Source organism: Ixodes scapularis, unplaced genomic scaffold (assembly GCF_016920785.2).
Source record: "Ixodes scapularis isolate PalLabHiFi unplaced genomic scaffold, ASM1692078v2 PGA_scaffold4__175_contigs__length_147842914, whole genome shotgun sequence".
Lineage (NCBI taxonomy): Eukaryota > Metazoa > Arthropoda > Arachnida > Ixodida > Ixodidae > Ixodes > Ixodes scapularis.
This window is the reverse complement of record NW_024609879.1, coordinates 130,048,510-130,192,688: the sequence shown is the minus strand read 5'-3', so window position 1 is coordinate 130,192,688 and position 144,179 is coordinate 130,048,510. Positions and strand designations below refer to the sequence as shown.

Below are 144,179 nucleotides of genomic sequence, written 5' to 3'. Positions count from 1 at the left end.
TATGCTTAGAAACCGTTGCAGCAATAAAAAGAAGGAACTAAAGGACTTCGGAAAGCAAACAAAGAAAGCAAGAAAAAGCGTGTCAAGAAAGCCTCAGATGCTTCTTAGGCGGTCGGCATAGCCGCGCAAATCCCCGGAGCCTCCAATGATCTTTCCGTTGTACCCATGGGGGGCAGCCGGAAGCAGTAAAACCGGAAATGCGGACCTTGAGGGTCTCGGGCCGTCGTAACTGAGGGAAGAGCAGCTAGCGCCATCTGGCGGGGACTAAAGGCGACTGCGGATCGTAAACAATGAAGAGATTGGGAACTGGCTCGGGGGAAAAAAGAGCACATATATATATGACCGCCGGCGATCGAGTCTGGAATTGGTAAGCGCCGATCGTCCGTTCCCTTTGACCCTGAATGCTAACGGTGCCGGCAAGAAAAAAAAAAAAAAATAAGGGTCAGACGCACGACTTGTTGTTGCTCTCGTTGATCTTGACCGTCTTGTCCTGGTTCTTGCGATCAATACTTTCGACATTCTCTTATAATGGCACCAGTTACAATGAAATCGGTTGACAATATAGTGGCTTAGGCACGTCTCAATTTACCGTCGTCGTTTATATATATATATATATATATATATATATACACAAAAGAAGCGCTTAGCGAAAACAATTTGTTATAGAAGTGTGTATGGCGGAATGTAGTGTTGCAGCTATAGTGAACTACGATACATTTAATGCTTCAATTTCGCAAATAATGAGTGGCGTAATTTCTTGTGGGTTGCAGGGCAGTTACTGCGTCGTAATCATGGTTATACTCGCACAAAAGTTCATACCAAGTTTGTTTTTGTAATTTACTTGTACCGGCAGCTTCAGAAACGTTGGGTGCGGCAAGATGGCGACATCAGCTGACAAGAACGTTGAAGGACGAGTCACAATACAAGAAGTGTTAACAAATTATGTCGAGTTTCTTAAGCCTCGCGTTTCATAAGCTATCAGTAATTATAGCAAATGGAAACATTTTGGCAAACGCGCGGTGATAAAATTGAGCTATGTAGATTATGAACTGTGCATAACGTTCCTGTGCAGTTGAATATTCCTGTCTAACCTCGGCTTTCTTGAGGGCGTAGTCCTTGAATACGCACGAACAAAAGACACGCGCTGACACTCTTGAGGCAGTTCTTTTCTGTGTAAGTTATTTTTTATAACATTTAAACGTAATTCCAACTTAGCGCCATTACCACACTCGGCAGCATATCCCAATTCAAACGCGAAATAGAATTTCTTGTAATGAAATTGATCCAGTCAAGATGTAAATCAAATTATTTCTTTTATTCTGTATTCTGTAAATAAAGAAACAAAAAAAATACATGCGGATTCATTTCATTTAATTTTGCTATATAAAGACAAGTTACTTGGTACAGTCAGAAGACGAATTATTTGGTATAGTAAAACGTCATTGGCTGCGTATCGAAAATACAATGTTTAGGACTGGCGCAACGCCCCGCGTATACCTTTCAACTTTTTCCTCCTTAACTTTCCTCTTCAGCTTTAAAGCGAACGCGGGAAAAAAAGAATCACATGGTCGTCACAAAGTATTTCTCCGGAATCGGAAGTTCTCCCAGCTGTCCGAGTGTCTGCGTACCCTGCGTCGGACGCAATCGTCGATGAATGTTCAGCCGCAGCGACAGCCCCCAAGCCTGCTTGCCGACACGGTCGGCCTTTCTCGATTGTCCAGTCTAAAGGCTGTGGCTCAGGCACCTGCGCCCGACTCCGACGCGACCTGTTTTTAAAGTCTCTTGGGGACTGCTTATGCCAGGCAGCGGAGCAGCAGCAGTAATGATGACAATCGTAAGCGGCTTAAAAAAAGCCCTTTGCGTTAAACCTGATTAAACCGGATTAATTTTCCTTTCGTGGACGTAAATAAGAGTAATGTCGGATAGGTGACGGACGTTGTTGGTTTCGGAATGCGACGACGGCGAGCTGCCACCGTGCTCTTTGAGCGAACCCTGGAACTTGTCATTTGCAAGTGATGCTGAGTGCTGTCATGGCATTCATTGGCCAGGAACGCGAATTTAGATATTTCTTCGACGATTTGATTGTTGGCGAGCGCGTAAGTGCAAGTGCCGCTTTGCTCGTGTCCATTACGTCAGATGAGTTCGGCTGGTGTGCTATCGGGTAGAGCGGATGTATCCCAGTGAAAAGGCGGATAGCTTTTGAAGGAAAAGAGGTAAAAACTAATGAGAATGTAGTGAGTGCGCAGGCGAGCTGGTGGATGTTAACCCCTTTGTTCTTAGCCCAAGACTGAGGCAGGAAAAGAGGAAAGTTTCAAAGCCTCAGTTTCGGGCTAAGAACAAAATGGTTAACATCCACCAGCTCGCCTGCGTAGAGACGTGTCCTCGAGTGTTCTTTTTTCTTCAACTTTGAAACTTTCCTCTTTTCCTTCCTCAGTCTCGGGCTAAGAACAAAATGGGTAAAAAATAGTTCGGTAACTTTGAAAAAAATTGCACCAAAGAGTAGACTTTCCACACTCTACCCTCGTGTACTACTTTCCTAATTAACCCACTAATTGCGGATGTGCAATTAGTAAAATTCCAATGTTAAATGATGAATTCCAGCCTTAAATCGCTTTCAGGTTCCTTTAAGGTGCCAGTATTAGTATACCTTGCTAGCATTGCCACTTAACGTCGGAAATGCCGGCCATTGTCGCTCGTGGAGAAAGGAAAGTGCTCCATTTGCTGTTGAAGTTTCATCACCAAAGCTGTGCTTTCTGTACCAACTGCCCCACGGTGATTTTTTTTTTTTTTTTTTTTAATTTACGTACTTTGCTTTTTCCCTTTTTTTACCTGGTTAATTTGAAGGTTTCTGGGTTACTTTCCAAAGTGGCCTTAGAAATAAAACAATTGCTAAGCAATGATATTCCGGGGCAATTCCAGAAAACAAAAAAAAAAGAAAACAAAAATAGAAATTTTGACACTTATAGAAGTAGGTTTTCTGAGATGTAAGGGTGCAACACAGAGCCCCAGTTCGGTTTATCATCCACTGAAAGATCGCTATTTGTTGTTTTATTACTTATTATTTATATTAATTTCTTAGCCGCGCCGTCAAGATCATTGTGCAGCTCTTTAATTGCTGCGTTATTGCTTTCCAAGATATTCGGAAAGGAAGCCTTGTCGCTATATTAGCCTCCTGAAAAGAGGCTGAGTTAGCCTCGCTATGGCAATTCCCGCAAATACGTGATTCGCTTTTTGGGTAAGTGGTTTCTATAATAGAACGTGGAGAGCTCCGCTGCTGTGTTTTTTTTTACTTTTATGTGTTTTTCTTTTCTTGCAGTGTGGAAGGAAATAATTCACACTGCGCGAAACCTGCAGTTCTCTCGACGCTTCAAACGTGAGGTTTACTAAAGGGCCACCGAAAAGAAAAAAAAAATTGTTTTTTTAACTCTAATTGGGACACGCGTTTAAAAAAAAATGTATAAAAAAAATTAGAGCAATACTGACAACGCGAGATTTATTTTACTTGAGTCTGATTTATCCGCGCAAAGTGCATGACGTCACGAAATGGTCACACACTCTCTCCACCTCAACGTGATGGTCACAGCTTTTCATTGCCACAGCTTCTATCCAAAGCACTCCCGAAGTGCCGAGAGAGAAGGCAAGTGGAAGGAAGGTGACTACCAACTAAATTGCGTCTGACGCCGTCAATATTGCACTGAAAAAAGAAGTTTATGCAAAATTTGTTGTTTGACAAGCGTGTGTCTCAAACTACTGTTAAAAAAAAACTTTTTTTTTCTTTTTAGTGGTTTTCCAATACGCGATGGAAAGGTCTCTAGAAATCGTATGCTTCCTTGTTTACAGCGAGTCAAACTGTTCACCTACCTGCTGTAGTCGCTGAGAGCTTCAAGAATGCACGGCGCAATGACTTCAGAGCTTTTGATTAGTCTCGCTCGCTCCGCAGATAATAAGATTTCGTTTGCAATAAAAACGCCGAATACAAAATCACGTAGCAAGAAACGTTAAGACGAAAATTTTGGCCATGCCTTTCTCAGTTTCGTTAGAAACTGTAGCTTAATCGTTATTACATTGGTGTAAGAAAAAAAAATGTGATGGGGGGTTCCGCCTCGAAAACTGGAATTTAAATATATGAATATATTAATTTAAAAAAAAGTTCCAAAACGATTCTCCTTTTAAAATCACTTTCCGTACTCTGCAGCAAACCGATACTCCTCGGTTTTCTTTTGTATGTTTCTGATCTTTAGCTTTTGTTTTCCTGTTTTTCGTCTCCTCGAAGACTTCCAGTTTTTTCTCTTTTGCAACTTTCTGAGCAACATCTGTCGCCTCTCTTCAATGTCTTCCTGCGTTTTTCTCAAGACTATACCACAAGGAGCGGGGTTTTTTTCATGCTATTTGTTTTGCCAATCTTCTTCAAGTGTCTCCAAAATCGAACCCTGACGCCGGACACTATTATAGCTGAGTGGCTGATCACGCCCGCACTATGCGCTAGAAAGCTCAGCAGTATACGTGCCCTTCAACAGCAGGCGCTCTGCTCGTAACTGCAAGAAGCGCACGAAGTGAAATAATCGACGACCACTAGAATTCTTACTTGTTTTTTTTTTTCGTCACGTTCATCGACCTTTTAGGACCGGCATCGGTCTCGGCAGCAGCTTTTGAGCTCTCTCGTTAGTAATCGACGTTGCCGTCATTAGAGTATTCTTAGCCCAGCCACGCATTTATGCTAATGAAGAAGTCCGCTGTTTCTCCTGGATCTCGAAGAGCTGCACCCTTCGGTAATCGATTTCTTCTTAATAAAAAAGCCGTTTTTTTTTTCTTGTTGTATTACTTCTTTTTTTTTTTTTTTTGTGGGGCCGGGGGTGGGGGGGGGGGGGGGGGGGGGTAGGGTCTGATTTCTGCACTGGGATGGCTCGTTGCGGCGCGTTCGATACTTTCGATGGTGAACAAAAAAATGTGTCTACGTAATGTTCCGAGGGAACGCCCGCCCCCGAGAGATCGCCCATCCCGTTTTTCCGGCTAAATATCTGTAACATAAAAATTCCGAAAGAATCGCATCCGCCACGCCATTTGCTGTACCAGTATAGTTTGAAAAGCGAGATGGAGCGCCGAAAGTTTGAGTGCATGAAGATACCAAGATCAAAAGATAATTTTAAAGAATCTCTATCAGCCGTCGATCACCTAAGCCTAATATCGTCAAAATGAGGAATGTCATTGTGGCCCCTGTAGCATCTATTTCAACGCATAACACTTATCAGCAAAAAAAAATAGTATTGCATATTTTGATGATAAGCGTTTTGCACCCCCTATAAATCCCGTATCCGTCCACGCTGTCCGTTCTTGTTTTGATGATATTAGGCTTAAAGGAAAGCGTCGGCTCATCGAGAAATTCTGTCTTTCTCAATTCTCTGTTAATCCAGGTAGCGTCATGTTTTTAAACTTTCGGTGCTCATTCCCAACAGCTAGCGTCACGTTCTCACGGGGCTTGATCTTTCTGCGTTCCATAGTTCATCTGCGCGGGCCGAGAAAACAGGTTCTCTTTTCTTAGAAACGCCTTGTAGTTCGGCAGTCAATTAAATTACGGCGGAAGCCAGCTAAGAACGCCAAAGAAGGAATCATAAAGCAAGAAGCTTGGAAATATTAAACCATGCCTTGTGTTTTTCACGTTGACAGTGCCTATACTCTAGAAGAAACAAAACAATTGTGTGGCAAATTGCTGGCCTATTTTGTCACAGACGTGAAACGTTTTAGCAGCACGTGACACATCAGATCACTTGACGTCAGTTTCCTACCTAAATTTAGCAGGCAAATTGAACTGAACGTTCATTTTCCCGCTAACTCATGACTGGGCAGAGATAATCCAAAAAGAATTCCGTAATAGATATACTGAGATACATGTATTTTAAGCCACAAATACACATTCCGATATGGATTTTTTTTTTATGCATCGTAATATCCCTGAGGTACTTCTGCAAAAACTGCAAAAAGTATTCCGGACTACAGATACAGATACTTATAGCAATACATTTGTTCCCCCAATTGTGCCAGGTAGAGAGGGTGTCGTTCGTGGCGAATGCGAATGGTAATTAATGCTTGTGCGTCTCTTTTTTGTGCGATTTTATGCGCTGCCCCTTACCTCGAACTTTATATTTACAATTCATGCACTAAAAAGCATGTCACCCCCGTTGAACAACATAGTTACAGAGTGGTAAAGACTGCGTACCCTGCTTGACAAAATGAAGTCTGCACGAAATGAACCCTGTTTTGCCGTGAGGGTGAATCTCAAACTGTCGTCTTATGTGCTTCTGGGCAGACTTGGAAGTAATCCGTTACAAGTAACGGGATTACTTGTAATTAATTACTTTTTGAGTAATTTTGTAATTAATCCGTTTCTTTTCTAGAAATGTAATTTCTAACGTAATTCCATTACTTTTTTTAGTAACGGATTACCACAAGTTACTCGTTACATTCTTTTGTTATTTCGATTTTTTTTATATATTTGAAGCACAATTGTAACAATATGATTTTTGAGTAGCGCCACCGAGTTGGGGCGGAGAGAGGAAAGGGGGGGGGGGGGGGGGGAGCGGGGAGGGCACATAGACTGAAGCCAAAAGCTTGTGACGGGATCTCGGTAAAGAAAGAAAGAAGGTGGAAAGAGGGAAACAGAGGGGGAGTTGACTTTGCTATCCCCTTAGCACGATAACAAGAGGAGGGCCCCGACAAAAGTAGACAAAGAAAGAAAACGGGAGTTTTCACATAGCTAGAGAGGTTTCTTAAGACAACCGAAGGGTCGCTTACACGATGCAAAAACGCCGCGTTTCTGTCGCTTTTTCTCAAAAAGAGAAGCCCCTTCTCAGCCTTGGGCACTTGATTCGGAGTGGGGCGAAAGAAGAATAGAAGAGTAATGGCCCATAAAAATGTCACATGACACTGATCTCCCGATCTGGAACTGTGGCGTAGGTCTGCTGCGTCTGCTGTTTTTTATTTTGCTAAGATAATTATCGGGAAGTTTGTGCGATCCAGTCCCTGCCCGCGCTCCGATTTCAGAAGCGGAAGGACGTGAATAAAGACATAAGCAACAGCCTGTGAATAAGCTCGAAGTTGAAGTAATTGTAAAAGAAAGAAGAACAGTAGCCACTACAACTTCGTGTGCAAGGAGGACGGTGGGGAGTCAGTCTCCCCTCCTATTTTTGTTTGTTTGGTTTTGTGCGGGGGAGGAGTTGAAGTCGCCGTGAGTTCCAAGTACGGGGCTTTACGGGACAAAAGGCCAGATGCCGTCCAGTTCCAAGAACGATTTTAGAACTCCAGTGACTTGTGACGTTTTTACGTGACATTTTTCTTATATTTTCTCGTTACACGGCAAAAAAAAGCATGTCGTTTCCACCCCGTGATGGAGACTCGAGTTTTCCAGCTTTCTGGTCAAGTATAAAGACAAACACCACAGCCCTAGCTCAGCCTACAAGCGAACCTAGTGTTGTCTTGGAGAACGATACTCACAATCGTCACCACATCCGCTGATGAGTTTTCTGCGAATTTTTTTCTGTTTCTCTTGCTTAGCTTTGTTCTTTTTTTTTTCTTTTTTTCAAGAATCTCGCGTTTGCATCGTTTTAGTAGGGTGTAGCCCTTGTCAAATCCTGTCTTTCTCTAAACTCTCGTTTTCTCTTCCTACTTATGTAGGAATGTTTTATATATATGAACTGTTTTTTTTCTGCTGTTAAATATTTTCTAATGAGGTCCCGCCTCTAGCTCGCTGATCCACGGCTACAAAATACGCGAGAGGACCCCGCAGTGAGACTTCAGCATGTTTCTTCCACTGTCGCCCCGGCCCTCCTTGGATCCAATGTTTAAACTGAAAGGCACCAAGGGAACTGCGAATTTAGAGTTTCAGTGCCTACTCTGCCTCCCCGAAAGAAAGCTTCTTTCATCTGCGAAGTCCACGAATTCGAACCGACTGAAACACGCAAAGGTAATCGCTTTTTAATTCTTTCTTTTTGTTGTGGAAACCAGCGATTTAGAAGATAAGATTTTTGTGTAGTTCATAATGTTGCGTTTGCATCCCGAATTTACACTCGCAACATTGCCTTTGATTATTTTTTACAGCCCAAGTGTATCCGCTGACGTATGGTGCAAAGTACGTTTCGAACAGTTTATAAATATATTGATATTTATTTGAGCTCAGGGGAGCCTCGGCGAGTTGCTGATGGAGTTTACGCAAATTGTATTTTCGCATATCGGCAGCTCATAATGCTGCTTCCAAGCATACCATTGTGACATGAGCGATATAGGTGCACGTGCGATTCGGTAAAATATTTGATCTTCTAAAACGTACCATACTCGGTTTCCACTTTAAGTGTGAGCGTAGCAGGAGCTACAAAAGTGAGCTCCGAGCTTTCAGTGTCGCTGCGAAGCACGCGCGCTCGTGCAGTCCAATCAGGTTGTTCAGGGCCGTTCATTTTTCCTCTCTTTCTCCCGAAAGAGAGGAAAGATGAACGACCTCAACTTCCAACGCCAACTGCTCTTGATGTGCAATAAAAACTAAACGCAAAACTTAAACGACCTTGTACATTATTTTCTGCTAGTAATATTTTTCTACATATAGTTAATAAGTCACCTTACTGCCGCGTACGGGGCTACTAAGTGAAAAATCGCGTTTTTGCATGTATTTCTTAAAGTAATTGAAAAGTAATCGAGTAAAGTAACGAAGTAATTAATCGATTACATTTTAAAGCCAGTAATTTAAAACGGTAATTCGTTACTTTGATGGCCAAGTAATTGTAATTGTAATTAATTACTTTTTACACGTAACGGGCACAAGTCTGCTTCTGGGTCACCTATAATGTGAGGAGATTAGACAACAGGGCCGTACTTTTTCTCCACTCAACTCATTTACAGCGCTTACTCTGCTAAATTGGAAAGAGTGGAGGGCTTTGCAAGAGGAGCTGAGTTTGTTATTGTTTCAAGCAACCTTCGTTAAACCACAGTTTTTTTGTTTTTTTTTAATGTAGGCGGCTGAGATGGATCATGTTGTAGGGGGGGGGGGGGGGGGGGGGTTCTATTATAAATTCCGAAACAAGTTTCTCCATGCAAATGATTTTATCCATCAAATTTATCCTAAAAAGGGCATAAAATATAAGGAGACACCAAAGTCCGACAAAGCATCGCGATAGAGGCGATACATTGTAAATGTATTTCCCTACTGAGATACAAATACTTCTTGCAAACGCATTTCGATAGGGAGATACAGATACTCGAAAGTATCTCTAAGATACTATCGGAATGCATTTGTATCACGACACTGCTTAACCCTGCGCTACATTTAGCGGGAAAATTGACGTCACGTGACCTGATGTCACGTCACCTATACACAAATTCAACTTTCCCGCCAAATTTAGCGAAGAAACTGAAGGGGTGTATAGTAGCTCCGTGACATCTCATAAGGCAAAACGGCGCGTATTGCATTACGGGAGGGCACAGGCCTACGACTCCACGAAATGCGTCTTCGCAAAACCCAAAAACAAAAACCAGAAACAAAAAAATAACCGTTTTACGCTAAAAGTGAACAACACACACTGAGGTCACCACCACATGTCTCGGATTTTCGAGATGTTCAAAAGGTCACTAGCTCCCCTGCTTGTTCTCGATTATTTCTGTCACTATACAGTCCGTTTCACTCTTGAGTCCAAAGCGCAGCCAACTGTACGGACCGGACCAATAAATCCACGCCAAAAGGGCAGCGTCAAGACGCTCGCCGCCTTAGTCTGTGTTTGCTATGACCGTGACAAAACCGATCCTGCGCAGGAAAAAAAAAAAAGCTGGAATCCCGGCGCGTTTATTCCGCGTGAGTGCTTTGGTCGCTCATAGCGAACCTGCGCAAAGGGCATCGTCACGGCGAGCGTCGTGTCGATGCCCTTCATGGCGCTGATTGATAAGCTCCATCTGCTCCTATAGCGTCGGCTGTGGTTTGGACTTAAAAAGTTACCCCGAGGAGGCTTTTGATATCGCCAAAATATGGCGATTCCTCCCTCTGTGAGTTCTAAGCAATCCTAGAAATCCATACTTCATAACGATGCGCGACCGATTTCCCTATTAAAAAGAGCAATCAAAGATCGAACACACAAACGTCATCTCTGGCGATGGGAGACGCATACTTCTCCGGCAGCCAGGACCACATCTGATCAATGAGAAAACTACCTTTCGTTGAGATTGCAAACGCACGTCATTGCAAGATTTGTATGATTTTCTAGATGATAAAAGCAAATATAAGTCGTCTAAAGATGTTAATTTTTCGCGGAAAGGGAGCATAATACGGCAGTAACCGTCTAATAAAAAACGCACTTTTTTTGTTTCCTTCGGGAGTGATGCGTTCGGTCGTCAGCCCTCGAGCGCGTGCTCGCTGGGTTGAATCGTAGTCCGGGCTGTATGGACAACGAAGCGCGCGTTTTCGAGGTATCACTCCGCGGTTCCACCGGTCGGAGACGCGAGGATCCTTCGCTTGCTATTGGCTGACAGTGGTCCTGGTTTCGGAATATGCTCCTCCCTTTTTTAGAGCGCAGCTTGTAGGCGCCCGTTTCGGGATTGAACGGCGTCGCCGTCGGCGTCGGCATATGCGCCCGTTGCATTATAATACGTTTCTCATAATGACGTCACACTTGACGTCACGTGTGACGTCACGAGTGTCACGAGTGACCTAACGACGGTACCGAGTGACGTCACACGACGGCCAAATTTAGTGGTAAGATTCCCTGCTAAATTCAGCGGAAAAATTCCCTGCTAAATCTATAGGGTAAAAATTTTTGCGCTGATTTTAGCCAAAAAATATCCCGTTGAGTATAGCAGAAAAATTTTCCCGTCAAATTCAGCGGAAAAATGTCCCACTGAATTTAACGAAACAATTTCCCCGCAAAATATGGCGGAAGTAATTCTCCGCTATATTCAGCGGAAAATGTTTCCCACTAAATTTATCGGGGAATTTTTTCTACTAGTTTAGCGGGAAACCTTTTCCGCAATATTTAGCGGGAAATTTGGCGAAAATTTCCCGCTAAATAGAAAGGTAGGAGAAGAGGAGGAGGGGAGGGTCGGAGTGGGAGGAATAGCATCCCCTCCGTACCCTCCCCTCGTACCCCTCAAGAGCTGCGCTCTAATTCGGTGTTACAGAGAATTATAAACGTCTTTGTTCATCTTACGATTTCACAGGTGACAGGGCATATACGTCTCACAAAAACAGGCCTTCACTCAATTACAGACAAAAAAAAAAAAGAAAAAAAAAACAGTGCTGAACTAACAATTCTTTATATTTTGTCTTCGTTTTCTTCTACATTTTGTTAAAAAAATGGCAATCCAGCTTTGCCACCTTTAGAAATAAAACAACAAGAAAAAAAAAACATACCGGCGGAAAAAAAAAAAAAAAACACATGCATAGGGTTATGTATCGCCCCGGCACTCAGCGACGTTTATCTTTCATACCACGATAGATTGCTGTAAAGAAGCTTAAACACCTCCAACATAGTGAAACTATTTTGATACGTCGATGATTATTTAATATTCTTATCAGTGGAGACTAGCAAGTTTCCAACGTTGATCGCCAACACTATATACAATTTCAAATGGCTGCATAAATCCGTTGGAGCAGACCCATAAGCTTCCAGAGAAAAGAGAAACATCAGAATCCTGGATTTATGACTCATTTTATTGAGTGATCACGTGGGCTGGTCATATGAGCCGCGTGGAAAAATGCCGCTACTTCACATCAACGACGCTCACTCCAAGCTAATCAAGAGAGGCATCGCGAATCTATGCCTCAAAAACTCACTTAACCGATCATGCGAACATTTCATCAGAACAAGCTTCGATACACGAATCTCTCTCCTAACAGCAGCGGGTTACCCCAGTTTCTTGTTAACGTCGACTGCAGAGAACCTCCTCAAAGGTATGAGAAGACACGAGGTCACTCAACCTCCACCAAGGGGAAGGTCAACTAGGCCTATTGCTGTGCCTTATATTAATAACTTCCCCCCATGGACGGAAAAAAGTTGCGAAAAAAAGTCGATGTTGAGGTGGAATTCTTAGCTCCGAACAAGTTTATCCAGTTTGTGCAAGGAACTGAACACTTTTTCAAACCGATCCGAGAGCTGCACTAAGAAGCACAAAACCAGTTTTGTCCAGTGCACAGAAAAAGTCGTTTACTCCATTCCTCTCTCCCGTGGAAAACGCTATATCGGCAAGACTGGGCGGTCTCTGAACGACCGACTTCGCGAAAACCACAACATTACTAGAGCCAGCTCCGGACATCTAGGTCTGCGCTGCTACGATTCCGGGTGTGCGGCACAACTACGTAGTTTCACCGCGCTAGACCGAAAAAAAACAACCAACTAGGAAACTAATTGAAGCGAACCATATTGCCAGGCTTGACGATGGATGTGTGCATGAGCAGCCTTGCTCTCACCTTATGTGCAAAAGAATTCGCTTACCTCACCTTAAAAAAGATAATCACGGACTATTTTACAGAATTAGTTTTAAACGGCCACTGAAAAGAAAAAAAATTAAGGAGCCTGGTTAAAACACGCGTGTCAAAAAAAAAAAAAAAATTACGTGAAAAAAAATAAAAATTTAGAGCAATATTGACCGAGCGAGATTAATTTTAAATCCTGGGCGCGAAGTCCATGACGCTACGGAATGGCCATACGTTCTTTCCGAATCAACAAGATGGTCAAACACTCTCTCCACGCAAAGCCGATGTCTTAACATGCTCCTCCCATCGCCCCCTCTTCGTCGTCGTCCCAAGCCCTTGCGTGCCAAGTTTCCTTTCATTCCGCTCTCCAGGGGGGGCAGTCCCGTCCCGCGTGTCTACTTTCCACCGGGTGGCGGTCCCATCGGGCGTGTCTAGTTCCCTCCAGCTCCTCGAGGTGGCGATAGTTCGTACTGTTGTTAAAATTCTGTGTCACATCTGTGTCGTGCGCTAAACAGCTTCGCTGGTGATCCCACTTCACAAAACGGAATTGCTCATGTTTTTTTTTTTAGAGCGCAGCTCTTATGGGCCCGTCTCCGGCTTGAGCGGCGTCGCCGTCGCCGTCGGCGTCGGCGTAACCGCGAGGTCACGTGACCCCCTAAGTTCACGTGACCCCCTGACGTCACACGACCCCCCTGAGGTCACGTGACCTAAAGGAGTCACCTATCCATCAGTACGCTTCCATCCACCTCCTCAAGAGCTGCGCTCTAATCCGGCGTCACAGGGAATTGTAAAAGGCTTTAATTTTTTTTAATGGGGAAATGACCACTTTTTGTCATTATTTATGGATATTTAAGACGCTTAGAGCCAGCACAGCGAGTTATCGCAATATTGGGGCGATCTCAGGAATATCCTCCCTCAGCGCATCTTACAAAGTGAAACGTAGTATGGTTTAAACATAATATTCGAATGTATTCAATAAATATGAGAACGTATTAAATGGTACTAATTGCGCCTTACATATTTTATATTGGTTCTGATACGTTCATCGGACAAATCATATAAGAGCCACCGTATCGACTCGTACACTGCACTCGTAGGTTCACTTGCGCCATCTCTCGGCAGCACTTACAATCCGTCGAGCACCGTTATGGTGCCGTCTGCGAATGCCGCGGTGAATTGCCCAAACCAAATCGTTATTAATTTTTTAAATTTCTTTGAAACGACGTAAGTTTATCCGTTCTTAGTTTTACGTCAAGCTTCCACCGCCTAGCCGCACATCCGTAGTAACCCACAACGGTGAAAAAAAAAAAAAAAAATTCGCGAACCGTTTAAAATTTGTTTGAAGCGATTAGTGTACATGGTGTAGAGAGAAAGGTAAGTAAACTGAGAGAAAGAGACGATCACTGAAGGCACCTCCCGTCTTCTCCCTCGTTATTGATAGTCGCTGTTCGTCCGCGACGTGGAAATAGTCCGCGCTACCATGGACCAGCCATCAAAACGCAGCCGTTGCGTATAGCGCGTCGTGTTTGGTTGGCGGAGCGATACGATATGCAGTGGCTGGTACGTGGTGGTGTTTATCTGGTGCATTCTTAAATTGTGTTAATCTTATAACTATCTTAACCTCGGGGCGACTACAGAATCAGGATTCAGTGAAATCGAAGTATCGTACCCCAGTATTAAGACTTGAAAATTATTAAAAAAAAAACATTATCTTTTCATGTTTAGGTTTTGTGGCAATTCAAAAGTGGAATAATATTTTATTCCCATGTGATCATTGTGTGTGTGTGGGTGTGTTTTAAAGTTTATTTCTCTCTTGTAAGACTGTCCTTTTTCTTCGAAAAAAAATGCAGCAATTTAGGCAAACAAAATAAATAATCTAAAAGTCGTGTATGAAGAAAGAGTAAAACAACTAAAACGGGGACAACACAACCACATCTTTCATGAAAGATGTGGTTGTGTTGTCCCTGTTTTAATTGTTTTATTCTTTCTTCATCCATGACTTGATCCAACAAGCTCTTCTCCCAAGCATATCTAAAAGTCGCTTTTCAAAGTGTCCCGTTTATCCCGAAATTCCGTAAAAATTCAGTGTAAACAATATTTTCTAAAGTCCGGGTCCGTGTCAAGAAGCTCCCGTCAAAACTCGTCTAGCACGCCGCGATAATTCTTGCACGTCCAATCAAGATTTCACCGAGCAAGCCCTCTCTTGTGGATGTGGTGTGCTTGAGTGTTGGGCACGAGCGCGGAGTGTGTGAAGGCATCTCTAAACTCCCTTCCGCGAGCCCAGAAGTTCGTCGCGTCTACGCCGAAGCTTTCTCGGGCAAGATCATGCCTGTGTCACTGTCATGCTTTGGGTTAGTAAAGTTAGTGGCGCTTCGCACGAAGCCTGTCCCGGTGTTTTGTTCTCGATCTGTACGTAGCAGCGGCGTACGATTCTTTATCGCGGTAGCGACCGTCGATTTCTCTCTTGGACAACGGTGCTACTGTGCGATGTTAGAGTTTCGCGGCACTGTAGGGTGCGAACAGGTTCGGTCCGTTCTCACTGGCGTCTGCTCGTCGTCTCCCTCGTGTGGATGCGCTTGGGAGACGGACGAACCGCGGATATGTCGTCACGTGATCAATCCGTCCGCGGATCAGTCCGTCGTGTGAATCGGCTATAATGCGCAATAGGTATGCGGAGTACACCATTTCAGCTCGCATTCTCACACTTCTCCCCATTCGCACCCTCTTCGAAAGACCTGACGACCTTGACGTCATCTTCGACGTCGTCCTAGAGGTCGTCCTAGAGGTCGTCCTAGACGTCGTCTTTAACGTCGTCTTCTAAGACGTCGTCCCCGAGGTGGTCCTTCAGGTCGTTTTTGAGAGCATCCTAGAGGTAGTATATGACGTCGTCCTTAAGATAATCCTAGAGGTCGTCCTAGACGTCGTCTTTGACGTGGTCCTCTAGTACGTCATCCTGGACGCCTTTGAGGTCGTGCTAGAGGTCGTCCTAAGTCGTTAGGATCACCCTAGACGTCGTCCTATAGACGTCGTCCTTGAGGTCGTTGTAGAGGTCGTCCCAGAGACCACACTAGAAGTGGCCCTAGACGTCGTCTTTGATGTCGTCCTCTATGACGTCACCCTGGACGTCGTCCTTGAGGTTGTCCTAGACAAATTTACCCTAATTCACCAACAATAGTGAATTCTGCAGCAATATCTTATCTGCTGGCTCGCTCGTTTGCTTGCTTCGACTCGACGTGCTCCCGTCTAATTGAAAAGGCGATAGATGCCGCTCCGAAAGCCTTGATTCCACAATCTTCGCTCATCGCTCCGGACAGCGGCTGAGCGGCCGAGCCCGCGTCCTTTGCGGCACGGGCAGTTCACTCGACTCTCAAGCACGACTCGGCGAAGCGTTCACCCCCCCCCCCCCTCCCCCTCCTCTCATTTCTTGTGCCACCCACAGGCAGTTCGACGGAAATCCATGCAGCATAGTACACCCATGCACCGACCGTATTTTTTTTAAATTGATACTTAGGACTGAATGCTGTAGAAACCGGAGGGAAGGTTTCATATTCCATAGAAGTTTTATTTAGAGGCGCATATATTTGAGCAGATGGTCAGTGCGTTGTGAAATATATAAAGTGGTGGAGTGAAAAGTCGCTGGTGTAAGTACGACTTAGCATGATATATCTTGTAAAAAAAAAAAAAAGCAACATTCACCGTGTGCCTGATTGGTGCTCGTTGATTGGCTCTAGAGTTCGCTGGGGTCAGGCCACGGCGTGGGATTCACTTCACTGACTCATGGCCTTCTCTGCGTCGTCCGTGGCAAAGAGAAACGGAATATGCGTGTGGGAGTCGGGACGCCCACCGAAGGTCGAGCCCTGTTTTCGAAAGTCGCTATGGGATTAGCTAAGGATTTCAGAGTAAGGGAACAACTGAAACAAGAAGTCGCGTAATTTCCGGCATTGTGCGAGGGCGGCTTGCGAACGAGATTTCCGAATTGGGCTTTCTTTTTACTTCCCTTTCGTTTGGCTCTCTTTGTTTCGATTCTATCTCGGAAGTTTTTTTCTGTTCTTTATTTGGGGGACGAAAGGGGGATAGACGACAAAAATGGGCAGTTTATTCAGTTCTTTTCTTCAATCTTTAAGCTCTCACATTTTTATTTTGGAGAGTTAATGATTGCGTTTCAGGCAGAACTCGTAACGTGTTGATGCGGCTAAAGCTCGATGAAAAAATAAATGAAAGAGGAGTAATATTAACTTTACATTTTTAAATAAATGATGTACTAAGCCGCGTGCTGTGTCTATGCTCACTTTCTAAATTCGTTCCGCGCCTCGTTTTTCTTTTTTTTAGAACGTGTCAAGTTTGTGGAAACAAATGAGTAAACACTTCTATAATATGTTTTCCTGCAACGCTAACCCAAGATCCTATGACAACGTTAGTACGCTTTTTTTATTATAGCTGAACAACAACAGCAACAAACAAAAAAATTTCCGCCTTTCCATCGGGTGCTTTTACTTTTTGCTTTTGGCTGCACGCTTCCGTCAACTCGCCTCTGCGGCAGCAGCCAAACGACGCTTACGCTCTTCTGTCTCGACCCGACGTCGCCGACGCGTGGCCTCGGCTTTCTTCCGTCGTCGCTCTTGAATACGGTCAGCCATGTCACTCGTAGAAAGAACCACATCCATCGCCGGAGCGGCAACTGAGCCGGGCCGCCTTCCAAAGCGGCGCGGCGCCTGCTCACCTCCGGCTCCGTGCCAGCTGTGCGACGCTCGAATTGGTCCGAAGCGCCGACGTCAGCACGCGTCACACTCTTCCTCTCTCCCCGCCGCCGTGATAAGACATTGAATCTCTAATCGCGATACCTCTTCATCATCCCACTTTCCTCGCGACATCATGCATGGCGCTGACACGCGGACGGACGGACTGACACCGTCGCGTTTTCGTGTAAACTAGCGTTCTATAGTGCTAACGCATTAAATGAAATATTTTATAGTTAAGCGTGCCCTCTCTACTGTCGAGTCCGGTTTAACGAAGTCAACGGAAATCGTCATAGCTTCGCTGTAGCCGCTATTTCATTATAAACGAATTCGCTATAACCGGCTTCGACAGTATTCATGTACTGAGTTCTGTTGCCTTCATGGGTATCGAGAGAAGACCACACACTAAACCAATCATGATGATAAAAAGCGAAGGATAGGGTCACATTTTCTGTGAGTGTTTGGTTTCGTCGGCGCTAGCAAACGCATGAAGGCAACGAGCGCCGTGACGATGCACTTTTGGGGGTGTTTGATTGGCTCCGTCTGAGTGCAGTGTCGGCTTCGGTAGTGCTAAGAGTGAAAGGGTAGGCTCTTACGGTCGGCGCCGGTGGAAATTGACTTCTTCGGACAGCTTTCAATCTTGAAACACAAGTTCTATCTTCGTGGAATCTCATCCGACCGTGGTTCTTATGTTTCATATAAGTGCCCGTCAATTAAGCCTCAGTGGTCAGATTTGAAACGTTCGTGCTCAGAGGAAAGTGGGACGTTGGGCTCGCTGTCTTCGTCGCTGTGTAAAGATTTGCTAGGAGATGTTTTAGCTGCTAACATCGGAGGTCAACCATAGCAGTAGTCCAGATATGCAAACATATTGATTAAATTAATCAGCCTAAAACATTTCACACAGTTCTCAAATAATAATTAACAAACTGCATACAAATATTAATGTGCCCTCTTTTAGAATGTGTTCTTAGCTCCACGTTTTGAGCGAGATTGAGAAAAGTAAAAGTTCTAAAGAAAACAAATGAAAATTAATCGTAATTAATAATTTTCTCGTTTATCAGGTTTCAGTTCAAGTTTCAATGAACTTGCTAATAGCGTTGAATGAATTCATTACTTACGTCATCACATTTTAATATTAATGTTTTTGTCTATTTACTATATACTAATGGTGGGCGTCAATAGCATAGGAAGACGGGACTAATAGAATAATTATAATAGTAATAATAACAATAATATTAATAAATGTTTATTGCAGTATAAAATAACACAAAAAATAGAACTGGTCTACGTAAGTGACCGTCTGCTTCTAGGTGGGAACAGACAAGGTTTATCAACACTTGTCTATTAGTAAATGAACAAACAAGAAATACGTTTTAGCCATATAATATGACAACCGAACAACATAGTAAAATCACATTACGCGTGAAAACATAATGTTTGTATGATTGAGCACTAACAATCGGAAAACACAAATAAATACACTTCACACAGCAAGAAATGATGAAGTAGTCGTGTCGCGTTAACAATTCATCTTCGGGAGGTACGATTCGACAATTTGACACCAACGTTATTATTATTTTTTTAAATACCTTGGCGGGAGAAATATCATTCAAGAAATCAGGTAATTCGTTAAATAAAGCACGGATAAAATGCTATTTTCCTTTTCACATATTGCTTTTACTTTTTGGAATTAACCTTTCTGTGTGCTTCAAGTTATTCTTGTCATATTAACTGTGATTTTGTAACTCGTACTGCAATCATTATTTTGAATCTTGACATATTTGAAAAACAAAATCTTTAAAAAAAGTATACCCAACTCTTTTGGTTTCTCTTCAGTATGCAATATTCCATACGAAGTCCCGTATGCAATGTTGTTTATAATATTTTTTTATCCTATCAATTGTTTTCGTCTTGTATAGTGATCGGTGACCATAAAGTGTCATGCCGGAGCGCGGTGTAGATTCCGCTAGCACCTTGAACACTAGGATTCTTATCTTCAATTCAAAGACACATTTAATCTATATAGATAGGAAGATATGACGCGCAGTTATTTAGTTATGCATTCAACTCGTTCATTCCATAGCATCTTCTCATCAACATAGACACCTAAATATTTAACCAAACTATCATATGGTAATGGTGTGCCATAGCCAGTCCATTTTTGGAGGTGCTTGATTGACTTCATCGTGCCTGGAGTGAAATATAGCGTAGTAGTAGGTTCTTACGGTCAGTATCGGTGGAAAGGGTGCTTGAAACATCTTTCAATCTTGCAACACTAGTCCAATCTTCAGGGATTCTCATCCGACCATGGTCCTTATATCGAGCTCAGTGATTACCAATTCTCAAAAACAAAAGTGTTTTCTTGCTCACATTAAAGTAAATGAACACCAAGCCCCTTCGTATATTGATTTCACTTTCAGTGACGTTTTTACCAGGGGAACTAATATTTCAAATGGGGGACATAAAAACACAAAAACATTCGAATATTTGCAAGCGAGCCGCCGAATCATTTTCCTTATGCCCTGAAACGAGAGCGGATGGTAGGAATAAAAATATAGCTGACACACACAGTGAAGGTTTTCTGCTGAAAAAGAAATATACTTAAGATATACCATATCGACTTTCAGCTTGAATTTTTTTATTTCGTTGGTAAAGGGCAGTTCAGTTATAAAAAGAGTATGGAGGAGTTCAAATGATTATAGGTGTTCAAAATTTACGGAAATACTCTTAAGGCAAAAGAAACAAAGAAAAAAAAAATAACTGTACTTATGGCGCACCATTCACTGCGGGCTCAACAGTGCTCTCAAATTGTTCGCGTATTTCTTGACTTCTCAAGTACGTACAAAAAGAAGATCACACACCCATCCACCCACAAATACATTTGGGAAGAAATATTTGCCCAAGGTGGCACAGTAAAACTAGAAAAAACAAACGCTAGAAGTAAACAAACAAATATATCTGACGAACGTTCCTCGAAATTTGAAACCACCGGTATACCGAACCTGGAGCTCCGCTTTCTCGAGTAAATGGGAAACGGCGAGCTTGGCTCTTCTATCAAAGAAAGTCATTTAGAAACTCTTTTCTAGAGTCGTCTATCCTTTTCTGTTTGTTTAGATAGTTCGCACGACCGTGCCCGTGTGTTTTCGTGAAGGTCGTTAGTTGAAAGGAAAGTGAAACCTGGTGGAACGCCCGGGAAGTATTTGTTCGTTAACAAGGGCTGGTTATCACGGAACCCTTCCAGGAGTTACTGTTGGTTCCGTTCTTTATGATTAGCGACATACTAACCTCCATAATGTTTATTCTTTTTTCTCCGCTATACTCTACAGCATCTTTGCCTTCCGGCAACCCAAGGGTCTATTTTTTCCACTCAACATGAGAAAAAAAAAGAAGCAATACATGAAAAAATGTATAAACCGCCCACGAGACGCCTCAAGCCACAAACTGGATATCACCGTCTTTCTAATTGAGATCGAGGGCATGCCGTTTGTGTACTTGTACCGCGGAGAACATGCATCTTGCTTAGTGCGAGGCCTTTTTCTTTATGAATGAAGTGCTTTTCGTGACGTCAACGTGACGTAAGCGTGCACGTGATCTGCGCTTTGTTCCCTTCGTTTCAAAGAACGCAGTAGCACAAGAGCAAAGGCCACTTTACACTCTTGCGTTTGCTTATACGACCGAGTTCTTGTGATTTCTTACCAGGAGAGAACACACTGACAGGCTGGTGTCACCTATGAAGTAAACTTTGAACTGCAATTCACTAGAGAGCAGGTTTTGAGCTATGTGCGAGATGTACGTAGAACCTATAAGAAATGGTCGTTTATAACATTGTCAGAAGTTTTTGTCAAAAAAAAAAGAATAATACGTGAGAAAAAAAAAAGAAAAAAGGACCGCAAAAATTGTACGAAAATGCCAAGTGTTCCATGGTTAACCGATAGATGGCATTTCCGTGTCCCCTCGTCGTAAGAGATTTTTGGGGTCTTTTATGGTACACGGTCGTATAAACTTTCGTCAGTGTGCGATCCGACCTTTTTAACCGAATGGTTTGCCGTGACAGACCCTCCTCGTTTAGATGACAGTCACAATTAACCCTGTGAGTTAAAAAAAATGTTAGCCACTCAATTTAAGCAAATATTGGTAAGGTGGCGCAAGCCGCCGCCCAATTAAATCACTTCCAGCGTACCCATGTGGGCTGCGCATGCGCAATAATATTTTTAAGCGTGAAGCTTTTGCACGTGTTTGTTTCTTTGCCAGTGCCACCACCCAACATTTCTAGATTATCTCAGTTGTGGAACTTCCCCGGAGGGGAAGTTCCACAACTGAGCTCATGTGGTAACCTTGGCACCGCCCCAGCGTGACATTACAGACACGACTTGGTGTCTACGCGGGTGTGCTAGAGCGCGAACGCCGAAAGAACACCAAATCTGAGGTAAAAAAACTACTCATCCCTTTTAAAAAAGACAACACCCCTGTTAATGAAAGCAAAACAAACCCCGAAAACACGAAACCCTTTTTATGCATGAATGACCATTTCTCCTACTAACGTATCAAAGAGCGTTCGTGTATTACTATAGGTTAGTAGGTTAGTAGCCTACTAACGTATCAGAGTTTGGTCGTGTATCACTATAGGTTAGTAGCTCAGTTGCGGAACTTTTGCGGAGGGGAAGTTCCACAACTGAGCTCATCTAGTAACGTTGGCACCGCCCTCACTCCACTGGCGAAATTTCTCATCTACAGAGCTGACACCTGTGCCTCCAATGAGGCTGGCTATCTTCGCGCTGTCTAAAGCTACACGCACCACAACCACGTAGATACCGCGTAGAATGGATCTCGCAGACACTGCAAAACCTACAGCCTATTTCGAGACCAAAAGCACTCGAGGACTATTTGCACGCAATCGCTAGTGCGTTTCAACACTCACCGGGAAGAGCGAGTAGACTGTAGTATTTTGTCCACACAAAATGTGCTTCGTCATGCTCGCCGCGCGCATGTTGGCCAGGGGCCCTAATCTGGACACTTGGCGAGAAAGACGGCGAGAAATCTGACTCCGCTGATTGGCCGGCGCCAAGGTCAAGTGCGGCGTCAGCCAATCACAGCCGCCAAATTTCTCGCCGATTTTTTCGCCAAGTGTCCAGATTAGGGCCCCAGATGTGAGTGAAGGTGCGTATTATCAGTGAAATTCCTCGGTATGAATTGTAACGAAGAGCGTAGTGTTGATTCAGAATTTTTATTTTCCGCAGAGCACGTTTATTGATTAAATCACTATACGCACCCTGACGTTATTTTTTAACCTCTTTTGCGAACTACCACTTTGCATGACAATATAAATTTTTATTTCTTGCTCTCTGAGTTTCTGTTTTTTTAAAGCTTTTTAGTGCAGCAGTATAGGGGTTTGAAGGAAACCTGTCTGGGGTTTAAAACAGGAATAAAAACAACAGAGTATCAATATTTCGAAAGTGGTTCACGTACCTATATTTTTTACTTCTCGCACGACTTCCCAGTAACGCTAATGCGCTATTCGAAGAGTTTGTGAGATCCGCGCTTCCGCAAGTCATGACGTAATAGTATTTGTCTTTTCTTTTTTTTAATCGGACGATTGTTTTATTTGTTTTATTTTATTTATCGACGTAACTTTTTGTCGTGATGTTTATGAAAAGTGAAGCGTGGCCGAGAATGCGTGAGCGAAATCTTTTGGTCTCCATCCGGCTTTAATCGAATTCTTTCGCCAGCGTGTCCAACTCTTCAACATTCCCATCCCATATTTCGTTTGATGGTGCATCTAGTCTTTTTCGAACTTTAAGTCACGTATTTCTCTGGGGAGGATTGATTGAATTACGTGGACGTGCCGCGAGCGGCGCGGTCCGGATATTGTTGCCAAACACAGCGTTGGCGTTTTCCCGGAAGTGAATGGGCGGATTGGGAACACGTAGGCGTGGGTATACAAAGAGTGGCTTTTCGTTGGAAAGGATAATTAAGTTACCTGAGCTAAGACGTCATTAACTCAAAAATAACAGATGACGTTCTTGCGAAGGCCTTGTTAAGGATAAGGGGAAGAGGTTCTTCAGACAAAAGAATTAGAGCTGGAATCTAGAGTATGTTTATTCCGTGAATCTGAATATTACGTCCGTTTTCCCGAAGATCTAACTATACGAGAGAAAACGCGAAAGACCAAAGACTAGTCGTTACGTCATACTATATATTTTCGGCCTTTAAACACGCGTAGCTCGGGTGGGCAGAGCGTGAAAGTTTACGAAATTGGAAGGTGCCCACTCGAAGTTTACAAAATTGGAAGTTGCCTAATTTTAGAACGAGATATGCTGAGCAAATGTTAACAAATACGCTTCCAAATATAGTCAATTTTATTAGCTTCAAAAATATTGAACCTGTGACGTCATCGAGAAAAGATATTCGAGAATGTTTTTTCCTTGTGGTAGTTTAGTAGTATTTTCCAGAAGAAAGAGAAGAAGATGACGATTTGAGGAGGAAGAAATATATCACTGAGTTGTTAGTACCGTGGTTGTTAGTCAGCGCTGCGAGTCTGTTTCAGGGATCGGTGGCCGAGTGGGCTAGCGCACACCAGCTCGGAGTACGTGGAGCGAAAGCTCGCTTTGCAGAACCCAGGCATCCTTGGTTCAATCCTCACTCCTGCCCGTTTCGATCTGGGTGAGCATGGTACCGGCGTGCGGTCGTGTATCACTACTGCGTGGTGCACGTTAAAGATGCCTGGCTAGCAGGCGTACTGCACTGACTAAATTTCTCATCTGCAGTGGGTAACAATGTCGCCATGTTCTGGCAGACTAACCTCCTGCTGTATAAACAGCTAGCGACAAATTTGACTTTGACTTTTGCCTTTGGCGAGTCTGTTTCCTTCCTGTGTGCCTGTGAGTGTATATCCGCGCTGTTCCATCCACTGCATAAATTACCAACTAGCCCAAGCATCCATTATTATCAAGCTTCATTTTTAGTACATCGGGTCTATTTACGAGGTCTTCCTTGAATCCTATAGCTTCCTTGTCATTCTGATCGCCATATCAATCTGTCAAGCGCGGACCGGCTATCTTGAACGGCGAAGGAGAAGAGGAAATGTATCACTGAGTTGTTAGTCAGCGCTACAGTGAACTAGAATAGGAGTAGTGGAAAAATAGCCGGCCTCCTGGTGAGGCGCTTCGTGTAGAATCTACCAGGTAGCGCTGGTGTTCCCTTCCGGAGCACTCCTGCCATTAAAGTTCACGACAAGCGTAGCTGTTTTTTTTTTTTTTTTTTATCTCAGCGGTTCATGAGTTAATTGCGGCTTTACTTCACTGCTTTGGGACAGGGAAATTTAGTTGCCGCTTGGCGCGGCTGATGACGTCGGCGCGCTTCATGAGACAGTTAAGGCGTTTGCATTTAAACCGCGCACTGCTCGTTCGCTGTTTTTATTTGGATATCCTCCACGTCCACTCTCAATATACCGCAGTCGCTGATATCGCGTACCTTCAGAAAGCAATCAAGCTTTTCCGTGTTAGACACCCGGAACTTGTCTTTCATACTCAGGGAGGACCGCTGTCCTTGAACGTAGGATTACATTTCTTTTTTGTCATTTCTGTTTCCATAGGATTCTCGCACAGGTTAGCCTCCGAAACCAACATTATCGTCCGCCATCAGTGCCTTGGCGCCACGTTGGAAACATTTGGTGTTATGTTGCGGCCGCAGTATAGTGCCGTAATGCCCTGGCGTTTGCCTCGCTCAAGTTTGACGTTAAAAGTACGCTAGAAGGGTGCTTTAAGTGTCCTTTTGTGTTTGATAAAATTTGAAACGCGTGCATGGCCGAGTTGCATCACACGAGGATCCCACGCGAAGGCACGGTATTTGAACCACAAAAACCTACTTCTTCATTTTATCTCTCGCGACTCTTTGAAAATGTTCTGGTGGAATATTGTAACGTATCACTTCTACAGAACGTTACAAGACAATATTTTTTCCGTATTGTATTTTTTTTACCAAGAGTAACATTTATAAATATGAAATGGTTCTTCACAGATGATATCGTTAGAACAATTTTTCGGGGGTTTATTTATAAGGGATAGAGGCAGATGTTTTTGGGGCCTTTATTTTTAAGATATCGGTGTGTTTCGGTGATAATGTTCGGACGGATACTATACTTCGTTTCAGCTGAAAGCCCGACGACCAGTTCGCGCTTTACACTTTTTCTCCTGCGTCCTCCTCTCCCCCTTCTACCCTGTCTACCGTTGCAGGTTTCCTCCTCCCCCATGGTGAGGAGGATCTTCTGCCTTGCAGAATCTCGAGTCTGGTCGTCGGCATTTAAGTCCAGAGGCAGCCGACGCTCCGAGCTAATGGGACCAATCAAGCAGCGTCAAATAGCGCGTTACTAAACCTTTTTCTGTTTATGATTGGTGGAGCGATAATATACACCCAAAGACAGTGTTTGTTAACAAGCCCGCTTTGCTTACTCCATGTGTGGGCACTGCGCATGCGCAGAAGCAAATTTCGGAAGGAGTGAGGCGTCTGCGCATGCACAATACGACAGCAGTGATACCGCAGTGAAGTGACGTCAGTAAGTTGAGTTGGTCTATATATAGAACGCGCGCAGAGACATGACAAACACCATGACGGTGCGTTTTTGACGCTGTTTGATTGGTGCGATCAGCTCGTAGTGTCGGGTGCGTCTGACTTAAGGTTAAATAAAGTACAGAAAATATGACTAACCGTAAAAAAAGATTTAATGAAAAAAAGTTGTGTAAAGGGGAGGGTTTTGACGAAAAAACAGTCCTAGCTGGAGCAAAATTTTGAAGAATTCAGTGTTTTGACGGTTTGAACCGATTTGGTAGTTTTGACACCAAAGGATGTCGTTTATCGATGTTTTTAAATTTTAACCGATCTTGCAATTTTGACATCGACGCATGTTTATCGGCTTTTTGGGGGTGAAAACGAGAAGTCTACGGACCAGATAGAATCTAGTGATCTCTGAAATTTCGAACTTGTTATATGTGTCGCAGCGTTACGTGATCATATTTTGGTACTCGTAGCGCAGAAAAGGACGGACGATCAGGTTGTAAAGAACAAAGAGAGGAATATTGCAGCTGATGGAATGTCCAATTGTAAAATTCTCGGACTTTATGAGCGATTGAATCAATAACCGGAAATTGAACGGCTACGTCTCTTTCCGCCAGTGGGTACAATACATACGTAGAGAAATATGTTATGAAGTTTGCGATATTGCACCGAAACGAGAATGCACGAAGAAACATTTGAAACATCACTCGCGCTGGGTTACATATGCACTTGTCGTCGAATTTTCCAGCTTTCCTTCCGGGTTGTTACAAATTCAATTTATTCCTATTTTTAGATGGTTATTATATATGACACACATACGACCTCGAAAAGATATTTTCAGTCGATATATGCGTACATGTATACACTATTTCCAAGGTATACATCAAGAAACAAGATGGCGGCTCCTGATTGCCATATTCATTTCCAGTGGCTGGGTGTTTTGTGTGTGTTTTCCATGAGGTCTTCCACGACTAGGAGCGTATACCATCTGCGTTTGGCTCTGAGTGATCGAGCTCGTTACAGGCAAAGATTAACGCGTCTAAGAAGTTATAAACTCATTCATCCGTTCGGGTCAACTTTGGCTGGGATATTAATAAAGAGCGGCGTTGGTACCCGTAAGTGACCTGGCCCAAGACAGCCGCGTTTCATTCTAAGGAGTGCGTCCCGGTGGCTCCCGGCCGTAGCTCAAAGTCAGAGCAGTGTGAAGAGAGGGTCTAGTCAATGGGAGGAACTACTGGGAGCCGGTCGCGGGTGGAGCGGGGAAAGGTGCGCAGAACCCTTCATACTGGGAGAGTTTGGCATTCTATAGAAGATGTCGAGAATCCAGCGACCACGGCTGGAAGCAAGGCAACCAACAGGTGCACCTTGCCTCCGCCATGTTGTGTTATCGAATTTTGAACCCACTCTGGATTTCGCACGCAAGGTATGCTGTGACCCACCATTGTAATAAAAGTGTTGATTGCTCATGTAAGGGTTTTTGGCGCTGCACACGTAGTCAAAAGCTCAAACTTACTTATCTGCTACGATCGTTTAAAAATATATGAGCTTAAACTTATTCCTCTTTTGTGAAAAGTGAAATTTGAATACTTGGAATATTTGGTCTGAAAAATGACCACTGAAAAAATTCAGTGCCGTGACGGGCGCCATCTAGGAGAGGCACTGCGAACCCTTGCGCTCAATTGCCAGATTAATTTTTGTTTGAGAAAGCCTAATTTTATTTAGAACAAAAAGAAATGAAGCTTATTTGTAAGGTGTCTTTTGGAGATCAGTAAAGAATGGTCAGTGCTTGAATATAGTGACCAGTTGCAGGCGTAACAAAATAATGTCAGAGTACAATAAATTGTATTTTAGACAAAACCCCGAGACTGGAGGGAAGGAAGTACAACATAACACGAATTGTTACGTCATCTTTCCTTTTCCCCAGTCTCGGGGTTTTGTCTAAATTGTTAAACCTTCACCAACTTGTTTGCGCCCTAACTTTTTCCAAGAAAATGTGTTTATAAAGCAACTACTAACCACAGATTTGGACAAACGCACAGAAGTAGAGTGGCCAAAAGCAAATGCCTCTATTTTGTGTTATCGTAAAGTTCGTTTGTTTTAGTGGGCGACAGGCTTCATCGGCCAAACTCTCCAAGTATAGGCTCTAAAGTGGCGGTGCCGCCAGCGCCGCATATTCCCCCCGTGATGAACTTGCGAAGTGAGAATATGGTGGGATGAAATTGAAGGATTGGCGTAGCGCGGCGCAGATATGTTTTGGTTTCTGGAACATGATGAAAGTACATGAATGTATAATTGTAAGAGATTGGTTGAAAAGGGGAGTTTCCAGGTGCTGAGTGCGTTTACTAAGCTAGGAAAGGTTACATTGACGAGAAGTATTTTCTGCAACATGTGGCGTAACTGCGAATCCTCATTTTTCATCGTTTACTCCGTCGTGGTCGCGGCAGCAGTCGCCACCGCGACTGCAATTTCAAGAAATTTGAGTGCGTTATGAATGTTCTCTGTGACGACAACGTCACGTGCGTTACCTTTTCAGTTACAATTACAGTGCTGCCAGGTGTTTCTACTCTGACCCGCCAAATGTCTAAGAGATATAGCCCAAAAATAGCCAAATGTCGATCCAAAAAATAGTCCCAAATTATCAAAAAAAAAAAAAAAAACTGACCATTTGAAACGTTTTTTATAAACGCAAAAGACACATAATACATTTTCTACATCAAATAAAAATATTCACAACACTAGTATCACTAGTTCACCGAATCAAAGGCAGAGCACGGGTACACCACTACGCACAGAACGGGACATGTGTCGTCCCGTTTTTCTCCGTCCCCAGTCTCCAGGATTTTAGAAGATAAATAATGAACACCGTGTTGCCCTGCCCTCCAACGGTGCCAAAATGCCCCAGAAATGGCGTGCCTTGCACGTTCGCCGAACTTCCTGAAACGCTCGTACAAGCGCATGACAACATACCTTCCACTGTATAATGGGACGCTTAGTATCAGGGCATTGGTGACCAGAATGACGTCCCGGGAAAGCTATGCAGAATGAAACACAAAGTATAGGTGCACGCCAATCAACAGGCAACATAAAGAATGCGCAGAACAGATGCTGTTGGGGCCGCAAGGGATTGCGCCGTCACTGGTTGAGATTGAGGAATAGCAGCACACGCTTGCATCCAGACAAGATTCTATTGCACAAGGTTTTCAAGGAGCAGACGAATTTGCTTGCTTTCGACGACTTATCAGGATTAACGGACTGAAGCGAGCGCCAGATGGTTTACGTAAATTACTCTAAAAATACCATATTTGAACCTATAAACCACTGATCTGTGCTATAAACCAAAGTGCTTTGAGGCAATTTGGTGTGCCACTTCACCACTTTTTTTTCCCGCCAACTGCAAATAAAACTAGCCTAATTTGGCTATTTATAGCCCAACTTGGGAACCCTGGCTACGAAGAGTCGTAAATTTGAACTCTAGAGAGCTGAAGTGGCCATAAACATTGGACTAAAAATCCCGAGACTGGGACGAGGAGGGACGGAAAAACACCGTCTCAAACACAGCTGAAATTTATTCCACAACGTGAGGGCTTAAATAGGCAGAGAGAGAGAGAGAGAGAGAGGTATGATATCCCGTGCCACCGGCAATACAACAAAGCAACCTTTACAACAGAACTGAGAAGCAGTGACCTCCTTTGTCACAACACACACAAAAGAAACAAAAAGCAAGAGATGTTTTTTCCAAGACTGTTTACACCAGCAGTGCCCCCAACAAACCCAAAAAGAAAGACGTTCCAAGGATCATTCAAAACGTAAACTTTCCTGGCGAAAAGCAGAACACCAGAAAAGGAAGGATGCAACTAACCCTTCCCAAAGCTAACTGATCTTGATAAAATTGAAATCGGACAAAAGCAACCAAAACCTCCTAGACCGGTACGAAACACTTGACCTAACGCGCCAAGGCATCAAATTTGTAGGGACGCTCTCTGTTCCCTATGAAAAGTGAGTGATGGCTTATTTCCGCATCCCCATGGTTCAATATTGTTATAGATTATTTTATCAAAAGTTTTCAGTCATCTTTCTTTTTTTGTTGTTAGGACTATTGTGGTTGTATCCCGTTAGGTTGACAATTTTTGTGTTCAATTAAATGTTTTGACACTTCCGAATATGGATATTTGTTTTTGACAAAACGTTTCTGCTTAGTAAAACGTTTTTTTTTTCTTACCGCGTGTGGTTTGTTTTATGAAGCATATTCCGAAATTTGTATACTACCAGGGCTAAGCAGTATCGCGATACAAATGTATCGCGATAGTATTTCAGAAATACATTTCGTATCTGTATTTCTGTATCGCGATACCTTTATTTTAGCAGTATCTGTATTCCTGTACTGGAATACATTTGGAATGTTTCTTTGTATTGCGACACCATCAAAATGAAATACAGGGTGTCAAAAAAATTACAGGGTTTTTCTTACCGCAAAAATAAACTAGGCATCGCCGAACGCTTATTCTCCGCCCAAAGGTAGCGCTGGAAGTCACAACAAGATGCCAAAGCTTCAGCCCGATCCGATATCTCATTCAAAAGTTATAAGGGTTTTTCTGAAAATTTCAATGGGAAAATAGCAGCCGACAGAGGTTTTGAATACATGGGGCTCTATGGGCACCATAAACCGAAAACCGGCAAAAATGAGCTCCATTTTCGCATTGCAATTTTCAGAAAATCACTTATAAGTTAAAACTTTTGAATAAAATCACGGATTGAGCTGAAACTTTCGCATCTGGTTGTGACCTCTAGTGCTACCTTTGGGCGAAGAACGAGCGTTCTTCAATACCTAATTATTTTTGCGGTAAAAAAAAAAAAACTTGTAATTTTTTTTTCGTGCCACCCCGTATATTTTGTTATATTTCCTAAAAAATACTTCCCTCCTAAAAACAAAAAAACAAATCCGGACTTTTTTTTGTTTTTTTTTTACTTTTGAGCGAACCAGGGTCAAGGAGATGGATGCTGGGGCATCGTTACTATGCTGACCAGTCGGAGCACCTTCTGCGCAGGTCTCAAAGTAGGGATTTCATGAGTCATTGTTTGCTGGCATCCAATGCCCCCTGCTAACGGTCTCTCTTGCCTTAGTGTACACAGTACACCCAGCCGGCAAACAGTCCGCTGCAGCACGAGCTTGGCAATGATTGTCTTAAAAAGAGTTGGTTGCCTCACTCAGTGAAATTTAAGACACGTCCGAATGCGTCTGCGATCATAATGATGCACCGCTCAAGTGTACGGTCATGAGTCAACGTGAACGTGACCCGCTTCTCTGGTGATCTGATACCCAGGAATGAGGCCAGATGTGGCCTCGCTGTGCCGACCCAGACTTCGTGCACTCGCGACTCGTCTCGAGGGCGCGCTGTTTCTCGCAGAGCTCAAACCTGTGCGCCAGTGCCGGCAATCTCAGGTAGAAATCCACGAGGGTTTCAGTTTGATGACGCTAGGCGAAACTTGAGGACTTCCACCCATGCGTCATAGCGTCGGCGGGTCGGAGGGAAGGACCGTCACAACAGTGATGTCACCGTATCGTTTTTTCAACCGTAACAGAAGATAAGACATGTGTTCCAGGATGCTTCAGGTGTTCCTCTATTATCAGGTGTTGGACAGGAGCGTGGTGACGTTTTGATGGGATTTATGGTGAAATAAAGTTTATTTAGAGGTCAAAATATTTTCGCATCACTCGCCAGACAGACAGGATGTCAGGGAAAGGACCGCGGACAATCCTTTATAAAACTTTTCTGAGCCCATTGAAGACTCCTCTTCGTCTGAAACCACTACCTTAAAGGCGAAGTACCAAGCCCGCGGAAAATTAATTTTGGGATCAGAAACTTGCACTTCAAACTTCAAGCTTCAGTCGGCCTCTCAAACAAATTTGAAAAGGTATTGCACTATCAGTACTTCAGTATCCGTATTTCTGCCCTCCCTAAAATGTATTCCTCTGTTTGTATTTCCGAAGACTTTTTTTACTCTTTTTAAAATGTATTTGCGATACGTGTCGCGATACATTATTACAGATATATTTGAGTAGCAGTACTTTACCTCCTATTTTCATGTATCCCAGTATTTGTATTTCCAAATACATTTTGAGTATTTCTTCCCAACCCCATATACGACCCCCAACACGCAGTTGACCTTTTTTCCTTATGTTTCTCTACTGGAATCAGCTCTGGCGGAAGCAAACTGAGTTACTCGATTCAGTTTGTAGCCCTTGCTGAACATAGCGATATTACCATGCCTGTCCCCAATGGATCTAATATTATAGGAAATCTGGTGAAAAAAATGGAAGAACCACACGATTTGTTGGCTTAAAAACACTTTGGAATCTTTTCTTGACAGAGACGAGAAACAACAAAACGAAATCATGAGGGTACCCAGCGGCTTTAAAACGGTCAAACAGGCGCTTGAGAGCAAACCCAATAAAGTGGGAACATGTTTTTTTTCAGAGCGCTATTGACTGGATTACGATCAATGCCAGCCTTCACATCTTTTGAGTGTCAAGTGTGAAATGGTAGGAGAGGTTTCGTAGTTGGCTTGCCGTATTCTCAGCACAAACTGGACGGATGTTTCAGCTGTAGATGTAAAAAATTGTAAGCTACTCCTTTAAGAAGGGTATTAACTGACTGTGTATTAAGTAACGGTTGACACTAGTTGACACATTATTGAACCTAACGTGTTTATAGACCCCTTTTGAAAGTGTCGTGTTCATAGTTAAAATATCTGAAACACTTCACTATGACGGAACAAGTAACACCACAGAATGTGAGACTCTAAAACTGCATAAGCTAGAAATAAGTGTCAACAGTAGAGTTTCTAAGGTTTCAACATTGGCTGTGTGCTTTTGCGTCCGCCATTGTGCAGAAATTCTACAGCTTCGAACAGAGGGCACACTTCCGAAGAAGGTCTATATGCTATTTTTTGGAAATAGTGTCTTCGTCCCTGCTGCATGTAAAGAAACTTTAAAAATCGACGATGTTTTACGCCCTTCTTTATCGCGAAATTCAGATATAAGTCTTTACATTTCAAAGCAGAAACCCACTTCGACGAAAACAAACCCCGATTCAAAAACGCAAAATTAGTTATCTAAAAGCCACGAGTGATATTAGGATACGTATGTATGCACTCTCATTGCCAAGTGTAAAAATAAGTGCCAAAACAGCGACGCGAAATCGTGTGGTCATTTATGGCTATCAAAAGTAGTAGTAGTGAAACGTGGAATATACATTTTATTTCGAGAAAAAGGTAAATGTGCTCAGATTTCTCTTCCGATTTCGATTCATGAGAGGATCGTTTATCTCACGTTCCGAAAAAGATTTTCATTTTTATTTTCCTCAATTATGAATTAAACAGGCACATGCTAACTGTGAAAAATGTTCAATGTGTTCAAGAATAAAATGCTGTAAAATCAATTTGACATTGTAGATCCACAATTTCTGTTCATAAACATGTCTATCGCTTGCGGAGCTTTAGGATTTAGACAGAATAGGTTTCTATTAATTCTCGGACAGCCTGTGTGACATTCAATTAGTTACACAGATCTATGTGACATCAAATAGTAAGTTTCTGTAAATATCTTCGAGTGCACTGCTGTCGCGCAGCGAGTGTTCTTCTGTTTGCGAGAGACTGATTTGCAAACATGACCAGTGATACCAAGCACTTCGCTCAGACGAATGATGATATGCGCCGAGAGATCCGAGCAGAAATACGGGGTGTCAAAGAGAGCGTAAAATTTAGTAGTGACACGACAATCTTAAAAATACAAAACGCTGAAAGAACTGCAAAAGGACATACAGCAGTCGAGAACCCGGAACCAGGAGCTTGACATCGACGACGCCATGCTATACGAACCCATATCGAGACAACGTAAATATAAGAGCGTTCCAACAACCTTGGAGATTAAAGGGTGCCCTCGGAGGGAGATGCGCAAGATATATTTAAAAGAATAGGCAGCATTCTGGATAAACACGCCAAGTATTCCGAAATTCACATCTGTCTTAGTGTCTCAACATGCAGAGAAGGCCAGCACAACAGTATTGTATGGTTCGTTCAGCATATAAAGATAAATCAAATCCTGGCAAACGCAAAGAAGCATCAACTAGCGACAGCGGCTCTCGATTACGGTAGCCCAAACACTCCATGTTTACGTGAATGGACGCTTAACACAATTCTAACACACCAGTTTACGTGAATGAACACTTGCACAATTCTAACACTCAATTAAATGTTTCGACATCCCTAAGTACTGATCTTCGTTCTTGACGCTACGTTTGTGTTCTGCTATACGATCATTTAGGCAACGTTTTGCTTTTCCTACATAAGACAGCGCAGCACGTTGCCTAAATGATCTTATAAAACGTTGCCTAAATGATTGTATGAGAGTACATAAACGTAGTGTTAAGCACAAAGATCAGTACTCGGAGGAGTCGAAACATTTAACTGAGTGTCAGAATTCTGTACCCTTCTGGCAGTCCACGACGGTGGTATTGTCTGAAAGAGAAGTACACAAACTGTTGCTGAAAGAGTCCATCACAATTTTTCAGCACGGAAACGCGGTAAACAATCACTCTCACGTTTTAGACATAGAGTCGAAAAGGTTTCTGAATATTTGACCCTTTGAAGCTGTTTTTTTTTTTTTTTTTTTTTTGGGGGGGGGGGGGGGGGGGGTTACGTTCTTGTTTTGTTCCTCGTGAAGGTCACTGATAAGTTTTAATAGAAGTTTGAAAAGCAGCAATCGACACTTTTGTGAATGTAGCGCAAAAAATTCTATGCCAAAAAGAAACAAAAAAAAAATATGGAGCCGTGGAATAAAAATTATACGCGTCCCAAAAGTTTAATTAATATGCACGCGGTACACTGCGATGTTCGTTGTTGTTAAGTTAAAATTCTTATTTTAATGCATGCGCCGAGGCGTTGCTGTCTAAGAAAGTTGGGGTGAGCCCTTGGAAACACCCTGTAGTATATATAAATTAACTACCGTCAATTTTTCTAAATAAGAATTACAGATGTACCACTACAGATGTTAATTCACCCTCAACAGATGCGCTACATGTAGTCACCACCTTAAGCATAATTGTGTTTTTATGGAGTTGAATTAACGCGAAACTGTTATAGTTATAATGTTTGTGTTGCAACGCTCCAGACATCATCGGCATTTCTTGAAAGTAATTGCAAAAGTAACTTAGGTACATATTAAATTGGTTAAAACCTAGTGAGTGAATTGTGTAGTAAGATGTCTTGGGGTCAACTTTAGATGTGACAAGGCAGACTAGTGAGAACAAAATTGTTTTTTTTTTAATAATTGCTTTTGAGTTTTTTTCACTAAATTTAGTATTCATTCTTAAAGAATAATTGCAATAGATCTGTTTTCGATTTCGAGCAATTACTTGTTTGTTAGTCAACTATAACTTGGAAATCAAAGCTGCCGATTGCTGACAACGGCCCCTTTGCGCTGTTTCAACAAGACTCGGATTTCTTCAATTATAATATATTCCTTAGCGTCACGTAGACTACCAGTCTACCTAGAAGACACGCATTAACTGGAATAGTTAAGACGTGTCCATAATACATTCAAACTATCAGCGTGAACGATTTCTTCAGGAAGAATATTTCACAATGTTCCTCGTAATCACAAAAAGAGAGGTATTTCTATGGTCCATGCACAGTAAAAGTGTATTACATGTACGCGCTATCTCACAGAGATACGAAAATGTTAGATAGTACAGAGAAATCCTAATAGCAGTCTTCTGGAAATAAACGCTTCATAAATATATTTTCACAAAAAAAGAAAAAAAAAAGAAAAAAAAAAGTCGTTTATTCAAGTTTTAGTACAGAACATATCTTATTTGCTCGATTATATTTCTGATGCATCCGTCGTCTTGCTTCTTTATAAATGCCGTTAAAAAAAAGCATTCTGAACAATAATTGGAAATGTAAAATAACCAACCTCTGAATTGGCAAACGAATTTCTTTTTTATATACAATTTTTGCGAATGAATGGGGAAAACACGATTTTTCGTTCCCTGGTTTCATTTCCCTTACCTCCGAATCTTGCGCAATGTTTTTTTGTTCAGTTCTTTTTTTTCTTTTTTACCCCAAGAAACAGCTTCGCTCTGTCGAGTGTTGTTATAAAGCGTCCATGATTGAAGATGCGCCATTCCTCCCCGAGGCTTACAAGACCCCACGCGTCTTGACATTCAAAATCAAGAGTTGCATTCATGGTCGAATTTTTGCCTTACTTGTCCCACGAGTATCTTTATTGACGCAGGTAGCAACACAAACAACACAAAAACGTCATAAAGCCTATTTCAAAGCGGTATTCATATGTTTTTTAGCAGCCCTAGATGCAAAAAGTCAAACTTACTCACACAAAAAAAAAAAAAAAAAAATTTTGTCGAAGTTTTTATCGCAATCTCGTCGGCTCGTCTTTCACTATGGAGTTTTTTTTTTCCATGTTTACGCATTTATATTCCCGAAAATGGTTTTACGGAATTCGAGCGGTGGTATTTTATCCGGAGTTTATACTAAGAGTAGCTGGCTCCATCAATAAGTTTCCATAACGCATATATGCGCGTTCTGGTGAATTACGGATTATATATGTATAGACATATATATAAATATATATATGTCTATATATTTTATGAGGTATTGATTCTTGCTTTACTCTGATGACCTCCTTTAATAGAACATGAGGTCTGCTTCGCTGTATCGTCGTCCCCCGAAATCTCAAGCGTAAAATTGTAGTTTCTCCTGCGCCAGAAGGAAAGGATATTTGGAAAGATCAAGCAGTTCTTTATAAACATGAGATCGTTCGCAGGAGCCGTGGCCACTAGGATCGCGCGGAATCCTGCCGCATTTTTACGTCACGCACGACGTCAACCGTGACGTCAGAAACGCGATTTAGTTTTATTTATTTATGCATATACCTTCATCGCCTAGTGGGCATTATAATAGGAGGGTTACAACATCACAAAACACACACACACAAACACACGCACGCACGCACGCACGCACGCACGCACGCACGCACGCACGCACGCACACACACACACACACACACACACACACACACACACACACACACACACACACACACACACACACACACACACACACACACACACACACACAACACAATGCACGCTTAGAATAATAACACAGAACCCATGGATCCCGAGTTTAATCCCCGCCCCTGCCCGTCTCGACCTGGATGAGCATCGTACCGGCGTGCGGTCGTGTATCACTACTGCGTTATGCACGTTAACGACCCCAGGCTAGCTGTTGTACTGCAGTGGCTAAATTTCTCATCTACAGCTGGGAGACTCGTCGCCCGTTGAGGCAGACCAAGTTCTAGGCTGTATAAACATACACACAAGCCAATTTGGTTTTCTCACTGCTCAATGTTTTTAAAGCTAGCAGCGACTGTAACCACGTTTCGTTTGCATCAAAACGAAACCAGGTGAACTGGTGAAAAACGGGATTGCTGTATAACCGCATCTGTAAAGAGGGTACGCTGTAATGTAGTACTTGCACACTTTGTAGTGTTAAGTTCTCTCCACATGTATACTCGTATATATTTAAACGGGCATATTAATCGATGTTATGGGTATGCATGAACCGTGCTTGATATGAAACAGAGGTTACAAAGCTACCGAAAGGCAAAATCTTTTGCTATGCCACGGTTTGAACTCCGGGTCTCCCAGTATCCTGTTGGGTTATCTACCGAGCCGACCGGATATTGAAAAATTCGGAGTTCAAATCACCTCCCCCCCCCCCCCACCCCCCCCGGCGCCGCCAAAGACTAGTTGTGTTTCGGCTACTTGATAGTCTTTGTTTGAACTGATCAAGTACGGTTCATTCATCTGGTAATTTCCGATTTTTTCCTGTTTGGAGACAATGATGAAAGTGCCCTTGATATGTTTATACGAGCACACACACATATAAAACAAATGTATTCGTCCACTGTATATATGCAGATAATCATACATAGCAGTCCAATTTGTCGGAAATATAAATTTTGTCTCCGAAGTAAAAACATTCCTTAGTCGCACTAACCTGAACACCTAAGAAGGCTTAAACCTCCTGGAATTATGTTTAAGAGGTTCATCTACCTCCCGAAGCAATTAGGGGCAAAAGGCTTTACCCAGCTCTTTTTATGTGCGAGTTATCGTGTTTACTCTCGCTGCGCAATTAGCCATGACAGCTCAGATGATTGATTGCAAGACTTACTATATAATACAAGCACACAAATGGTGCAATTAGAAGTGTTTTTTTTTTTTTGTCTAAAAAAAACTAATGTACATTTACAAGGAGTCCACATTCCATGATGTTGAAAGGGGGTTTACATATCAAATAGCGATGTAGAAATATTGTCGCGTGCCATCCTCGTCCAACAAGCGATGAACAGAAAGTAATAAAAACTATACGACGTTCAAATAAACATGATAAAAAAAACAGTACGCGTTACATTAGTTCGAGTCTCCCGGGTGTCTAAGCCTGTCGCGCCATGCTAATGCATTCGGGGTACGCGTTCGTTAACGAAGGCAAGTTGCAAATACCCGGAGAGCATTAATGCCTCCGCTACGACAGTCTTGCCAAGGGCACGGCCCAAGGTCAGCGCCTCCTTTCTTGCGACATACATTTGCTTACCTGACGCGTGGAAAACAGGGTCACACATGACGTCACGTGTGACGTCACGAGGGTCACGAGTGATGCCACTTGTGAGGTCACCACGCGTTGCATTATGGGTAAATTCCTCCGCCAAATCTAGTGGAAACACGTTCCCACTAAATTTAACGGAAAAGTTTCCCCGCTAAATTTGTCGGAAAAATTCCCCGCTACATTTAGCGGGAAAACTTTCCCCCGCTAGATTTAGCTTGAAATTTTCCCCGCTACATTTAGCGGGAAAAATATCGCCGCTAAATTTAGCAGAAAAGTTTTCCCGCTAAATTTAGCGGAACAATTTTCCCGCTACATTTAGCGGGGAAATTTCCGCTAAATGTAGCGGGGAAATTTTAAATAAATGGGAAATTTCAGATAGTTCCAATATAAAAAAAAAATGTGAAAGCAAAGTTCTTAGTGGAACTAAACTTATGACATATTGTCATGAAATGTCTCGCTAGTTCTGCATTACCGTACACAATACGGAACATCGCGCTTCTTGAGCGAATCGAGGCCTTTCCTTGCTCATGTTGTGGGACACTTCGCGTACGATTCTAAGGTGATTGAGCAAACATACTAATGCGGTTTGTGCAGGCCAGTTATGCAGCCAGGGGGACATAATATAGGGAGAGTGACGGTCGGCCAACTAATTAACTAAGATACGTTAATTAACGTTTCAAGTATTTGAATACAAAGATATGATTTCGATCAGAAACTCGCTGATCGTCATTGAAAACAACTAAATCAGTCAATACTAGAAAGACACGAAGCATGTAAAAAGCACGTTGGAGCGCTAAAGTGGTTTTCAATGACGCTCAGCGAGTTTCTAATTGGAACCATATGTCTATACTCATTAATATAAAATCTTTATTAACAAATGATGTAATTATTCGACTTATCGGGAAGCCGCATAAGTATAGCTTTCACGGCTTTTTTATAACAAATTTGTTAATCTTAAAAACGAAACAGCCTGTAGGCACGTGCCTCACTTGGATTAGCTTGATGCCATTTTATCAAGGCCGTACGCGCTTCGAGGCATCTTGTCCATTTTCTACAAACAAATCTTGTAAAGACTACTTCGCGCACCGCATTAATAATACGCAAAACTTTAATTTTCTTTCTTGGTGACAAAAAAACAAGCATAGTCAGAGTAGTATTTTTCTTAGTTCAAAACGATTCAGCAAGGGGCGGCGGCGTTAAACTTCCACCGACGCGTAAAGGAGCCAGACGCACTTCACCATCTCGATGTCCGCGCGCTTGATCTTATTCAGAAGCGTCGCGAGAGGTAATGACATTTTACGCCGTCAGACCCGTTCAGGGACCACCGTACAACTGTCATATGTCTGGATGTCTTGAAGTGAAATATTTACTCGCATGCTTGCATAAAGTCTCGTGGAACGATGGAGCGTCTGTCGGTGGGGCTCTCGATTTTCGTTTTGAGGCCTCGCGGCTCTAAGAAAACATTTTCAAGAGAGCAGACAAGGAAACCGTACCTTAATGGGACATGCGTGTGTGAAGAAGTCGATATGAGTTTTCTTGTCATTATTATTATTATTATTATTATTATTATTATTATTATTATTATTTACTTTTTGTGTGTGAGGCGGCAGAAAGCGTTTAATTTCTGCGTCACTGTGGATCCAGCTACCCCTTGGTTTCAAGATGAAAGATCGTCGTAAAGATAGAAATTGTTCTTTGCTTCGAGCCTGTGTTCAAACAATGTCGAGTTTTTTTGTGTTTTTTTTTCAGATTACACCGACAAAGAAACATTGTTCCCGCTTTTTTATTGTTTTATCAATACCAATTTGGTATTTAACGAGGGTATAGTAATAGACAGAGCTTGTTGTATTTGTTTTCCCCCCGAGAGTTATTTGGATTAGCCCTGATGCAGCACAGATTGTTGCTCGCAGATTGTTGCCCAACTTCATGTTTCTGACGGTCACGCCAGGTGCGATACGTCAGAAACCTCAAGCCATGACGCAAGAAATATGACACCCAAAACTGCACGTCAACAACACGACGCAAGAAATGAATACGCGAGAAGTGTGACATCGGGGGGTAAGACGCCAGAGACGGCAAATCGCGTTTTCCGGGAACAGCTGATGCGTGTTTCTGCACGAGCAGGAACACGCATCAGCTGTTCCCGCGCATCTGATGTGCACCTACAGCTCCTGTTGGAAAGAATAAGAAGGTGAATAAGCGTATAGTTCAAAGTTAATAGTTTAAAGTTTTACAAGTGTAAACCTTGTGAAAAGTACCTAAAGTGTTAAACTCTTTAGATATTTTTTACAAGGTTTTTGGGGGTTTTTTGTTGCTTTTCGTCAAAAACAATGTACGCATTTACCGAGCGCCCGTTCTTCGCTAAAATGTACCGCTATAGTGATCCGAACCCGATACCAAAGTTTCAATACTATAGCTTTAAGTTTTTTGAAAAGATTTGCAATTTTCTAAGATTGGCGCCATATTTACCGAAAACGGCGCCATATTTTCCAAAATGGCGCCATATTTACCGAAAACGTGCGAGAGCGGTTCCCATTTGCCCCTTGGAATATTAAGAAAATCACGTATAAGTTGTATCGTTCGAATGAAACAACGGTAAGTTATGAAAAATTTTGGATTTGGCTCGTAATTCTAGCGTCACATTCAGGCGGAGAAGAAACGTTCAGCATTGCGTAATACCATTTTGCGGCAAAAACAAAGCAAAACAACAACAACAACAACAGAAAACGATTCTTTTTTATATATATTTTATATATGAAGTTTCTTGAACTTCGACGTCATTCATTATTTATCTCGTTCTTTCTCTCTTTTGACATATTAAAAAAATAAAAAGATTTGTGAGCGAGATATAAAACCGGAACGGATTCTTTTCTTTTCACTATTTTGACCTCGCTCGTCTCCCCCCCCCCCCCCCCCCCCCCCCCCCGCAAAAAAAAAAAAAAAGGGAAACAGACATATACACACCCACACACGCATGCATTACCCGGGGTCAAAACGGTAACTACCAAACACGTTAAAAAAAATCATATAGAGTTTTGTCACATTTAAACACTTTGGTATGAAAGCAAACGTGCCTTCACGTTTAAACGCGTACTGAGAGCCGCTTGCGACGCCGGAGCAAAACCCGACCGTTTCGCGGTTGTTTACAAAACGGACGCGAGGTTAATCCCTCGAAACATTCCCGCCTTGTTTACGCGTAAAACGGATTCTTCCAAAGCTCCTAAACCGAAGCACACTCGTGCTGGGATTTTGAATCGCCCTAACAAAAAGTAGGAATAAAAACTAAAAAAAAAAACCCGGCTTTTTGGTGCTTTTTTTTTGCCAAAGGGTGAAGGACACGTACAGAACGCGCCTCTTGCGTTACGTCACTGCTGTGGTGCTGCTGATGGCCTTGCGCTTCCCCCGAAGATTCCTCTCGCGCGAATCCAGTTTCTGCGCATGAGCGATGCGCACACAAGGTGTGTAGGCAAGCGCAGACCTGTTTGTAAACAACCTGTTTGTAAACAGCATGAAAGAACACGCGAGAGCAAACATGCAACTACTTTCGGAATGCCGAGCACGTCAAAGACGTCTGTGTGTCTGTCTCTCTTCTCTGTTTCCAAGCTGCCCCCCCTCACATGTTGCCTTAGAGACAACATGTGAGGCCGGCGGTGTGATCAAAGCGTTCGTCGCTTGAACCGGCGGCCTACCGATAAAAGAAGCCGGCACCGAACAACAAAGAGGAAATATGAAGTGTAAACGAAAGCTGTACTATCTTACGGTGAATGGGGGTAATTGAAGCGGGCGAAGGGGGGGGGGGGGGGATTGAGCGGGGAATAGGGGAAAAAGGATAAGGGTACAAATTCTTTTTTTTTGTTTCGGCGGCTCTTTAGAAATGATTACACTAGCTGCAAATCGGTTTAATATTAGAATACTACAAGGCTTCCCTTTGAAACACCGAAACTACCTCGTGAACTCCAGTTGGCAACGACACAGGACTTATTCGTTGGAGGCGTTTATGTTCTCTATATATTTTCTGTCTACAAAAAATATGAAAGATCCATTGGCCATATGATTTATCCCTTTGAAATGTCTATGTTTGTTTTGTATGGGGTCTCTATTATGGAAAGGCCATTCGACACAGGATTTATTCGTTGGAAGTGTTCATGTTCCCTATATATTTACAGCCTCGAACGATATAAAATACTTCTTAATCAAAGGAGTTTACTTCTTTTTCCTTTTTTTTTTGTTGGGGGCATTTGTGCTATCGGTATATTTGCAGTATCCGACATTATTTAAAAAAAAACTCAGTTAACAGATAATCTATTATTTGGAGGTTCTTGCTCTCTATATAATATGCAGTCTACAAAAATATAAGAGCGACATACTACAGGACGTCTAACACGGCTATGCTGGAATCTTTTTTTTTTTTTTGGTCTTACATTACTGTTTTGAAGAAATAATGAACCTTTGTTCAGTTCTCTCTATAAAACTGAAGTACGTCTCTACATTCTGTACTTACCATCGCTGCATGAGCTGCCTGGGCGAACGGGTATTTCACGTTGCGGGAAACTCTACACGGCAAGACTCAGTTTGTCAAAAAGTACATGCACGCATTATGACAACTTTCGCACGGAGAGGGTATACGCAGACACAGTCTATATATTCCACCTATAGACGCTTTACACACGCGCCGAATTACAGCCGCCATTGCTGACCTTCTCTTGTGTTTCCCAGATGCCGAGCCACTAAAGCGGGTGTTGCAAAGCCTACAAAAAGGCCAATGCTGTGGAGAAGGACACTGTAGAAAATGAAATGGCCATAACCTGCCCCGCTATGGTAACGATGAAGTGAAGTAAACTGTAAATGTAATAAGAGGAAACAAGAACTGAAGGTCGGTTATGGCGGCGCCCAGGCACGGCTGCTGCAAAGCGTCTATAATTCATTTCATCTTGTGTTGAACCCCAGCAGATGGCTCAAGGGGCCTCCACAGCCCATGAAGCGCCAGTTTGTGAGTGTCGTCACCTCGTTCCTTGGGCGTGTATCAGCACACGAGTTAAAATGGCGCTAGTTTAAAGTCCGGCGCGGGCGCGGTGCGGATTAAATTTTTTTTCTTTTTGTTTTTCGAAAAGATTTTGACTTCGCTTACTCTGCTCGATTAACTGCACAAGTCTTTGGTGATCGTCGCTAGAACCTCGTGACGTACCGAGGTGAACGCGCAGCTGTGCAGTCGCCATTTTATGAGTGGGATCGGAGGGATTGGACGCGGTACGCTGACAGAGAAGCAAAGTCCCAGAAGCCTTGCACGCCGTGCTGAAGCAGGCTCCGCAGAAATTCTTCGCTTCACTCCTGCGTCACGCGGAAAATTGGAGACTTTTTTCTGTCACGCAACGGTTCAGGTAGTCCTGGGCAATGGAACGTCGACTCCGACTTAACGTCCTTTTGTTTTGCCTGCATGGAATCGCAGGCCGGGGCTCGTGTGTCGCCCCTACCGGGCGCTAAAAGGGTATATTAAATGAAATGAAATGAAAGTGCCGATGTCGACCACTTTAATTACGCTATAAGGGTATGTTGGGAAGGGATGACCGACGAAGCACGCGCGGCGGAAGGCCGCTGTGTTTGTCCTTTTTGCAACGCCAAATAAAGCACGCGGCACTGACGTATAGACGTATTTTTGCCGTCGACATTAGGCATCCTGTCAGTGGCACTTTTATTCCGCAGCCCTGAGGAATAAAAGTGCCATTGACACTTCTGTGATCTGACTGACATCCCTGGATCCATGCGACACACATTTCCGATGCTGCGACTCCCGATGCAGTATCAGCGTCTGTTACCCCAACCCCAGAGGGCTTAATTCGACTTGTGCGAATACAAAAGCTACCCATTTTCTGAAGCTCAAAAATTATTCGAACTTGTATCTCGGGAAGTACGCGAAATATCTAAACCCTGCAACCTTGGGACTGCAGATAATGCCACTCCCATTTCGTAGTTTTCCAAGAAGCTAGGGTTCACCGAGTGGAAGTGGTGTAGCCCAGCCTTTGAAGGGACATCAACAGGCGGTTTATGCTCGCCAAGGTTTTGTATTTTTACATGACACATGACACACCAAATATAATCAATCGCAGATCATCGATATAAAAAAATAAGATTCCCATTTCTTGTGGGTTCTAAAAAGCTGCGTATTCGTTGATTTAAAGATAGAAGTTGCACAGAGAACCGGAAGCACTCAGCGCAATATCTGCGTAATTATCAAAATGGCGTCGTATCACGGGGCTGGACCAGCTGGACGGCTGAACAAAGCAGAGTAAAAGGTGGCGGCGAACTACGGGCGTGGGACCACTACTTCGGAGCTGTTGTTCGCGGTACCCATGAATCTGTCTAGCTTCGAAAGAAAAATCGCTTATCGATGAAAACAATGTTTTCTTCCGTATGACACGTCAGGCAACGAAGCTAAAGACCCGTTCACACTCTTGCAAACGAGTAAGACCGAGAGAGACCAGACCGGTTTTTAAGCCTCTTGCGATCTCTTAAGACCAGCTCCGCTGCAGAGCATCCGGTCCTAAGAAGTCGCAAAAGGCTTAAAAACCGATCTAGTCTCACTCGGTCGAAGTCGGTCGCAAGAGTGTGAACGGGCCTTTATTCGCACAAAGACGACGCCGAGTCGTCGCCCTTTCTCCAGACAGAAGTCATTGCTCGTCTTACGAACACGAATTGGTAAAAGCTGGAAAAAAGCGCGAACGTCAAGCACGAAGTGATTGACTATGGCATCTTTCGTCCGACGTTCGACGTGCGAGGTTCTCGCCTGTATCGCACGACCGAAAAAACGAAGGACTAAAAAAGAAAACGTGGTTGGGTGCAGCCACGTGACTTCCGTCATTTCTTTCCTCCTCTACATTTCTTCGTCGTCCTCAGTCCAGTTTCGATTTCGGTTTCAAGCAGTTGCGTTTTTTGACTTTATTAAAATATACGTGGCTCTGTAAGCAAATATTGATTTGGTAGTCTTATCACACAATAACAAAACGCCTGACACGAAAATATTTAGGAAATATATTTTGAGGAGGTGTCAGCGTATTGTTTTGGGAGGTGTCAATGTAGGCTAGAGATGAGTATTTACGCCCTTCGTTCGTTCTATCGAGAAACGCATATACAATCCTCAAAAGATAACTGAAAAAAAAAAATGTTTTTTTAACCTGGGACAAGTATGTCACAAAACAAATCTTCCGCGAAAAAAACTAATTCTTTCTAGCAATATTTACGCCACAGGACGTAATTTAGTCGGGGTCACAACTTCTCCACATTTGAAACTCCCGCTCTTCCGACGCGCGCGGAGTGGTTGTTATACGTTACTCCGTGACGTGTAGCAGCAACTACGTGACGTATAATACCAACTTTGTGGTGCGCGATTTAAAACGGACGAAATAACCGCACACTAAAATCACTCTCACGCAACAAATGTTGCTCTTGCCTTTTTGAACGTTGGGCCCTGGTTGCGGCGGAAGAAGTCGTGCAGAATGAGCCGCAACGCTTGGTGGTGGAAAAAGTCCGGCGCACTGGGTGTCGGCGGAACAGACTTCTTGAGAAAATCCGGTCGTTTAACACTAGATGCTCGGGTGCAGAAAAGGAAAAAAACAATTTAGTCGAAGGAACAGACAAACAAGGGAACGTCTTAAATTCAGCTAACTTCCTATTTCTTAAGCATCCTACATATGCCCACAGCGCCACTCTCAACCACCTTCTAAGCAGAGATCTTCCTTGGTTGAGAGTGGCTGTGCGGGTATGCATAGGATGCTTGAGAAACAGAACAGTGAGCTGTGTCGGAGACGTTCCCATCCGTGTCTTCACCTCCGACTTAAAGTTTTCACTTTTCTGCGCCACACTCTCAGGTGCTAAACGCCAAGATTAGCTGCCACCAGCTCGCCTCCGCACTTACAGTTATTTCTTTAGAAAGTTAGTGCGCCAACAAACTGGTGGCACTTGAAGATAGTAAAAAAAAAAAATAAACGTATAGAAGCATAGACTGGTCAAAATAAAGGACGGACAAACATAGAAAAGTCTCAAGACCTTATTGTTTGTCCGTCCTTTCTTTTTTCTAGCCTTGGGGTGTTTTACTATGTTAGACTTCTTCCTTGTTTTCTGGGGCGACGGCACCGATGGTGTGCCGCAGGCACGTAGCCAGGATTTTGTTTCGGGGAAGGCCCGCCCATGATAGAATGCTGTATGAGGGGGAGGGGGGAGAAGAGGTCCCAGCAAAATGGAAGATTTCGGGAGGGGGGCGGGCCCCATTTGGCCTCCCCCCCCCCCCCCCCTCCTGGCTACGTGCCTGGTGTGCCACCAGAAGTGCTCGCCCCAACAAGCTTCTTCCATCTGAAAACAAGCCCAATCCCGCCATCTCAGATGTTCTGACTCAAAAACCCTGAACTTTTTTTATTTATTGGCGTTTTGTGTAGTACACATTGAGTATATAATTTGCAACGCTTCTCTTTCAAACGCGGATTTTTTTTTTTTTGTCAAGAATTGATTGAGAGCGAGCAGGTGAGCAAAACAACCGAGCCTCCGATAAAGACGCGGCAGCCGCGGCAGCGAACGAAAGTAACAAAAGCGAGAAAAAGTTGCATTTGTCATGTGACGTTCTAAAGAAACAGTAAAATCATCTTAAAGTTACAATAATTACTTTCTATCTATATATATATAACTCAAGATCGGTTTGTACATACAAATTTCTAAATAAAAAAAAAAATTTACAATTCGTTACATCGGCCATGGTGCCATGAATGTTGAATAAACGAACGTGACAGCAACGACACCGTTGCTAACCAGAAGGCGAATGTCTGCAAACGTGCTACATATTTACGTGTTACATATCACGGTTGAGAGCTACATAACTAGAGCATAAATTGTGTATCACTGGTATAAAACGCGTCTTTACTGTCAAAGTCTTGACGCACTACTTCGCAATGCGTAAGAACGCCTTGATAGAGCCGTGTCACAGCCCCCAGCCTTCCGCCGCGGTTCAACAGAAGACAAATGAAAGTACAAGTAGGCCTCCACTCCTGAAAAGGAGTGTGCACCATATGCCTCGGAGTTCATGGCGGTTGTACTAATTAAAAAAAAATCACGACGAATTGCTTGTTTGCGTTAACAGTGTTGCGCACTGTAAGTTTTTTTTTTATTAAACGAAGGTACGTCGTTTAGTTGGAAGCACAATAGTGTTCTCCAACTATAGAATTGGCGAAGCAGCTCCGTCTACAAGAATTGACTATCCTCTCAACAACTAATGATCCAAGGCAGATGAAGCACTAGGCGGGGTTATTTTTTTGTTAAATAGATACAATTTTAAAACGACTGCGCTGACACGGGTGCTCTTTTGTATCCACGACACCGGAAAAATTGTGCGTTCGTACATCTTCTAGATAAAAAATATAACAAGTCATAACTCAACGATGACGCAGTGCTACGTCATCATTGGGTTCAGTCCTGTGTACAATCAGTCAAAACGCTGGTCCCAGGCGCATGATGACACAGCATGCACTCGAGTGAAACATGTTCCCACGAGTTGGAATTCTTCAGTTGATGCCGAAACTACAGCGATGCGACTTCGTTAGCTATACGGACTTTTGGATTTTTTACCAACACCATTCTAAATAGAAAAGCATACGTGTGCGGTTTTTTCTACATCACCTTTAATTAGAGCCAAAGCGGGTTAGTTATTAGACACGTGTGTTGAATCAGCGTTCGTCGGAGACTTGTTTTGTGACTAAATAGATGACGAGTTTCAGTCTTCACCCTAGGGGGTGTTGACTCGCACTGAGTGCAACTGGAGGCTACATCTCCAAGAGTGCATGGGAAACGGGGGGGGGGGGGGGGGGGAAGGGTGTTGTGATCGAACTTCTTCTGCAGGCCGTAAGCCGCGGTTAAACTGCTCATATATCGTACTTTTTTAAAGAAAGTCTGCAGATATTGTCTGTCGCATGTCCTGCGGATAATTGTGTCGTAACATGTGCAGCGACCACCACCGCGTCCTTTCTACGATGTATGAGCGGCGAGCGTGACTGTAGCACTGTCCACAGACACACGAGCGGTGGTGTGCTCTGGTCTGGTGCCAGCCAACAGCACTCGCTCAGGACTCGAGAAGGATGATTCCACCACGAATGGACCCGACGTTTCTGGAGTGTTGGTGATGGTTACCTTTGAACGTGACGCAGGTGAGGCAGAAAAAAAAAAGAAATCGGTGCCATACTTTTTGTTTGCGTTATGGTGGACCGCAGCGGTGCACGCTTCGGGTTATGTTTGCCAATCGAGCACTATGTGAACATATTCTGTGTCACGTGACACGTAAGCGTCAGTGGATTGACTTGGACGGCTCATAGAACCCTCTTTGATCCGTCGTAAGGGAAAACAAACTAAAGAACCCCCGCGCGCGTGAGGGACGCAGGCCATGACTCATACGCACGAAAGGCTTCAATCTGGCCAATGATCGAACAGATTGCAGTCAGCGCGCAGGCGCGTTGGTCGAAGTTGATCGTGTTTATCCTGAATGAATTGTCGATGCATCATCATCAACTTAAATCAAAGGTGTTGTCTTCTGACATTTCTTCTTCTACCCCTGTCAAAAAGTTTTCTTCTTGAGCCCGAGTTTCGAGGGAAATGTTTCAGGGTAAATGACCACAAGTAATTTACACTGGAAGAAAAAAAAAAAAAAACATTCAAAACTTCTCGACGCGTTGAGACCGAACTGAACGGAACAAAAACAAGAATCCGTTTGAACACGTGCATGCTTCTTCCTTTTCTTTTTTTATCCTCTTTCTTCTTAACGTGCCGCACCTAACGGACGAAAGGGTGACGCAAAACAAAGGTCGGCGTCGATGTCCATTTGAACGGGAAAAGGGAGTCTGGATTCCAGAGGCACTTTCGAAAGTAATTGGAGCTGGCACTTCCGCCAGCACACACCGCCCGTCACACGCTCAGAACTCCGACGTCGCACAACAACAAACAGGACCAGAGTGCGTACAGGCAGCTATCACAGACACCAAACTTTTAAAACTCGAGGGTTTTCTTCTTTCCTTTTCTTACTTTGTTTGAATTGGAAGCTCAACGTGAGATTTCAGGCACGTGGGGTTGTTTTGGTCGAGACTAAAACCTTTCCAATTGCTCTTTTTTTTTTCTCTGTTTTTTGTACGATTTCAACACAGAAGTTTTTCAGCGGCTTCTCTTGCCCTGCCTTGTCTCGTTTATTACTTTTGGTTGTCTGCGCGGTTCACTAGAAAACCCTACGACTGGTTGGGTGGTGAAATCTGGTACTCGACTTTACGAGGTGCTTCCGAAGGTCAACGGCCTAGTCGAGAACTTCGAACAGTGTGTATGGTTTCGAAAGAAAGGGTAAAAACTCTGGACCTCGTGCCGATAGATTTCTATTACCTTTTTCTGGAGGAACGACTGGAGTTGGGGGGGGGGGGGGGGGGGAGGAGGGGAGGGAGTTGAGGTTTGCTCTAAAAAAGAAAAGACACATTATTTCTTGGATGTCGAGAATGCCAGCTTTTTAATGTCCTGAAAATCAAAATGTAACGGCACCCATGAGAGCTTTTGTTCGTCGGTGTTTATTTCTCGTGTCGTGAAAGTGTTTACACGCGCCTTGAGCAATAACGAAAAAAACAAAAAAACAACACACACACACTCTGCAGTACTTTGTGTTTTTTTAGGGGCCTTCCATTCCTTATTTCTAAGACTGTGTTCAGTTATGCCGTTAAAAAAATGACATTGTGAGTGTTTTCGTATACACACTAAAATCCAGAACCTTTGCGTGCGTTCGCCAGCGAAAAGAATCAGGAGGGGTTGTTGACTTCTAGGGAGGGAAAACGCTTTGTACTTACAGGGCGTTCTTGATCCTGAGGGTCACTATAGGGCGAGCCGGAAAAATGGACATCAGAACATAGCGAGCTCGAATGTCTTTTAAAAGACATACTATGGCGGCGCATTTTACCTTGTCGATTTTGAGGATGTCAGTGATCAGTTTTTGTAAACAATTAGAGCAGTGCCCCTGAAAGGTCGCTTACGCATGCAGACGGCAGAGTGGGGCCCAGAGGACAACAGGTCATTAAAAGCAGACGACATAGGTAAGCTAAGCGACGGCGTCAGGTTTGCACAATCACGATTGCCCTTAAATATTGTTCACGCGTAGCGTTAATGAGCTCGCGCCGCAGAAAAGCCGGCGTCGGTGTCGTCGTCGGCGGGGAGGAAAAAATCCAGGATCGGCCGATATAGGGTCATTACGTCACAGCCAAATGATCTCGCGGGGGAATTTAAAGCAGACCCCAACGTTCACGTGAAATGTGACGTCACTCGTGGGTGGAACGTGACTAAAACACAACATTAAATGCCAATTGATGGTCGCCGCTTGTTTCGAATGATTTATTTTTATCAAGTAATTGATTTGCCTTAAAGAAAATAATGAAGAATTTTAGGCGGAGGCCACGACCCTTTGGTTGCGAGCCAGACAAGCTTGTACGGCTTGGGGAACAGCAGAAATTTAAATGTTTAGCTATCGCGTTCTACTCCTAAAGGCGAAGCTTAAGGGTCCTCCTGTAATTTTGTTCCGACCTTAATTTTACTGTTTATGATTATTTTTAGACACATGTTAGGTTGCACCAAGATTTTTTTCTTTTCAAAGTGATCGATTACCCCCGGCGTCGTGTGTTTCTTGCAATTTTGACAAGTTACGACAGCTGCTGATTTGAATATCAAACTCGACTTTCGGTGTAACTTGTTCGTCTTTATCAAAGTACCCACCGTTGAAATTCTCAAGGATTTTCTTCTCATCTTGCGAAGGAACGACGCCACCCTTTAAATTTTACGACGGCACAAATTTGACAAGTTTTGATTACTTTTGGGGGATTGCAAACTAGCTCAGGTAAGCCTCAGAAAATCATTCGACATATCGCAGAGTGCCTCGATCTTTTCGAGATTGCAGAACATCACCGTGTCATTATCATTATCATTAATAATAATGTAGAGCCCTCAAGATGATCTCTCTGAGACTTCTAGTGGGCTTCACTTCAACTCCTTTCACCAACCTTCGACTTTGAGATTCGTTAACACGTCTAAAGAAATGCAACTTTAACTGCTGTTCATTATATTGGCCTTCCATTGAGCTTCAAAACACACCTTTCCACGTTTTATTAACAGGTGTGTTACTATCGATTTGAACATGAAACTTTTTTTTTAAAATAAACAACTATAACATTTTACGAACATTGTTAGTAGGGTCTGTGGAATGGATCGGTCAATCTAAAATTTATATGTTTGTTTCTGAATGTTCTGTTTGTGTGTCACTGCGTGGGGCCGAAAACGCGTCCACATGTTTCCAAAAGTTTTTTTTTTTTTTTGCGATGGTGCTGTTAAGGTTTATTTTTCCCAGTATTGTGACCGCGGGCAAACAATTGTCGACACAAAACTTCGGACAGCCACCGCCATCTATGATCGACGGTGGCAATCTTTCCAGCCTTTCTACTCTGGCTTGCCGACTTGCGGGCGGCCATAACTTAATTCCCACCATAGTATACAGCTTCGCTGGTCTTCCTTCTTCACCAGAGTGGAAAGGCTGAAAGTTTTGTTTTCCGCCTCCCCTTCACGAATTTAATGAGAAATGATTTTCGCTGTATCGTATCGTATTGTGCATTTGTGTTTGGTCCAGGTAACCATGACGTCGCTCATCTGCTTCCCACTCTTACTGTCCAGGGCGCCTGACAAGGGACGAGGTTGCGGACAAAGGTCACTGTCATGTCGCTGCTCCTGCTCCTGCTGGCCGCCATTGTTGTGTTCGCGGTCGTTCTCGTCGTCACATACCTGACCTACCGAAGGCTCTACGATCAGCTCCAGTTCAAGCCTCAAGTGCTGCATGACAGCCCGGTGCACGTCAAGATAGCGCCAAGGTTCGTTTTTGTTTCATGTGCGATACAGCGATCAGTGTACGCTGAAGTAATGCGCAGCCGAATAAGTGTGTAAAGTCACACTCCCAACTAGAAAAAAAAAAAAAAACTAGTGCGCGTTATTAAAAAAAAAAGATGTCATTACTTGTTACTGGTTCAGTAAGTAGCTATGCTACACCTTACTGAGATTCAAGAGAAATGCGTTATTTCAGCTTAAAAGTAAGTTATACGTTTTCGTCACTCTGAAGGATTCGTTACTTTCTGAAGCGGTAGTTTGCCTTCCAATATTTTGTGTCGTGTGAACACATTCATTGGCACATTCTTTTATATTTTCTTGACGCTTTTTGTCCTGTGAATGTCACAGGAGCGAGCTGAGGGTTGAAAACCATACGGGGTAACTTGTGTTGCACACGTTCATCTCTAGAAGCAACTAAATATCGTTACCCTTTGATGCATTCAAAAGTAACGCAATATGTCACTCGTTCCTTCTCTCGAAACCTAAGTCGTTACTTCATTACCGAAAAAACAAGAGTAACTAGTAAAAAAGTAACACAGTAAAATAACGCGTTACGTACTAGTCTTACGCGGCGGACAAGAGAAGGATCCAAGCGAATGATGAAGATCAGTATACGATTTCGTCCCCTCCCCACACGGTAACGCGCACATACCCGTGAGCAACCAATTTGCAAAGAAAGTGTCAGTTATTGAATTGCAAACTCACTCTGTGGTTTCAGTTGCTCTCTCACTCCTTCTCTCGAATGTTACTATTTGCGCATGACTGGATGGATGGATGGTTGAATGAGTCCGAACCATTTTAATCGGGCGGTAACTTGCGCCACCTAGACAGATATTTTAATTTCTACAATTGACTAATCTTCTATCACAAAACACATACACATACACAAAACGAAGGCGACGCCATATGTTGCACCTGCTCGAGAACAGGCAATCGCTTGATGGCATCGCAGCAGTCGGAGCTTAGCTGTGCACTTTTTAACCATCCTTAATCTGCGACTTCTACGCTCAACGAGTTCGTTTCAAACTGTTAGTGCTCAGAGCACTGTTTTACAGCATGATATAATTATTAATACCGCCCCCCCCCAAAAAAAAAACAACAAAAAAACAAAAAAACAAAAAAAAAAAACCGATATGTTGTTTGTCCGTCCGCCGTCAGTGCATTTCCCGCTAAACCAAGCGGGGAAATTGACGTCACGTGACCTATACTCAAATTTTGTTTTTCCGCTAAATGTAGCGGAAAATGAGATTGACATACCAGTCGAGTTTTCCCGCTAAATTTAGCGGGGCCACCTGACCTATATACCTATTCAATTTCCCCGCGTAAAAAAGGGGGGGGGGGGGGGGGGGGGGTGTGGCAATTGATGTCACGAGACCTATTCGCGACTCCAGCGACCTATAGGGGGCGCCACCACCAAACAAACATGGCGGCTGAGTCCAGGTCGCGTCGGCTCGGCCGGGCCGCCTGAATGGGCGGCGCGTTCAATTTAACAAATTTTCTTTTGTTGAATGCCCAATTTTATGGGTATTTGAACTGAGACAGTTAAGTGTAGCCGGTGCGCGTAAACTTGCCGAGCATAACATTGTTTTGCCGGTGTTTTTTTTTTTTTTTTTTTTTTTTTTCATGTCAAACTTTCGTTTCGGAGACTTTCGTTTCGGAGAGAAACCGAAACTATGGGCTCCGGAGAAACGGTAACAGGCTCTAATTAGTTTTGATCATCTAAGGAAAGCGGCGAGGCTACAAAATTGTTCCACCGAGAGTAATTTTTAGCTAACTCGCATGCCTCGATAATGCGACTCATCTGTCCGCAAATTGAGCTTTTGTGCCTGTCCGCGTTTCAAGAAACAGCTCCAGTCGTGTGCTCGGTCAAGAACACATGCTGCAGGAAAATTACAAAAATTAAGCAAGCGCTTCTTGAGCCAAGAAGCATGTCAACTCGCTGGCGCTTCACTAAGCAGCTGATGCTCGTATTTCAATTCAGGTTTTAGTAGCAATCGAGAAGTCATTTTAACGAATATACGGATTATGTATCTTATTACGTCCTATGGTCCCACTAAAGCGATATTAGTATATTCTTCGGGTTGAAATATGAACTTAGTTAACTATTATGTGAACTGCTGAATAAAAGTATATTTGACAGACAGAGAGATACTACTTAAACTTAGCTAAACGGTTCTAGCCGGTAGAACGGAGACGAATGCGGACAAACTGAGGAGAGCCTTCATCGGAGATTGACTCAGACCTCTCTGCATTGAACTTGACTTCGAATCCTGAACGGATAAAATGAGTATTTTTTGTGGCCGGTCAACCTGAGCAATGTAGACGTATATTGCTGCTGGCTTCGACGGGGGTTATAATATAAATATTGGAGGCGCGATAGATCCTAATGACGTGACAGCTTCTAATTTTGCGAGACGCGTCCCCCACCTTTTGAAAGCAGATAATTTCCCTCATTAATCATACGCAGCGAGCAGGTTTTCTGAATCAAGTGATTGCGAAATTAGCCCAACTCCTTCAATGTGGTTTTTTTCGGCGAAAAGCCGCCAAGATGAATAGCCAACGCACCGGCCGGCGTTAGTGGCTCAAATTAACTTGAAGCTAATCGAGCACAACCAAACTCAAGGAAAGCAGCTATCGAACCTTCCCGTTCACTTGACTGCAACATTGGTGTTCCCTCCAGTGAAACATTTCGTCTGTCGACCTCAGTCCACTGTTCTACATCCTTATAAAGAAACTACCTATCAGTTACCAAGCAGACGTCCCTCTGAATGTGATTAGAGACAGACGAGAAATCAAAACGTTTTTCCGTGATTCCTCCCCATCCAAGAAATCAAAAACACGCGACCGTGTGTCGTGCAGTAAACGGGTTTTCAAACACGTGATGGAAGGAAACAATCTACTGAGGCTTCACCACACTAATGAACACTCGGGCAAACTTAAGAAATTTTCGGACCTTAGTCAAATTACATTGCTCGCCCCCGCGCCGACAGCACGTGTCCGCGAAAGCCATCAGAGACGCGGCGGGGCGCGGAGCGACCTGGACCGACTGGTTCCCGGTTTTCCCGCTTGGCGGCGTCCGTTTTGCTGGAGTCGCGAATACATCAATTCCGTTTCCCCGCCAAATTTAGAGGAAAAATTGATGTCCCATGACCTTACTTCACATGACATATTCTACCAATTTAATTTCCCGCTAAATTTCGGGGGAGAATTCACGTCATGTCACCTTTGTATCATGTTAATTCTCCCGTTAGTCTTAGCGACGACGTTTATAAACATACGTAGGTTATTCACAACCCCAAAACGACTGTTTAACGTCTTCTAAGCAAATGTAAACGATCGCTTCTCAAATACCGCATTTAATGCATCGTAGGACTTTGGATATTAAGGTCGCTGTCAAATGTTTTATGGGTCATTCTTTTTATCGGTGTTGCCACAACCCTAAAAATCCCATCCTGTGAGCCGCCATGTTTGGCCCGCTCTCTTAGCTGCGTGCAGTACAGGCGAAGGCAGCGCCTACAGAGGGGAAAAAGGGTAAGCATTAGGAAGGCCGGAGCGGAGGTGAAAAATCCACTCTCCTCTCTAGCGTTCCTAGTGCTCTCCTTTTTTCTCCTCGCTGTCTATTGTGCTTCTCTCCCGTTCCGCTTTCCTGGAGCCACTGGTGCGCGACCTTTCTTTCTTCGCCGGCGTTGCCTTCTTTGCACTGCACAGAACTAGTCGTGGTGCAGAAGTTTTTGCCTGGGTGATATGAGCGCTCGAAAGATGTAGGCTCACCAACAAACTTCGGTTTTCCGGAAATGCGCCACCACAAACGCCCCGAAACGTGAGGTAAATGATTTTTACGCTGACCATAAGATGTCCATAAGTGCAGACCGCACCGTCGTGAAAAATGACAACGGGATTCTTTGAACGCGTAAATAAGCTACGCATCGCAGGAAGTTTAAACTCAGTGAGAAAGTGACGCTTGCAGTAGGCAACATACCGAGAGGTCTGGGTTAGAGCTTGTGCGGCGTGTCCGCCGCTCGTGGTGCGTGGCTCCTGCCGCGTTCGCTGTACCATAGCCTCCTCTGTACTGACAAAGCCTGGCAGATCGCCATGAGACGCGGCCGATGAAAGTGAAAAAGGTAGAGCGGCAGACAACGGATGAGAGGAGGGTCATGTAACGGGCGCCCCGCTGCGGCGAGACTCCGAAACACACTTCTTTTCCGCGATAGAATGTCCGCTCGTGGTCCTCGCGTTCCTCTCGCGTCCTCGCTGCCGCAAAAGCTGTGCGCTGACAACCAGCTTCCCCGAGAAATGCTCTGTGCTACCAGGTTTCCGCGCTCCAAATCTGCGACCGGGCAGTCTAGGGCTCCGTCGTCGAACTTTTAGGGTTTGGGAGTATAGAGGAGGCTATGGATGTACGTGCGTTGGTGCACGTTGCTCTACCGTGTAGATATGGTGCCGCCTGCTTGTTCGCTACATGGGCTTAGGTGGACGTCGGCTCATAGAGCAAGTTTGTTTTTCTTTGGCATCTTTTCAACAGGTAAGGTCATGCGCTGCAACTTTCGCATTTTGTCACAACCGCTAGCGTCACCTTCTCACGGGGTTTAAGATTTCAGCAGTGCTTATTAATGCGTGCCTAAAATCCGATTTTTATTATTACGGCAGTGCGGTCCGCACTCAGCAAAGAACGTCTCTCGGTATGTTTACTATATATAATATTTATCAAACCAAAAATTTACATTGTGAGCGCCTTTGGCATTTGTTTCATCAAAAATATCTCGTCAGGTATAAAGGCCAATATTGTCTTCTTTCTTACTAACCATTTTTTTTAAACTGGCATGGTGTCTACAGGCGCCTGCATCCTAGAATTTCGGTTTGATGAATAAGGTGTGCGACGTCGGCCCATAAAAAATGTGAATTTGATTTTTTATTTCCTGATTCAGGTAGCGTTACGTGTTCAAACTTAGACATTATATCTCCACCGATAGCGTCAAATCCTAACTGAGTTTCAGCCTCTCAGCGATGCGTAGTTTATTTATTCGTACTGAGAAACCGGGTTTAGCTTTCTCGATCTCACCCGGTATTGTCTAATAAATTGCGCATCAATTTTAAATTTATTTACTTAGACAATCTTTTTCGTTGCTGTTTCCGTTTGCGAACTTTTACTTCTTGCCACCCCGCTTGGAACTGCTGACGCCGCGACTTGTTCTCTTTCAAACAGCTTGACGCATATAACGAGGATACACTAAAAAACGCGCACTGAAAGCATATGACCCTCGACACGCCTGCGTTAGATGCGAAGCACGCAGCTTCTTACATTGTTTTCTTTACCCGATGCGCGCGTGAACAACGACGACCAAGACGCAATAGGGAGCGAATTCAAAATATAGCCGCCAGACAAAGAGAATGGTACATGAAACGTCGCAGCGTCCCTTTGTTACATGTCAGATACATTCGCAGCTGTGGTGGAAGACTGTCGGATGACGCCGTTGTTGCAAGGGCCGTAAGAAAGGCAAACAACGAACGCTTTTCCACGCGGCAGTTCGTGCGCCGACAGCAAGCAACAGGTGCAATGCTTTTATCAACAGCATCTTTCTTGTGGATACTCTGGTTTTGGCGGGGTTAAATAAAGAAACCTGCGGCTTTACCGTTTGCTTTTCAGCGTCTCAGTTTCGTGTGCGTAGAAAGGAACACGTTTAGGGAAAAAAACTGCTTGTTTGAGATGTTGCGTTTAATATTAGGGGCTTCCTATTTTCTATTCATGGGGGATCCGTGCCCGTGTGTGTTCGCGCACCGCATGCAGCTCGGAGCCCGCGGAGTGAAAGCTGTTTCTGTAGAACCCGGGGGTCATATGGGTTCAAATCCGCATTCTTCCCCGTTTCTATCTGGATGAGCGTCGTGCCGCGGCGCGCGGTCGTTACTGCGTGATGGACGTTTAAATACCACGGGCTGGCAGCGGTACACGCCGCACTGGCGAAATTTTGAATCCGTACAGCTGAGACACCAGACGCCCATTGAGGCCGATGAACTTCCGGCTGTATAAACATGCCCACGACGCAATTAATATTATTTTAATTGCCAATTATAAATAAACGAGGCCATATTTTTGTGAAAATTTTTCACAAATATTGTCAGCAAAAAAAAAAAAGTGAGTACAGCAGTATAGTTGCCGAGAGCTTCAAAAACCAGTCGCGAGCACCTCACTGTAGCTCTACAGCCAACGACATTGGGGCATCGATCAATAATAACGCCCAAGACCTAATCACGAAGAAACAAGCGTGATCCATAATAGAACACGCCCTCAGTTTCTTAAGATGTCTGTGTGACTATATAGTCATGTTATGACTATGCGCGCATCATATTTTTTTTTTCTGTCGCGTTTGAATTTTAGTAGTGCGCAAGCATCTCCAGAGCCGACAGTGCACTGGAAGCTTAAGGAGCTCATTAGCCCGGTAAAACGGCAAACTTTAGCCACGTGAACACGCTTCCGGCCATACTCACGCGCAAAGAGCTCGGTCACGTGACGATGGGGGAAGCGGTTGATAGGTCCGGCGAGCGCGTTGCTGCCACCGCACTCTCGATTTAAGGGTGAACGGAGTCTGTAGGTGTGCGCGATGTCTACAGAAACTTGCTGCACGTACGTGAGAAAATCAGATCCTTATACATAAGCACTTTAAGTACCTTGGTGTCACGTTTTCTAAAGACCTAACCTGGACCAAGCATATTGACACCGTCTGCACATCGGCATATAAAAAGCTTTGTTTCTTGAGATACAAGTTAAAACATACAACTAAAGAGATAAAAACGGTTGCTTATAAAACATACTTTAGGCCCATCTTGGAATATGGTAGTGTCGTCTGCGATCCTTATACAAAAAAAGACATTGATAGGCTAGAAAAGGTCCAGCAACAAGCTGCGCGTCTTATTCACTCTAACTACAGACAGACAGCATCCCCAACGGAAGTGCTCAGAGCTAGTAATATAGAACCTCTGCGCATAAGGCGAGAAGTCGCACGTCTGAAATTGCTTTATTTAATGACCAACGACAAACTAAATTTAAGCCCGAATAAATACGTTCTCCCATCCAGCTCAAAACGATCAAGTAGATTGAATCATACAAAAACATGTCAAACTTATAAAAGCCGAATAGATACCTTTAAACAGTCTTTCTTTGTAAAAACTATTGAGGCTTAGAATTCCTTGCTCAGTGATGTTGTAAATTTGGAAACCGTGTCCTCCTTTGAAGATTCCATTGCAAAGCTGTTAACATAATGAGAGCTTAAAGTGATGTCCTTTAAGTGTGCAATTTGTAATAATTATGTGGGTCAATTTGTTCAATTTGTTTAGAGGGCCAAGGTTGTGCATTGTTGTCATTGCTTGTTCGAACAGCAGTGTCTGCTACATTGACAATTTCTTATGCTTGCGTCTTTTTTTTATGTGTCATCACAACGATGGATACTCTCCCTGTAATAGCCCCAAGAGAGGGCTGACAGTATTTTCAAATAAATAAATAAATAAACAAATAAATAAATAAAATGAATGAGCGAGAGAGAGGAGACAAGAGTGCGCGGTACGTCAAAACACCGAGCTCTTGGAAGGATGAGTGGGTAGACCTAAAGCTAGCTGCCTTATTTCTACTGCAGGCATCGGGGCCGTTCGAGTGCGAAAGCCCCGACGCCTGCGTTCAACGTTCTAATCCACTCGACGAATGCACCACTAATCATTCGAACCAGAGCTCGGCGTTCTATAACGCCCCAGCGATCTCGCGTATCCTCCTCTACCTTAGTTTCTCGGCGCAAACCGCGCCCTCCTTGACCTGCTCGTTTCCATACGGATGGGCATCGGAACGGCATGTGGTCGGGTGTCACTATACAACGTGATGCAAGCAAAAGACCCCGGGTTAGCAGTCGTGCTGAATCGGCTAAATGCCTTATCGACAGCGTGAACCGATGCGACCTTACCACGCAGAGGCCCCACGTCCTCTATACACTCGCGTCTGATTTACACTAAGAAATCTGGCGCGTCTACTTTCCAGCTATGCACTATCGAGAGCCAGTCGGAGCGCTCTATGAGGAAAGCTTGGAGAACGCCAGGGATGAAAGTGGAGAGTATTAGGATGTCATTCCGATGACTTCGATAACGATACTCGATACTCAGCCGCGGGCTTTGTGGATGTATTCTATCGTTATGAAGTATCATTATCGGGGGTATCGGAGGTATCGGAACGATCTACAGCATATAAACTAAAGGTATAAGGCGCTTAAATTTAACGCTTTTAAGGCACTTTACTATAGATGTGCGAGCGGTGAAAACACTAAAGTTGAGGCTTGGGCGAGTTGGTACATACTTCGGAAATTAAAAACAGCGCGGAAAGACGAGGACCGGACAAAGAAGTGACACGGGTCGACGTAGCGCTGACTTACAACTGAGTTTATTGAACGCAAACTCGCAATATTTATTTGCGGTGTCACGAACAAAAGAACATAAAAAATTCAGCCCATGTGATGTATCACCAATAAAAATAAAACAATGATAAAAAACATTGAAAAAAACATTGAAAAAAATAATAATGAAATGCGCCATGACACAGCCGTACAGAGTATGTGCCAAAAATCGAGCAAGTCACGGAACTAGAAAATTCATCTCTTTGCCTGATAGGGCCACAGAAGGACTGCTTACACATGCTGCACCCAGCCTCGCTATCTCAACAGCCTCTCGAATTTCCCGAGTAAGCTGGTCCCTATGACGCTTAACAACCTCACACCGTTGGAAGTCGGGAAGGCAACCACAGTCGCGGCAATGAATGCCCAGGTGACCAGACACGGTTGTGGAGACACTGTAAGCGTGCTCTCTCAACCTGTCGTTGAGACAGCGGCCCGTCTGGCCAACGTAGCGCCTGCCACACGTCAAAGGGAGAGAATAAACAACCCCCTCCGAACACGGGACGAAGCGATCTCGATGCCTCGTACTGCAAGCCGTGGCCGCCCTCGAAGAAGGGTTAACAGCTCTGCACAACCTGGACAGCTTGTCCGGGGCAGAGAATAAAACGTCGACGTCACACCTGCCAGCAATGCGTTTTAGGTTGTGGGACAGGCCGTGTACGTAGGGAATAACCACAAACTTTCTTCTTTCCCTTCCCTTTCTTTTGTTGTCTTGTTATCATAAAATTAAACATAGCTTTGACAGGCAAACTGAACGCCTCGCAGATGCTGGGTTTCCCTCTCACGTGTTAACAACGGTCGCCGAGTCTTTGCTGAAAGATATCAAGAGCAGCCCTATGAGAAGTGAAGAAGAGGCCAACAACAGAAAGGGAAGGGAAAGAAGAAAGTTTGTGGTTATTCCCTACGTACACGGCCTGTCCCACAACCTAAAACGCATTGCTGGCAGGTGTGACGTCGACGTTTTATTCTCTGCCCCGGACAAGCTGTCCAGGTTGTGCAGAGCTGTTAACCCTTCTTCGAGGGCGGCCACGGCTTGCAGTACGAGGCATCGAGATCGCTTCGTCCCGTGTTCGGACGGGGTTGTTTATTCTCTCCCTCTGACGTGTGGCAGGCGCTACGTTGGCCAGACGGGCCGCTGTCTCAACGACAGGTTGAGAGAGCACGCTTACAGCGTCTCCACAACCGTGTCTGGTCACCTGGGCATTCATTGCCGCGACTGTGGTTGCCTTCCCGACTTCCAACGGTGTGAGGTTGTTAAGCGTCATAGGGACCAGCTTACTCGGGAAATTCGAGAGGCTGTTGAGATAGCGAGGCTGGGTGCAGCATGTGTAAGCAGTCCTTCTGTGGCCCTATCAGGCAAAGAGATGAATTTTCTAGTTCCGTGACTTGCTCGATTTTTGGCACATACTCTGTACGGCTGTGTCATGGCGCATTTCATTATTATTTTTTTCAATGTTTTTTTCAATGTTTTTTATCATTGTTTTATTTTTATTGGTGATACATCACATGGGCTGAATTTTTTATGTTCTTTTGTTCGTGACACCGCAAATAAATATTGCGAGTTTGCGTTCAATAAACTCAGTTGTAAGTCAGCGCTACGTCCGTGTCACTTCTTTGTCTGGTCCTCGTCTTTCCGCGCTGTTTTTAATTTCCGAACGGTGAAAACAGTGAAAACATCAAAACATTAATTTACCTCGTTAAAAAAAATAGAAACTTGTTTCGCGTAATTAACGGCACCGCTTCGCAGACGACGCACGTGTAGTGAAAAGTGCTGCTGACAGATAGCGTACGCTGCGCCGAGGGAGCCTATCGTAACCCGAATCGACCGGCGCTCCCTCCACGCAGTGTGCGACATCTGTCGTCATCACTTTTCTCTAGTCGTACTTCGTCTGCGAAGTGGCGGCGTAAAATCTCCAGAACAGTTTTTTTTCTCTCTCTTTTGAATGAGGCAAGTTCAATATTTTGCTTTACTTTTTTCACTAAACTTTTTTATCACCTATTCGTACCTGTGTAGTAAATCACAGCGCGATACGTTCAAAAACCGAATACTGCGGGCTGTCTACAGTGCCTTAAAAGCGTTAGTTTCCATGCTGTCCTAAAACTCTCTGTTATGATTAGACATTAAAAAACAACATCTGTCCTAAAACAGTCTGTGCTTTGTCCCTGAGCATGGTAAAACTCCGCGCTTCTCATGGTGCTTCACTATGAGTGAGCATGTTGGGCATGCTCAGTCATGATCAACAACTTGATCTTGCTTACGACCGGGTTTGATTGGGGCACTGATTTCATCGCCATTTTTGCAGGTCTCCCAGCTCATCAAACGTGCCGTCGATAAAGATCAGCCACAGCCTACCGGAAATGAAGGAGGTGCAACCGGACGTGTCGCCAGACGCAGTGCCCAAGAAGGTGGCTCCGCACCGACAGATAACCCTGCCCACCGTGCCCACGAGGCACCTCACCTTCCAGAGGCAGCTCTCTCACCGGCTGGACATGTGCAACACGGTGCCCTTCGAAGGTAAGTTAGTCACACCTGTCGGACAGCCCCAGGGCAGGCATGTCTACGTTACTAACATAAGGTAACGAAGTACCTTTACTCGTCACGCATTCTGAAAGTAACTAAGTTGCGTTGAACCGCGATTCAAAAGGAACACGTTACGCCACCTTGAGAGGAGCGCGTTCATTTTCTCGTTACTATATGAATCTGTTGTTTCTCGAAACAGTAAGCGCTTCGAATATCTGTCGTGGCTAATAATTCTTCGCATTTAATCTGTTCGTGCCGGAATAACTGTGGTTATACTGGCGTACCTTGTGCTCATCCTTTTATGTGTTATGTGGCGTTTTCTCGTCGTGCAAATGACATGTACGAGCTGGGGTGAGAACTCGGTTAGTACTTGTGCTGTACACGCTCCCTTCCAGATGTAGCTAAATACCGTTACTTATTGCTTCGTCAAAAAAGCAACAAAAGCACGTTACTCGTTTCTTAGCAAGGCAGCAAATGACCAACTCCAGAAAGAGGTTAACGACCTCGAATTTCGAAGTCGGCGACTGAATCTGGAAGTTCATGGTATCCCGGAGGTCCAGGGTGAAAACTTGATTGAGACATTAAACAAAGTTGCTGAGAAACTAGAGGTTCCTCGACTGGCAGAATCTGACGTTGTAGCTCTACACAGGCTGCCCGCAAGACAAGACCACGCCCCCGGAATAATTGTTCATTTTGTAAGACAAAAAATCAAAGACACGTGGATGAAAAAGAAATGTACACCACGTATTTTTATCCAAGATAATCTCACTCGACATAACAGGGAATTTCTTAGGGCAGCCAAAGATCGGGCGAAAGAAAGAGGCTACGCTTTTGCGTGATACGCAGATGGGAAAGTTCTTGTTCGTAGGACGGAAGGCGCACGGGCCATTCAGATCAAATGCCTGGATGGCCTTGACAAGCTGTAGACGATAAGGCCAGGGGAGCTTATTTTTTTTTGTATATGTTTTTGTTCACATGACCGTCGCAGAACTTCGCTTTCCTTCAGATGTGATAATGTTGTTTAATGATAAAACAAATAAACCACTTTCTGTTTTTCACTTAAACGTCAGGTCGGCGAGAAATAAAAGTGATGAGCTTGGAATCCTTCTTGATGATTTTGGATTTTGTTTTGATGTAATCATGCTAAGCGAGACATGGTACAATCAAGAGTCTGATATTTTGCGCTTCGAGAATTATAACATATTTTATCTGAATCGTACATCTCTGCGCGGTGGTGGAATAGCTATGTACATTAAGAAAGATATTCAATGCAATCTCATAACAGATTTTTCTGTAATGACTGATGATTATGAAGCTCTATGTGTGAATTACGGTAACATTGTGTTTGCATTAATGTATAGACCACCGAGTGGTGATTTATCAGCTTTTTTTAGTTATTTCAATTTGTTGGTGACAACGATTATAAAATGATTTTAGGCGGTGATTTCAATATCGATATGAATTCTGTTTCTGCTCGTCAAGTTGAATTTTCTACTTTGTTTCAGTCGTTTGGTCTCTTCAATGTAATCACTTGTTCTACTCACGTTACTTCTTTCAGTGAAACGTTACTGGACTTGTTTATTACAAACATAACTTGTACTCGGGTCTCTGCTGTTGAGTGTGTTCTGATATCAGTGACCATCTTCCAATTTATTTTCTTGCTGATTTAGATAATTTAAGGAAAGCCCCTAGTTATGATACCATATACTATACCTAAGTTGTTAACGTTCAAACCCTAGAAATGTTCAGACACTGCCTGGCGTCTAAAAACTGGAATGTGGTGCTCTCAAGGAACTGGGCTGATGAAGCGTACGATTACTTCACAGATCAATTTGATGCTATATATAAAGAATGTTTTAAGCCTCAAAAAGTAACTATATCTAAAAAGTCTAAGAAACCATGGGTCACCAAAGTAATATTAAGAATGATAACTAAAATAAACAAGCTCTATGCACGTTTTTTGAGCACTAGAGACCTAGATCTGTTTCAAAAGTTTAAGAAGTGTCGAAATGAGATAACAAGCATGCTAAGGAAAGCAAAATGTTCATATTATTACAGAATGTTTCACAGTGAAAATAGAACTGACGTAATTTGGAAAAAAAGTTAATATTTTATTAGACCGAAACGATCACGATAACGTTATAAGGGAACTTATAATAGAAGGTAATAAGTTGAGTGGAGTTGAACTAGCAAATAAATTTAATGATTATTTCACGAATTTGTTCTCCCCTGCTCAAACAAGCGGTTCCCCGTGTTCAACTCAAGGAATTTCACAAAACTGTTTTCTGTTTCCTACCGACGAGAGCGAGGTAAGCTCAGCATTTCTGAACCTCAAAAACAGTAAATGTACCGATTTTAATGGAATGCAGGTACAGCCAATAAAATACGTGCTTGACATCATCTCGCCTTGTCATACACATATCTTTAATTTGTCGTTCTCGACTGGTGTTTTTCCTAAAGGTATGCAGATAGCTAAGGTGTCTGTCTTATACAAGTCCGGAGACAAAAATAATATGTCCAACTACTGACCGATCTCAATATTGCCTGTTTTTTCCAAGGGTTTAGAGAAAGTTATTCATGTTAGGCTAAAAGTCTTGTGAAAAAAATATGCTACTTACAGATTCTCAGTATCGTTTTCGGAAAGGTCGTTCTACTGAACTGGCTCTTTTACAGCAAAAAGAAATTATCTTAAACAATTATGAAAATAAGTGTCTAACTTTAGGAATATTTATTGATTTTTTTAAAGCCTTTGACCGGCTGAGTCATAAAGTTCTGTTAGAAAAACTATATTCTTATGGAATTCGAGGGCATTCCCTGGCCCTTATAGAAAGCTACTTGAGTTTCCGGCATCAAGCTGTTAAAATAAACGGTTATTCCTCAATGCTGAAAGCAGTTCGGACAGGAGTACTTCAAGGAATTGTCTTGGGGCCATTGCTGTTTAACTTATCTATAAATGATAAAGTTACTATCACAAGGAAAGCTTCATTTGTCATTTATGTAGATGATACCAGTATATTTTTTTTTCAGGAAAAGACATTGATAGTTTAATTACCGATGCAAATATATGCCTTGAAAGACTTAGTTGGTGGACTGTCTCGAATTAACTGAAAATTAATGAAAGTAAAACAAATGCAATTACCTTCAAACCGAAAGGTACAGTGTGTAAGGCCACCACAAAATTAATGATGAACTCGTCGGAGGTTAAGTTTGTAACTATTGTTAAAACATTAGGCGTGATTTTTCACGAACATATGTTATGGGACTCGCATGTTCAAAATCTTACTATGAGACTTTCAAGCATCATAGGTATTCTATATAAGAACCGCTTTATATTACCATCTCGTGTAAAGCTTTTAATTTACAATGCATTATTTAATCCTCGTATATCATACTGTAACCTAGTTTGGGGAACTACGACAAGGACTAACGTTAATAAATTGTTTTTGCTGCAGAAAAAACCAATTCCCATCGTAACTAATGAGTCTCATTGCGCACACACTGAACCTCTTTTTTCTAAACATAAAGTAATGAAAATCAAAGAATATTTTAAATATAAGCTATTAACTATGTACATGGCATCACTTAAATTTCATAATCATCCATTACGGCAAATTTCCAAATTGACTAGCAAAAATATTGCATACGATATGCGCAGCGCCGGAACCTTGAGAGTACCACGTCCAAGAACTAATCACGGTCTACAGATGATTCAGCACACACTTCCAACAGTATTGAATTTTTTCAAAGAAAAAAATGTCGTCATTGAAAATGTAAACAATAATAGATTGCGTGAAATATTATTTTCCTAATAACATATTTTTCGGTGTGGTGCATAAATGTTCTTTTTTTTTTTGTTTCAAATGATGCAATTGTATCCCGCTGTCCAATCTACCTGTAGGGGGCAGGGGCTTCGTCAAGCTGCATTTCTGCAGCTTTTTCTCCTGCCTCCATCGCCCATTTCGTATTATGGGAATAAATAAAATGAGTATAATTGAATTGAATTCTCTTATAAAGTAACTAGGTCACTACTTTGTTAAGGAAAGAAAAGGTACTAGGAGGTACAACGTATAATAACGCGTTATTTGTAACGTGTTACCTGCAAGTCTTCCCGAGGGCAGTGTAGAGGGAGCGCGTTGGTCGGCTGCTAGTCGGCGCGCCTGGTGACCAAAAAGGCCAGCGTTGGAAAGGCCGTGCCGGCGAAGGGTTGGGCAGGGGCGCTGCGTCACGCTTCGGCAGAGCACTCGGGCGTTTCAAGCTCGAGATAGGGTCCAATGTCTTCGGCTGCGAGTAGCCTCAGAGTCACAAAAAGTCCGCATGATATGGTGCTGCTTGTCGAGTGAAACTTCATAGCTTAGTGGGTAACTGCTACCCCTTCCAGGAGAGAGCGAAAGTTTCCAGAGTGGTTACGGCTATTGCGCGGATACCGGATTATAGGGGGCGCTACGTCCAGCTTGGTTTCTCCAGAGTTCCGTGTTTAACAACGCAGGGTAACGTGCACTGGACTCTTTACTTCATCTTTCTAGATTGAGCGCGGGGCAAAGGTTGGGCGTGACTCGTGCGCAATTTTTCGCTGCATCCGCGTTCGGCTTCACTGATTCAATACGAGCCCAAGCCGAACGATGACGCAAAGTTCGGCATTCGTGCGTCGAGCGCAGCGTCAAAACACAAACAATTCATCTATGGTGTTGTTCCCATCGGAGTGGTTCTCGCTTTAGCCCCCAGGGGGCGCAACGATTGGATCTCCTTCTTAACAGAGATGCTAAGTGAGCTTCTCTTCAGATTGACGACACTGATTAAGCCATCTTGATGCTTAACAGTAGCCAGTTATCCAAAACTTTATTAGAAGTAGCAGGAAAGCGTCTATCGTCCTCCAGAGATGTTAAATGAATCCGCGGCAAAGCAAAACAACATAACCTGAACTTCCTGGCGCCGTTTCTGAAGCTCAGAAATCCGCATTTTTGGATCGTAAAGCAGCGCTCACGCTGCTAATACATTAAAGAAAAGAGAGTCTGTAGACACTGTATGAGAGTTTCTTCCTGGTATGACGGTCCTGTGGCATTGGTCATACAAAAAATACAGGAGGACGCTTAAGCTTCGCCTTTAAGAGTGGAACGAGATAGCTAAATATAAACTCTGCTCATTATCAAGTCATTCAAGCGTTTCTGTGTGGTCTGTGAGGAGCGCGTGACGCCGTTCGAAACGGTCGTAAAAAAAATGGACTCCCGTTGAGTGTCTTCAACGGCTTTCACTGGCCGTAGTGCATCTGCCGAAATATCCCCGGATACCTACCGTGTGGTTCTGCCATCTATGCTTACAGGTATTGAAGTTTTGAACTCTGTATTCGCTCATTGTGACATCACCGTATGCCCAAACAAGATTAACAATTCTCGAGGAGAAATAAAACGCCACGGCGTTCTAAGCGACCTCATTGGGTCGTCGCGTACCCGATGAACCATGTCTGGCTTTTCACCTTCAACTCTCTGAGAGCGTAGCGGAAGCTCCTCGAAGCTACGGAACTTTTGGTGAAAGGAAAAAGATGTCTGCTCATTGATCCCGGCGAGTGCGAGTGGCGAATACGGCTGCACTGGATACCAGTTCATATAAGCGACGACTGAGTGCGAAGGGCACCCAAGGTGTATACGAAAAAAATCAACGAATCAGCCCGAGAAACATGGAGAGCGGAAGGCTTTCAGAATGCTCATAGGACGACAAGACTGCTCAGAAGGAACCTGAAGGAAGGCGTCATCAAGGATAACCTCCCGCATAAGCTGCGTCGGTTCGGCAGCAAAATTCTCGTTCTTGTCCCCAGAATAGCGCAGCTCTGCCTCCGATATAAGGGGACCTGCCACATCCTAAAAGATGGCCGCGTATCTCGCTGTGATAAGTGTCATCGTTTTTCGTCACGAACAAAAGTATTGCATGCGGACGTACGCCACTGTAATGTGGCCTGACCACGATGAAGATACCGCAGCGTTCTTCATTGATGGAGAAGAAGCCTCGAAAATTTAAGACGCCGCTGGGCAGCCAATTACCCATGCCGAAATGTCTTCAGCCGGTGACGAACGAGGCACATCAAAAGACATCACCGCATGAAGTCTGGAGCCTTACAAGACAGCTGCCTGTGGTGAAACCGTCGCAGACATCGACAGTGTAGTTTTAATCTTCCCAAAAAGTCAGCATACGAAGACAGCCGACGGAAGCGATCACTTTTAAGACAATGCCACCAATGTTGACCTGAAAATGGACTACAGCTACGATCTCTCCAAGCGGCCGCTACATCGCGTCGAGGAGGATGACCCCGACCTTGAAGGGCATGAAAAAAGCACGCCTCAGGGAAGAAAAAAGGCAAGCCCCCAAGCTCCGCCGGATATCCGACGGCAGCACACGTCGCAGTAGGTGGTTAGGCTCACTTTGAAAATACATTTTTTCTAATTGTTTCTTTAGATTTCAATATTTGATCGTGCTTGTCGCCACAGCTGTGAATTATGTAAGTTTTCTTTGAGGTTGTTGTACATTGATGTTCCTTGCAAACCCCATTCCTCCGCACCAATAATGCTTTCATCAAAATTTTCAGCACCTTCTACCATTGACTTAACTCTGAGAACACTCAATATTAGATGTTTAAACTGTAGTCGTAAACAGTAGCATCTCTTACGTTTCCTTCAAGAAGGGCAACTTGAGTTTTTAGCTGTACAAGAAACAAAAATTCCGGAGGAAAAGCAAGTTTCAAAGGCTCTACCACCTTTCCTAACCTCGTACGAGGTATGTACAATTGACACTGCAAGAGGGTTTTTGTTTCTGTTTTTTCTTTTATTCCTTAAGAAATTTGTTTCTCTCTCAGATTTGAGTCTCACCACCGATGGTGATGGACGTTTTCGAATGTGTGACTTTGATTTGTTTGACGCTTAGTGGCGAATTATTTGTGTCCATGCCCCCTGTAAAGCCAGTGAGCGAACATTGTTTTTCCCGAATCGGACCATTATATTTCTAGGTGACTACAATTGTGTGTGCGACGCCGGTGAGAGATGTCCAGTCACCCGTGATAGCGATGTTAGGGCAAATGTATTCTTGGAAATAATTGCAGCAAACTATTTGTATGATGATTTACACATTTCGAGCGGAACTAAAAAAAAAATCATTTTACGCACTTTCAAAACTTTTCACACGCGCGCCGTGATCTTATTTATGTTTCTGCTAAAATTTTACGTAAAAGGAATTCTTACTGCGTAAAAAAAGTTTTTCTTAGTGACCATTGCCTCGTAAAGGTCACAATTGGAGACGACCAGATTTCTAGGGCAAAATTTATAATAATAATAATAATCTTTATAATAATCTTTATTATAAAGATTATTATAAAGATTAGTTGGCGATTATGGAAGCTGAACACCAGTCTGCTTAATGAAGAAATATTTTTAGATACAGTAGGTGACCTGTTGGAAAAAACGGCATAGCAGATTGTGACATGTCCATTGGAACGACGGGAGCGGTTCGAAGAGGAAGCAAAAATGACGCAATCGAAAAATCCAGCAAGCTTAAAGTTTGCGCTAGAACTGGGAACGAAAACTGGAGCAAGATTTATGTACTCTGTGTGAAGCTGAATGTGAAAACCCTGGTGGGAGAGCAAAAAAAAAATGTAAATGTCCAATTACGCCACGAAAAAATCCAGAAAGCGCGATCCGAAGGCCCTGCGTTATATGTTCAAGGGTGCAGGGGTTTCTCTGCTGTGAGCAACACCCCAGACAGGCCTTGAAAGCGGAAGTAAGTTTTGTCCAAAGGCATTCTTTAAATTAAGAGGAATGGTGTCATACCGACAAAGAGAGCTTAAGAGTGCTTTCGCGGAACATTCTCAAAGAATGTTTTAACTCACTCCAGTGAGAAAAGATGATGGAATTGAATGGCTTGTCTTTTATGGCGAACCTAGATGACGAAGCTAAGGAGGGGCTGGAAAAACCCATTAGCCTGGGGGAAGTCGAAAAGGCAATAGGCCCGGAGGTAAGATGCCATGCCCAGACGGGATATGTTGAAGTTTTCTTTAAGAAATTCAGAATAGTGGTCACTGTCATCAAGGAATCATATAAAAGAAAAGCAATACCACCATCTTTTTTAGAACCCATGCTTTGTGAATCGAAAAATCAGAGGACGGCGCCAAGTTGCGACATGTAGAGGGCTCTCGACCAATTAATCTATGCAATGTAGATTATACGTTATTAAGAAATCCTGAATGGAAGGTTACAGCAAGTAATTCGCATGTTGGTGAATGACCACCCAACGTGTGGCATAACATGGCAGGATGAACGAAACAAACATTTACGTATCCAGAGAATTTCGAATGTTGTACAGAGGAAGGAGACTAGATTGGCCATGCTCAAGATTGATTTAGGAAAAGCATTCGACTGCGTCCGTCCGAAGTTTTTTGGGTGATTTCGCGGCATGTCAACATGGGGAAAGTTATTTTTGAAGGCGTACGAACTGCATATGGTGGCTCTTCTACGCGACTAATTGTTAAGCGTAGCGTAACTTGCAAAATCCCTGTACTGTCCTCTGTACGTCAGGGTTGCCCGCATTCACCTTTATTGTTCGCACTTTATCTTGAGCATTTTTTGTTTGAGTGTCGTTAAGAGTGAAAACGTTCATGGTTTCACGTTTAGCTCCCTCGAAGTGATGGTATTGGCATATGCGGATGACATAGCAGTTTTTTTTGCAGAGACAAAAACAAAAGTGTAAGCAGCGTTATTGATTTAGTTAAAAACTTCTTCGACGTTTCTGGTGCGGATGTAAATTTATAAAAATGTTGTGTATTTTGGCACTGTACATGGGCCACAAAGCCATCAGAGTTCGCAGAGATCAATTGGGACTCAACGCCTACAGGATACCTTTGCGTACCTCTCCAGAACTTGCGTCATCCAAGTGTTTACTAGTCCGAAGCCACAGAATAATTTAGAAAGCGGGTATTCCGATGGCCAAACCGCGACTTATCAATTTTTGCTGGAGCAATGGCATGCAACATATTTCTTGTCGATAGCCTTATGTATGTGCTTCAAGTGTTACATTGTGCTCAAAGTGCTATGAAGAAAGTTCGTAGGATATGTGCTACATTCATTTGGAAATCAAACTAGGGGCCAATGAGAAAAACATACCCTCTTTCGTCGTATTTCTTTTGCGAGGATTGGGCCTATCGCATTTGTTCTCCGGCATCTCACGTTGCGATTCATGTTTTTGCGTGATATTGAAGAGCCTTTTGTGCGCGCGGTAATTTAGACAACCCTGGCGAGGCACTTGCGTTCGTTTCTTGTCTCAAGCCATAGCGAACAGCCAACAATTATTCTCGGATTCCTAAAGCAGGTTGTTGAATCATACGATTTTTTGGCAGTTTGATATTCCAGAAAATATTTGTTTTGAATAACTCGAAAATCCTGGTCCAGCGCCCTGTATGACACTCTTTTCTCCAAGCATTTGTATCGTACATTGTACATCCAGAGACGAAATCAGGACGTTCTTTGTCGCGTCAAAAAAAAAAAAAAAAAAAAAAATGTCCCTGCAACTACGTGCTAATTATTTTTTTTTCAAATGTTATATTTTGACTTTTCTTGTGAAGGCCTGGCTTCACGAGAAGGCATTTGTGTTCCTTGGAAAGCTATTTACTTGTTGTGTAAAGCACCCGACCCATAGAGCACGTGTTTATATTTTGTTGGGATGCCTTGTTGTTTCAGATATGTTGCAGAGAACCTGAAAAAAATGACTTAGAAATTACAGCATACTCGATTCGTATTCTTCCGATCACCTCCCAGGAACTTGTTCCTCACGTCCCGGTAACGTTAATTGGCCTTTACAACATCTGGCGTTCATTGATGTCGATGAGGCATGCAGACCTTAACCCGCGACCAGTTGAAGCCTACTTCGTTAGATTTGTGACTCAAATACATATGGATAACAAGATGCTTTTCTTGGGCGGGTCGGTGAGTGTGAGAGACTCACAGAAAGCCCCCAACATTCATATGAGAAGTGCTAATCAAATACTGGACGGTTAGCCGTTACTTGTCTGTGCAATGGACGCTGTAATAAAGAAAAGGAAAGTGTCTGCGCCGCCTAGTGGGTATACCGTGTCTGATTCGGAACCGAAAGGTTGCCGTTCGATCCTTCAACCCTAAAGAAAAAATTTGAAGAATTTTTTCTTTTTGGCACATGAATTGATTAACGACCAATCAGTATTTTCTCGTTCCATGAACGCCGGATTTACTGCGATACGAGCTCCTAAACGCTGTCGTGTTAAAACTGTCTGTACATCTGTTCGAAGCATAGACATGTATGAGGGAAGCGTGCTTCGAAAGTACTTGACTCGTATCCGCGGATAATTCTGTTATAAATGTCCGCAGAGAAACTCCGCGTCTTGCGTGGGACGTATCAGCAACGTTACTGGGGCCTAATGACCGCCATATGCGCCCGCTCTGAGGTAGCACTAATATGGCGGCGCCCAGGAGTAAACAGGGGAATTGAGAAGGGCGGTACCCTATTTATGCAATAACTTATTTAGCGCCGCTAACCACGGATATCGAGGCTAGTTTCGTCGTTCATCGCGAACTGTAGAGTGCTCTCCTAACGAACGACCAGAGGACGGAAGAGGGGTGGCTGAGATGTCAGCCTGTGTACGTGTCTCGTGTGGCTACCTTGTCTTGGGAATGTAGCATAATTCTAGGTGGCGCGAGCTACCTATCCATTCATCTATTCACTTCTGGGATTTTCCAATACACGAGGAGAGCCGAAACACTCCAACGCCAATTCAACGGCGAGATTAAAAGAGATGTTCAATGAGGTGTGGAAGTAGAATATAAAAAGCTTAAAAGTTACAACAAGGTTCGACGACCATAGACACGACACTGTTAACGAACTTTACGCCAACAATGCGCTTGTGCACTGCAAAAAAAACAAACAAAAAAAACAGGGGTATTTTGAGAAATTTAACATCTCAGCCATTTTTGTCACAAATATTTTTTTATGTTTTTTGAAAGTGCACGCAATTGGGCTTGATTCGACTCAATGTAATAGGGTTATAAGGCATCGATGAAATTATATCGCTCATTCGCCTGAGGGCTAAAGCTTCGGAAAGGCGTTGCCTATTTTTGCGCTGATATACCTAAACGCAATTCGCGTGGCACGCTGAAAGAAAAAAAACAGTCTGGTGAGTTAACTCTACAACAATGAACCTTGAACTGGGAAAATAAATATAATTCACACCCGCGCAAAACATCTTAAATTTGAGACGTCGTGTGGGGTTCCTTTTTTTTTTTTTTGACCACGTTTTCCTGAACTGGAGATAAGCTTCTTAGTTATAATCTGTGTGTCTGAATTTAAATAAATGCTAATCCTATGTTCGTAGGTGTCTTTCATCGTGAACGCTGTAATGATTCCTCCTACTCGAATACCGCCTACATACCTGTCAGTTATCAATTGTCCGGCAAGTCTAAATTGAATTGACCTTATTAAAAATGTTTACAATGTGTGCCTGTGTGTGTTCCGTAGCGTATCAACTTTACTCCGAGTTCAATAGGGTATTAGGCGAATGGGGGTCGGTGAAGCTTAAGTGGGTTAAACATAGGCACTCGTTAAAAGTGATGTACGCCTTTCTTTGATGTCTGCGCCCACGTAGGAATACTATTTTTTCTCTCGAAATTTTGTATCGAATGTAACGAACAGAAAACCATGTATCGCGAATGACTATTCGGTAGTCCGGAAGGAACGAAAATTAGGTGCTTTCAAATGTCGACAAAGTTTAATCCCCCCCTCCCCCCCCCCCCCCCCGAAAAAAACCAGGGGGGGGGGGGGGGGGGAAGGTGCCGCCGCTTCCAATGCACCCTCCTCAGAATTTACGGCGCTCCGTGGGGGCCGCCATGTTAAAACTTGATACGAGTGTTGCTGCATCTCTAGGTCATCTTTAAGTTAGAGCTGACGGAGAAAATCTGGCCACGGCGCAACGCCGATGTACGCTGGAAGCTAGAGCCGGTTTGCTTTCGTTGTTTTTGTTTGGTCGGAGAGAATCTAGCAACAACGCACGTTCAACATGGCGCCGGTATTGCTTCGGCAGCTTCGGTTCGACCACGTTTGACGCGGTTTTCGAGCACATGTAGCGAAAACGTGACCGGAGAAGTGCCCCTTGATGGTCCCGGAAGACGGAAAAGATCATTCGTAATCGTCGTGTGTGCTTTGAAAGCGAAGGGAGTCACAGGGTCCATGAGTGCGCAGCCACAAGCCAAGGTTCACGACAGCGCTCCGTTGACTTCGGCGATCTCGTTCTGTTTGGTGCAACCGGTGCAACACGGCGATGGGCGGCAAAGAGTTGAAACGTTCGTGGTGTGCGGTGCGGTGCTTGGAGGTAGAAGCCCATACTAACACGAAGCGCAAATTGGTTATTGTGGGGTTGAAATTCAGCGGTTTCAGTCCCGTCGTCGTCAGCTGATCCGGTCCAGCTGGTCCGGGAGGACGCAGTGAGCGCTTTTAAAAGTAAATCTTCCTTCGTTCCGTTTCAAAATCTGGAAGATTCTCGACGCATACCGTGAGTAAAAAGCTGCGGGCGTTTTCAACAAAATTACGTCGTTTCAATTGAACAATGGACTCCGGATTGTTGTCCAAGACCTGCCGTTTTTATGCTTCGTGCTGTTGGCGTTTGCACAGCGACGCACACCGCCTGAGTAGATGATTCGGTCCTGCAAAAGACCGGTCATACAGAATTTTAGGGAAACTTAAGTCACCACCGATATTTTCTTGTAAATCTCGTGTGAGTTTGTTGCGCTCGTCATGTGGTGTGAATAAATTAGGGCAACGTTTCCTCCTGCCTGCGGATGCATGAACTGAGATCATTTTTTACGTAGTGAACATAGCGTTTTTTCTTTATTTTGGAAAGGTGATGGGGAATTTATTATGGTACAATCGCTTGAGAGTTCAGAAATTGGAGAGAGCGAGCATGCTTTCCCAACTTTGTCTCTTTTCTCTCTGGCATTGCCCCTAGTTTCAAGTTGCAGTTTCAGTAGACATGCCTACTAGCAGGTACAAACTGCTCTAAAGTAGGTAAAAGACTGGTAAGTCAGGGCGGCGCGGACTCCGTGTTTCAAGCTTTTCGCAAGGTGACTGGGTAAGTGCTTTTGCGAGGTATGTGGAATACACAAGCGATTTTGTTACGCCCGTCGGTTGCGTCTCCAGCAAAACGAATAAGATGATCTACAAAGGCGCAATCACAAGCCAATATTTACGATAACAGTGCATTTGATTCGGTGGTCCGTGTAGTTGTATTTTACCCTGCTTTCTGCAACACCGTGTCATGGCGAAGAGCTGGAACGTTCACGGATTGTGCTGGGCTACCGGTTGACCCAAAGGCGGATCCAGAACTCCGTTTTTTGTTTTTGTTTTCTTTGGGGAGGGAAAATCTAAAGCAAGATAGACAGAACTCGGGTTGCGCGTTTTGTTTTAACCGCCGCAGAACCACAGTGCACCGACGGCCCCTAGATGTGCGCCGCTGCGCGGACTTTTGGTTCTAAGCCGTGCTTTGATACCGCCGCCGCGGACTTCAGTCTCGGTTGAAGCGACGGAGTGGTTCTCCAAGTTCAGAGTAGAGTGTGCCTGCTAGGGTGCGGCCTACCCTATTTCGAACTTTCGTCCTTGAGTACCGAGCCTCCTACCACCTGGCAGGCCGGTAGTTGGTGTTACTTCGGGGGATCCACCCATGTCAAATCGCCCTTCGAGAAGGGGGCAAGGGGGGGGGGGGGGGGGGGGGAGAAGCGGGGGTGTCCCCATCGCCCCCCTCTTGGGTCCGCCGCTGGGTTGACAGAAGCCCGCGTCGCCCGCATCGGCACTGAGTGCACTTGGGCTGTTTTAGTGGCTCTAGGCTGTTGATGCTCAAGCCATTCATCCGCGGCTTGCCGCCAGCTGATCCGGCTGCTCGACGGTGAGGAAACGGCGAAAGTTACCTCTGAAGTAAATGTAAATCCTTGTTCATACAGTTATCCGGTGTCAAAGTGTGGAAGGTGTCCAACGTGTATTGAGGGCGGGAACTACGAGCGTTTTGCCTTGCTTTCGTAACCGAAACCAGAACAGCGAGATAACTGCCTTGCGTACTCCAAAATGTTGAAAGCGATAAGTCGTCAAAAACCCGTTTCTAGGGTTCCAAACCAAGTAAACAAGACAAATATAACTCAACTTCATTGTCTGTATGCAGGAGGACTTATGTAACACAACAATACATTCTCGTTCCAAAACGAAAAAGAAAGTAAAACTCAGTCCGCCGTATATGGCAGCAACTTCTCCGCTGCAAAACCTATGCTGGCAACGTAAGCGGTTTTAATATGGCAGCCTCCGCTTTGCGCCGCGTTCCCTTTCCCTCATCCCCCCCCCCCCCCCCCCCCTGGAAAAAACAACAAAGATATGTTGACGTCTACAATGTGGATACCATAAACCGTACAAAAATCCAATCAAGCCTTATCGAAATTAATGTGTCTTGCCTCGGTCTGGACTACGCGAACACTTTAATCCTCACCTGCTATTCGAATAGTAGCCGAAAGAAAGAAGTAGCACCAGCGTCCGGTGTTTGGACTCCAGACTCCGGTCGAGGAGCAGACAACGTTCTTGCTCGCTCTGATTGGAGGAAGACAGTGGGTACGCACAAAGGCAAGTAGCCTTTGCGTCTACCCACTAATCCTTCCAATAAGAGCTCGGCGACCTGATGTCACCGTACGCTCTCATCACCTCCTCTCCCTCGGTGTCTCTACGCATAGTTTTGACCTTCTGCGTTGCATGAAACCAAGCCTTGTTGTGCTATTGGGCTTGATAGGACGAAGGCAAGCCTGGCGATTTTGGCTTGTGCAAGCTGGCTGTGTGGGAAGCTTGTTGCTTTCAGTCTTGGCAGTCATCGCTCGTTATTCCTACGCCTAGGGCTACTTTTGTACTCGAAGCTGTCTGTTTTGTCGCATACGAGCCTTTAATGAGGGGCAGAATTCGTGGAGTCCTCCACCCACCCGTTGTAGCGCACAAATTGTGCTCGAACCTCAAGCGTCTGTTCTAAACGACGCTTTATTAAACTCTAAAAACAAACGTTTCTTTAGTACACTTTTTTACGGCAGTAGAAGATGTTTCATCTCATCAAAGTTCCTGCCGAAGTGAACTACTTTCGTATGATGGTTACTGTGGTTTACTATGCTTAGCAAGACAAACACTGGCGCTACATTTCTGTGATTAAGATGCCCACCGAGTCGTCTTTTATTAATGATTCCGGAATTTATTATTGCCAACCTTAATGAGTAAGCGACGTGAGTCAGACGCGGCGACATTAAAATACCCGTCAGAAAACGAAGTTCTTCAAACCGCATTATATGGCTCTGGGCTGTCTAAGTTTTCGCTGCCGCCTAGCGGTTGTTGCAGCCGTCTTATCAAAAAAGCAATTGTGGCGTGCCCGTCATTCTTAACACGGAATTTAAGGTTCTTACGATTTTTGCAAGCGTTTTCTGTGGCACAAATCTTGAGCGAACATAACTTGAAAGGAGCGGCTGAAAAACACCAACCGAGGAAAAAGATCTTTTGACCGCTAGGGGCGCCCTGGTGGGGCTTGAGTCATGTCCGCTCCTTTCCTATATTCACTAACATTCCAAGCAACTTAATATTGCTCCGTAGCTAGTGAAAATGCGGTATTAGCCGAGCATGGACGCCAAAGAACCAATCACGCAGGTAGGAAGCCCTCTCAGTGCTCCACAGACCGACACTGTTCAAAAAAGAACTCCGCGTTTGTCCACACTCTAGTCCGCACCAGGGGCGGAAGCACTGCGCCTGCGCAGAAATCAAAATTTTCACAAAGTTAAGCGTGTGCGCATGTACCGAACCGACAGTGGCGTTACCACACCGGTGTGACCTTAGAGCCGCGAGTTGATGTGTACGCAATGAATGGGTCCCGTTGACTGACCGTCAGCACGATTGATTTTACGGAGCTGAGCACACTTTGAGTAACCTGTTTGGGGCTACCGGTGGCCGAGGAGGCTAGCGCACAACAAACAGCCCGGAGCACGTGGAGCGAAAGGTCGCGCAGCGGAGCCGAGGGATCTTCGGCTCAATCCCCATCCCTGGTCCGTTTCGATTTGGATGGGTATCATGCAGCCGTCCACAGACATTTACACGTTTCCCAAGTACCAAAATACCTTTAGGCGTTCCTCGCTCAAAAAGTAACTAAATACATTACTCGTTACCGATTCCCAAAGGGAACGCGTTGCTTGACCACAAAAGTAACGATCTACCTTTGTCGTTACTTTGACGACCCGCAACTGCTTTTGTTGCATGGTTTATAGTTTTCTTTTCAATAGTTGTTCCACTTACGTAGAAGCTCGCTCTTCAAGTTTTGGTCGGTTACGTTTCCCCGCTTCCTTGAGAATACATCTCGAGAGACGCTGAAGCGTCGTGGTACTGACGCGCTCGTGGAAACGGCAGTGTTCTGCTTCAGCAACACCTGGTGGAATTCCCCTCTTGTTTTTGTTCTCTCTGCTTCTAAAGTTTCGAGTTGATGACGGGTTCTGTGCCTTCAAGTGTTGGCAAACCCCTTGTTTACGTTCGGTCTGTGCGCGATTCTAGAAGGTGATTCAACCAACGAACCTTTTTGTGTTTGCTGGGTGAAGTACATTCTAAGGCGTAGAGTTCGTCTGAACTGTTCAGCGATAAGCGTTGCTATACCGGCATACTGTTTATTCGTTTTTCGGGTTGCCAATCTGCCTTTGTTGGAATAGACGCATACACAGGTCACAATTAAAACGAGGCTGTTGAAACGTTGTTTGCACACGTTACTCCTCAAAAGTAACAAAATACCGTTACTTGCTACTTTGCCTTAGAAATAGCTAAGTACGTTACTCGTTTTTTTTCTAAAAATAAAACTAGATAGGTTACTCGTTAAAAAAGAACCAGGCAAAAGCACTTGTTTCTAGTATGGCGTTATGTACATATCTGGTGGTTCACGTTCAATACCCCAAGCTAGCTAGCAGTTGCTGTGCAATCGCTAAATCGTTCATCCACAGCTTAAAATAGAAAGGGACACATGAGACGTTCTATTCTTCTACTTTCTGTCCCTCGTATGTCTACGTTTCTATTTCATACCCCAGGATCGGGCTAAGTTGCAACGTGGTAAGCTAGTGTCGCCGCATATCGAAGACAGACCGACTTTAGGCTCTGTTTCCCCGAACGTCAATCGTTTTGTTTCATATTTTGTAACTCATCTATTTCATGTAATTAAACAACATTTTCTTGTCACACTGTATTTTTCATTTATCTTTTAGTTAGGGCTCGATCCATTTTTGTAAACAAACTAGTTCGACCCTTATTAAACGATGGTTCTGAACACATTTAGCTCGTCGAGATGAGCTCAGTCGCTTCTCCGAGCACCTCCGCGGTGCTTAAGTGGTGACTCTTGACGAGCGCGCGCAAAGGTGTAGAGCTTCAGGTGAGCGGCGCAGCTCGAGTACCACAGCGAGGGTGCACCTAATCGACATCATAATCATGGGACTTTATCATGACTATAACCAATTGCTTGTGACATCAGGACGACGCTATTGAGAGCAATGAGTTAAATACTGTCCTAAAGTTGAAGACGATGTCGTTGAATATAGACGCGTGATACGTGTGCGTGGAACCAATACAGCCTAAAGACAAGGCGTACGCCTTTCCCCTCCCCCCCCCCCCCCCCCCTAAAGTCATCACTATCCACGTCATTGCGCCATCACTTTCCGCTTTGAGCAGGTCGGGGATCCACTAATAATGACGTCACTGGCAGGCCTCGTCTTCTCGGCGGTATTAGTGGGACGCATGACGACAGAGTGCGTTCAAGCGCGTCTTCTCTGTCAACGGGGGGCACCCCCGAAAAATCGGCCGATCTAACGGGCGCTTTTTTAATAATTCCTTCCCCCTCGCAGTGTGCAACATCCAGCAGCGGGAGACGCACGGCACGGTGGGTGCCATCCAGCCCGAGCTGTACGATATGGACGGCGGCAACACGACGGACTCCGGTCGAGATTCCGCCGAGCTGACATCCATTACGACGCCCTGCGGCAAGCTCCAATTCACCCTCAAGTACGACATGGACATCGAGGGACTCGTCGTCAAGGTGCGTCCCTATGCAAACCGACCGTTGTATATACCTCACGCCGTAGTCGCGCCGCTCATAAGTCATGCGGGATATACGCCGCAGGCGTGATGACAGAAGTATCTAAGGACACTCCTCAAGCTTGTTAGAAACACGTCTGCATCCGGCATGTCCGTAGCACACATTTGTATACGCATCGGACGCATCTGCATGCAGATTTTCAGTGACTAATGTCATAGAAAACTTATGACCAATGTCATAGATTTTCTATGACAAGAAAAAAACACCATTCAGAGGGTGTCTGGACACCGTATTTTGTATGATGTATTTATTAGCAGTCTAGCTGAGGTTTTAAAATAAAAAAACACCTCCTGGGTTACTTAAAGATGTTGCAGACATTTCGCTTAGGGACATGGATGTCGGTTTCAATTTCGAGATTCAAGCGTCCTTTACCGACATCTTGTGGTCATATTTTGTATGATGTCCCACCATGGCGAAAGTCGTCCCCTGAAGGCCTTATGGAATGATGGCATTCTTACCGAAGGTAAAAGCCGACTCCTAATCGATTACACCTGGCAGTAGAAAGAGAGCCGCTTTCCCTGCTCCCTTTTTCCGCATCAAGCTTAACTTGAGACCCACGAACTGTTCCTGCGAGGTTGATAAACATAAAATAATTTTTCTACACGCTGTCACTGCGGCTGCTGTACAAAGCAGCGTGCAATCCTGGCACGTGGCAGTGATCGGAATGCTCGTGTGATTTAGAACTTTGCGAAGTCGCACTCTGAGACTTGTAAGAGCAACGCCCTGTGCTTAGCAGGCTTATGCAGCTGGCAGGGCGATGCATGCTGGCTCGGAGGAACATTTCCAAAGTATAGTAATCGCGCGATCGATATATCCGCTCCGGTGCGCTCGAGGGAGTCTTTCCGAGAGAAGTCGACCAAGGCTAACTAACACGGCGCGCGACCCATGCGTGTCTCCGAGCTAATCGGTCGTAACCCAACTCAGAAAAGGCCGACGTAGCGAACCGATACTTGGCGACAGCTTTCCCGGGTCTTCCAGCGCCATGGCTTAAAGTTTATCTAAAGAAAATTTGTTTACTGATTTCTCCACTTTACATTGTTGTATTGAAATTACTCACCATGGGTATAGAGACTGTAGACTCGTCAAATCTAAAGTTCGAGCCGAAAGTGTGCGGATAGCGCCAATCGAACACCGGCGACAAAGCGCGTCGTCATCGTCGCGGAAGTTCAATATGCGCGCTTCGTAAACTCCCGCCCCAACTTTGTGATCGACGAGTCTCTAGGAGACCAGCTACAAAGTAGTATTCTTTGAAACTGCTTCGGGCAAAAAAAGCAGACAAGCGTAACCAATATTATTCTTTTTTGCAAGGTTTTTTTTTTTGTTGGGGACACTAGAGCTTAGGATGGGCTGGCGTAAGCGGTCCTCAAGAGGCTTTTGTCTTCATTTTAAGTGTGATAGAATGACAACCCATTTGACTTTCAGATTCGCTGATGTACACTCCGTGGCATATCGAAAATCGTTGAGCGTTCTTCGTTTACTCTGTATGTCATTGCGCTGACAACGAAGTAAAAACAAGAACAAAAACAAAAAGAAAGACATACAATCGTGGAAACCGCCAGAGTAGTCAAGAAGTTGAGAGGTCGCGAAGCTACTTTATCTAGTTATTGGTGTTCTATGTGGATATGAAAGCCAGAGGCTCATTATGAAATGTGAGGGGCTCGGCAACCGGATATCGAGGCTCGATGAGGATTACTTCCTCCGAGAATTAGAAGGACGATGGCAGAAAATAATTTTAAAGGGGTAGAACAAGGAAGCGAAAGGTACTGACGCTGTGGTAGCTCATTTAAATAACACCGGATGTAGTAACAGCGCACTGCCTAGGTGGCGCAAGCCACCGACCAATTCAGAACGAGCATCCCCCAAACATGTATTTACCGATCTGTAGGAACGTCCCCAAGTCACGCCCAGGCGGTGTCGGCATCGGCTGCGGAACAGAGCAAGCGGATAAGCTTCTGTGTTTCAAAGAGGTATGATGACGAAAGACTCGCTTATACACAATGCGCTAGTGCATAGCGTCATCTGGATGAGCGTCGTATCGGCAAGCGGTCCTATAATAGCTACGGCCCGATGCACGTTAATGCGCCCAGGTTAGCAGTCGTACTGCACTGGCTAAACTAATTTACAGAGCAGACACCAGATGCCAATTGAGGCTTACTTCTGTGGTAGTCTAAACTGGAATAAGAAAATAAAGTGATAAATAGAGAACGTGTTAGTACGTCACGATACATAGCAAAAGAAGGGCGGAGCGCAAGCTCCGATGTCATTTACTTCCGTCATCATCGAATTCAGTTGCCTCTCAACTCCGTCCCGGGCTTGGCCGCCCATGGGTTCTCAGAGTGTCGCTGCGGGCCGGGTCCACCACCGTGGACTCCGCTGAGCCTCGCAGCAGCGTGTTAGCCCACGTTTGCTACAACTGCCTTCCCTCTTTCTAAGCAAATGCACAACGCAATAGATGATGTGCGAAATGCGCAGCGCCATCTACAGCGTGGGCGAAATGGATGGACCGCATTTTAAACTGTCTGCATAAATCGGTTTCTTAACTTATCGCACTAGTTATTTACTGCAGATGTGATCGAAGCTGGTGCATTCATTAATTGACAGTATGAATACATGAAACCTCCAGAGTCAAAAGAAAGAAAATAAGAGCTGGGTTTTTTTATGGAAATATCGCTAAGCCTTTTATCTCAAAATAGTCAGAAAATCGTTGTGGGATATTCTGGCATTCACTACGATTCAAAAATGTGTGAAATAGAAAGAAAATAGAATTCGCTTACCTATTTTGTAGCTTGAGATACACTGGCCGAGGTTGAGCAGTTTCGCGTGGCTCGCATAATGAGCCGTGCTCCGTGCTGCGCATGCGCGAGGAGCAGTGACGTCACACGACGCACAGCTGGCGCGCCGGAGCCGCCGCCGCTGCGCCCACCTCGCTAGTCTGCGCATTCCAGAGGAGTGACGTCATAGCCGCGGCAGACGCACTGGTGCAGCCGCGTGCCCAGCTGTGCGCCTCCGTTGCGCAGTAGCCAAGTCTGACGCTGCACCGAAGCCGCTTGATAGCGCCTCTCATTTTGTGCGCATAAGCTCGCGCTACGTATATCCTGGCATAGCAGAGCTGAGCCACCAAAAGTTTTTCATTTCATTTGACCCAAATAAGCGCCACAGTAAAACATAATATTTTCTTTAGTGTGCTGTACATGCATGTATATGGAAAATATAGACCTTTTCATCTCAGTAGTTATCCGACCGGCGGGCAGAGGGCGCTGACGCACTCGGCGCCATTGGGTGACTTCAATTTGGTTGGTTTCGGTTTCAGCACGCTCTCCGCTGTGTTGGTGTGTTATGCCATTCTCGCCTAATTTCGTCATACAAATGTGCCTGTTATAGCGCACAACTAATGAAACTGGTACTGGGCCAATTCAAGAACCACGAAGTGGTTTTAAGTCATATTCGCGGACCTCTTTACGAACGCTTTACGATGCATCTGGTCATGTTAGTCGTTAATTTCGGTCAGGTTCGGTGCCGAAACGGCTATGATGCACAAGGAGGATTCCCGTCGTCTACGGTCTGCCCTATTTTCTAAAAAAAAAATAAACTGACGAAGAGACTAATGAGTAGATATATAGTAAAAATGCAGGGTTCTCAACCTGATTAAAAACCTCCTAAACCTCGAAAAACACACAAAGTTGCAAGTTCACTGATTGATTTTCGGGGACACCAACTTTCTGTGAACTTCGGAAACTCGAAATGTCTCTTATAATACGCAGATATTCTAAAGAATAATTGATATTGTATCGGGTTGTTTTCTTAAAAAAAAATAAAGTACTCGAGATACATTTCGACAGTACGTCCTGGGTCGGGTGGGAAATTCCTTTCGCTATTGACCTTGCAAAAGTACTTATTAACAGCATTTCACAGCGTTGGCGTTAGAAAATTACCCATTTGTTTTACTGACATTTTATTACGACGTGCTTGGCACGTGAGATAAGTGAGGCCCATCAATTGAAATCTGAAATTTTGTCTTTGTATAAACTTTGCCAAATAAAATTAAGGGCACGACAGAAATGATCTCTCTTACGTTTGGTAGAAGTGGAATGCTAGGCACGGCTTCATGAGCCTCCATGACAGATGTCCATGCAAACCGATGCGATTTAAAATCAACAACCCTGAACTCGGGTGATTTCCACGTAGATGGCTTCTCTTCGGCATCACAACATGCGAGCCCTAGGCACTCTCAAGCTGCCTGTGACAGATTATTTCACAGGGGTCTTTGTGTTTAAAATAAATAAAATTCAATAATTAAATTTTGTATTAAAAACGGTAACACCATTTAATGACTGCAGGTATGTGGAACCTGCTACCAGACTCTTTTTTTATTCGTGACGTCGTGGGACCATGTATCTTAGGAAATGGTCTTGAATTTGTAATGTTGTTTATGTTCAGTGTTTATGTATTTTCTTCATTGAAAGCCCAGGTTGTATATTCAAGTGTCCAGTTTTACTTTATTGAGCGTATTCATCTATGGGCTGTACCTGCTATAATGCCAAAGTTTCCGGCGCTGCAGGTTTTTTTTTTTTTTTTGGAAATAAAAAAAAAATATGTGACCAAGCATATCCTACAGTTTTTCTAAATTCATAAATAAACAAATCAAGCGAACGTTTTTATTGCAAAAACGATTAAAACCGTCTATCAGATTTAGGTGCAATGTCGTGAACAAACCAATCGCCCCATGTGGACGTGACCAGTATCCCAACCATCAGATAAAATGTGAATTAAACGCTTGTCACCTGTATATCTTATATGTCCTATATAATCAAAAACAATTATTTAAAATTTATTATGAAGGCTTAAGGCCGGAGGCTTTCAGGAAATACACATCGCTTCATATGCTGAGTAGTATTTTCGTTACATTCCTTAAGATTCTAAATGCGCGATTATACATATACATTGCACTATACTTATTTCGAATATTTCGCCACTATCACTGTGTGAACTTCAGTTCTCATGAATAAGTGGGCTCAATATGCGCCAGGTCTGACGCTGATTCCTGAATCTCCTCTCTCCTCACGCGTATCCGGTACGCCGACGGTGAAAATAGTCAAAATCGGTTACAAAATTAACTGCATATGTCGTCGTGCACAAAATGATGGCATGCAATTAAGTTGTAAATGTAAACATCGGGCGGTAATTTAAAATAAGGCGAGAAACGTGGTGAAACGCGACGAAGAACGCGAATGCAACGCCTTCGCCAAGTCGCGGAGGGGGGAGTGGAGTGACGAGTTGAAGCAACACCTCCTAGACTAGGAAGGCCTCAGCGCTCTTCCGGTTGAAGCCACCTTATGGCGGCCGGGTCACGTGATTCCAAGATGGCAGCGCCCGTGCGACGGAGGCCGAAAAGGTCTATAGTTTTTTTATTCTTTTTTTATTTACTCAGGTGAGCCAATCTTTCCACAATTTGAGCGAAAGCTTCCGCCAACTTCAGGCACCTAGGCGCCAGGTTGATAAGATAAAGAACCGATTTATGCGGTTAATTTAAAGTGCGTTCAATCCATTTTGTCTAGGGATGCCGCGAACTTTTTTCGAATCGAAGTTTCGATGATCGAATCAAGCGGTTCGAAAGGTTCGAAAGATTTCGATTTTTCGAATTGTCTATATCGTAAAATTCGACGGAGGTCGAATTTTCGAACTTGTTAAGCTAAGAAGTTCGACGCTTTTCGAACCGTCGAACTTATTACGCTAAAAAATTCGATTTTTTTCGAACTTTCGAACTTATTGCGCTGCAAGGTTCGATGCTTGTCGAACTTTCGAACTTGACTGACCAAAAAATTCGATGAATTTCGAACTTTCGAACTTATTTATCAAGATAATTCGAAAAGTTTCGAACTTTCGAATTCTGAAAAGTCAGAAGTTCGACGAACTTCGAACTTTTAGGGTAAAAGTTCGACGTTCGTCGAACTTCGAAAGACCGGCGGACGGTTTCATTTGATTTCAAGTAGTGGGGTACATTCGTAATTTTTTTTTTCTCGAACTTTTACACGCGGTGCTGCGTTCCTTACGAAAGACAATGTCGTTTATTTCAATGTTCTGGCATGCTTAGGTTTAAAGAAATAAATCCCCGAAGGGGCGAGGGAGGACGACGGGTTTTTGACGATTATCGTTTGTGCCAGATTTGAAGCACGCTGCAGCCGGGGCTATTTATGGTAGATATGTTATACTTTTTTTAAGAATGATCTATGTATAGCCTAGGTAAGTGCCGTCTTAAGATGTGATTATTGTTATTCAACGTGAGTTTCGAAAAAATGTCCAAACATGTATCTGCATGCAATTATGACCTAAACTTGATATTTATTTTCGTCTAAGTTGTTTGAGGTATCGCATTTAAATTAACACCACAGACAGTACATATCATTGCCATCTGCAGAATACAAAATAATATATTTATTGTTTTTTTCACGTTAAGGAATAAATTAACTCATGGGAGAAGATTTCTAATAGTGTTCAAGTTCAGCACGTCATTAAAAGAAAAAAAAAAGTTTTTTTTTCGCTTCACGTTTTTGGGACGTGTTTCTTTTAGCCTGTACACATTTTGGTAAAAGAAACTTGTTTCGAAGTTTTGAACCTCTGAATATGCAAGAATAGAACACTTCCGACGAATTCTTGATAGTTTTTTTTTTTTCTCCTGCTTTTTATTCCCGCATTTATTCTTTTTTTTTTTTTTTTGTTACTATCGGCACAGGTGTTTAGGTCGAAAAGACAGCTTTGAACTTCCGAACCACTAAGCATGTGACGAGCAGTGCCTTCTGACAACGAGTTTCTAACAATGACCATCTACGCAACCTTCTATGCAGTGAAGAGCGACAGTAGCTATACATATGCATAAATAATTTCAGATTAAAATAAGCTCGACCACGCCCTCTTTCCCCGTATTGTTTTCTTTAACAGTCCGAAATACCTGCAAGGGGGAGAAGGAGGCTGAAGCACCCCCCCCCCCCCCCCCGCGCTACCCTCTTTCCCCCCGTTTTTCCTCTTTCGACGCCACTTGTATGGTAGAACGCTCCTCGACCTCGAGTTGTGTCGGGTTACGTTATTTGAAACTGAAACTGTGGAAAAACTTGAAAATCGGACTTCGAACTTTGAAAACTTGGATTAAAAAAAAATTCAAAATCTTCGAAGTTTTTTTTTTTTTTTTTTTTTTTTTTTTTTAATTTAGCGTTAAAAGAGAATCGAAACCTTCGAACTTTTCGAACTTTATGCAAAAAGAAATTCGAAATCTTCGAATTGTTCGAACTTCATGTCTATAAAAATTCGAAGCGTTCGAAGTTTTCGAATTTTTTTTACAAAGAATTTCGAAATCTTCGAATTTATCGAACCTGAAGTAAAAAAATATTCGAAATATTCGAATTCGAAATTTTAGAAACCGTGAAAGCTTCGAAATTTTCGAATTCGAAACTCCGCTGTGGTCAAAAGTTGCGAATTTTTCGAAATCGAACCTCGGTCGGTACGAAAATATCGAAATTTTTCGAAATCGAACCTCAGTTCGCTTCGCAAATATCGAAACCTTTCGAAATCGAACCTAGGGTGGTTCGCGACATCCCTAATTTTGTCCACGCTGCAGGGGCTCCGAAGAACATGCTCCGTTTCACCGGTTGGCAAAGGCTAGGGCGCGAAAGCGTAGTTAAAAACAATCCTTTTCTCTCGCACAAGGACTCGCGCAGGGAAAGCGGTTTCCGAAAACCAGGCGCCTGCTTCTGTGCCTTTGTTGCCACGTAAAGGCAAGTTCAGGGCTGAAGTGTACGTCCGCCATGTTGGTTGCGGCGAGAAGCCAGCGACCGACGGGGCGACAAGCACGTACTTACAGGCGCGAGAAGAGCGTAAAACAACACTAACCGTTAGCTCGCAGGCGTGAATGAGGATCGATGACGGTGAGCAGTATTCCTCGATTGTTATCGGCAACGCTACGCAATTGACAAACAGCAGAATAGTCTTGACGTAACAAAGATGGCAGCACACACAGTGTTGCCAGACGTTCGAACAAATCAGCATATAGTTTAATATTACAATTAGCACGCATCTTCACATGATGTAGAAAGGTCCAGTCTACTCCCGTGTGAAGACTCGTTAGAAGTTCGGAAAGCGGATTGTGTACCATACGCTCACACGGGTGATTTTGTGTGCGGAAAGCGTCAAAGCGACCCTTTGTTAGCGTCTAGGGTCGATTGTTGGCGCTGAGCCCACCTGAAGCTAATTCCCAGGGTACGTATTAACTGGCAGCTGCGGGCACGAGCTCATTAACAATGCGGTTCACAAATAGATGAAAGAAACGTTCCAATGAATGTTTCGGGGAAACGGTTACGCTACGCTAATGAAGGTGGCTGTGTCATTAAAAAGTGGCTGACACCGCTGTACTCCCTTTCGCTTTCTCTTTCCTTCGGTATCCCTTCTTCCTCTTTCTATTTTGTTTATTGCTTAGAGTTTCATTATGTTGCGAAAAGTTTTGTCGACTTCCGCTGTCTCTATAATTATGAACGGGTTGTGGTCGTAAGGTCTAACACATTTGGCACATCTAGCAAAATTTCTTTTTTTCTTTTTTCTTAATTTGTACTCTGCGGCGTTGGAGCGTTACAACAGAGAAGTTGGGTTGCAGGTCAGATTTATAATTTAAAAGCTTACAGATACTGCACAAGCCAGCAACCAACAATAAAAATAAACAAAATAAACATAATTCAACACAACACAGCAATAAAATCTCGACATTTCAATAACTCCAAAAATAATAACAATGTAATTCACACTGTATTGATTAGGTTAACAAAACACGCACTATCAGCTAGTACATACCTAAAATTGATTACACAAACACAGTTTCGCTTGAAGTTTTGCATCTATTTCTTATAGAGCTCAAGTCGAACCCCGGTAATATTTAAAAAAAAATAGAGCGAACGATTCCAGGAGGGCTCTTAAGCTTCGCCGTTAATCAAACTTGAGAGCTAAACATACAAACTCCCTTTCGTTCTCAAGTTGTGCCAGCGTGTCTGCCTGGCCTAGTCATTGGCGTGTCTTGCTTTCAACCGAAGCGTCGAGGGTTTCGAATCCCGCTTAAAACTTTAAAAGTTTTTCAAGGCAATTCGATTACTTTATAAAGTGAATTTATTTTAGACATGTGGCGACCTTTAACTCGCATTACATGTTATGTTTCAATCCCTTTCATTCCGCGCGTGACGTCACGTTTCGCATGAGCGTTGTGGGTTGCTTTCAATTCCCGCTTAAAGTCACGTGGCTGCGACGTCATGACCCTATCGACCAATCAGGATTTCCCCGTCCCCCCGACGCCGTCGCCGTCTCGTCTGCCACACGAGCTCCTTTACCGCTCTTGAGTGACAACGGCAGCCGGGAATTCCCTGCGCCTTATACCGGAAGTTCGCCGTCTGCGCACTGTTTTGTAATCTTGCTCCCAGGTGGTGATTGTTCATATATTCCTTAAAAGTATTAATTATCGAGATTATCTCGCTTATCGACAGCCTTTGGCGTTTTCTTTTTTTTTTTTTTTTTTCGTTTTTGTTTTTCAGTAAAGGCCCGTTCACACTCTTGCGACCTCTTAAGCCTAGGCTCCTTAAAACTTCTTAAACCAGAAAACACACTGGCGTCATCTATTGGGAAGCAGTGTAAACTCGGCGGTCCGGCATATTTTTTTTTTATTTCTCGAGCATTATCCTTTCTTTCTTGGCTCGAAAAACTTTTGACAATGTTATTCGCGACTCCAGCAAAACGGACGCCCCCAAGCGGGAAAACCGGGAACCAGCCGGTCCAGGTCGCTCCGCGCCCCTCCGCGTCTCTGGTGGCTTTCGCGGACACGTGTTGTCGGCGCGAAGGTGAACGATGTAATTTAACGAAGGTCCGGGAATTTCTTAAGTTTGCCTGAGTGTTCATTAGTGCTACCAAGCCTCAGTAGATTGTTTCCTTCCATCACGTGTTTTCGATGTCTTGGATGGGGAGGAATCGCGGAAAAAACGTTTTGATTTCTTGTTTGTCTCGAATCACATTCAAAATGACGACTAGTTGGTAACTGAGAAGGGGTTTCTTTGTGAGGATGTAGAACAGTTGGAGGACGACAGACGAGGCATTTCACTGGAGGGAACACCAATGCTGCAGTCAAGTGAATGGGAAGGTTCGATGGCTGCTTTTCTTGAGTTTGGTTGTGTTCGATTAGCTTCAAGTTTGAGCCACCCACGCCGGTCGGTGCGTTGGCTATTAATCTTGGCTGCTTTTCGCCGAAAAATCCTCTGGACCACTTTGAAGGAATTGGGCTGATTTCGCAATTAATTGATTCAGGAAACCCTGCTCGCTGCGAATGATGAATGAGGGAAATTATGTTTTCAAAAGGTGGGGGACGCGTCTCGCAACGTTAGAAGCTATCACGGCATTATGATCTATCGCGCCTCCAATATTTATATTATACCCCCGTCGAATTAAGCCAGCGGCAATATACGTCTACATTGCTCAGGTTGACCGACCACAAAAATACTCATTTTTTTGGTTCAGGATTCGAAGTCAAGTTCAATGCAGAGAGGTTCTGCGTGAATCTTCAGTTTGTCCGCATTCGTCTCCGTGCTACCGGCTAGAACCATTTGGTTAAGTTTAACTTAGTATCTCTCTGTCTGTCAAATATAATTTTATTCACCAGTTCACCTAATAGCTAGTTAACTAAGCTCATATTTCAAACCGAAGAATATACTAATATCGCTTTAGTGGGACATAGTACATAATATAATACATAACCCGCTCGTCAAAATGACTTCTCGATTGCTACTAAAACCTGAATTGAAATACGAGTATCAGCTGCTTAGTGGGGTGCCGGCGGGTTAACATGGTCCTTGGCTCAAGAAGCGCTTGCTTAATTTTCGCAATTTTCCTGCAGCCGGTGTTGTTGACCGAGCATACGACTGAAGCTGTTTCTTAAACGCGGATACGCACAAAAGCTCGATTTCGTGGACAGATAAGTCACGTACATGGTCGAGGCATGCGAGTTGGCTGAAAATTACTGTCGGTGGGAGAATTCTGCATTCATTGCCGCTTTCCTTAGATGATCAAAACGGATTAGTACATTACCGTTTCTCTAGAGCCCATAGTTTCGGTTTCGAACGAAATTTACGAAACGAAAGTTTGACATGAAAAGAACAAAAAGCACAATTGGAAAACAAAACTATGCTCTGCAAGTTTATGTGCACCGGCTACACTTAGCCGTCTCAGTTCAAATAGCTATAAAATTGGGCATTAAACAAAAGAAAATATGTTAAATTGAACGCGCCACCTGTTCAGGCGGCCCGGCCGAGCCGACGCGAACTGGACTCAGCCGCCATGTTTGTTTGGTGGTGGCGCCCCCTATAGGTCGCTGGAGTCGCGAATAAACAAGCCTTTCTATGGGTATTACGCACATTTGACCTCGAAAATCCCGAAAAACCTTCGCTCTTGTGAAATGCAGTTCCAGGGTCACCGCATAGATGGCGCCACAATGTCAGTGTGTTCCCTCATTCTAAAAACATTTATGAAGTTGTAAGAGATCTCGTCTCTCTCAGTCGTACTCGGTCGCAAGAGTGTGAACGGGCCTTAAGTTATCCGGGAGCGAACTCATAAACCAGAGTGCTTACGACCAACAGGTTGGTATAGGATATACACAATACGCACGGCCTCTAATTTTGCTTTATATTCCAGTACCTAAGAATTGAGCTCTAAAAAAAAATTAAATAGACATAAGTCTTTGTTCATTTGCGAAACAACGTTCGCGTTCCCGATATCAGGCATGCACGCTTGTAAATCGAATTTTTCGAAAGGCGTCCATCCACTTGTGTCGGTCCTTACGGCCGCACCCTGCTGTAGTTGGACATCTCCCCGCGCCTCAAATACCCCGAATTCTTTTTTTTTTTTTTTTGACTCCTTCAAAATGTAACAGCGGCGGTGACACTTCTAATACATCATACAAGATGCCGAGTCTACAGCATTGTGTGAGGGCGTGTTTCTTCCTTGTAGAACGAGTTTGTCACATGGATCTTTAAAAAAGAAAAACTGTGTGTAGACACATTTGAAGTATGTATATGCATAAAATGATGATTTAAACTTGCTTGAGGCGTGCCCGCGCATAATTCTATGGTCGTGTCTGCGGAGAGATACCCGCGTCCTTTGTACGATCTATGACTGCGACTTTAGGGAATGCCCCTGGCACACATAGGCATTGTTTTTTGTAGTCTTTCTCTCCCCTACGGATTACACCTTCTTACTAATACCCCCCCCCCCCCCCCCCCGGGTCCGTTTTTCACTATGTTTACGATACTCTCTCTATTTTGTTTTGTACCTTCTTTCATTATGGACAATATCTTCGGCTCTACACGCATTGTTCCCTTTATGCCTTCGTTCACATTAAAAACTATTTTTTTTTTGTGTGTTCATATTGTCTAGTATTTTCTAGTTTTCTTTTTTACCAACTTGTGTCTACTGTCAATATGCCACGTTAATGTTCAGTTTCGCGTTTCGGAATCCATCAGTTAAAAACCCACGAAATATTTTTTTTGTAATCGCAGTATTTATTTTCATAGTCGCTTCGCACCTTTCTTGAAGAATCTCCCTTCTCTGTTTCTCTAAGTAACTCTCAATCTCCTAATTTGTTCAATGTATTAAGCTCATGCTTTTCCCGAACAAGCTTTTTTTTCTGTCAGGTTAAGCCGCATGCTTTTTTCTTTCTTTGAATTTTGTTTTTCAGCAACTATTTCTTGCTGTAGTTTCTTCCCCTGATATTCTTCAAATTTCTCTTGTTTGTCTTCTACAAATTTGCGTTTACCGTCAATATGTCACACTGATTTCCTGCTAAACGTTTCCCTATCTATATTCATTGATTGAAGAACCTGAACAAATTTTAATCAATCAGGCTCTTCAAAAGTCGTTTTTGCACATTTTGTTCACAAAGTGCCATTGTACCCTCTGCTTCTTCATTAGTCTGACCCCGAGTTTTCTCAATCGTTCAAGGTTTTCCTTTTACACTTTTTACGAACTATACCTTTTTTTTCCCCTCTCGTGTTCCACTCCCTGCCTCAGTTCTTTCACAATTTCGGGTACCTGGATTCGCTGAAGTGGCTGTTTTTATACATTCTTTAACGTCCTCTTCTTCACCTTCCACCCCTCAATCAATTCAACTCGGATCGTTAGACAGGAGAACCGTTCAACGTTGCACCGGCAATTAGCTGTCGTTGCTGCCCCAAACAGTCGCTCATTTTCCCTTGCGGGAGCGCGGCACATATTAAACCACTAATGATTTTGTCGCTCTGCACTTTCTCCCCCCCTCCCCCCCCTCCCCCCCCCCCCCCCCTTCCCCCGGCAGGCATTGCTCGACGACAGACCGGTTCGCTTCGTAGCGCCCAGCGTGGAGCTGCGGCTTTTGTCCCTATAATAAGAACAGTTACCTTTGTCAAAAAAATACTTAGCGTGTTTTTTTATGTTTGTTGTTTCCTGCAAGCGCGAAACAATTTGAGCGTCTCATCAGTGTGTCTACTATGTACCTGGTGTTTGCATGTGTGTGCAAGCGCGAGCGCGCGTGGTCTGGCATCTGTTTGTTGGAGGTTGGATTGCCTGCTCAACAGACTTGTGACGACGACGAGTGACTCTCTGTTATGTCGCCTATCCGTGACGTCACGACCGCGAATATCATATTTCCAGCGACAATTTCGACGGTGTGTGTAAAAAGCGCGCTTGATGCTCGAAGTCATCGTGTCCTTCAACAAACACTGCCATAGTTGACCGTCTGACATCGCTTTTATTTTTAATAAAGTAAGTAGAGTTCATCCTAATCAGGATAGTGAGAGATTGGCCAATTGTGGGAAGTCCGGTCGCAGCGACGCGTTTAGTCGCGCAATCCTCGTACTGCCTTTGAACAAGCTGTTACGTGCATTTCTGCGTTAGCGTTTATGCGTCTCTTGGAAGGAAATACATTTGTGAAGGTATTTTTTAATGTATATGCTTGTACGGATTGTTTTTTCTTACATTTTACCCCGGAGCATTTTTGTTTACCTAGACGTTTCACAGCATTCAGTGTGTTTATTTTTCTTGCTTTATTTTTATAATCGGCGAGTAACTGAGCAGCCTAAGCAAACACGCCAAGGCCTACAGCCTTACTTATTTCTATGTTCCAGAGAGAAACATTCGAGAAACATTTCATCGCTACAGTCTGGGACACAAAACGCTTTATATTCAATAAAGACGTCATCCAACATCTTAGTGTTTTAGAATGTATGCTAGAAAACGCAACTTCTACAGCGAACAATGTCCGTTTGTTGCTAAATGTAGGTAATGCTCGCACATCTTTTCGTCCAGAGCTTTCATTTGACTCGTGCAGTTCTCCCCCAGACCGTGCCCTTTTTTAGCTCTTTATTTTTGTTTCTCTAGTTCGTAACAAAATCGCCTGTATCGCCACTCTAGGTTACGGCATTGACAGTGGCTACATGTGAGATAAGCAGTGCACATGATCTCCACCGCAATTTTGGATGCCCCGAATCATCGCGGATGCGACATACAGGGAAAAGTTCAGGTTAAAAACCACGAACTTTCATTTACATCGCGAGTTGAGACATTGGACGCAGGTTCCGATGCGCGGCAAGCGTGACTCGAACCTAAACTCGAATCTTTTGCCAGAATATTGTCCGACGCTGTGCCGTACCATGTGAAACGCTGTGCCGTACCATGTGAATGTGACAGCAATCATTTTTTATAAGAACATCTGCAAACGTCTCCGCTTACGTTACGGATTATAGTTTTTAACCCTGCCTTGAATCGAAAGATATAAGGCGTCTATACGTCTCCAGACTTTGCGCCTCGCTTGCCTATGTAAACGCCCATCATTCACTGTGTGTCGTCACCCGAAGTCTTCACCGCAGGATGAGGTGTAAACTCCGCCTCCCCGTGCTCATCTTTGAAACGATGTAAAATGAGCTGCGGAAAAATAAGTGAACATAAAGATAAACACTAATAATAGGAGAACAAGAAAAAGAAAACGACGGTAAAAGGGTGAGGGTGTAGAATTCGACGGCTGACGCCAAGCCTAAAACGTACGAGAGCCATAAAAACGAGCGTCCGTTACCCAGTGTACAAACGTTGCGCAGCTGAAAGATGTGCAATGTCGTCGACCGGTATGGCATTCGCGCTTATTTTAGGGCCACGCATAGAACTTCGTTCGCTTCTTCCATCGATTACCTAAGCTCACGGGTTGCTGATCTTTCTAGGAAATTCTCGGCTATTCCTTGTGCGCGCTCAATCTATCTTTTTTCTTTTTTTTAAAGACTTTTTGTGTTCTTCCAAGGATTTCCAAACCTTTGTTTGGAAAATTGCAAACCTTTCTTTGGAACTTTCCAAAGATTTTCCAATCCTTTGTTCGGAATATCTCTGGGAAGATTTTCCAAAGAAAGATTTGGGGAAAGCACAGAGGCAAATTTCACTTCTAAGAGAAAATTATTTTTAATGTATAGTCTACGCACGGTGCGCAGTCCGCAGCTTATCCCGGACTATCTCGGGCACGTGAAACATTTACATACACAGCACAGCATCACGAATGAGTGCTCCATCCGGTGACAACGAAGCTTCTATCGTGCATAGAACGTCATTAACATAACCTCTCGCTCACCACATTCGTAATTTCTCGCCATAATGAACGACCTGGAACAAAAATCATTTACCCCATTCGTTCAAGCGTGTGCGCCGTGCGCGAAAATGTAGCTTTGACGAGCTTGCAATTGGACGGGCGTGCCCGTAAGAGGGGAAACACTGCAGTGGCCGGTCGCCCTGCTGTATAGCCGGCTGTACCCGCGTTCACCACCGATGCGGGTGCACGTGAAAGACCCCGGACTAGTGGTTCTACCACACTGGCTGCATTGCTCATCTACAGCTGAGAGACAAGTCGCCAGCACGGTAGACTAACTTCAAGCTGTATAAACACACACACAGAAATTTTCGCTTTAAAAAGGCACATCTTTTAGGCGCCTGTTTCCGTGCTTCGCGACGTCGCCGTCGGCGTGGCCGAGCCGCTAAATGTAGCGGGATATTGTATTGGTGTTGAGATCACACGACGTCATTTTCCCCGCTAAATCTAGCGCGGAAACTGAATTCGTTTATGGGTGGCGTAAAACGAACTCATGTGAAGTCATTTTCCCCGCTAATTTTAGCGAGGAAACTGAATTGGTGTTGAGGTCACGTGACGTCGATTTCTTCGGTAACTTTAGGAGAAACTTACCCCACTAAATTTAGCAGGGAAATTTTCGCTAAATTTATAGGAAAATTTAGCGGCAGAATTTAACGGGAGGAGGAGAGGAGGTGGAAATGAGGAGGACAAGGAAACGGGGAGGGGAAGAAGAAGAGAGGAGGGATCGGAGGAAAGGAGGGGAGGAGAAGGAGATGGAAAGGGTGTTGAGGAGGAGCAGGGGCATTCCCTCCCGTCCAAACCCTCTCCTCCTCCTCCTCAAGAGCTGCGCTCTAACTTCGCATTACAGGGATTTGTGAACGTCCTTCATTTTTTTCTTTGCCTTCTTGCAATCCATAGATCTGCACCACGTAAAATTTAATATTTTCAAATTTTATAGTCCGCGTCAACTGTTTGACAGACTTGTTTGGTACTCATTACAGCTGATCATATTACTTGTAATCGATTACTTTTTAGAGTAATTTTTTTAATCATTTCATTACTTTTATCGTGAAGTAATCAGGAAACTAAAGTTCAATAATTTTAAAAGTAATAAAACTACTTGCAACCATTGCTATTGTGAGCCTCCCCTTCCCGATGTCCTATCAGGGACTTCTTGACGAAGTATCCGACGAGGGGACGCAATACCAAAAAGTGGTGGGTTTAAAAGATGAGCACTTGAGAATCCGGTGAATATTATCCAGTAATGAACAACACGGAAGGCAGGTCTTCAAACCGGCAGAAAGAGTATGCCGTTTTGGAATTCTGAAGTAACCGGAAAAGGAATGGTTACCTTTTTCAAGTAACGGTCAGTTACTTTTGCATAAAAGTAATCGAGTAATCTGATTAAAAAGCGTTTTAACCAATAGTAACAGTCCTTTTATCGATTACTCTTTTGAGTAGCCTGTACAAGACCAATTGTTAGGGAAGTACACATCGCGACACTGTTAGCGCGAACACCCCATCGGCGCATTTTCGCATTTCACTTCTAAATAGTATTAGCGAGCACGGAATTTTATCACTTTCACTATAGAACTAAATGAGCTCTTTCCGTAGCAATAACAACTTGGGTGACATCTCTTGGTTTCAAAGAGAAAAACTGGACAAAACGGCGATCGATTGTTCGCGCTAACAGTGCCGCGCTTTGCACAAGTACGTTTTATACTTCACGGAGACAAATTTTCACCCGTAGGGCAACAACCAGAAGAGTTGCGAAAGGTGTTCTCGCGCTCCTTGACTGCGCAAACGCGGGGGCGCGCAAACCCCGGTGCTTCAGCGATCGTTGGTATTTGGACGCAATTTCGGGAGGCCAATGGCTTTTCGAATCCTGTGGTAGGGCTTCGGCGGCTGAGTTTCGTGGCTCGTTTAAGACTGGAGATTTCTTAATGGCAGGCACGACTATAATTTTTTGTTCTTTCAGCCCGTCAGCTTTTCAGGTTGTAAATCAGTTAGGCGAGTTAGAAGTAATAATGGTAATGGCATTTTAATGGACGTAGAAGTTATACTCGGATTGCGTTTGAGGTCTGGTCTTTCATATTTAAAGGGGCCCTGCAATCATATTTAAGCGTCTACCTTTTTTGCGGTTTCTACGTCTCTTGGGGCTCGGGCAAGCCAGCGGGCACGAAGAGAGTAACTAAATATCTGTGAGTCATATTTTAACCTGACGACGCGGAAATCTCCTCCACCTACGAGGGCGACCCGCGCTGCCGAAAGCGCGCAATATGTGACGTCTTTGGTCCTGGGCTTCCTACTGGTCAGAGCCGGTCAAAGCTTTTTTTTTTTTAGTCGAGATACAAAATATAAGTATCGCAAACTGTTTCAATTATGTATGAAAGTAGTTTTTGTTTGGTATTTTAGATCAGAAAAGAAACAAATGCAGTTCATAATGTACGAAAAGAGGAAAAGACACGTCGACAAACCCGCCACCAAGCGGCGGAAAAAACGGCGCATGCTAGAAAGAGCTAGTGGGATGAAGCTCCGACGAACGGCGAGCGTAGAAAGGTCCCGGACGTACGCGGCGGCGCTGCGGTCGTATACCGGCTCGAGGATCCGACCGGTTGCGAGCGTTCCGAAGGCTTTCGGCGCGGGCTTGGCTGGCGATTTGGCCATTTGGCGGTATGGCAGCGGGAAGTGGCTCCCGTTCTGAACTGATCTTTACCCCGTGTTTGCTGTCGTTTGTGGTTGATGAAGTGTCATGCGGATTTACTGTTTAATCGCGAGGCAAATGCAATGCGAGCCGCCATGGCCGCCCGCTTCATACTGCCTATCCAACACGTGCTTTAGTGGCGCCCTCTTGAGCCGTCGACACGGAGTGCGGCAGCAGTGAGCGCTCGATGAGCTCACTACTCTTCCTTTAGTTCACGGCCATTCAAGCCAGGACCTACGACGTCATGAAGCAGGTCATTTTTTGATGAAAATAAACCCTGGAGAAGGGGAACAAGGGGCACAAAGGACAAACATAAATCTCCAAACACAGCTAGGTGACTGGTGAGCAACCGAAAAAATCCGCCTGGTCCGGGTATCGAACCCGGGACCTCTCCATTACAAGTGGAGCGCTCCACCAACTGAGCTAACCAGGGGTTAGACGTCAGTAGAGCAAACGGGTTTTATCAGTTGCCACCTGTCTAACACCAACAAGGGTGAAGCTTGCAAGTTAAGGTTGTAATTATAATGCAATTAAATGCAAAGGTGCAAGCGAACTGGACAAGATTGATGAAAATAAACCCTCGTTTTTGTAATTCTAGTTTGCCTATAACTTTTAAAATAAAGCGAAATTTGAGAAAAGTTTCTCTAAGTTACTACGTTCAGTGCGGTCAGGGGCGGTGCAAATTAAAAACCAGTCAAAAAGTTGTTGCTGGGCCCCTTTAAGATATGCTATGCCATACACACGGAGTTAAACAGAGGTCAATCTGCTCAAACATCTTACAAAAGACAGTTTGTAAAAAACAGTCACCGCCATATCCGTGGTTTGAATGCCACGTGCCAAGGTTCCTCCTTGACCTCATTGCAATGCGACATTCAACGCACGGATCTCGCGGTGACTCTCCTTCGAATCTGTCCTGCGGTGCTAAATACATCGGACAGACGGGCCGATGCCTAAACGATCGGGTGAGGGAACGTGCGAACGAGATCAAGAAAGCCGCCTCCGACACTTCGGAGATTAGTTACCCCCCGATTGCCAAACACATCGCTGAGTGCAGCGAACCCTGTTCGGCCGACCTTCCCTCGACCACCAGGATTGGAGGTCACGCCTCAAGGTATGGACGAGAGATCATGAAGGCCTTCACCATGCACCACAGTCACAGCAACTTCGGGTCCCCGTCCATAGGCTTATCCAGGAGGAAGACAAACTTGATGAAAATAATCCCTGGAGAAATAATCCCTGGAGAAATAATCCCTGGAGAAATAATTCCTGGAGAAACTAATTCCTTCTCCAGGGATTATTTTCATCATTCTTGTCCAGCTCGCTTGTCCCTTTGCATTTAATTGCATTGTAAAGATAAACTTCCTGGGGCCAAGCTGACGTCCCTCGTTTCCGCGGCTCTAAGCGATTAGATGTCAAACCCGCGGGACCGTCCTTCACTTCCCTGGCTCTACACACTCTCCCATCGCTTTCCCACTTTCCAGTGTAGCGTCTCTCACCCTCCCCTCCTTCACCTATATATGCAAACTTCGGGTTAATAAATGTTATTGCTAGTTAGAAGTCTTTGTTGTCCGTCCGCCCTTTCTATGTATCTTCCTGGTGTTCAAAGACTGTCCTGTGTATGTTGTAAAGGAAGTGTGACCCCACCTTAAAGCTTCGGTAAAGATACTAGCATTTGATTGTTTTTATAACCGGTAATATCGTTCTGGTAGCGATTTTGTTCCATTTTTATGTCGGGTAATTCATGAGAAAGGAATATTCATGCACACAAATCGAAACGTTCAACAAAACTTGAAAGTGAACATCCGAGAGAAGTCTCTCTGGTTGTGGAACAACAATTATAATAAATAAATTTATATACAACAACCAAATTCTCGCTTAAAGGCGGAACCCTACGTTTCAAGACCTGCTCAGTCTCTTCTTCGGGGGCTGACTAAGGCTATGCTCGTTGAGGAGCGGTATTCAGTTTTCTTCTTCTACGGCGGTATCTCGTTTTGCATCGGTGAGTTTTTAATCGAAACGTAAAGTTGCGCCTTTAACAAGGATTCGGGTAGTGTATATATTTTTATTTATTATTAAAACGTTCAATGTACATCCTAACGGTTAGCTGCGTTAGTGCAGTGGTAGTCGTATTTTACTTAATGTATGGGTGAATAAGTTATGGTCATACACAGCAAGTAGAGCGCCAAACATGCATGCCAAGAGATGTAAGTATTAATACGCTGGCAGTAGTATAGTAATTGGCGGTGAGTGTAGTCATTATTCTGTGTACACCTAAAGGACAACGTTCAACATAATAAAAAAAGGTTGTTGCACGAAGCACCTTATTTTTTCCCTAAGTATCAGTCAAGGAAGACGTATCTTTCGGTATGACGTTATTAAAACCTAATATCGAGTAAAAAAAAAATGCTCTCGTTAACTTTTTAATATATCACACAAATACATACGCAGCCACTCATTAAGTTCGAATGCTTGCCCAACTTTCAAATAAGCTAAATGAAAATTTTATTTTAATAAGTCGTTAATTACTTCCCAACAAGGATTTGCAGCGTTAAAAGAAAAAGAAAAGGAATCGGAACAGGATGGGCACTTCTTTACAGACGAGGGCCCCACGAGGCACAAAATAAAAAAACAAAAATCGTATTCAATTGAAAGTATATTGGACGCAAAACAAACGGCTATCAACTGAATGTCCTCCCCATTTAGACAAGACATGCCGTCAGACCTTTGATGTTCCTATACGCCGGTCCCTATAGGGATCCTTAAATTGCCCAAGCGCGACGTCGGCCACACAGAAAAATCTTTCTTCCTTTATTTGCACTTTTTGTTTTTCCTTTTTCTCCCGAGGCGATGTTCCTCTGTGCGAGATATATCGTCCCTTGCCTACCGCGGTTGTCGTCTTTAATTTAAGCGAAAGGTATTCGTTTCGCGCGATTTATCTTTGTCAGGTGTGTGCGAAATCGATCTTGACGCGAGACCTATTCTCGTTACGCAAGACGACGACGACGACGACGACGACACGGATGCGTTTATTAGATCTTGAACGGGAGCCCCGCACGCGGCGTGGACGGACCGGTTTATTCTTTTTATTTTTTTTCCGTTGCGAATGCAGTTTTTTCAGGGATTCGATTTTGGTGACCGCGAATGCGAGATCCGATGAGCCTCTCGCAGCGTGAGCCAAGACAGCGTTCGCGCACGGTTCGTATGCTAACTCGAGCGAAGAACGCGATTCGTCTGCTACGAAGCGACGCAGGCAGAAATAAAATCAGAGAGCGCCCTACGTCGTCTGTTAACAGACCGGAAAAAAAGGTGATCGTCTTCTACGAGCAGCGCGCCCAGGCGGAGTGAGGTCGAGAATGGGCCGAAATTGTACTTGACTGCTACTTTACGTCCGGAGCCGTTCACGACGGGCGCATTTTGCGCAAACTTCAAGCTGTCCCGCGGCCGTACACACGCTGCTGACATTGAGGGGTAGATGAAGGAGTAATACTAAGGACAAACACGTCATAGTTGAAAGTTTGTGAAAAACAGCAAAATATTACCTAATTTTGAACTCGCCAACGGGTCCAAAATGCCTAATTGGTTGATTAGGCTCAAGCTGTGGCGCCACGTCCAATCAGCAGCCGAGAACACGCTCGCTCTCACTTTGGCCAAAATCGGATCACTCAGAAGTATGAACACCAAAGACAATTCTCACTGGTATGGGTTCGCGCGCGTTTCAATATTGAGTTAGTCCCAGGTCAAACGAACCGTTGAGTTGGGAGAAGGTGAGTCGCCCGTCCTCTTCCGCTAACCTAGGGCTCGCCATTGGATGGGAATGTTAGTACGATCGCCGAGAACGAGGGAAGCGCGGGGCATACCGAATCGATTCGAGCATCTGAGCATCGCTTCGTGCCCATTAAAGATCCCGGCACTGACCAAGAAGAAGGCCGAGGAACGCGAGTCCCGAAGCATGAAGCAAAAACAGAATAAGCTACGCCCGACGATTCTTGGGCTGTAAGCGACTACCGGCCGTTTATTTCTCCTTGAAATGGAAGGGAGAAACCTGGCAAAAAACTGGGCGGTGCCCGACATGTAGAATGGCTAAGTTGAGGGGAAGTCAGAGTTGGAAACTGAAACCAGATGAGAGCCTCACGGCCCTACTCGATAGTATAAACCAGAAACACGAGCCTCTAATGGGATTAAAGAGATGCTCTCTCGGCCATTGAGCAGTTTGTGAACATAATGTAAGCGAACTACGATAATGTCCCCAAAGAGATGCGCAAGCGCAACAGTGATATAAAATATCTAAAAAAAAAAAAAAAATAGGGAATTGCATCGAAAACTTGGAGAAGGAATCGAACGCGCAACAAAAAGGCGCAGGATATAAATGCACGTGAGTGGAAATCCAGGAGAAGTAACATTGAAATATACAGAATAATGTCTGAGAGCGAAAACCTAATCGAAATGATAAACCCAGGGGCAGATGAGCTGAATCGGCCCATGCTTTCAGGCAGTGAGGTTGCGGCTTTGCACAGATTACCAGCTCCTTCTGATAAATCTCCGGGTATTATTGTTCGTTTTGAAAAAAACCCACCCGCGATCTGTTGCTCGATAAACGTAAGAAACCTAATTGCACGGGGGAATACGGGAATAATTCTTGTGAACGTGACTAGGCAAAACTGTGCTCTGCTGTGGGCAATGAGGGAGTGGGTCCAACAGAGTGATTGCCGTTACACGCGGCACAAAAATTGCAGCATTTTTGTGAAACGTAGAGAGGGTGACGCAGCCATTCTTATCCGATGCGAGACTGACTTGGAACACTTGAAATGTGCAGTGTTCTTGCTATAGTTTAACTTAATTGTCTAATAAGGTTAAAACACCCACCCCCTTTCCCCAAAGTTCAAATACCCCACCCGATGCACTAGTAATTGGAATGTTCATTGTTATAAAACAAAAACCACCTATTCTGAACAAATGCCATCAATTGTACTTCCTAATGCGCTTAAGTTTCTGGTCACAAATCAAATCGATTCATGTAAGTTCTTAGTAAAAGATCTTCGAGCGGTGTCCACGGATATGATTCCTTAAATACGACTCATAGCCACTCTCATTCTAACTTTTATAAATGTGTACAATCTCATTGAATAACTGCTATATATTGTGAAACTCAATTGTTTGAGTATGCTTACTCTCAAATGTTTATAACTTCCTATATAGTCTCAGTGTGCAGTTGCACTGTTCACCTGCTACTGATGTTAATTTTTTGTCCTTTTGTCACTGCTTCGATTGTAAGGAGGGGGGGGGGGGGGGCGAATACTCGCCACAGTGCATGCAATAATATATAATAATAATATTAATAATAAGAATAAAAAGGAGCCCGTGTTTTTCGGGTGGCGTAAGCAATCTACGCGACGCAGAAAACTCAAACTCCCGGAGTATATCTCTACGCTATAGACACTTTGCAGCAGCAGTGCATGGATGCCGTTATAAGCGACCTTCAATCTTTGGTTTCCTCTTTTTGCTTTGATTTCACTTCATCGTGACCACGGCAGGGCAGGTTATCGCCATTTTTAGATCCTATCGTATCCTTCGACGCCCGCTTCACATTGACCGGCTCCTGCAAGACGGAAAAGGGAAGGTTAGCAATGGCGGCTGTATAATCTGGCGCGTGCGCAAAGCCATTTGGGATAGAACGCGAACCCGAAACTGACGCTTAACTTGGATCGGTTGATGCCACAATCTGATTGGCCGAGGAGCGATAATGAGATTTCAAGGGAATCGCCACGCCCTCCGCCTCATAAAGGAGCGGTGCAACGATATTCAATTGGAATGTTTTTCACTTTACACGAGCTTACTGGCACTAGTGGGACTCAACGATACTCGCACGCAATGCCACTGGCCAAGAAACTCCTTTGTTGCAGTGTAATTTCAAAAACAAAAGCGGTCATTTTCATTTAATTTCTCCTTTGCAAAAGTTTGATGACGTAACGTGGGGATCGCAGTACACCCTAATGACATTATTTGAATGCGGTTCATAGATTGGACCCGAGAATTGCGTGGACACTGCATTTGGGCTCGTGATAATTACTAGCTCTAGAAGCATTCGAATAGTGGCCCGTCTCCAATCGCAGCAACGACGACAATAGCCGAGCCACAACAATGTCTGGAACTGAGCGCGTGTCCTGTGCTTTGCCAATCCCAGCGAGTGGCTATGATCAACATTGGCGGCATATAATCGGCTCCAGATCACGTGGCCGCTCGTTCTGGATGGGGGTTGAGAAGGTGAACGCTGCTCGTTTTTTTTTTAATTTTTTTTTCTTGGACTTTTATTGACTGGCATGAAAAACGAGCGCGTGTTTCATAGGTCATTAACGTCAGGGATCCGTGCTAAGCGGTATTTGCACAAAATACAAAAATTGTTGCATCGCCCCTTCAAACTGTCCGTCACTTTGGTAGAGCTATTGCGGGAAAACAAAATGCAATTATTATCACCTATTCAATGTTTGTCGTTACCGATTAACTAAAGCCGCTCCCACTGTTAATACATCGCACAAAAAAAAAAAAATGAAAGCCGTTTACAACTGCCTGTAACACCGAATTCGAACGCAGTTCCTGAGGAGGAGGAGGGAAGGGTACTGTAGGGAGGGTATACCCCTCTTCCCTCTTCTTCACCTCGTGATCCTGCTGGCTACTCCTCCCCTCCCTCCTTGTCCTTCACCTCCTCCTCCTGTCCTCATCCTTCAACCCCCTCCCCTCGTCTCCTCCTCCCCCTCTTCCTCAAGGGTGGTGGGCACGTGACCTCAGGGGGGGATCACGTGACCTCGGGGGGGGGGGGGGGGGGGGGGGGCTCGTGACTTTACGGTTACGCCGACGCCGCTCAAGCCTCAAACGGGCGCCTAAGAGCTGCGCTCTAAAACAAAAACGGTCGGCAGACATTTTCGGATTGTACAAACGTATCTGCAGAGAACTCCGTGTCCTTTGTAGGATGTATGAAGTCTGAATGCTGCTTTAAACTTACGGTAAGGGCTTGCTGCACGGTCCCTTGAGTAAAGGCCGGTTCACTCAGGGGTGTTACCTGGGGTTTCTGACGCGTTACGCTATGAATGGAACGCAAGCCAAGGGATCATTTGTGCTTCATATGGCACGTATGAGGCTACTCCTTGAATTGGTTAGCGCGCTTCATATGAAGTGCGGATGTCCGGATGACTGGGAGTCGCAAACAGACGTAATCTCCATAACACAATGCAAACGTTAGCGAAAGGGTACAATTAGAACGGGCCAAGAACAGAACGTTAAATGCTCTCCAAAGATCGGCTGTTTCTGTCTCTTCTGGTTGCATAACACGCATAGAATAAGCATAAAATCGTGCAAGAGCTTCCAGTCTTGAAGGTAACCGATCGAACCTGAACGGGCGATGCACTGACTCGAGATCACAGTACATTATTCTTCTGGTATACGGGAGCATATATTCATCGCGATAGCATAATGGAAATGTCTCCGCACTCCACCGAATCATCTGTGCACTTCCCTTGAGATTACAGCCACCAAAGGATGACGCAACAAGGATTCGGTAACCATGTTCACGTTTTTTTTTTCTCGCTTGCGGTCAATGTACCGCCAGAGTTTTTTTTTTTGTGTGTGTGTGTGTTTCACCGCGTTTGCGCCCGTTTTTGAATTGAAAGTGTCGTTGACCCTCCCACGCGTGTGTAAAAGGCTGGATCCTATAGTAGCGAAAATGAATGGACATCGAGATTTCTTAGCAGTTTTTTGTAGTACTATTTTAAGGCTCTATCCGTCCGATCAGATTACGAGAATGCTCTTTCGGCGACTTTTTACTTTATTACCATAGTTACGTGGGAAACCTTAACCGCAGTTAAGAAGAACCGGTTTTCCTTTTAACTTGTCCATGCGGTGCGAAAACTGAGATAAGAACCTTTGTGTATTGACGCCTCAATCATAGTTTGTTTTACGGGGCTTGCGAACAGCTCTGCGCCCTTCGCGGTAAAACACTCCATAGGGCTTTGTTAGTCGAAATTCAGCGCCGTCTGATGGCTTCAATAGCAGCTGAACTTCTTCCGTACTAATGGCTGCCATAAAAATGTATTTCATCAGTCACCGTCCGTTCTGGAGGCCAACGGCAGACGAGCGTGAGTTCTCAAACTCTTAGTTACTGTTTTTTTCCCGATTTATTTCAGTTTGTTCGATGATGTGGGCAATACAGCTGATGCGAAACTTAGAGCGATAAACCGCTCGATGAAATCGCCAGAGTTAAAGGCCCATAGAGACAATGTTCGTGCAAGAAGATTGATTAGACTCGAATCCTAAGTCAATGCTGACGGACCTATTCTTTCCGATTAGTCCATCGCGCAGTACTAACATTCGAAATGTGCAAGTCCCGTAACCTTCATTCGGGAAGAACTGCATCTTCACCTATCGTCAACCGTCAGAAGCCCGCCATTTTACGGCAAACACGCAGTACACACATATGATGATAGTGATCAAACTGGTCAGACTTAATTTCGAGAAGGGTCTATTATTTGTCTACCGCGTAATTAAAAAAAAAGAAAAAAAACTGTTTTTTTTTTATTTGTAGTAAAAGCAGCAAATGCCAAGATTTTTTAGAACTAACCGTTATCCGGTTCAAAAGTTGTAAACGAAATTTGAAAAATTTTCAATGAAGGAAGTGAGATCCTTTTTTCGTTGTATAACAGACACCATTCATCTCCGCGATGGACCTGCCGGCCTCGTTCGCAGCCAGTTTATCAAGACGCATTTTCGAAAATCGTTAATAACACATAAATTGGCTAACACGATGAATTCTTCAACTCTAGCATCTGCTACCAACCACTCGCGTTGTATTTGTGCAAAAATCGAGGTGGAAAAGAAAAATCAAATAAAATTTGAGTCGATACCTTAGATCATGCTTTAAATCAAAATTTCAATCGCATTGAGAGGGGTATAATAATTTAAATCAAACACTTTTCTCCATGTTAGTGCTGAAAATATTTGCTATTTACCGTTTGTCTATCCGTGTTTGCTCCGTTGGGCATTTGTTTTGAATTTGATGCGAAGAATAATCGAGGAGAAAAGAAATATATCAGGGAGCCATTAAAACACACACATGTACCAATGAAAAGGAACTCTTTTCTAGCTGAAGTGATTTAAATCGTGTAAGTATGATTTAAATTAAATACATTTGATTTATTTTATTTTTTCTAAAAAAAACAAGCACGATTTTTGGCCACCCAGGCGAAAACCGAGCATCCGTCCCCCGATGCGTATAATTAATTTTCGCGGTTAGAAAAACACGGCTTAATTTCAACCCTATCACCCGGTACAAACAAATTAGTTTTACGCTAACATATGCATATAAGGCTTTTTTTTTTTTTACAAAAAGAGAAGCGCAGTGTTTGTTCTACTTTTGATCATTTCATAGCCGACCCAACAAAGGTGAAAATGTCCGCGTGAAAACTACTAGAAAAATACAACGCTTTTCTTCTGCTTTTAACGAAGTTAAATCGCTCAGCGTAAGCCGACTTCGCCGAGTTCCTGGGAAATTCGAGCACACGGCGGTTCAACCGAGTTCGTCCTTAAAAACGGGAGAAAAAAAATATGCGGGCTAATGAGAAAGGAGCGGAAAGCTGTATCCTTGTCGAATGATTTAAGCGAAAGGGGCTAATAAAGTGATTAATTTATTTTCACGCTGCACCTCGCGGAAATGGTGGACGACTCGAGTTTGCGTTGGCGTATATGGGGTGCTTGCAGGAACGCGTCTCCGAACGGTGTGTTCAGCCATAGCCTCCTCTATACTGACAAAGCGTGGCAGATCGCCACGAGACGCGGCCGCCGAAAGTGACACGGTAGAGCGGCAGACAACGGATGAATGGGGGAGCCACGTGACGAGCGCCCCGCTGCGGCGAGGCGCCGAAACACACATCTTCCGAGCGTGCTCCTGGCATTCCTCGCACTACCACTTCTTTTCTCGACGGGTTTGGAAAAACCATGTTTCGGGTCCTTGCCACTGCAAAAACTGTGCGCTGAAGACCAGACTCCCCGAGTCATGCTCTTCGCTACCAGATCCTCGCGCTCCAAATCTGCGACCGATCACTCTATGGCTCCGTCGTCGAACTACCAGGCTTTGTGAGCATAGAGAAACTATGGTTCAGCTTTCTTTTTCGCACATGCATGCGTTTGAAAGTGGTGCCGGAGCGGCAACACTGAAATGAGACGTAAGAACAGTCCGAGTCTCATGCTGTCAGATGTCGCGATCCCGGCGGTCGGTCGTATACAGGGTGTAAGATAGACAGGTGGGGAAACGGCCCATAGAAACCTACCACAGCGCCGTGACCGGATTGTGTACTCGTCTGCTTGCGGGTGGCTTGCGGGTACCCCGATTTGCGACAGATGGCGCTGCGGCGAGAAGAAAAAAATTGAAATCGAATTTGCATGGAACTCTATGGGAGAGTGCGCAAAATAAACTGAGAGCACGACAGTCCTCCATTGAAAATCCACGAGAAACCTTCTCCATCAGTTTAACCGGTCGCCAGCGTTCGCCCACTTGGAGTGAGAGTTCGCGGTGCTTCACATAGATGGCGCCACAGAAAAAGAGAAAACCGAGGGGGACACAATGCGGTCGCTCATTTGGCTCTCGTTTCACCACCTGTCTATCTTACACCCTGGTCGTATACAAGTTCCACCAAAAAGCGCGAGCAAACGCTAATGTCGATGTCCTTGCAACGTCCCAACTGTCGCGAAGCTTCCGTGGACCGTCCAACTAGAGAGGGACCTGAGCCAGAACGGGCATCTGCGTCACCCATGACTGCTGCTGTGACATCGCCATATTAGCGGTCGGTGACTGCATGACAATTTTATAACGTCATCAAATAAATACCAAAAACCGAAATTTTTTTTTTTCTTTTTTTTTTTTTGGGGGGGGGGGGGGAAGTGGGGGCGGTAAACACACCAGTTGGTGACGCGTTTCAGACACCATGGTTGGCAGGAAGGCCTCAGCCACCCAATGCCATTCCCACATTCTACTTTTTTTCCTTTTTATTTTTTTACGGCGATGATTATTATGGGCGGGCTACCGTAGTGGATTTCATACGTGTTTCGCGTACGTTAAAAGTTTTCGTTTTAGAATTTAAATTCAGTCAGGCGACGAGGGCATGGGCATACGCAAACATGCGCTTATACTGAACCAAGGAATTCAGCGTCCATAATAAGTGGCGCACGTTCTTTCCACGAGCCAGCAGCCGCCAGGGTGCGTGAGCACACGCAACGAAAATGACGTCACAGACCTCCAGTCGCGGTTAAGATGACAGTGAAATGTATGGGCTTCAGGCAAAAGGAGAATAAAGACAAGTTTTTCATCTACACAGTGGTGTCTGGTGTAAAAGGCAAGCGATTAGTTGGTCTAACAAGCACGTAGCTTTCACTTGTAAAGATGAAAAGTCTGTCTTCATTCTCCTTTGCCCCGAAGCCCGTGCATTGTGCGGACAGCATACCTCTAAACAGATGGAGTGCTTTCGCATAGCCGATATCTAATTGGCACGTTTTTATTTTGAATTTGTTCACACTTCGAATGGCCCCAAAACATTTGTTTTCACAGTTAAAAAGTAAAAAAAAAGTGATGGACCATTTTAAGTTACAGAGCCTTAAGCGCGAATGGAGGTCTTTGACGTCATTTTCGTTGTGTGTGCTCGCGCACACCGGCGGCTGCTGGCTCGTGAAAAGAACGTACACCACTTATTATGTGCACTACATTCTTTGGTTCAGTATCCCTTTAAATAAATTTACATATTTCTTATTTTTTGTTTTTGTGTGTGTAGGAAGAGAACCAGACGGACGATAATAATAAAGTAACTTAAAATAAAACGCATTGGCGCAACAAATACGAAACAGCGTTATTTTACCAAACAATACTGATCTAGCAGTGATCAACGAATTACATAAGCATACTTTTGGTGGAATACGTTGTTAGAGTCCCAACGGAGAGATATTCTCAACTAATCGTTTAGTGATGATGGGAGGTTCTGTATTTACATCTGGGTTGTGCAGTTGGTTCTGCTGAAGGATAAATTTCCCACCACCTCTAAAACGAACATTGGACAAGTTTCAATTTCGTGTCAAGTCAGCTGTCTGATCGAAAAGGCGAAAAGTTTGCTGCTTGCTATGTGATCTTGAAGTAAGATGTCATCGCGGAGATGGGCGACAGGAAAGACATGCAGTGTTTTAAGAAGAAGTTCTGCATGTGCGTATTATGGCACATTATTAACAGTCTAAAATGTTTTATTTTTTTTTTTATTTTTAAGGACATTTAGAACTGTTTATGTTAGTGGCTGTTCTTTTTTCCTGGATACGACATGTACGTTTATTAGTTTAACGGTATGCATCGTTTACGTCGCATCACGCTAAATCCATTAAATTTAGCCGGAATCAGTGCCAGCTCATTTGGATGCAAAGCATCATCTGGTGGCACTTCATATGACGTCAAAATTTCTCTCTTAACTCAGCAAAAGAGCAATTCTCTCAGCTAAATTTAGCGAGAATCGGAGTATTGTGAAGTCGCAGTGTCATATGATGTCATTTCACATGACGTCATAATTTTCTCTCTCAATTAAGGGGGTTAAATTTCTCCACTAAATTTACCAAAAATTAGTATGGGCACCTTTTGATGTCGCAATGTCATGTGACGTCCTGTCACATCACGTCACAAATTTCTAAAGAATGGGGTAAAACGTATCCATTAAATGTAGCGGAAAACGCAGCATTTTGGGACATCGCGGCGTCACCATGTCATGTGGTGTCATGTCGCGTGACATCACCATTGTCTCTCTAAACATTGCAAACATATTTCTCCTTTAGGTTTAGCGAGAATCAGTTTTCGTGACACTCTGACAGCATTGTGTTGTGAGAAGTCATGCCATGTGACGTCAGAATTTCCTCTAAATTGATCGGAAAACTTTATTTACTACGTTTAGTGAGAATTAAGAGTCATTTGAAGCCATGGTTTCGTCACCTTACGCCAAAGTGTGACGTGAAGACCGTTCGCTAAACTTAGCTGGACGTGAGTCCGGTGGATTTAAACACGGCTCTGTAGAACGTGTGCGCAGCAGGGAGGATGCGTCGCGGTGGTCGCGCGCAGATCATTTGGACCACAGAGCAAGGAACTTGTAATTGTTTCTTTTCGAGTTGTGGCGAAAAGGAAACAGCAACAAAACAAGCTGCGCACAAAATGAAAATGCTTGCGATCTTGAAACTTGAGTATCGGCGGTTTTGGATACATCGGCGAAAGGCGCGAGGGATTTTCTCCAGGTGTCGTGTTTCGGAGATCGATCGCCTGGAGCTCCCAGCCGACCACGCACATTTTCCCGACAAGCGCTCGTCCTTCCGATTCTCTTAAGCGGAAGGATTGAATTTCCAACTTTTTTTTTCTTTTTCGGGAGAAAATGGGAATAGAATTTTCCCGATTCGGCGTTCTTTGTGTGCGAGGTTCACCGTATCGTTTTTGTCTCCCTTTGTACCTCTCGCAAAACTGCGCACCTGAACGTAAGAGACCTTGGGTGCCTCAATGCGGAGTTTTAGAAAAGGGGGCCACAACACTTAGAGTCTCCTGAACAGCTTGGGGGATCCAAAAGCTTGAGGACCCCTATTTTAAAACTCCCTAAAACGCCGACGGCAGGCGCTTGCAGGGGAAGTATAAAGGTATAACGGTAACTAAATTCGCCGTAGCACAGTCAACGTTAAAGGCTCATGTCGGAAAGCTTAATTTGTTTTTCATGCGCTACAGAAAGAAAAAAAAAAGAAGAAAGAAAAAGATGCGTCGCGAGCACAATGGTCAGATGCCGCCATCCTAAGCAAAGCGCACATGAACGCATCCTAACTACATCCAATAGCATCACACTAAACAAAGGGACATTAGAGTGTTTTAGCTTAAGAGGCCCAAGTACTTTGGGTACCCTGAGCAGCTTGGGGCCTCTTCTGCGCAAGCGCATAACTTCTACGGGTGCACAGTTGAACACCTCAAGCTGGTTGGAGGACTCAAAGCGTTGGGGTTCCTACTCTAAAACTCCCTATTAAATTAAGGCACTCAAGTGTAGGTTGACGCCATTCCGTATAGTAACCGATGCCGACGGCACGCGCTCACGAGGAAAATACAAAGAAAAGGCAGCAAACAAAATGTCGCCGCAGCACTGCCAATGTTATAGGGGCGATTGGGGAGGTGCCTTTTCACCTGAGCGAATAGTATTAAAAAGGTGCATCACGACGAAAATGGTATGACGTTACCATCCATAGCAATGCGAACATGAAGGTATTCTAAGCCACACAGGTATACATTCACGTGGTGTCCACGTGAGCGTTTAAAAAAAAGCACCTAAAAGCATTTTTTTTTCTTGAGGAACGATGTTTTGTAGACAGGTTGATTTAATAATTCTTTGCTGGGAATGGGATTTTCACGGGCAGCAACATTGGGTCATCTTTCCGCACGCCAGATTTGAGCCTCAATATCAGACCCTATCTCAAAAGTCCGCGCCATCTAGTAGGAGCTGCGACAACCATCCAAATCCGCCAGTGTTTAAACGCATATCTCGAGCATGCATTGCACACTAGGCAGGCACGTAGCCAGGGAAGAAAGCCCATGGGGCCGGGCCCTCCCCGAAATCTTCCATTTTGCTGGGACCCCCCTCTCCCCCTCCCTCTCATATAGCAATTTGTAATGGGCGGCCCCCCCCCCCCCCCCCCCCCCCCGAAACAAAATCCTGGCTACGTGCCTGACACTAGGGCTGTTTCAGCGTTCTTCATAAACGCGACTCAGGTCGTATAAAGAACGAGTGCTGCGCGTCAGTGTTCAGAGTAAGGACTCGCATCCAATCACACGCTATGTGCAAAAAAAAAAATGGCGACCGCCATTGTTGTTTGGTGAGCTTTTTAAAAGGGTGCATCACTGACCTCGTGTGGCCTCACCAAGATGCCCAGCCCCTGAAACAAGTATTCAAACTAATGAAGAACTTTCTTTTTGAACTTGCACCAGACCCAGACAAGCTACCACAAGGTAGCTTGTCTGGGTCTGGTGTTCCTGCTCTTACAGGGCATGGTAATAACGAAACACTACACAATATAATTTGTCTAAACAGAACACGCACTTACATCTTTTTTTGTTTGTTTTTGTTTTGTTAAAGAGTGAATATCAATGCTGTCTATAATAAACTTGGTAGGTAATTTGGGCAAGCTACGAACAATTGACTGCACTGCGTAATGGGTACTAAGATGAGGCACATTCCAGAACTGTTGGAACTTTCGCGAGAACGGCATCGGATTTCCTCTGCGGAGAGGATGCACGCGAGGAGCGAGCTGAACCTTACACCACGGCTCGCCTTGGCAGAGACGATTTACGATCGCGCGCAGGGGAGGAGGGGGGGGGGGGGGGGGTTGTGAACTTCGTACCTGCACCGGCCGGATGCAGCCGCGAAGATCAACAGCTGGGAAAGTGGAGACGGAGAAAATGAAAGCTGGAAGGCAAGCGAGTGGAGAACGAGAAAGTGGCTGGTCTGCTTGGAACGTGTGTGTAGTGTGTGTAGTTTAAAATTGAAGTGTTGGGGTTTGTTGAGACTGATCGATATCTTGGAACGCCGAGAAGCAACAATTCCCTCAACACTGTGCCGAATATAAATAGAAGATTCACGTTTTCTTTTTCTTTTTTTAGGAGGGACAAATTAGGCAAAAAAGAAACTCATCAGTCACTTAGGGTCTCCTTTGCGGACACGAACACAGCGGTGTTGATAATGTCAATAACTTGTTTTTCGAACCCCGACAATCAAGCGAAGCGAACAGAGAAAAGAACACGACAGGCATAGATTAATGTTGGCTCTGATGCACAGCTACAGAGAAGCGTCTGTCCGGATTATTTCGTCTCTGGCGCGTGGAGGCCCCAGTCATAAACCCTTTAATTGATTTTTTTTTTAAAGCCCCGACGAAATCTTTTTATTTTTTTAATCGGACAGGGTAAGTGTTCGTTTCGCAACGCTTAGAAGCAAGAAGGTGAGTGTACATATATTTATAAATTTATCTGCTTTATGGGATCCGAGTTTTAATTGTGAAGAAAAGATTATCCCGATTGTGTTCTTTATCTGAGGCTTCTTTGTTTTTAACGGGGATTTAATTTTGTTTTCTCTCGAAGATGGTAATTATGGTAATTACTCGGCGACTCCCCGTCTGTCGGTATGTTGGTCGCGTTAGTGCACGTCGGAAGAGATTTCCATTTCTTTGACAGGATTGTATTAGAGGAACGAAGCAGCGTTCCGATTGCAAATTTCTTGGCGGAGTCCTTTGATCAATAACCCTTGCGGTAAATACGTGCCTATAATATGGAAATTAGATGACGGCGCAACGGTGCACGCTGCTTGTCTAATTCAGTTCAGTTCCAACGGTTTGCTGAAATGTCGGCCTGTTGAGAAGCTAAGGCAGCAAAAGCGGGTTAAAAGCGTCGACATAACTCGAGTTTGAGTCGTCCTCCCTACAAAAAGAGATAGAATATCAAACTATAACCACCGCAAAAAAGGAAAAAGAAGAAAATTTAGAATAAATACCTTTTTGATAATTTTTTATTGTTCGTCTAGTTTTCCCAAACATTGTTCCAGTTTCCCAAACATAGCCATTTGAACAGTCAATTTTTGTTCTCTAGGAAGATACATATTGACCAATAAACGGGCCAAAGCAATTTGACTGAAATAATACCTTTTGTAAATTGATACTCAGCCTGACGTTCTTCCCGTTAGATCATTCGTCGAGCTGACTTGGTAGTTTTGAAGCCCACTCTAAAGTGCGCGAGTTTCCTTTCCGGCAGAAGGCTGAGATCCAGCCAATCACGACAAACATTGAAAGGATCCCCAACGAATGAAAGTGCGGCTCAGAATACGATTGGACCCAAAAAAACTCATTGTGCACAGAGTCAATATATGTCGCTCGTGCCAGGTGTGTCTGATTCGTTCGGTGTTCGCTAGTTCGTTTCACCTCAAGGCAAGACACAGCTGACGCTACGAGCCGATGGGAACCAATCAAACAACGTCAAAAGCGCACCGTCATGGTGTTTCTCATGTTTCTTCACGTATTCCACCATCACCGAACCAAACATAAACATAAAAGACGTATAGGGACTTCCGCTTTTGATGCTGCTTAACTGATATCCCATTTGCTCATATTGCATAGCGTCGGCCGCGTCAGGACCCAAGCTGAAACGAAGTAGAGTCGTATTCTGTGCTTCGTCCTTCACTGGGATCCTATCACTGCTCGCTGTGATTGGCTGCCTACATGTTCTGCGGGAAAGTGAACTCAAAGACTATATTATATAGAGCGTAGAACAGCAAACGGAATGTCTTCGATTGCTCTCCTCCGAAAGAAGAAGGGCGCGCGATTACTTAATCTACACGCACTTCGCGGAGGAAATTTACATTTGAGGGTCTCCTAAGATTTGAATGAAGTTGGATCGGTACGTTCACAATTTTTTTTAACTCTTTCAATGTGTGCGTACTGTGCGCTAATGACTTTAGCCGAGATGACGAGAACTCCGTGGGCTAGAACCTCAGCCCTGTTGTATCGTACTCTTCAGTTTGGATCGGGTATACCGTGCCACGGCCAGTCGACGCTCCTATTGGACTAATAGACGATTTTCACGAGCGGGCGCAGTCGAGTAGCTGCCGTTCCCTATTATATTCGAGTCCGCCATAGTATGGGCACGCAGTTTCAGCATGTGTTGGATACCAGGGCCGCGTCGGAGTTTTAGTGAAGATTCGTATCCAATCGCATGCTTCATAGTGCCCTACGAATGGCGATTGCCAATGTTGCTTGATGGTACTTTGAAAATACTTTATTGGATGTACCGTTTCTGAACACTTGAGTGCCACAATGTACCATCATTTCCTTGCCACGGTGATTCGGTCAAAGTACAAATCATAAAAGTGAAAAAGAGAAAAAAAAATGTTCAATTACGCTACCTTTGTAATCCAAAGCAATACACTACTGCAAATTTCCCTTTTCAAGTAAGGCTTATTGCTTCAGAAACGTGTACGAATGTACAGCTTAACGGCGCAGCGTAATTAGAAATCATGGCTTTAATTTTTTGTTATGTTGCCTGGAAAAACCCACATTTAGCTTTCTTTTTTATGCGAATAAGCAGTTTTAGAACGTGCGCCACCACAGCCACACAGTTTGTCCATTTGTTGTTCAGCAGATATCCCGTGTCGCGTGGCACTATGTTGCGATGTTATGTTATGTCCATGACGTCAAATCGCGTCACGAATTGGATATAGTGCATTTCGGTCACCGCTGCATCGACTGAATCATAAAGGAATCTGTACACAGGCATTTCTGAAAGCCCAGCTAAACTGACCCACCATAAAAAAAAAATAAAATCGTTCTGAAACAGTTTATTTAATGATTGAGAGCATACAAAAGAAGTGTTTGTTTTAGCGAATTTGACACCCAGTAATATCCCCTTGAAGAATGCAATATAGTAGGAATTCAAACATTAAAGAAAAGAAGGTGCAGATCGACAGAAGCACGAACTTATAAAAGAAATTAGGAAGGTGAGACTCAGATTAAAAAAAAAAGTTTAATATGAAAAATATCTTAAACAATAAGGATAAACAGAGACAAAAAAAAGCCAAGTGGAAACATTCAGAAAAAGAAAGAAAACATGTAATAAGAGTGAAGGAGAAAAGGGCTCTAAAGAAGAGGAATTCAAAAAGAAAAAGTCAGAGATAAATAAAGACGGAGTGCGAAAGAAAAAAGTACAAGACAACCAGACCTACCAATTTGGAAATGCTGGACGAATAATGCGAGCGATGGCAGTCCATCTTTTTTTCTCCTCCAGAAGGTCATTGTTCTGGAAGCTTTCCTGCAGTTTACATTAAGATTATATGCCTCAACTTGTTTTGAAGAGGCTTTCACGAAAAGAGGCAGAGTACGTTAGCGCTCAAGGACTTTCACAACCTCACGGGGAAACATTTGGCGAATGGAGATAAAGAAATGATTTCTGTTTGTTTGTATAGTAGATTTATCATAATCTGTAAGCACGGCCAAGTATCATAATAAACACTCAACTACTACAAATAGAGTGAAGTGGATAAAGCGAAAGAATAGAATACGCAATTGAAGCACAGGGTGTAACACTTTATAAAACCGCGGCCTGTTTTTCTTTCTAGTAAAATTAAAACCTAATTGGGTTTACATCCGAAATGCTTTTATTGGATGCAAGAACTCTAATTAATCAGCAAATCCTTTTTATCTGCACTGCAAACTTTCACAAGCAGTAACAATAGCTGTTCCTCTTTATTTTATATGTAAACAAAATATTACATTTACAAGGGTAGCTTGTGTTCTTATACAACGAGCCAACCAATAATATATTATACGTGAATCACTCGCAATATGCGCAAGGGCCAGTTTATACACCTCCTTTATACTTCGGAGTGCGCTGACATAAAAGTAGGCGAAAAGCCGTCGGGTAATTTTTCACGCTACACAGACTCAGGCGCAAGCGGGAGGTTCGTTGTTCATTGCCGGATGCAAAAGAAAAAAATGTTTTGACCGGAGGAGTAATTCAATCGCAGGTTCACGTCGCAATTTTTCTAACGAAAACCCAAGCAGGAAAGTCAGGTTATCGAACCTTAAACCAGCCGGCTCCGTGCCAACAAACCCTATACACCCCGCGCTTGCGTCATCGTCGAAACTTGATTTGTATATCCGCCGACGCGCAAGCTTTGTTCATGAGAAGGGGAGGCGGACGAGAAGTTTTACGTAACATGGGCAAGAAGGTAGCAGCGGATGCTTCTACGAGGAAGGCCGATCACTTGTATGCAGAAACTTGGTGGATTGTAAACACTTTCTGAAAATGCCTCGGCAGCAGTTTGTTGCGAAACCGTATACGGCGTCATAAAGTGATATACGACGCTGGGGCCATCCAGCTCCTACGCAACCTTGGAATGCCTCCGAATCTCGCGTATGTTTACGGTTCGCTCATTCTCGAAAAGGCTCTGTTTACGGAGTAACGCAGTTAGAGGAATGACGGACGATATGTCCTTCCTCGAAAGACGAAATTGGAACGAGATCTGCGAGAGCATGCATCTCCGTAAGACGCTGCGAATGTTCCGTTTGTTGCTCCGTTCGTTTGTTGAGGGAGAATTCAAGGGCTCTTAAATAGGTGCACAGTTCATTCTAAAAGATCCGGTACGTCTATATTCCCGCGAAGCGCTCTGGCGAGCCAATCAGGGCGATCTCCGGAGAAAGCTCGGCGAAGGATTGGTCTAATAATACCGACCTCTACCGGAAATTGAACGCTTTGCAAAGCATGGGAATGTGGTCACTGAAGTTTTGAACTGACGCCAAAAATATCGCACTAAAAATAAGAACGATGTAGGTGAACGTCGGCAGATAAGGAATTACTGAGTCTCCTGAAAATTGGGAATACACGACATAAATTAACATCGAAAAGAGATTTCAGGATTTTTCATTCGAATATGACTTAATAAAAATTACAAAGATCTATATTTTTTTTTATTTTAGTAGTTAGTTTTTGTTGTTTCATTGGGCTCTACGTATTTGCTTTTGTTTTAATCTGTTGTATAATGATTTTGTTTGTGTGTATGCAGAGATTTTGTTTTTATGCATTCAGTGTGCTGTATGCCTTTGTAATCTTCATTTGTATAATTTTCGGGGGAGGGAGCAGCTCATTAAGATGATTTCTTAGGTTTTTTTCTCCTAACCGTCCCCACTGCTTTGATGGGAAATAAAGGTACTATTAACACCTATGGTAACAGGGTGTTTTCAGAAGTTTGGCCGACCATGTCCGGTGGCCATTTTGTAGTTTTTGCAAAAATAATATGTTTGGGGACCGATCAGAACAAAGCCGAAATTGGTTTTGCAAAAAATAATGTTAGTCTTTGCAGAAAAAGAAATAGGAGCACACTTAGTGCGAAGCGCTTTAAGCGAATTGCGCGAAGTTGGCATTTCCGTCATCTCTCGCAAAAACCCTGTCATAGCTACGAATCTAGAAATATTTACTCACAAACTACGTAAAAGGAGGATTGACTCAAAATATTTATCATTAAGTATCGACGTTGCTAATTTTCAGAGCAAAAATCACAAAAATGGCACATTCTGCAAAAATACTTACATTTAATATATTGATTCTCCGCATCTATAAACACCATATCTTTCAAATATTGTCAGCTTGTTCTCCTTTATTTTGTTAATATTGGTGTTAAATATTCTTGTCCTGGGTATCCGGAACAAATTTATGAGAAATGCTCAAATGAGGCATATTTAATAATTCTGATATTTTGTAAACTTAATTAAAGTAGAAGCCATCTTGGATTTTTTATCTCTCCTACATTAAGGCCAATGATAGGTACTTACAGGATCTGTAAAAACATGTTGCGTTATTTTTGTGTATTTGAAGATATAAAGCTAGAAATGTGACCAAATTGAGGCTACCGCAGAACCGTGAATGGGGCCTGTAGTTACACATAGATGACACATTAGGATTATTTTACAAATTGTAAAAATGCTCGAGAGTGGTCAGAAATAAACAAATTGACGGCACAGAGGCGGGCGGCGGCTTTAGAGTGATAATTCTCAGCGCGTTTTGGTGTAAGAGTTGGAGAAATTAACAACGTCCATACTTATAATGACAAACATTTTGAGTCAATCCTCCTTATACTCAGTGTGTCAGTAAATACTTCTAGACCGGTAGGCAGAACCGTGTTGTTGGGAGAGGGGACTTAAACGCCAACTTCGCGCAATTTGCGGAAAGCGCTTGGCACTGAGAGAATGCTTCTAATTTTTCCCTACAAGAAACGTTTTTTTTCGCAATACAAATTTCGGTTTTGTTCTCGTGGGCAATAAGTCTGCAGAACATTTTGTTCTGCAGACAGGTCATTGGACATGGTCGGCCGAATTTCTCTGAAAACACCTAACATTGTCGTCAGTTTTAGACACCGTTTTTTGTGCGCGGAAGGGTTCCGCGTCAAACACTCTAGCTCCCTTCTAAAGTTCTAAGATTTCTTATTATGTTTTGAAACTAATTGTAGCAGTAGATTACGGTAAAAAAAAAAAGTGTCACTGCTGCCCCGCGTCTGGAATCCAGTGGTTTTTTAGGAAGCCAAGTTTCGAGATACCTATCGAGTTTTTACAGCGAAGCTGTTTATGGCTAGGGTTCCGTAGATTTTTCCGTGTGCGTGACCAAAACATTACACTCGCACCACCACACGTGCAAGCCTTCCCCGTTATAAAAGGTTCGAAATAAATAACCAAATTAAAGTGTTGACGGACGCGCGTGCAAGATTCCATTTAATTTAGGCTTTTGCTTTAGAACGGTTACTGCTGCAGATGCTGCCACGTGCGGCGCGTGGAACCCCATTCCCTGCCATAGCCTCCTTTATACTCACAAAGCCTGGCAGTGCGGCGACAAAGCCACAGAGCGCCCGGCCTCAGATTTAGAACGGCAGGATCTGGTAGCACAGATCATTTCTCGGGGAACCTGGACGTCAGCGCACAGCTTTTTGCAGCGGTGAGGACCTGAAACATGTTTTTAAAACCCGACGAGAAAAGGAGTGGTAGCTCGAGAAACGGGAGGAGCACGAGCGGACATTCCATCGCTTGGAAGAAGTGCCTGTGTTTCGGCGTCTCGCCGCGGTGGGGCGCCTGTCATGTGGTTCTCCTCTCATCCGTTGTATGCCGCTCTGCCTTTTCGATTTCGGCGGCCGCTTCTCGTGGCAATCTGCCAGGCTTTGTTAGTATAGAAGAGGCTACGTCCCTGCATTCTCCTTGATGCTAGGGTACTTTTAGCAATAGGTCTATTCAGTAGATTAGAGTCATCAATAGGCACCATTTTCAAGATCAGTAGACCCTCAGGTAGATAACAAAGGTTTCTCAAAGATTTGCCGCTGTGCAACCAGCGTCGGCCATGTCTACGCTCGCACAGCCCTCTCTCTGTCGTCGTTCCGAGCGTTTGCGTGCCAAGTTTCCTTTTCTTCCGCTCTCCCTAGGTGGCGGTCGCGTCGCACGTGTCTAGTTTCCTCCGGCTCTTCGGGGCGGGTCTGTGTCGTGTGCTAAACAACTTCGCTGGTCATCAACCTTCACAAAGTGGATAGGCTCATAATTTTTCTTTTATATTTTATTCAGCAGTACCGTTTAACGGCTAATGCCGCTATCTCATTCGCTACAGAATGATAAGAAAATGCTAGCCGCGCCTGGCGTTCCTTAAGTTATCTTTGACTCTACGGTTACGCCAACAATAATATAACACGGTTTGGAAGTGCACGTCGGGGATGACGCTTGTTATTTGCTATACACAGTGTTGGCGGGAGGTAACGGCGTTACCGGTAACGCGTTACTTTCTTAGGTAACTTGTAAGGTACTTTTTACGTTTTAAAAACAGTAACGGGTAATGTAATTACATTACTTTTTTCGGTTAACACGTAAAGAAGTTACGTTACTCGTAACTTTTTCTTGCCAAGACTTAAAAAAATTACACTTTAATGTTTTCCGTGGTTTTAAGAGCCAAGTCATGTGAATTTTAAAGCTTTTCGCGTTTCTTTTTTTTTTGCGTTTTCTTTTTTGAGTATTTAGGTTAAAAGCCAAAAAGATAGAATATATCATGTTGCGTTCCTGCATGGACATGATGTTTCGTTAAATAGGGCGCTTATGCATAGCTGGCTCGTCAAAATAGTAAAACGTGTTCATTCTTAATTAAAAAAAGGAACCCGAAAGTGACGGGGGTTAATTTTTATCGGTAACGCTAACTCGTTCCTTTTAGTTTGAAGTAACGTAGGACGATAGCGCGTAATTTTTATTTACAAGTACCGAGTAATGCATTTCGTTACTTTTCTTCGCTAACGCCTACAACCGGTATAATTCCACGTATTCACAATTTTATATTTCTGTACGCAGATATTACAAGCAAAGGATCTTCCGTCGAAGGATTTCCTTGGCTCATCGGATCCTTACATCAAGCTCTACTTGCTACCGGATCGCCGGAAGAAATACCAGACACGAGTGAGTTATTTTGTTTGTTTTATTTGATTTTTCTTGTGGTTGTTTTCCTGTAGGTCCTCTGTTTTACAGGCACTTTCCCGTAAAGCATCTGGTAGAGGAAATCACAGCAATCTACTGAGGGTTCTGCCAGTATAACGAGTTTAAAAATAGTGTTTAGCCTAAACGAAAAGTATGCGCTCTGGCACTGGGTGTGACAATTCACCATGCTCAGTGCCACGATGCAGACAGCTTTTTTTTAGGTCTAGACATATTTTAATCCTCGTCCGTCGCCGAGCACCTTTCGTATGATTGTAGCGACTGACTATTTCAAGTGATTTGCGGGAAAACAGGCGCTCTAGATATATTAAAACGATATTGTCGTAGCTTATCACCTAGTTAGACAGGCACAGTTAACCGCAGCTAAGTGTGACTGAGGTCGGATTTAACTCCAGTTGAGAGTGCCCTGTTAATTAAGGTATATTTGCCAGTAACTGGTAACATTACTTAAGCTTAACTGCGGTTCATAAAGGCCGTCGGGCACCCTTAATCGCAGTAAAGTCTAACCTTAATCACACTTAAGAGCAGTTCGTTCATTCTAATGAAAGGTGTGAACACTCAATTCGCACTGTCTCCAGGTCCACCGCAAGAACCTCAACCCCGTGTTCAACGAGTCGTTTGTGTTCGCGATGCCGCTGGAGGAACTCCGGCACCGGACACTACAGTTCTCGGTGTACGACTTCGACCGATTCTCTCGGAACGACCTGATTGGTCACGTGATCGTCAAACGGCTCTACGAGCTCTGTGACGTTACACACGAGATGGAGTACATCATGGACATCGCTGGAGTACCACAGGTGAGCCACGTCATCAGTCATGGCTTAGTCATAGATGGATCGAAGCGGATACATAATCACCTCAATTAAACACGCCGCTTCCATCAGCAGTGCTCCCCCCCCCCCCCCCCCCCCCCCCCCGTCATTCATCCAGCCACCGTTCCTTGGGACGGCGGCTTCTATAATAACTAGATTTACACAAGTTATGAACTGCCCGAACTAGATGACGCTTCACTGTAGCGTATCCGAAAAATGCAGTTTTGAGATGCAGCCGCTTGATGGCGATTCAAACGACAGCTGGCGTACTTGAAGAAAGAGAGGGAAAGTGTTTCCCTCCGCGGGTATTCCACAAGTTAGTTGATCTAATAACGTTCATACATGGCTTTCACGTTACAGCATCGCACCATACTGATGAATCTTTCCAACTTGTGTTGAGAAAGTCAAATTCACTGGAGTGAAATGTATGCGGGTAAAGGTGCGCGTTCGACAGCAGGGACACCACAATGGCAGCTTATGTGAAGTCAGTGTTGCCTTACTAGATTACCTCACTTGTGAAACTCTCGCGAAGGAGGGTATTCACTCCTCTCTGCTTCTGTCCGCCTTTCGTTGTTTGAAGCACCATCTAGATCTTCGTTTCAAACCTGTGTGTTCCATAGAGTACGGTGAAACGACGTCAGACGTTGTGCTTTTACACATACGTATTCCATTGAATGCACCGCAGTTGCCATAGCAGCCGTTTTACCAAGTACGGTGGTAAGTAGATAAACGGAAGGCGAGCCGTGGTGGGAGAGGGGGTACTGCTCGGGGAAGCAGCGTCTATTAGCAGTTCCCTAACATAGCTAATCTGGTGGCGTATATCTATAATCAACTCGACGACAGCCTTTCGTCTTTTTTATTTTTTGCTAAGCTGTCGAGGTTAAACTACTTCTAACACTACTTCAGCCACGAACAGCATGTTGCGTGAGCATGTGGCTTCTCCTTGCGGCATATTCGTGCGCCCAACTGCAACTCGCATTAATGACTCTACGAAAACTAGGTCAGCCTTCATACAACGTTGCACAGACTAGTTGCACAAAGCAATGTTGCGCAAACATGCCCCCCTCCCCCCTACCCTCCAGGAAAGAAGAGGACAGAAAAAAGCTCGCGATACAAAAGAAGGATCTTGTGAAAGACGACGAATGGACGTCCTCATAAATTCAGAGCCCACCGGTCCCTGTCCTCGACCAATTATTCAGGAGCACACGCTGACGAAACGCGACAAACATGTCGCTTTCTTTTATGTTTTTTTTTCTTCTTCTTATTTTTATTTTGTGAGCCCTAGGCATCTGCGACGGGTTTTCTCTTTCATTGCGAGTGGAATTGTCACTCATATGTGGCGTCGAATAAACGAGGAAGACCTTAGGAGGTCCGCCGTTAAGGATGGAAGGTGATCACGGAAAGGTACCATTAGCAGACGTATTCTTTTTTGTCCTGTTTCTTCCGTCGCTTCTTTTTGTGTGTTTTTCCGCGCCGTGTGTCACCTCTATGGAATTAACTGAACATGTCAGAACTACTTCTACACTCGAAGTCTTGATGGGACGACCGCGTGATTCAAAAGGAGCGATGCCCCCCCCCCCCCCCTTGGAGGGACCGCATGAATCAATGCGTTAAATTATATAGCGCAAAGCGTATGTACAGAGGTGACGTACATCGTTCTTTTTTGCTTCAAAACTTCAAGAAAGAAACTTACTTAAGTAAAGAGGAAAGCATCGGAAAAATGATGTTCCTCCCCTCCCCCCCCCCCCCCCTCCCCCACCCCAACCCCAACCCCGGGCGTCCGTCTGCTAACAAACGGGTTGATTGGCGCAACAGCCGCCAGATGTAGGCAGGTCAGAGCGAGAGCCCAGACACCGGTCTTTGATAGCAGACGGTGTTTTGGAACCAAATGCGGCGCGAACGTTTTTGGTGTAGTGGATGATTTAATAATTATTTGTTCATGGAACAGACTGAATGGACACACAAAACGAAAAATAAGGATTCTTTGTCGGGCTGTTTTGGTCACGTGTCAACAGCTGACGCCATCTCTCGGCAGTTGCGTCACCCAGACACCTTTCATTTGCACGCAGCCGCCGTAGGCAGCAATTGCACACTCTTAGTTGTTTACTCTTTACACAGCTAAGCTTATTCTCTGAAATTCAGATACACAAAATATACCATCATCGTCATCCTCTATAAAAGAGCTTAGCGCGATACATTAAGAAACCGCTTTATGCAATCCCTTCGAAGGGCCAACGATTAATTTGATTCACGCGCCACAGTGCTTAGTTTTATGCGAGTCTGGAAAACAATTTTAGTAGAACTGTACGGTAGACTGCTCGACACGGTCAGCGTGAACAGGAGAGGGAAAAATATTTTTTGCAGTTTGCTCGAGGAAGGTTTTGGCGAACACTACAATCTACCGCCGAAAAGAGTGCGCAAGATAAGTGGACTCCATCACACAGCCGGCTTTGATGACTACAATTTGTTCGTGTGAGGAAAACTCCAACAAAATCGTTGTCCCCGAAATGACAAAAATAGCGATGCGTGAAAGAAGCAAAGCGAATTTCTATGCATTCCAACATTTGGGTCTAAAGACTCCACCCTCAGGAGGGCTGCTGACCCCTTCTATTCATTTATTGTCTGCGTTATTTTCTGCAGACAGTTTGTGTCAATATTCTATCGGGGAGAATAACCGGATCGACGAGTTTCCGTTTTCCTGCCTCAAACGCGCGCACTTGGGCGCCTCGGGAGCTTCGGGCGTGCAGGCGCAGCCAGAGCACGACGGAAGGCAGCGTGTGTATACAGAATCTAGCTTCGATGTCCAAAACAGGCGCCCCGCGCATTCCTACTGTTCTGTTTTAATTGGTAATAAGTTGAACATGCAATTATTTAGAATATGCAAAATCAAAACCGAACCGTATTAGAAAACATGCGGTGAGGTCGACTCTATATAGGAATACTTCTTTTAAGGGGAAAGCCTTACTTGTCCCATTACGCGAAAAGACGTCGGCGTTGTGCCCTAAAAATGGTCATAAAAATGTCATCAAGCACGTGTCGCCTAAGCTCAAAGAGGACGCAGCTCAGAAATAAAACACAAAGAAAAGCACAGCGATGCAGATGCCACGTCGCGGAAGGCGTGGGGGCGCTCCAGGTCAAAGTGGACGCGCCTCAGACATACGACACTAAGAAAAGCGCACAACGCAGATGCTTCGTCATGGAAGCCGTCGTGAAGCCGGCACAGTTCGCAGCGCCTGCGCAGTGGGGGAGTGTGATGTCACCGCTGGAGTGCCGTGTGAAAAAGGAGGAGGTGGCACGCTGTTTGTAGGAATGCGCTGCATGTAGGAATGCTTTGTGTCTCTGGCGAATTTTTTTTTTTTTTGTGTATATACTTCGTGCCAAATTAGTTATCTTTTGGGGATTCGTAAATTTATGGTTGGTTTAGAACGACCGATGGACACCCTTGACAGTATCTAGTGCTCAAAGTCGCATGGCTCCAGCGTTGACCTGACACGACGCCTATTAGTGCCTTTCAACTGGGAAGTGCCAGCGGACGATTCTCAATTAGCATTAAACTCAATTCAACCATTCATTTTTTTTTAATTTTTCAGCTGTAGTGGGTAATGACGCAAAGAATAATTAGCTGATCCCAAACGTCAAGTGCAGAAAACGCTTTGTAAGACTGTAGTGACTGAACACTTTAAGGTGTAGAAAAAGAACGTATCAGCGTTGCAAGCACTAGTGCAATTATGCGAACGAGGTCGGACAGATCTTTGTATTAGACAAAACCAGTGGCTATACACTTCGTTTCACATTAAACCTGACCGCAACCAACGCTGCGCAAAGACAGCGAGCGCATCATGACGATGCGCTTTTTCCGCCGTTTGATCGACTGCGTAGGGCCGTAGCGTCGGCTGCAGTGGGCCCTGCGGTTGCGCAAAAGCCAGATCTTAAGCAGAAAAAAAAAGTTACCACTTCATACCATTGTTTCGTTCAGGTCATAATACTTTTTCGATTAAGAAAGGCATAACAGATGTTCATCATTCATAATCTCCTAAGCTCTCAAGCACAATACGCTTTGGATCCCATCCTTTACCATCTCATTTCACTAAAACGAAGTTAAGAAGAGCATCATACATTTTAACCGCGGGGTTCTCGATGCTGCCCGGCCTTCTCGTTCGTCAGACTGAATCTTGGGGAGTCTAGGGGATCAAGTCCGAAGGATAAAATACAGAAAATAAAGCAAATAATGAGGTTGGATATAGTTTTAAACGCTAATGTTCCTGTTGTAACTGCAGCTTTTCAAGGTTGTTCGTAATGTTGAGCCTTTGTTTTCGGCCAAACCGAGACTCCATTAGAGCTTTCAGGCACCCCTAGAGAAGAGACTAAGTGCTTTTTTGGAGGAATTAGAAAGAGAGCGCCGTCCTTTCTCGGCCGAAATAATACCGCATTTCCATAATTTAGAAAAAAAAATTCACTTTTTACTTAGTGGGGTAATCTTGTCTGATTCCATTAACAATACTTTGTAAACCTTGAAATTTCAGATGGTAGCTTGCCGCGACTCGGGAAAACTTGAACATTAATGTCAATTCTAATTTCTAAAAGTGAGTCAGATCCCAGCCCTGGTGATGCGTGTTAAGTTATAAAAAGGGGATTATTCGGACACGTGGAGACTAATCTATTTCATGGTCGTCTGAATCCCGCCGTACGGTCTTTCATAATGTGGTAGCTGAAAGACGGGTTAGTACAGGCATTATTCTTTAACAAATTATTAAAGAGCTACATAAAAAAATATTCTGGAAGAAAAAGGTATTCTGAAATGCAGAGAATGGTGAAACCATTTGGCGGGTATTTCATTCTGCGCATTCCAGAGCTGTTTTTTTAATGTTTTTTTTTTTTTTTACAGATATGGTATTGGATAACTTCATGAATAAGCCTACATTGTTTCAATAAGTTAAATTTTGAAGTATTAAAGTCATCAGCAAAATCTTCTGTGAATTCTAATCCAGGCATTTTCAATTAATAAGTTTATTTGTACTGGAAAAGGTGTGGCACCAAATGCCGGACCAGGCGGATTTTTTAAATTTTTTTTTCATCGGCCACGAGTTGTGTAGGCGACACGAGTGGCACTATATTTCAGGCGAAAGTCACTTTATTTGTTTCTACATTTTCTTCATTACCACTAATAGATCGTTATTTTTGCGTCATCCCATGTTCACGATGATCTATGAAACAAAATGTTCAAATGAATGAATGCAAAATTTGTTAGATGCGAAGATTACTAGATGACCAAAGAGAAAAAAAAAATGGAAGTACCGGAGTAGATTTTTCGATACGCAAAGACTGCGAACACTTGAATTAAGAGACTAATAACAAATTCTGAATTTAAGGCAGAGACTCTCAATTTTAGCTTTACGCATCCACCGAAGATTTTCACGATATCTTAATAGAAGGCATTGCTCAGATTGGAATAGGAGCTTCTTTTACGCGGTCTAATATTTTTGATGTAGCGTTCTTAATGCTTTTATGTAAATTCCATTATAAACCTTTTTATTTGTTGCCGGTATAATCCGTGGTGAGATCGCACATTAGCCTAATAAAATGCATCAGGCAGCTTGACATGATAACTTACTTTAAACGGCCTGATACACTGGAGGAAGAACTGACACGGATGAGAAGTAACTCCCATTCTAGAACTTATTTTTTTTCTGGTTCCGTCATCAGCCCGCTTGATACAGCAACTTAGTTTAAATGGTCCGACACATTTGATCAGAAGGTTTCACAAATTAGACCTTACTCTTATTATTTACCTATCCATTTATGGGAACGCTGAGCCAATCGTTCCGGAACTAGTTTCGCATTCTAGGAGGACTCGCTCTTGGAAAACGACTCGGACCACTGACGGCCACCTTGTAGTAAATGCATTCGAAGACAGAGTGTTTTCTGAGTCCACCACAAGAAAGCGAAGGTACTCGTTTCACGCCGAGTTGCATAAAGAAAGAGTTCTGCCATTAATTTTGGTGGCCGGTATGAAAATAAGGGAACTCCATTGGCTGCACGAATGTAGGGCGGGTTCTTCCACCTATTTCCTGGCCATTCGCAAGTCGAGAACTGATGCCTGATGTATCGGTGGCACCCTCATGTGGTTTCTACCAGGATAGAGAATCGAAGTCGGCATGATATAATTCGTGATATAAGAAGTGAATCAAATCGTAATTTAAATCATCAAGTTTTACTATTGTAATTTAAATAAAACCTTTTCCCGAAAATATTCCCGAAAAGATTTGTTATTTACTGTTTTCCCATCAAGGTGCTTTCTATAAAAAAAGTGCTCGCATTCAGGTTTACAAAAAAAAAATCATCGCGCAAAAAAGGTTGAACACGAGTTCCTGGCTGAACACGAGTTCAGAACACGAGTTGTTCAGGGCTGAACAACTAGCTTCTCGCTGTCCAAACATACACGCAACATAATTACGAGAGCTGTTAATTTTTTTTTCAACTTCCAATGAACTAGTTAAAGAAAATAAGAGCGATGAAAACTATTTTACTATTCACAAAATGCAGGCATATACTCTAGCCACTTTTCCACTTAATCACTGCACAGATTTAAACAGTTATGGCGTGGCAGAATATTTTCGATGCCTTCCCCAAACAGGGGTGCTTCCAGGGCTTTTTTTAGTCATTCAGTAAGAACGTCACTCGCCACAGGTGTGTAATATGCACAGAGAAAACTGCATGAAGCATCGGGAAGGACGGAGAGACGTTTTTAATGATAAAGAGGTCTGGTGAACTTGCGTAGGAATGACTGATAATCGAGGCATTTCTTCACAATATCATGAAAATGACATTGTTTTGGGGAGATCCAGAAGCTTGTGCCACACCATATTAACTGCCTTAACCTGTGCGATGGTTATGTGGAGGAGATATTATATCATATACCTACATTCCGTGTATATTAGAAAAAAAAAAGATTCACCAGAATATTAATCCTTTTTATTAAAACAGAGAGAAAAAAAACCTCGTACCTTACAACTTTAGCAAGTCGCACTTCGCAAGCAAAGTCAGAAAATCGTTGCCCCACCGATTTTAACGCAGGCGGCGTCAACCCCGTCCTTGAAGCCAGGGCGGTATACCTGACGATGACAGGCGTCCACGAAGACATATTGACGTCTCCGTTTAGGGACATCGCGGCGGCTGCATTCTATATTACCCTTGGGCTTTCGGTCACGCCATCCGCCTCCTGACAGTGCAACCTTGTCTCTCACTTTGTGCACTCAGGACAAAGTCGACAAGCTGGGCGAAGTGATGCTGTCGCTGTGTTACCTGCCGACCGCCGGAAGGCTCACCGTCACCGTCATCAAGGCCAGAAACCTCAAGCCTATGGACATCAGCGGATCTTCCGGTCAGTTTGTTCTGACACCTCATATCAATGTATGAGGAGCGCAAGTTCCTCTGCTTCTTTTGAGGGGTTGTGGTGGCGTCAGAACGCCGATCTCTGATTGGTTTTAAACGAAGGATAGTGGGTAGACATCAAGGCAGCTTGCTTTGTGGTCTATCCACTATCCTTCAATGAGAAAAAATCGGAGCTCGGTGTCTTTCTGACGTCACCGTAACTCCTGCCCCAGAAGGAAACAACTCGCACTCCGCATTACTTTGCTCGAAGGCCGGGGATTGGTGCCTGCATTCTTCGAAGCACAAATGAGACCGATTACTATTATGTTCGGTTCCTCTCTTCCTACGCAGTCTACGTGTTTAATCGAGTCTGACCGGAGCTCGACTCCACTATCCGACGGTAGCCAATCACAAAGCGCCAAACGTGTGTCTTCATGGCGCTTGTTGTCTTCGTGGGTTTCAGCCAGACTTGTACCGTACGCATTACAAGTAATCAAATTACTTGTAATCGATTAATTTTTGGAGTAATTTTGTAATCAGTCGATTACTTTTACTGGGCAGTAATCACAAGAGTAATCTGATTACTTTTTGAAGTAATAAAATTACTTGTAACCGTTACAATTTGTCCACGGGGACCCCCCCCCCCCCCCCCCTCGGCACACGCCTTTTTTTTATGAAATGACAAATATATATATATATATATTTTTTTTTTTAACGAAAAAAAAAAGATTTTTGCGGAGCTGTAGAAAACGAGGTCAATATCGTTCTATGTACAGTTTCTGTGGAATGTCCGGTTTTTTTTTTTTTCGAGCTGGGACTGGGAGTGGGAAGCCCCAGGGAAGCCACAGTGCGTGACAAAGGCCATTCAGGGCGAAGTTTGAAGAAGCAGAATGTACCTTTGTGAGTCCTTCGTTCAAACTAGCCCCCTCCCGCACACACACAAAGAAACAAAACAAAAAAAATTAAAAAAATCCTGCTTAGGGTACCTACTCGCAACCCGTAGGAGAACTAGAACCGAAGAATGCCTAAAGCTGATGCAAAATATAACAAAGGCAGTTGAAATATTTCCCCATTTCCCCTACGTGGTCTTTGTGACAAGCAATGTTTCGAGTTGAGAAGTGGTCGGGGCGATCTCTTCCGCTAATGGATACTACACATGATCCGTTTCAAATCCTGGAGCTGCTGCTCTTTTATATAACATGCGAGCTCATCCACATATGAATAATAAAATGAGTGACGCAAACTTGAGCGACGCAAACTTTGAGCGACAACCCTTGCTCAAGCTTAACAAAATGTAGAACCCCCTCCGCTCCCCCCCCCCCCCCCCCCCCCCCCCACACACACACACTGGCGAACGCCCAAATCATTAAACGTCTTCAAACGATTTCTATGCTTGCGTCCGCATTGTGAAGGTGCGACGACCACAAAGAGGGAACCCGTTTTTTCTTCTCCAATACTTGTGCAAATGTGAAATATAGGTTGGAAGTAGTTCATTGTTATGAGCGCTAAAGATGTGTCTTCACACAATAAAGTAATCGGAAAAGTAATGATTACTTCTTTAAGTAATGTCCAATTACTTTTGCCGTCGAGTAATCAAGTAATCTAATCGAATACTTTTTAGCCAAGAGTAATAGTAATTGTAATCGATTACTTTTTTTTAGTAACGTGTACAAGACTGGTTTCAGCTAAATCAGTCACTCAGAGGGAAACAAAAATGCAGGGTCGCGGTGCAATAACTGTGTGTGCTTGGTTTAATCGGTGACAGCAAACGCACAAAGGCAATGAGGGACATAAAGATGCACTTTTTACGCTACTTGATTGGTTCATTCTAGTCATAGCGTCAGCCGCGGTCGGTCTTCAAGTAAAATGAAGTATATACTCGTATGCTAACACCTTATTATAATAGTCACTGGCGACTTATGAAATGCAGGGCGCGTTACATGCGTCTTGCTTCGCAATCTTTTTTTTTTTTCGCGTTCTCACTGGTTTTTGCTGAAATTTTATTGGTCTTTCTGTTTACAACAACTAAAGATGATTCTGCGTGTACCAGCGACTTCGTTTTAAAGTTGCGACGGCATTTCACCGACGCTTTACTAGACGTTCCCATAAATACTGTCGACGTTTTCGCGGTTAATTCTTCGGTTCAAGTTTTATCACTCACAGAACATTTCAAATGTTAGTCATCTCATAGGAAAGAGGTTCGTTACTAAAACAACATGTCGCCCTTTTCCCCCATTACCCTTCCCGCTACCTCCTCGCATATACTTCGTATCCACTCCCCATAATATAAATCGTTTGAAACTACTAAAAGTGATTTACACATGGACTATCTTATCAAAGTTTCACGGGAACACAGGAGCCCGTGACATGGGGTATTCTATCGGAGCACTCTATCACGGCCTGGCGGAGCGCAACTGCAGCACATCCTTAACCTTCACTCTATGTTTGCAGTGGCGCGCCTCGCCGTTAGAGTGCTCTGATTGTACACCCAATGCCACACACTCCCACACTCTGACTAACCGTGGTCGAGAGAGTAACTCCACCGGGGGAAGCAATCAAAATTGCGACGAAATTGTTTATCGAGATGTGAGACGATCTTCGAAGGTATATATAGTCACAGACATCTCAAGAAACGCGGGGCGTGTCGACTCCCATGCATCTCCTCCTCGCTCCGTAGCCAATGAGAATATCGTATCTCCCGATAAGAACGCCTAAGAACGAATCACGAAGCTTGAGAGGCGTAAAAAAGATAAGCCACACCGCGTGTTTATTCAGCCGATCTTGCACTGATAATACATCATACAAAATCCAGACTGCAGACATGGTTCGAGGTGTGTTTACTAACTCGTATGCCGGGTCCTTTCACACTGGCAGCACAAGACCATGTCAACGGAAATGTTCGAAACAAACACACGCATGAAGAAATCATTCTCGTGTATATTCCAAATACTTCTGTCAAAACTATCTGCAGAGAACTCCGTGTCTCATTTTATGATGTCTGAGCAGTTTGACTGCGGCTTTAGGCTGTTGCGTGATTCTATAGGCGTGAACATAAATCAACTCATCTCGACTTTCTTTTTGTTATTATATAAAAAAAAATGAAACATCTCATCTCTGAAGATATGGCGCAAGGGAGAAAACAATTCACTGTAGCAAGTTCAACGGCCGGTTGTTTGCATATAAAGCTAGCACTCATGCCGCTTATTGTGTTTTGCTTTTATCTAGAGTACGATTTCCACACCGAAACCAGACGCCTCGACCACGCTCTTATTAGATTAAAAACGCCAGTCATAAAAGCGGGATTTCGGAGGAACATTACGCGGAACGGCGTGCGCTAAAGCGACTATATCTGGAGTCACTAGTACTACTTGCAAACCAAGTTACAGCTCGAAAGTCGTTAGTTCTTTTTTTTTTTTTCTTTAGTGCGTTGAGCAATTACGAAGCGTTGAGGCGTTCAGCTTCAATCCGGATAGCCTTCTCTGCGGACAAATTCTGGTAGCTGCTACAGTGAGCGGAAAGGTTCGTTTTGAGTTTAAATGCTTGTGTTTAGTTTGAATGGAATATATCTACTAGCTCGGAAATTCACAGGTCTGGAGAAACATCCTGGGATGAGTACCCAATCGGTCTCTATTATGCCTGCAATTTCCTTTTGAGAACATAAAATAGGTTGCGAAATTTGATTGGAGAATCGTAGTGTACTACCAAATTTGGATTAGGTTCTTAGTTTATGTGAATCTAGCCGGAACTAAAGTAAGGTTGATGGGAAACGAAGGATGAGTGACAACTCAACCTTCGTTGTATACAATACAACATAATGTATCTGTACTGCTAAAGTAAGTGCTAGTTTTTGCTTTGTTTCCTGGAAGCTGGAACGTACAGTTTAGAAACTGGAAAGACAACAACATTAAGGAATGATGCACGTACAATGTTTCAATTGGGTTTCCATTTTTTGCGTATTATTTAAGGTTTGTAACATGCACTCACTTGCCCAACCATAAAGGTTCACTGAAGAGGAAAAGAAACAACCTTAATAAAAAAATAAAAATACAGCCACAAATGCGATTTTTTTGCTACCACATCTATCTTTTGTTAAACTTGAACTCCTTTTCTTTGGCAAAATATGATTTATTTGAAGGAGCTAATGCAGTAAAACTGGTAAGCCAGCTCGCTTAAGGTCCTAAAATGGTGTGCCTCATTTTGTTTCCTTGCTGTGGTCAAGACATTTGCATAACAGCATGTTTTATACCTTAAAACAAACAAATATCACACTATTTGTGATTAGGTAAAGATTTTGACGACGGTTTGTACATATGAATTTAAAATTAAACCTAAAAGTTGTCCAGAAACGTCTACCTACGGTAATTCCAAAGGTATTACAACGCGCTGAAAATATTTTTCAGGAGTCTTATTCACCACCCACCTCTTAAAAACGTGTTGGCTTAACTGGATGTAGTGACAATTCCAAGTCATTTATATAGCTCCAAATTTTAACTCATCATCGCTATAAAATTAACCGTTCAGCTTTTTGACATAATGATATTTAGCATGGGGATTAACGTAAACCTAAAAATTATATTTTGAAGTTTAATCTTTGAAACCTAGAGCTTAAACATCAATTTAACAGGCGTAAAAACGCACTTGAGAGAAAAGAAAAACATCTTGAAACAATCCTTATTCGCTTCCTACTTCGTATCCACTTGTTCGCATAACTGGCATGTCAATCTTAAACCGTGTCTTGCTCCTAGTGGTAATTTACGTGATAATTACAAAAACATAAACCGTCCAGCTTATTGACAATAACCTCTGCAGAATTCACAATGTCTTACACCTCCAGCTTCTGTTAAAACCTTGCATACTTTACACCTAAATGGTAAACACACAACACTTCAACAGGTATAACAACGCGATTAAAGAAAACCTCTTGCCGGCGTCCTTATTCGCCACCCTGAATTTGTCACACTTGCTCGCACTAGTATGCCAAGCTGCCAATCTCTCCCCAAAAGAGTAATTTATTTTCTTTCTGCCTCTTTTTCTTTCTATTTCTGGTATGCCAATCTTGAGCCATAAACAACTGCCGATGTTAAATTGATCAATGATTATACAAACACGAACCTTCCAGCTCCTTGTTAGCAGTCAATCCCAATGGTGTGACCTTAGAAAGCAAAAACCAAGAAAACAAGCAAAAAAACCAAGAAAGACCTTCAGTCTTTTAGGAAGTTCCCCAGGGACTCGCGAGTCGTCTCAAGGTCTCTGATCTTCGCGTCAGCCCCATTTGTCGTCGGACGTGACTCGTTACTTCTTACTTGACGAGGTCTCAGCCGGGGGAGCGGTTGACGGCTCCGGTCGGTGCTTTGTCGGAGACGTCAGCTACAGTGTTCTCGTCGACGGGACCCCTCGGTGCTCCTGCCACCGTCAATTTGTCTGTTAATATCACAGCCCAGTTTAAGTGAACGATTCTATACGATAACCGGGCAGGTACACACAGCTTAGAAAACGCAAGGCACAACTTAATAGCTTCACGCGTTTTTTTGTTTTTTGTTTTTTTTTCTTAACGTGCTTCGTTTATAGCGCTGGGTCGGCGGGGGAAGAGTCAGTCTTGTACGTGTCACTCGAAAAAAAAAAAAACACAATCGATCACAATTACGAGTACTTTCGGATAAAATGTATTCAATTAGATTACTCGATTACTTGAGAAGTAATTGATCGTTGCTTGAAAAACCAACCGTTATTTTTTTTTCAGTTACTTTAGATTTTCAATCCAACAGATTCTTCTGTCGGTTTGAAAACCGGTCTTTCGTTGGGTTAAAATCTTCGAACTAAAAACCACTTATCTTCTTAAGAACTCCTTGGCAGCAAATCCTGCACAAAGAGTACTACCGTGGGGATGGGGAGGGGAAAATAGCAACGGTTGGAAGTAAGTTTAGTTCTTCCAAAAGTAATCCGTCTACTCTGGCGATTACTTCATAATGAATGCATTCAAAGGACCATCAGATTACTAGAAAAAGCAATCGACTACAAGTAATTTAATAACTTGTAAGGATATACCGTACAAATTTGCTCCTAGACTCCGCTGTGGTTCGTCATAAGGTAAACGGAGATATGAAGAAGGATTGTGGATCGGCAAAAGAGGAGAAAAATGGTTGGGGGGGGGGGGGGGGGGGGGGGCACAGGAAGTACCGCAGGAAAGTCCCGTAGATCCAACAACGATATTGCACAACAAGAGTCTGTTGTCTTGAGATTCGTGCTGCTGTGTGCGGAACGGGCACTTTAGCCGGATACAGTCACACTCGTGGGATATGTGAGAAAACAAAAGGTTTATACACACATCACGATGGCTATAACGGGGAGAACGTCGTACATACGGAATCGCCGGTTCGGAGGTTTTCTACCTTGACGCTCGGCTACTGTCGTGTCCCAGCTAAACGGGGATGAAAAAACAAAAAGGAACGCGCCATCTGGACACCTTGCGAGGGGAAAGACCAGAAAGGACGTTGCCCAATGCCAACAAGAGGAAGACAGACCTGGCCTGTTGTTTCGCAAAGAAAGGAACAACCGCAGCCACAAAATAATCCTGTCGGTGGCGCCACCCGGATGTCTTTATATATATATTTTTCTTCTTTTTCTTCTGTCACTTCGGTTTCAGAAAGGTCAAGTCGCAGACTATGTCGTTATGGTGCCGTTCACCTTTTGGGCTTCGAATGTTACTATTCTTCGCATTACTTCGGAGCTGGTAACATGTGGTAGAAGCCGTACGTACGCGGACAATGTATATGTTGTCATCACCTTAGCCGAAACTTTCGCGAGTAATGTTACCGTCATCAATTCCTATTTTTATTGTATGTAAAAATCCTCTAAAAAAAACATCGCCGTTCATTTGGAAATTACTATATTACTGTCGCACGATGTCCTCGGAGTGGAGCAGATCTTTTCGTATGCATTTGCGCGCGCGAGACTGCGTGTGTTTGTGTGTTTATGTGCGTGTCAGTGTGCGTCTGTATCTGCGTCTGTGTATCGATGTATATCACAATGGGCAATGCGACATGCAGCTCCAGAGTGGATATATATTGACGTGAAAGGCAGTTACACGTGCCTACTGACATAAAGGTAAGCTTACGCATCCGTTCACGCCTACCACAAGCGAACCTGCGGAAGTGGCGACCAATTTGCTGCAGTCACACAGCCCGTACATCATTCAAAAGGCACGGAGTTCGCTCCAGGCGTAATAGGGAGTTTTCGGGAACCGTTTTTGTACGTCCGATGCGGTACACAATAGGGAGTTTTCATAGATCGTTTTCGCTGTCCCGCAAGGCCCTCCGCAACCCGCTACGATAGTGGAAACTAGAGTGCCTTCATGTGCGCTTCACATAGAGTGATGCCAACTGCCTGTTTCCCTTTCCCACACCCTCTTCTACCGCCATTTTGTTTCTCTCATTGTTTCCCCGTGCGCCGGAAGGTGGCCTTTGTGTCCATCGGTAATCATATCCGAGGGGGAAAATGCTAATCCTCCTTCCGTGGGTTCCACAACGCTGCTCCGAACTTCTGAGATAAGGTGCTTGTTTCCGGGAGGGTTATAAGCCCCACGGATTATCGCCGAGGAACAAAATGGCTGCTGGTTTGTCGGCGAGTGGCATTACAAAGGGTGGCATCACCCTAGCAAAGCGCACATGAAGGCTCCCTAGCGGAAACTCCGCAGTCAAAGCTATCGGCGCGCAGGCGCAGTAGCAACTTCTTCGTTGTAAAACGCTTAGCGGAGGAGGCAACGCGGTCTACGAAAACTCCCTAATGGCCCTCTTGTACGCACTGAGCGCGCGCTTCCGCACCGTATCGGACGTGCAAAAACGGTTCCCTAAAACTCCCTAATGACAGAGTATCTGCGGAAAAACCTGGAGAATTTTTGAAACACGTTTACTTTATTCAATTGTATGCTTGTCTGCATACAGTTTTTTTTACCAGTGCGATAGAAGTGTTATACGAGGAAAAAACACGCCTCTCGACAGTGTCTTTTACGTGATCTGTTAGCAGTGTGATCGCAGCTTAAACATTTCATTAAGTTAGCGAAGCTAATTTGGCAGAAGCAGCGTTAGAACTCCTGCATGCTCTGAAAGTACTCTGTAAACTTATTTAACGGACACGAATTAAACCCGACGTGAAATTAAGTACGCTTCAAGCTTAATGCGAAACAACCCTGAAAAAAAATTAAGCAAAGGGACTTCCAAATGCTCCAACATCGACTCGCATTAATCTTAAAACACTATAAAACGTAAATCTGTATCCCCCCCCCCCCCCCCCCCCCAAAATACAGCATACGACAAAATTGTGTAGGTCTTGTAGTTCATTGGTTTTATTTGGGGGCCAAACTAAGATAATCTCTTTAGTCTCTGCGACGCTTGAATCAGTGATTTTCCTTACTCTTTTGAGCGAGGGAATTCAGTGTTCCTACATCTGAAAACTAGATCTCTGATGAACTGTACCCTGTCCTGGCTTCGTATTCCCGCAGACCCGTACATCAAGGTGATCCTGGTGTGTGAGGGCAAGCGGATCAAGAAGAAGAAAACGAGCGTGAAGAAGTCCACGCTCAACCCGGTCTTCAACGAGGCTCTCGTGTTCGACGTGCCGCCCGAGAACGTGGACGACGTCAACCTCGCAGTCAAGGTAGTCGACTACGACAGGTGAGGAGTTCGAGGCGACCCGCCGCATAAAAATCTCACTTATTTGTAATGCTAACAGGGTTCAGTGTTCTCGAAGTTTCTTTCTTGCGCAAGTTTCGGAGGGGATTTCCTAGAGTTAGTTTATTTTTAATGTAAATTTGGTGGTTTTCGGCGTTTACTTTAATAAACTCTAAAGGTAAACTTGGGCGTAATCGAAGAGTTGCATTTTTTGTATTTATGTTGACTATGCAGAGGTATGAAATGAATAACATATTTTCCTAATCAGTGCCATCAAAATAGAAAAAAAACTTATTTTTATATGTATTTTTTATTTATTTATTATTCGGGCACCTACATTACCCGAAGGGAATTCTCGTAGGGGGGCAATAAAAGAGTGCGCTGTGGTAATTAGCATGATGTTTCACTCTGGTCGGATATATCACAGAGCAGGGTGTTTTAAACCATCTGCCAACCGAAGCGGATTGTCGAGGCAAAACATAACTGCGACAACAACGCTGTGATGCCTTTTTGTGGGCATTCAGTGGGCTAAAATATCAAGCTTATTACCCAACACCCGTACTCTGTGTCTTCTATAATTTTCGAGGACGTTTCGCAACATTATTGGTGGATGCATAGTCAGCTTCACTGTACGTTAGCTGTAGATAATACAGCGACGCGCAATCACCACAGCTTCTGAAACCAGCAACACTAAACAGAGGCGAAACTAAACAATCGACTTCCAAGCCCATAAAATTTATCTGCAAACGCCAATTGCTATCCTGTGTTATATTTTGGTTCTACATTTATACTGCTATTTCGTTTTGCCGTAAATGCTTTGAATGTTTTCCCTGACCTTACCTCGTCTGCGAGGCCGCCAGAATAGGTCGTGCATTACTTGATTAAGTCTACCTTTTTATTCGGGCTGCTTCTCTTTTTTTATGATGCAGTCCAGCGCCTCGTTCGGTTTAGTGCTCTTAGCTTTATAGGATCGCTTGTTTGTTCAGTTCAGGAATATTACGACCTCACGTTCCAGGGCGTCAAAGTGCCTTAAATGAACCCACTTCATGAGCACTTTTTCTTTTATTTGCGGTCTTTTTTTTTCTGACGCACTTCCCATAACTGCATTTCTTTCTTTTACATTTTACTAATCATTTAGAAGTACCGACAATGGAGAATCGGATACACTGACTTACATAATCTATCAAAATTTATGGTGCAAAAAAACCTGAAGGTTTGTGTACTTAGAAGACACCACTTGCAACTTTTTTTTTAATTCCACCATTTTACTTGCATTTTTGCATTTATCAATTTAAAAAACAAAAAGCTTGTCCGTTTTTTTTTTCTTTTTTTGCGCAAAAGTTTAGACAATGCTTTTCTTTTTTTTTTACTTTAGTGCATAAAGTTTTGTTTTATTAAACCACTTCAAAACATGGAACCTTGAAGTCTGGATGCCCATTGGTGACAAAAGACGTCAGCTACGGTGTCTGAAACGCGTCTTCGACTGGTGTGTTCAGCGTCCGGCTGCGCATCGACTTTCGTTCCCAAGTGGAAACAAAAGACGTCACAGGAGCCGCCGTGTCATATGCTGTCAGATGTCGGGATCCCGGCAATTGGTCTTAAAAGTTCCAGCAAAGAATTGCGAGCGAACGCGAGTGTCACTGTCCTCGCGGTGTCCATACTCCTGGCTGATGAAGCTTTCGCGGACTGTCAAACTGGAGAGCGAGCAACCTGCAACAGCACTGGCGCCTGTCGCCGCGTTCACTTCCGCCACTTAGCAACTATCGGGATCGCGACAGGCGACAGCATGAGACTTTCATGACGTTATCAGGTGAAAACCGAGTGACCGCGTTAAAGGACGCAACAAACATACCAGTCGGGGACGCGTTCCGGGGCACCATAACGAAACATCAGGTGCCGCTGATGTCTCTAAGGCGTTCATTCCTTTAATCGTAAAATTGCTTCCACTAATATTCGTGTTTTGTTTGAACTGTACAACAGGAAACCAAGGATTCATAGACTCTCTTATGAAGAATTTTTTTTTTCTTCGTGTCTTTTTCGCAGGGTTGGACCGAACGAATTGATGGGATGCTGCGCCGTGGGAACCTTAGCAGCGGGCGTGGGCCGGGAACACTGGCTGGCCGTCATGGACAATCCGCGGAAGCCAACTGCCCAGTGGTATCCCCTTGTGGACAGTCTGCCAGCAGAGCTCGATCCTCCCAGAACACCCTCCGTGACCTGTCTCAAATGAAGACAGCCTCAAGTCAACCCTACATCTTTTTGTGTCGATCCATCTTGGGACGACCGCCTGTCAACATTATCAGGTTGGCACCTAAAAGAGAGACGGCACGTCTTCTAGCGGCTAACCTTTAGAGAGAAACCGGTCTTCTGATAAACCTTAGGAGTCGACATCTCCACGCAGAGACGGCGGGTCTTCTGGTGGCTAACTTTGAAGGAGAAGCACATCTTCTGGTAACCTTCGAACTTTGATCTCTTCACAGGAACGGCAGGTCTCCTGGGAAGGATGTGGGGAGTTCAGAAGATCAGAACTGTGAAAAGCTGAGACTGGAAGGTTTTACAATCACAAAGAAGTTACAGTATTTGGAATGACACGAGGTACGCTCAAAACATTCCCAGTTTCAGACGCTGCGGTTAAGAAAGGCTGGTTGTGATGCAAATAATTGAAGGTGAAAGAGGGTGCTTGCTTCATGGACCTTGAGTACCAGATGCACTTGCGGCGGTAGCTGAACTACTCTGGCTGTTATAGCGCTCAGAGCCAGCATTGTCGTCAAGTCTAAGGATTTCTACTCGGAGGAGGTACCAATAGGAAAGGTGCAGGGCACAAATTCAAACCCTCGACATGTCTTCCTGGACGATGTGAAGTATAGAAGCAGTTAAGAAAGGCCTGACAATTGAACCGTGTTTAATTCCCCCGCATGACTTTCCTCCTTTTGCTGGTCGTGCTGTGCCCATGCAGCTCCTGGTTGAATACCATGTCCCCATAATCACATCCTTTTGCTGATTTATGGTCACCGTCTCGTTTTGTGAGGACCCTCAAAGATCGTCGTCTTTCACATTGTTGGCGCACCTGGCTGTCTTGTGACGTGTGTGCTCACCAGATGTCTTGACATGGCAGCATCGACTATGGTTTCCCGGCCGTCATGTCTTTCGATTTACCACCGCGTACGTGTGACGTGTGTAATTTATGAGGCGTATGTCAGACCTCTTCCAAATGCATTCATCCCACTCTTTCCTCAAATTCTGTCCAAGTCTTCGTGCTCTTTTAATGGTGTCTGATGCAGAGGTTCGGAGACTCATGACGGGTAATCGTTCCAGCTTTTCATTATAAGGGAGGCAAGCTAAGTTCCTAGCTAGGAACGTAATGTCGATAACGTTTCCGCTATAGCCCGCTTTGTTCGAGTTTGTCTAAGTCCGTACCTTAGTTTTGGTAATTAGTGCACTATTCCAGCTCTTATTGTGCTCAGTA

At 43.9% G+C, this 144,179-nt stretch overlaps 1 protein-coding gene across 1 annotated transcript; it reads left to right on the top strand.

The window, feature by feature from the left end:
• The first annotated feature begins 52,155 nt into the window (after window positions 1–52,155).
• On the top strand, window positions 52,156–143,052 carry LOC8040247 (synaptotagmin-10). The gene is made up of 8 exons (XM_029980816.3): window positions 52,156–52,316; window positions 63,056–63,267; window positions 81,198–81,388; window positions 123,724–123,828; window positions 124,443–124,661; window positions 131,934–132,057; window positions 140,545–140,716; window positions 142,757–143,052. Exons 1-8 carry the CDS (start codon window positions 52,165–52,167, stop codon window positions 142,941–142,943), a joined length of 1,362 nt encoding a protein of 453 aa, XP_029836676.1. The 5' UTR covers window positions 52,156–52,164; the 3' UTR covers window positions 142,944–143,052.
• The last annotated feature ends 1,127 nt before the right edge of the window (window positions 143,053–144,179 follow it).

Excerpts from the sequence above, each read along its gene's own strand:
- LOC8040247 (XM_029980816.3), top strand. The coding sequence starts at position 52,165 with ATGTCGCTGCTCCTGCTCCTGCTGGCCGCCATTGTTGTGTTCGCGGTC. Across the intron at positions 52,317-63,055 it reads CACGTCAAGATAGCGCCAAG|GTCTCCCAGCTCATCAAACG; the intron begins GTTCGTTTTTGT and ends CCATTTTTGCAG. Across the intron at positions 63,268-81,197 it reads CAACACGGTGCCCTTCGAAG|TGTGCAACATCCAGCAGCGG; the intron begins GTAAGTTAGTCA and ends TCCCCCTCGCAG.